The sequence below is a fragment of the Suricata suricatta genome, chromosome 1 (genome assembly GCF_006229205.1).
Source record: "Suricata suricatta isolate VVHF042 chromosome 1, meerkat_22Aug2017_6uvM2_HiC, whole genome shotgun sequence".
In the NCBI taxonomy this organism is placed as follows: Eukaryota; Metazoa; Chordata; class Mammalia; order Carnivora; family Herpestidae; genus Suricata; species Suricata suricatta.
In genome coordinates this window covers 70,377,457-70,521,635 of record NC_043700.1, presented here as the reverse complement: position 1 = coordinate 70,521,635, position 144,179 = coordinate 70,377,457, and the positions used below count along the sequence as shown (strand labels likewise).

Sequence of the window (144,179 nt, the reverse complement as noted above, 5' to 3'; positions counted from 1 at the left end):
AAATGATCATTATTGCCAAGGATTACTTCCTCCCATGACATAAATAGGGGAATAATGAAATATATAACATTTATGAAGCCAGGGTAAAAATATACCATCATCCAATGCAAGTATTTATTGACATATGAAACAAATGTTTTGATATTAGTTATTATTCTTTCTAAACAATACATTTGAGACAGTGTCACCTAAGAAATAAATTCATCCATGCTACATTTACCCTTAAGAATATAGCAAATATTTTTTAGAGTATACATTTAAGTTATTTAGAGGATTTGTTAAGAAGGGGCTCCTGGCTGGCTCATAAATTGAGCATCCAACTTCGGCTCAGGTCATGATATCACAGTTTGTGAGCTGGAGTCCTGCATCAGACTCTGTGCTGATGGCTCAGGGCCTGGAGATTGTTTCAGATTCGGTGTCTCCCCCTCTCTCTGCCCCTCCCCTGTTCGCCGCATGAGCAAAAATCAAAAACTTTTTTTTGAAAAGTAAATAAACATTTTTAAAAAATAGAGGATTTGTTAAGACAGAATACTTAACAAAACAAAACCTGTGTGCCTCTATAATTCTACACACTGAATTGGTCACTGCAAGAAATTAAGACTTTAGAAACAAACGTATCAAATCTTGGGGCATCTGGGTGGCACCTAACTCTTGATTTTGGCTCAGGTCATGATCTCACAGTTCATGAGTTAGAGCCCAGCACCAGGCTCCACACTCACAGCAGAGCCTGCCTGGGATTCTCTCTCTCTCTCTCTCTCTCTCTGACCCTCCCCTACTCTCTCACGCTCGCTCAAAAATAAGTATATAAACTTGAAAAAAAATCAAACCTTAATGTTCTTACAATTTGGCTAATATTTTCATCCGATTCGAACCAATCATAAACACTTATAATTTTACATTAAAATAAATGCTTTACAGTTTATTTTCAAAACTATTAAAAATTATACCAAGTTTCTTCAAAAATACTTCCAGCTATGACACATAGCCAGTATACCACTATAGGACAATCATTTATCTTAGAATAAGAAATGCAAGTAAGTCTGTAGTTTTTAGATGCTATAGACAGGACTGCTACCTTGTTCCTCAGTCCACAGTTTTCATCACTCTGAAGGCAAAAGTGTGTTGCACAGCTGACTTCAGACTTACCACAGAATCATCTTAAGACAGCCCCAAGGAACACACTTCTTTTAGAAAATGGAGAACACCCAAAGCAGCCACTCCAAGGTTTGTAATGGAATGCTTATACTGTGTGTTGGTGGAACTGGGAGTTACCTAGACTAGGGTTCCATAAACTACAGGTCAAACCCAACCTATTACCTGTTTTTATGTACAAGTGACCCCTGAACAACATGGGTTTGAACTGCACTGGTCCACTGACACATAAATTTTTTCAATACATACAGTACTGTCAGTGTATTTTCCCTTCCTCTTAATTTAGTTTCTTTAATAATAGTTTCTTTTCTGTCTTTCAAAATTAAGTATGTAATATATTTTAAGAATGTAGTATATAATATATATAAACCTAAAAGATATGTGTTTACAGACTGTTATCAGTAATGATTCCAGTGGACAATAGACTATCAATAGTTAAGTTTGGTGTGAGTCAAAAGTCATACACAGATTTTTGCTGCACAGGGGACTGGGGCCTCTAACCTGCACACGGTTCAATCAACGGTCTAAGGTTTTACTGGAACACAGTCACACTCACTTGCTTACATATTGCTATGGCTGCTTTTACACTACAAGAACAGAACTCAGTCGTTGTACTAGATGTGGACCACAAAATCTAAGATATTTACTAAATGGTCTTTTATCAAAAAAAAAAAAAAAAAGCTCTCCTCCTCCTCCAACCCTCCTCTACACAATGAGATGTCAGAGGCAACTCATGACTTCTCCAAGAACTGTGTCTAAAGTACACAAGTTGAGCTGCTGCCAGCCTAGGTGTAAGCTTTCGGGTCATGGTACTAAAACACAAGTGCACACCCAAGGGTCTTTAATCATCCCATCAATCCCAACGTTGCTCAGGCAAAGCACAGGACGTCAACACTCCTTCCTACCAGAGTCCCCCTTTCCTACTATCTTTGCTAGTAAATCATGTCAACCCGAAAAGGCTGCCCTTCAAGTTCATCTAAATATGGTTTTACCTGCATAAAAAATATTGTGGAAAGCAGAGGGTGGAGAAGGCACCTGTATGGCACATATTCCAGTCCCCCTACCCTCACTCTAGAATCACCTAAGATCTAACTCCCTAACATCTCTTCCCCAGAGGGTGCTACCATTTAATTTAAACCTTAAGAAGAGGTCAAAGAAGCTATTAGGAAGGTGGTGAATTGAACTAACGAACACAAAAAGTGTAGAGATAGAGATATACGTGTGTGTGTGTGTGTGTGTGTGTGTGTATTCCCTAACTCACAATCCTTATCTTTATCAACACTAAATGCTAGTCCCATTACATGCAGGTTTCACTATAAAGTCTTATGGTGTCTCATGCTTCAAAGACAGCTGAATTTTTTAAAGTGCCAAGTTGTTTTTTGTTTGTTTTTTAATAAAAAGTCTTTAAAAAAAAAAAAGGCATTTTCAGCACTGCTGTGCCAACACAGGGATATCCCCTCCATTGTATGGGACACAAAGACACACATCAACTGCAAGCAGGGGAAGCAAGCTTCTCTGCCAGCTATTTTTAGCCCCACTTCATCATGTTAAAGACCAAACTCAAGATAATAATGCAGGGCAAACTTTAAAAACATGATTTTTATAAAAACAAATCTGTCCTTTCATGTATAGTTTCCTCTACAGTGAAATCCTATGTATTCTTTGGAACGTAATCTCAAGGGACCTATATATACTACAAAAAACTTGTTAGCTCTTTCAAAACTATAGGCTCACGTGTCCCTAAGACTGAACTGGTAGCCATGTTTAAAAGCTGTTCCTCCCTTGTGAACTTCAAATCTTACCTACTTTCAAAACATTTTTTTAGGTAGAGTCTCATCCATTCTCTGTCCTTATTATATCTTTGCTAACTTTAAGATTTCCTTCCCCCAAGTAAAAATACACATTTTTCATCTCTTTACTCTCTCAGCTCTCTCAAAACTTAATACTGTGAAAATGACTCCTAACTCTACATTTTCAGCATTTCACTCATTAATTTAACTAGTTTTCTATCTTCAGACTGCATCAGCATCAACCTTCCCCCTAAAATTTAATGTCCAAAACAAAGTCCATTGCCTTATTTCTGATTTATTTTCTATAAGAAACCACTGGCGCCAAAGTAAATATTGGAGGCATCTTCTTGTTCACTTTTCCAACTGTATAGCTCTTTGATAACCATGGTGTGAAAATGCTGGTGCTCTAGGGGCACCTGGGTGGCTCAGTCAGTTGAGTATCTGACTTTGGCTCAGGTCATGATCTCATGTTTCACGGGTTTGAGCCTTGTAATGAAAGCTCAGAGCCTGGAACCTGCTTCGGATTCTCTCTCTGTATCTCAAAAATAAACAAAAAAAAAAATTTTTTAATGTTGGTTCCCTAGAAAAACAAAATCCTACTCCAGGTATAATGCCTATCGACCTAAAATACAATTTCTCCTCAATCATCTAAAACTACCCTCTCGGGAACATTGTTCTCAATTGCTTCTTTGGGCTGTACTCCTATAACTGCAGCAACACAAACTGACCCTAAGCTAACTCAACAACCACCTGTATTCCCATCAAGCTAACTTCCTAATTACATTTGTTTCTCACACCCTCCAATTCCAAAAGCCTTAAACATTTTACCTCCACCCGCTCCTTTCATCCTAAAAGAGAAGTCCTTTCCCAGAAATGGCTCAGATGCTCCAATTCGTTTCGTATAGTCACTTCTCTAATGAAAAATACACCAATACATTTATATCTAAAGGTACCAAATATAGCAGTATAATCTATAGTGGCTATAAATAAACACTGGTTCATGCTCCCTTTCCTACAATTTTATGCAACTTAGTTTCATTGTCTCTGCCATAAATAAAAGCATCTCAAGGGCTTTTATTTAAATGGACCCCAAATACTTTGCTGTTTCTTTGCAATAAAACATTACCTGCTTTTTAACCAATCTATAGCCAGAGCAATAAAAATAAGTCTTAAAGTAAGTTGCTTAGTAAGCAACTTTGATAGAGTACAAATCTACCTTCAAATTATAGTTTGTCGGTTTGTCTTCCTTTCCTTCCCCCCAAAAAACCAGCCAATGCCAAGACTAGAGTTCTCTTCTTTCCATCTTTGTGAAACATGGGATACGTGACTTCCTCAAGGTCTCAAAATAAGATAACAGATCCAGAGACATCTGCTTCTGATTGATTCCACATCTAACATTACATCCACTAATCAGTATTTTCATGTCATTACCCGTTTAAAATAGACAGAACTTAAGGTTCCTTTAAACAGCATAACAAACACAAATATATAAAGAGAAACAAAATAGCTGGAGAAGTTCCAGAGGAGGACAAAGTGATCAAGGAATAGAAAGATATCATTCTAAGACAGACACACAAAGTCAGGAATAACGATGGTTAAAGAGGAACAATGAAAACCTATAAAACCAAGAAAAGATGAACTCTGTCTTGTTCTAGCACTTCTCCAAACAAGAACTCTGGATGTGTCTTGCAACTTTAGAGAGACAGGTTTGGGATAAATAAATGAACTGTTAAGTAATTCAGGGTCTAATAAGCTTGTAGAACTCATTACCTCAAGAGAGAAAAAGTACAGATGAAAACACTATTTGAGTCCAGATCCTGAATGAAGAAGTTAGCACAGACAACCCGGGGCTTACACTCACTGCCACAAAGCTGCTCTCAGCAGAGGCTTCGGAGGGAGTGAGCCCACACTGCTGTCTGGAGGAACCACAGTCCTCAGGACAGTACTGCCTATGTTCTAGTAAATAAAATTCTACCCTGTACTTAACCCTTAAGGTCTGTAGAAGTATACGAAATGTTCATTACTTTCCTGCATGTCAACTTGGCACTAGGAGAGAATACCTAAGATACATACCAGAGATTTTATAGACGCCACCTTCAAAATAATGGAAGGGAAGGGAAATAATCATTCTCCAAAGAATTTAACACCAGAAAGTTCCTCCGGGTCACCTGGGTGGCTCGGTTGGTAAAGCAACTGACTCCTGATTTCGGCTCAGGTCATGATCTGACGCTCGGTGAGATCCAGCCCGGGGTCCTACCCTGTGCTGACAGGGTGGAGCCTGCTTGGGATTCTCTCTGTCTCCCTCTCCCTCTCCCTCTCTCTACCCCTCCCCCACTTGAGCAGGCACGAATCTCTCAAAATAAAAATAAACTTTAAAAAGTTTCTCCTCATTTGCTAGGAAGAGAACTCAAGCAAGTCTCAAGTCATTCTGCCAAGTTTAAAAAGAAAGTGTCAGCAATTAGGACATATGCTACCCAAATTAAAAAAAAAAAGCATTTGGATAAGGAAAAAATGTAACAACTTTTAAAAACTGGTTAAAGTACTAGATGCTCTTCCCCCAAGTAAGTTGTGATTCATAAGACCTCAGAATTTCCTCAGTAGCTGAAATCGGCTACAGTGTCCTGATGCACAGGAATTGGACCCAAGAAATGAGGAGATTAAAAAAAACAACAACCAAAAAACCCCTGCACCAGTAGGTATCGAAATGAAAATCTTTCAAGGAAAACTGCAAAATAAGAAAGGAATTTTACTTTCAGGGGGTTCGCAGGACAAAAGGTTCCCTCTTGGGAGCCCAAATAAGAGTTGCCCCGAAACAAAAACCACAGCGGTGTTTCACAGCCGCTGTACCAGGAAAAGGTATATTACAGAGATGTCCTTTGTGTGCACATATGCTTCGGCTTCCTCAATTTCCTTCTGCCCATTAGTGGCCAAAAAGGTGCAAGTGAAGTGTCCACTCTGGATAAAGACAGACCGCCTACGGGAACCTGTACGCTTCCCTCTTCCACGGAGGAAACGTTCGAACACGCGGGACTCGCCCAGACCTTCTCCTCGCTGTACCAACGGAGACGCACCCTCCCAACACTCGCGTCAAACATCGGCAGAACTCCAGGAGAACGAAGCGGCACCCTCCCACTTTCCACCCCTCAACTCCCGTTCCCGGGGCCACTCACACTTTGGGGAAGAGCCGCGGCGCTGAGAAAGTGGGTTGGCTCCCTTCCTCTTCGCTCTGAAGCGGCAGCTGCGGAAGGCTCGGCGCGTTACTGAGGAAGAAGCGGTGCTTGTGTCTCTGAGCCAGGCGGTCACCCGGGTCTCTTCCGCGCTGCCGGGGCAGGGGAGGCGGCGGCGGCCCCGCTTACCGCCTCTTTTCCTCTTCCTGGGTCTCTTCGGGCTGTGTCTTCTGCCCGTCCTGGGCCACTTCTCCCGGGACAGTCACGTTCGGGCGGCTCCAGATTTTGCTTTCATAAAGTTTTCCTTTGGGCTGAGGCTGCGGCCGGCCCCCCGGGTCCCCCCCGGCCCCGCCGCCCTCGGGGCTGGGGCAGGGGAGGGGGCTCTAGGAACTCCTCCCGGAGTCCTGCCGAGGAGCCGGGGGGCCGGCGACAGGCCGAGGGAAAAGACCCCCTCCCCGCGAGGGGGCTGAGGAGAGGGGGAAGGTGTGGAAAGGACGGCGGCGCCGGTCCTGCTCTCCCCGCCGCCGGGGCCGCCGCTTCACATTGGGGTCCCCGCCCCCCCGGCCGGGGGGTGGTTGCTGAGCGTGGGTCCCCGGTTCATACACTCTGGGGGCAAGATGCTATGGCCCCGGGCGGGTGGCCGAGGCGGCGGCGAGGTGGGGGACCCGGCCGGCTCCGCTCGGCGCCGCCCCCGCTCCCGGCTCCCGCATGTGTCGCTGCGGCTGGGACCCCCTCCCTACACGTTGGGGGTCCCTCGCCCCGCGCCCCGGGACGAGACAGAAGCTCCGACCCCTCCTCAGCGTCTTCTCACCGCGGAGCAGCTGACTAGTCCCGGCCTGAGGTAGCCGCCTCCCAGCCCCCCAGCCGCCGGCTCCGGCTCGGGCTCGGGCTCGGGCTCCGGCGTGTGCAGCCGCCGCTGCCGGCCGGGAAGGTGAGGGGGGGAGAAGAGGGGTGGCCGCGACTCCCGCTGGTCCAGGTCAGGACGAAGGTCTCGGCGTGGCCAGTGCACTGGGGCTGGGTCTCTCAGATGCTCCCTCGCTCTCACGCTCTCCGCTGCGGTGGCGGTAGCGCCCGGAGCTCAGCTCGCTGTCTCGCTCGCTCTGTGCGGGGCTCTCGCCTCACTCCAGAGAGGGGCGGGAGGAAAGCGGCGCAGCCCGATGACGCAAGTCACCTAGCAACAGCTCCCCTCACCCCCTCCCTTTTCTTTCCGCAGGGACGTTTCCTCCGCTGGCCTTTTTTTTCCTTTCTAATCACCCCGCCCTTGGGTGACTCCGGCGCGCTCTGATGACGCTAGAAGGGAAGAGGAAGTCTGGGCTCCGCGAGCGGGTGGGTGCGCCTCGGGCCGCGGGACTAGCCGCCGCTGCCGCCGCCTCTACGGCCGCGTCAGAATTGAAGAGAGGAAGGGGAGGAGCCGAGAGGAGCCTAAGCTGCCGCCTGATCTTACCCCTGACCCGACGGCGGCGGGGAGAGCTTGCTCTGTAGCGATTTCCTTCGGGGCAGGTGGTGACGGCTCCTTTGGGAGCAAGGAGGAAGGCCCAGGCCTCACGGCCATGCTCGGGCGCGCACCACTCGAAGGTGAAGCGTATCGCCCTAAGTGGGGCTTCGAAAAGCCAGACTGGGCGAGAACTTGTGCGACATCCATTCCGCTGCACCTGCTCCAGGGAGCGAGCGTCCCACCCTTCCCGTGGTTTGGGGCGAGACCTAGCACCCGATAACTTGTGGTCCGGCCGAGCAAATGTCTGGTGAACAAATGAATGAATGCCTTCCTCCGAGGTACCCGCGGAGTTCAGAGGAGTTGATGGAAGCGTAAGCGTTTTTGTAAGCTACATAGCATTGTAAAGATGAGAGTAATATGTCCCTTCTTCTCCCCCCCGCCAACGAAAGGAAATAGGGGTGCGGTTTGGGTACGGTGTCACAACCTGAGTCTTTAAAGGGGAGCGATTTGGCGAGGCGAGGGAAGGGAGCCGTTCTCCCGGAGATTAAGGCAGGATTTTTTACTTTAGTGTCTCACTTTTAGTACTCATTCTTTCTAGTGTGAAGCTTTGGAGAGCTGATCTTGGTTGTTCGTAAGTGTCCATCCATAACCATGATCAAGAAATGTTGTCCTGTGTTTCAGGTCTGACTCCTCCTTTCTAAAATACATATTAGTACGATTATGCAGCTTTTCCTACAGATGTTATCCTGGAAAGTAAATTCAAATAAAAACTCATGAAGTTGAAAATGTAGTTCTCTAGGAAAAGAAATTTTTTTAGATGAAAGGACCAGAATCCTCAGAATCTGCCTTGCACCTGTCCGGGGGAAGGAATAGTGTGAGACAGAGATGAAAGCAGCAGCAATGATGAAAGGAAGCAGATTCTAGAGTTCTGTCGCTGGACCCTGGCACACCTGCTCGGGAAGCAGCATTAATGGATATTACAAATCTTTTCACTTCAGGAAATAAGGAGCAAGTTTTTATAAGCAAATTTTGGAAGCTCAGGGTTTCTACCACCACCATATACAAACAGTAGACCAAGGAAACTTCTAACTAACTAACTGGGTGAATCCAAGGGCTCATTTTTATTAAAATGCTGTAGAAAGATCAATGGAAATGGGGAAGTGGATGTTGCAGAAGCAAGAAGAGACTCACTAAGTGGTACTTGCCCAACTGTCCGCAGTTCCAAGAGCCAGGCAAACTATCCTGCTTCAACTAGCGTGGATCTGACTGCCTTGTCATGACCAATGCCCTGCCATGTCCTTCCAAATAAGACTCACAGGGAATGTGACCAGCAAGTGATAGCCCCACATGGTTACAAAATAAATCTTTATTTGGTTTTGCTCCCTCCCTAATTTCCTGCTGGAAATTGATGAGTAAAATGCGCCGATTTAGATTTTGTGAAGCTGAGCACCTCAGATTTTAAGTTCTCTGGGCTTTGGATAAAGAGTGCAAACAGCAGAGCTCTGCAACCCAGCTGAGGACGCCTCCAGAAAAGTATGTACTGTACCACATGCGGTTTCCAGCAGCCTGATCTGTTTTCATTGTGAGTGGCTCCACCTTGGAACCTCAGTGCCAGAGAAGCAAAACAGCACTCAGGAGAGCCCTCATCCACCTACTTATGAAGTAATAGTGGCACTAAGCTTACTGGGCAAAATCCACCCACCTCACCACCCAGTGAGATAACTGGAGGAAACAGCTGGAACTGGCAAGTGAAGAGGAGGAAGTTCATACATTTCCAACTTGGTCTGCATCTCTCTAGTTCTTTTACTTCTTATTAATCCAGAGGAGAAAACAGCTAGTTTTTTTCAAAATTTCCAAAAAAATCTGAAATTTCAGGTAACAGTACTTTTCCCTGCTTATCAGTTTTGTGTGTGATAAAGATCTGCATTATTTATAGGGTTCTTTTCTCCTGCACTTGAGAGTGAGTTCTTACGAAAAACTATTTAGTCAGTGTTTTATTATCCCACATCAGTGCTTTTTACTGTCAAGATTTCATAAGCTAAAATATCTGATAAATTTTCTAGAAATGCCATCTAAAGTCTTCAATTACCTTTAGCACTTTTATTGTGAAATATACATTGAAATGTATACAGCAGTTTTCAAGATAATAAGTAGTTCTCAAAGAAACCTGCCTGGAACCATCCAGGTCAAGAAATGGAACATTGCCAACATCCTAGAAGCCCCCCGGTGACCTTCCTGAGCACAACTCTTTCCCTCTCTTTTAGAGGTAGCCATTATTCTAACTTTTTGTGATAATCATTTCCTTGCTTTTCTCTATTGTTTTTTCACAAGCATACATCCCTAAACAGTATATTGTTTAGTGTTGCCCTTTCTTTTGAACTTTATCAAATGGAATAACATAATGTGCAACCTGTTTTCTTGCTGCTTTCTCACAACGTCATTTTTAAGTCATATGTTGTTCAGGTTGTTCATATAGTTGTAATTTGTTCATTTTAATTGCTGCATATTACAGTGTTCCATTGTAGCAATATGCCATAATTTATTTAGCCATTTTATTCTTTATGGACTTCTGGATTCTTTCTAGACCGCAACTGTTAAAAATGCTGCTGTGTATATTCCTCATGTGTGTATTCCATCACATTTATATAAGTTTCTGAATGATATATATCCGGGAGCTGTTTCTACAGTGTTATACTCACATCAGCCACGTATGTGAGTCCCATTGCTTCCCACCTTCCACCACACTCAGTACTGTCAGCGCTTTGGCCGATCTGGTGGATGTGCAGTAGTATGTCAGTGTGGATTTAACTTGCATTTCTGTGATTACGATGCTATTGAGTTGCTTTTCATATATCCACTAGCCATTTGGATTTCCTCTTGTGTGGAATTAACTTTTTCATGCCCAGCATCTGAGTTGCCTGATTTTCCAATGTCCTTTTATAGTCCACCTTTGAACAATGTATTTCAGGTAAGGTAATCTTACCTAATGAGTTATGTTTGGGTCAAGCTCTTTCCAAAATATAGCTTATGTAATTATCTTTTATGAATTTGACAATAAAATTCTTAAAAATAGGACAAGACTATTTTTTATTTTATTTTTTGCCCTCCCAAATAATGCCGTGCTTTCAGTTATTATTGCTGGAATTTCTCATGTGGTTTTCGGTTTTGTTGTTATTTAGTTTCCCTCAAGTATGCAAAGGCAGTTTTTATTCTCTTGAATCTATGTAACTGAATTCTGTTCTTTGTTACTGTGTATGTTATAGGAAACTATGTAACAAATTGTTTCCCGGCATAGTTCTTTTTCATTTCCCAGTTTCATTCAGTTTATGTCAAAGGGACTTTTTCTTTCCTTCTGAAGTCCCTGATAAAATACATGGTTTGCTGGGGTTTATTTGTGTTTAATTTTACTCAGTAATATCGAATACATACCATATGTGTCTTACCTGGCAAATTTTCCCAACATACTCTCTTTGCTTGTCTTTATCCTTGTCATATCTGTCAGTCCTTTGTGCTGAATCAGTGATATTTTATTTTTTATTAATGTTTTCATTCATTTGTGGGATGTTGAAAGTGCATGTGAGCAAAGAAGGAACAGAGAGAGATGAAGAGAGAATCCCAAGCAGGCTCCGCACTTTCAGCAAGAATCCCAATGTAGGCCTTGATCCCGTAAAGTATGAGATCATGACCTGAGTCAAAGTCAAGAATCGGATGCTTGAGGCACCTGGCTGGCTCAGTCGTCCCCACATCAGGCACTGTGCTGACAACTCAGAACCTGGAGCCTGCTTCAGATTCTGTGTTTCTCTCTCTCTCTCTCTCTCTCTCTCTCTCTCTCTCTCTCAAAATATAAACATTTAAAAACTTATTTTTAAAAATTTAAAATTTTTTTAAAATAAAAAAAATGTATTTAAAAGAATTGGATGCTCAACCAACTGAGCCACCCATAAACTCCCAAATCAGTGATATTTTAAAATTGGAGGAAGATGAGACCCAAAGAAATTAAGTATTTTACCTAGAGTCAAAAGGGCAAATAAACAGAATACCTGGACTCCACCCCAAAAATTCAAGTAAGTATTCTTGGCATTATATCCCACTGACTCAGTCTTCTGGAGCAGTAAGATAAATTAATTGCAGTGGTCTATAGAATATTATTCACTTCCATATGGCAAATTTCTTATTCTGTCATTGAATAAGGTTCTTTTATTTTAAGCCTAACAGCTTTAGGATCAGATTAAGGTTGATATAAATAAAAATTTAAAAATACAATTTTAAAGATTATTATAAACAGATTACATAAAGGGATTACATGAAAACTTGTTATTTAAAAAATAAGGTTTCTCAGGAGTGCCTGGGTGGCTCAGTCAGTTGAGTGGCCGACTCTTTAATTTCAGGTCAGGTCATGATCTCACGGTCATGGGATCAAGCCCTACGTGAGGCTCCACGCTAAGTGTGGACCCTGCTTGAGAGTCTTTCTCTCCCTCTCCCATAGCCCCTCCCCCCACTCCCAAATAAAAGGGAATAATGAGGTTTCTCCACTGTTCCCTTCACTAAATCTCATTGCCTCTTCAGAGAACCACTGTACTTTCTCAGTATCCAAGAAAAGAATTATGCAAAAGAAAGCAGTGGTTAGTAGTGTCAAATAATTCAGGGAAGGCCCTTGTATTTTGTGATCACCTCCCTAATAATTTAATAATGCTGTTTAAAAATGTTGAATGTCAGAACATAATGATATGTGTAAATCAGAGAACAAATCAACCTAGAAAATCTATCAACTTCCTGATCAAATTGCCCCTGTGTTACCTTTATCATCAACTGGATTTGCAAAGAGATGTAAAAATGAATTATAGATGATTACTAGTTTTAATAGAAAATAAATCACTTGTAATCTTTGATAATTTAACCTCAGAGTTTCAGAAAACCCCTTCCTTTAGTTTTATTATTAATAGTCACAAAGTATGTTTACCTAATAAAATCCTACTAAGGTAGAATTAGCTGTAACTTAACTCTGAAGAGCAAAGGCTTTAAAATATTCTGGCTTGAAATTCAAAAGTGAGCTATTGAATTTGACAGTAGGGAATTGCCAAAGGTGCTGGATACATAAATATTATTTGTCTTTGTTTACCATAACTTCCCAAAGGCAGAGAAATGTAGAAAATATAAAAGTGTTAGAGTATCTGTCAAAAGCATAGACTTTTCCCATTTACTTGACAATTCAGTGAACAAAAATTTACTTATCATCTACTATCTCCTAGCACTTAACTAAGTGCTGAACATGTAATGGCAAAACAGACTTAATCTCTTAGTCTACCCCCTAGTATGTTTGATACTTGACTCCAAGCACTACCAGCTAAAACTGTTTGATCTGTATTTTCATCTGATGATCTATAAGTAAATGGTTGACTACTTTTTTTATTCTCTGGATAAGCAAATAAATGATTACATGCTAGAAACCTTCAATCCTGTTGTCATTTTTCAGAATTTCATTATCACAATTTTTTAAAATACAGAAATACTGAAAAGTAGTATAATGCATGTTTATTTACCTAGATCCACTTATTGTTAACATTTTGTTCTATTTGCTTTACACACTTTTTCCTAAATCATTTGAAGGTTAAGTTGCCGGCATCATATAGCTTCACTCCCAGGACTTAAGCAGGTATCACCTAAGCAAAAGGATATCCCTAACTTCAATGTTGAATCTGACCTAAGAAAAATAACAAATCAATATCTAAATATGTGCTTCATTTTTAGATTTCCCTACTTGCCCCAAGTATTTTTTCCAGTTGTATTGGGATATAATTTGACAAATAACACTGTATAAGGGTAAGGTGTACAACATGATGATTTTATATATATATACATATTGTGAAATGATTACCCACATTGAGGTTAGTTAACACATCTGTCACCTCATATAATTACCTTATTGTGTGTGTGGTGACATTTAAACATTTCAGATCTCTCTTAGCAAATTTCAAATATAAAAGACCAATAATATTTTTGATAGCTTGTGCCCTCCCCCAATCTGGATCCAATCAAGCTTCACACATTGTACTCTTTAATCATATTTTTTCCTTCAATCATATTTAAATGTAAATATTCTTAGAAGAACTAAAATTTGGACTCTCCAATAATATTTGGAAATAATTGTTTTACATTATGTCATTTCTCTCTGACAATGTTATATATTAAGTCTAAGAGCATTATATATATTCTAAGAACATTAGGTATTTTTGTGAAGGATGGTCTCCTTTTACCCAGTAGCTTTTCATTCACCTTCGACATCACTTAATGCAGCTTTAATAAGTGGGGAACTCCCTCACTGAAATACTGAGCATTCCCGTATTTTCTGAATATAACCTATATGTTTTCTTAGACATTGCTTCCTTCCACCTTTGCCCCACCATGCTTTTCCTGGAAAGCTCTGCTTTTTCTCATAGCCAAACCCTTATTACCTGTACTCCCTCTCCTTGCATTTCCAGGAACACATTCAAGAGCATCTAACTGCACAGTTCTTATCTTCTCTTATTCTCTGCCTACCTTTCAGGCTACCACAACTTCTGAGCTCCACCAGAATCTGTACCTGATTTCCTTTACCAAAACCCTTTTACAAGGAGTCCTTTGCATCAGAACCCACCACCGTGAGGGTGTACTGAGCTGATTACAAAGGAAGGAAAGGGCATACCATTTGTCAAGAACCTAGAATGTGGAGTTATTCAATCTTCACAAAACCCTGCAAAGTAGGTACAAGATGCCCACATTCCTTTCTCCTCTCCCTAACCACATAGGTTTCCCTTACTTTTAGGCTGGGCCCATGTATTTGATCTGGCTAGGAGAAAGGCAAAAGTAATAGGGCCATTCCCAAGTTTGAGTCTAAAGTCGCCTCTGAGACAATCAGCTTGTGACTTCTCCCTTGTCTACAATGCTTAAAAGCAAAGGATGTTAAGACACTGGATCACATGCTACGAGTTCAGATTCTTTGGTTGCTGTATAGGGCAGTTCTACCTGACCTCAATCAGACAGTGAACTGAGCAGAATGTAAAGTTATATTAGGTTTCTAACTTTAATACCAAGTTCCAGTCTAGTGAGGGGTTTTATAAGCTTTTGTGACCTGACGAAAATGCAAACCCCCTTTCTTAAACTGTTTTTATAGAGGCATGAGTTCTGAGTTCCAATCTCTGTTCCAAACTATAAAAGAACTTGTAGAGAAAAGAGAACAAGAACTCTAGGGATTGACTCTTCTGTGAATGAAGTACCACCTATTAGAACACCAGTACCCTCCAGGTATTTCTTCAAGTCTGCCTCTTCAACAAATAGGCTGCCATTTCAAAGATGAAAAAGTCCTCAGGTTCTCCAGCCTTTTATTCCAGGGTTGACATTTCTTTTAATAACGAAATAAAATGCATGACCTACCATCTGATATGCTATGAAAAGTTCAGAGCCAGCTCTCTCCACTGTGGCTGCCTTGTTCAACTTATTTCAATGCCATGCCCCGCACTGGACACTACTATTTCAATTCGTCAACATGTGACGATTCTATGTAGTGGAATTTTAGGTTAAAGAGTAACAAGTGGTTATTATAGTATAAAAACCAATTTCTATAGCGCAGGAAACAACTTCAAAACCAATGTCAGATAGAACAAACAGGGATTTTCTTCACTGATTATGTCTTTCATCAGGTCTCTTCCCATTACCCTATATTTGCTACCCACCCCCCCCACCACATTCCTCACATCTCTCCAAAACAATCTCCTTAAATACAAGATTGCTTTTTTTATTGAGCAATCCATTCAACTCTCTTGGGTCTCTACCTTTTATGAAAGATCCCATAAAGTACACAGAGATGCCTGGGTGGCTCAGTCAGTTAAGTGTCTGACTCTGATCTCAGCACAGGTCTTGATCTCAGGGTCATGAGTTCAAGCCTGGCATTGGGCTCCATGCTGGTTGTGAAGCCTACTTTAAAAATAAATTAATAGTAATAATAATAATATACACAGATGCAAATAACAGAAAACCCAATGGGCATAAACATTTAGAGGATTCATTCTTCCTCTTAATGAAATATCTTCTAGTAGGGAGCCAAGATTAGCATAGCAGTTCATAATACCATCAGGTACCCAAGCTCCTTTTCTTTCTTTGCCATCCTTACTGCCATCCATGTCACACTGGCTTTTATCATCAAGCCTGTTGTCTAATGAGTCACAAATAACTGGCTGTTTTTCAGGAATCACATTTAAATGCAGACTGGAAGGAAAAGGAAAGGGTGGTGCCTTTAAGAGGAAATTCGGATTCTTTCCCCAACATTTCCAGCACTTTTCTGTTTAGGTCTCACTGAGAAAACTTGGGGCCATGCCTAGATCTAAAGAAGACTGAGAAGTATTTTTGCTGGGCCTTGTGGCCCAAAGCAAAGTTGGAATTCCATTAATAAGAAAAATGGGAAGAGCAGATAAGGAGCAGGAAATCAGCAGTGTCTGACACAGTTCGTCTTAGTCTGTCCTGACTGCTATAACAAAAACCCATCAATTTGGGTGGCTCATAAACACCAGCAATTGGCAGTTCCAGAGGCTGGAAGTCTGAGACCAGGGTGCCAGCATGCTCAGGTGAGAGCCCTTGTAAGGGTCGTAGACTGTCCACTTGCTGTAGCCTCACATGATGGAGAACAAAGAGCACCAATCACTCTCCTCTTACAAGGGCACTAATCCCATTCTCAAGGCCTATACCCTCATGACCTCATCTACTCCTGAAAACCTCCCAAAGGCCTCACCTCTTAGTGCTGTCACATGGCTGCAGGAGAACATGTGAACGTTCAGTCCATTACACCCTTAAAGATGTTTTTCGCAAAAGGACTATGTGCCCCAGAGATGAAATGTCACTGTCTGAATCCCAGAAATTTGTTTTTCTTTTAAATAACAGTTTTCCTTAATGGTTTTTCATGCATTAATGTGTAGAATCTTCTTTTTTGCTTCTTGTAGCTTAAAAATTCTAGCACTTTAATTTCAGGTGCATTTTTAAATAAATGAATTTGTGATCTCCAGATGGTTGGCTTTTAGTCTTTTACAACATCATTGCAAAAGGCATCTTATTAGTGGCATTTTAAGCTCTTTTTCTAGACCTATGTGTGAGAATGATTAAATGTTCACTTTCCTATTAAAACCAAAAGTAAACATTTTTATTTATTTCCAAACAATCTGAAATTTACATAACAGTTGTAAGAACAGTTTAAAGAACTTTTTTATCTTGACCCATTTGGGAGGAAATTGCCAACCTAATCAGGACATTAACGTTGATGATGATTCCTACCACGTAGTCCTGAGTCCTCCATTAAGTTTCATCAACTGTCCCAGTAAGAACTTTGATAGAAAAATAAACAGTATCCTTCAGAATGCGTGTTGGATTTGTCACATCTCCCTTTAATCTCCTTAAGTCTAAAATGTTTCCTTGGGGCGCCTGGGTGGCTCATTTGGTTAAGCGTCCGACTTCAGCTTAGGTCATGGTCTCAGGGTTCATGGGCTCCAGCCCCACATCAGGCTTTGTGCTGACCGCTAGCTCAGAGCCTGGAGCTTGTCTTCAGATTCTGTGACTCCTTCTCTCTCTGACCTTCCCCTTCTCACACTGTCTCTCTCTCTCCCAAAAATAAATAAAAACATGAAAAAAAATTTTTAATAAAAAAATAAGATCATAGTTATTTTGTAGAATATCCCTCCGTTTGGGTGTGTTTGTGTTTAGCACAAATATCACTAAAAATAGTGCTGTTCTTATTGTATCTCATTAAGTAATGCTCAATTTCAGTTTGTCCTTTTACTGATGAAGTCCAGTTTAATTACTCAATTAAAATGGTGTCTGCCAGGCTTCACCACAATTAGGTAACTCCAAAATAAAGTTACTATTTTTTTCCATTTGGAATTAGTAAGTATTAATTTTGTGAGGAGATATTTTAGTTCTAAATAAATATTTTATTCCTCATCAAATTTTCGTCTTACTCTTTTATTTATATCTGTATGGACCCATGACTTTTTTTCTTGTTTAATGAGTTATAATCTGTTACTATAATTATTATTTATTTTGATCCTTACGGTGTCCTATATTTGGCCAATGAGGACCCCTCCAAATTGACTTCTACGTCATTTTGTTCCATCATTTTTTTAGTACTTTTTTTCTAGCCCAACAAAATGTTCCAGGCTCATGTTGTAGTTTCCCTTCCCCAGTGTTGGAAGTGACCATATCTCCAAAGAATAAGGGTTACCAAATGAAATAAAGATTAACCAGTTAAATTTGAATTTCAGATGAATAATAAATTGTTTAGCATAGGTATATCCCATGCAATAATTTCTTATTTGCTAAATATTTGCCGTATTTTTATATGACAAATCTGGCATTCTACCAAGGAGCCTTGGTTCCTCTAAGTGGCAAATGGTATTTTAAAGCCACAGTCTGGGTGGGTCTGCTGGTTGCAATCAGAGTTCACAGCTCTCATACTCTCTTGATGGACAGAGCTGGGGAACATATGTACGTGCACACACATGCATACACACATTTACATCTGTTTTTATATATCAATATCAATGCCATTAAATATGTATACAGTGCAATGAGTTCTCACTGATAATGTCTAATTCCAGTCCAACACCTAGGGGTTTATTCTAGTTTCTTTCGTTTCTATATTTATGACTTCATCCTCCTAGGGTGAGAAACCTGACCTGCATTATCCTTAATATACTTACTTATTTGATCAATCCCTTGGTATATAACCAAAATCACATCACTGCCACTGCCCCCTTCCCTGTATGCGCTCCTCCTCTGTAGCTGCTTGAGGTAAGACCCCTGTGTCAGGCTGTTTCCAAGTCAGACATGTCCTTCAGCAAACCTAGGCTCTTACATCCAGAGCCACAGGCTACCCCACAGTATGGATAACCTCTTCACCTTGCCCCCCAACTACTCATGGCATGCCACCCCTCTGCATGGATCTTCTCCTCCCCTCATTCAGGCTGTGCCATGTGGAAGGCCTCCTCAGACTACTCAGAATATGACTCCACGCTGGTCCTTATCTCCGTGCATTCACCCTCCTCCCTTGGCTCTAAGCATGAAGGTCTTCAAGTATAAATGATACTTAAGTATGAAATATATTACTCTTATCACTCATAACACAAGCTGAGGTTTTCAATATAAAAGAGACTTGGACAAAGGCAACTGTAAAAATAGTTACAGATATTTTTTATTAATTTGCATTGAGTTGATACTAACCATTGCTTTTTGACTAATAGTAAATATCTAAAAAAAAAAGTCAAAATTAGAAATGTCGACTCCTATCTAAAGACTTATGTTTGTCTCTATTTCCTCTGAAGAAAACTCCCTAAAATAATAGTAAAGGTAAAAAAAGTACAAAGAGAACAGGAGATGAGATAACAGGAGAAAAGAGATGTCAGAAAATTCTAGAAAATAGTAGACAGGAACAACTAACTTAGAGAAAAGGAAGTTAAAACCTGAGTTTCTGCAGCAGAATGTCCAGTCATAACCAGCCAATTCCTGATGTGGAACCCTAGAAAATAGTAAAAATTGAAGCCACCAGTTGCTTCTGAAGGCACAAATGCAGGGTAAAGCGGAAAACAGACTTTTTCTTAAATATAAACAGAAAGCCAAGGATTACCAGACATCTGAAGAAAATCTAATATGAAAGTAAGAAAGAAAATTAACCTGGAGAAAACAGATAATACAAAAGAAGAAAAGTATCAAAGACAGTGATAAAACTTTTTAAAGATGAAGGGTATGAGATAATGGTGTGTGTTGGTACACATTGAGATAATTAAAGACTCATCTTTAACAATAGGAACTTAACAGATGACATCTTGGTCTGAAAAATCATGATGTATCTGTGTCAGCACATCATTTGGATGCAAATACTAAGAGGAAAAAACACCTGAAGAGTTGAAGTGGTTATCTCTAAGGAAGCCAACATTAGATGAAGGAAAACGGCAGTGACCTCGGTTTTTTGTCTGTTTATTTTTGCTATTGTTTTTTTTATAAGCCTATATATTACTTTGATAAAAATAAGAATTCAATTTCCTCCCAAAACTCACTAAAGTAATAGTAGAAGTAAATAGGTAAGTTTGTTTAGCCTGAAACATCTTAATATAGCACAATTTGAAAAGTAGCAGGCTAGAGCAAAAAGAACCAGAATCTGATAACCTAGATTTAATTCAGTGGGCAATTCTGCCTTTTTATTGCTCATGTAAATCTGTGAAGATCTTAAGTCTTGAGACTCTGTTACACATTTATTACTTGGGGATAATAATACTTGCCCTACTGTATTAGTTTACAAAGGCACCATGGTAAAATAGCACAGACCAAGTGACTTAAACAACAGAATTTTAGCTTCTCACAGTTCTGGAGGCTGAAAGTCCATGATCAAGGTGTCACCAAGGTTGGTTTCTCTTGAAGCCTCTCTCTCCTTGTCTTGCAGAGAACCACCTTGATGTATCCTCAAATGGCCTTTCCTCTGTGGGAGCTCATCACTGGGATCTCTTTTTCTTAAAAAGACACTATGGAGAGCCTGGGTGGCTCAGTCTGTTAAGCCTCCGGCTTCAGGCTTCGGCTTAGGTCATGATCTTACCTGGTTCTTGGGTTTGAGCCCCACGTCGGGCTCTGTGCTGACAGCTAGCTCAGAGCCTGGAGGCTGCTTTGGATTCTATGTCTCCCCCTCTCTCTGCCCCTCCCCTGCTCGTGCTGTCTCTCTCTGTCTCTCAAAAATAAATAAAAAACATTAAAAAAAATTTTAAAGACACTAGTCATATTGGATTAGAGCCCTATCCTAACAGCATCATTTCAACTAAATCGCCTCTTTAAAGACCTTATCTCCAAATATAGTTATGTCTGAAGTACTAGAGATTGGAATTTCAACTTTGGGGAAACACAATTCAGCCCATTATACCCACCTTCCACATTCATTCATTTGCTAAGATTTCTTGTGGCTCTTTCCGTATTGCAACCTGTACTTGCAGTGCAGACTGAATGAGAGTATCAAATGAGATAATGGTCTTTTGAAACTAAAATATTTTTTAAATTAAAGCAGAGCCCACCTGACATAATTTTTTGCTTACAGGAAATAATTAAATTGGAATGAAGTGAAAGGAAGAAGATGAAAAATTTCTGAGTGGGGAGAAAATGGGAACCATAGACAAATTTATTTAATAACACCTGATATATGCTAGGCACTGATTATATGATTTATATAAATTATCTCATTTAATCCTTACTTCTACCTTGCTGGAAAGACATTATCAAAATCATTTTACTGGTAAGAAACCTATCACTCAGAGACTCATTAATTTCCTTAAGGTTGTACAGCAGACCTGACTTGACTTTGGATCTAATGCCTCTACTGTAAGTCACAACAGAAAGAAATTATAGTTAGGCTTTATTTCTTTATGTTATTTTGGTTAAATATCAAATACATTTAAAAAGCATAATTTTTGTGTGGAGAGAATAATAACAAATGATCACTTGTGTACTCACAACCTGACTTGAGATAGAAAGTATTACCAATACCTTAGAAGTCCTATATATATCTCCTTCCATCCCTAGTCTCTTCCCTCTTCCTTCTAGAACCTATTATTCTAGTTTTGTGTTTACTAACCTGTCACACACACACATACACACACACTTACATTTTCATTTTGCATGTTTTTAAAATCCAAACTATTCGTGTATTCTTCTAGAACTCACCTGTCCACCCCCCATCAATATTAGGTCCCTAAAATTAATTCATGTTGATGTACATAACCGTAATTACAGCCCCACTGCCTCTGATGGCCTAGTGCTGCCAACCTGGCCTCTAGAATCCTGTTGTTCCCATTGACTCTGAGGCCTCTCTTACCATCAGTCTTGATCTAGAGGACCAGAAATTCTGAGCTTCTCAGAATGTGCTAGCATAATACTTTAGTGAAGGGAGGGTCCTTCTAGCCCTCCTAGGGAACACTGTTAGCTGGTGCGTTCTCTAATATTACATAATAAATGCATTCTTAATTCTAACCTATTTGAATTTTTTTTAGCTCTTCCTCATCTTTCTTCTAAGAAATTTCAGTATCCCCATCTCATCATTGTTTTCAAGTTTCAAAGAGCCATTTTTGCACATACTAGGTACAGTTCTAGGCATTCTACCAGGATATAAAGCCCTGAGTTACTGAATAATGCACCCTGATTAATAAACTCTCCCCCATCCAGACTTATAGTGTAGTCTATCCTCCCTGGTCTAACACCTTTAAGATCCACCTCCAGCAGATTCTCCCAGTTCCTGCTGGTACAGATTTGCCAGTTTCTGCAATGCTTTCAGTGAAGAATCCCTTTCGTCACACAGCAGTATTTCTCTGCCGGTTTCATAATAAGGCTTCTAATTATTGGTCTAGAAGCAATAAAGAGAGACAAGGAAAGGTCTTACAGTCAAGCATTATCTTGCAAGGCATCTGCCCTAGCTAAAGCCTTTGCACAAACCCCAGGCAATCAGAGACTGGTTTCCTCTAGCAGGAGGAGGAGCTCTAGAGAATTCTGGCCCAGAGTATCCAGCGGAATCTGGGGAGTTGAGTCTTTAATCCCATCCACCCAACAATGCCTATCAGAGGTCTCAAGGCTCCTCTTCTTTCCTTTCAAGTCACTGACTTTAGCATAAGAAACCTCCGGGCAGTGGATTCAACTTCTGCTTTACTGAAGATCAAATTTGAGGTCTTGTTTTTCAGCTTAGTCTACCCTCTGTCTACAGTAGATGAAACTCCCTTTAAAAGATGTCTCACAAGATTTCTGGCCTTCTTTCAAATTATGTTGTAATTTAATGGTTACCTGATCTGAGCCTGTTATTTCTTGCTCCATGGCTCCCCCAACAGCTAACAATACACCAAACTTCGATATTCTAATTACTATTGCCCCCCTCCTATTCCAGCTTCAGAACTATTCTATAGGCCAGTGCATTTTCTTATACTTGCACACTTTCCCAATTCATCACAGGTAAGACTCTTAGTAAAAATGATGCTAGAGCATTCCTGAGATTATCAACAGCAACTGGGTCCTCACTGCCATCTGACCAGCAAGTGATCCAATTCTAGAACCTTATTCTGAGGGCATCCTTCCCTGCATCACCCTAGGACCTACTGATTTAGGCTTGGTTCCTCCAAAACTAAGGATTTGAGTACAAGTAGCATGTTTGAAAAGGAATTGTGGTATCAGGAAGTATTGGCAGAGGAACAGAGAATTAAGACAGAAAGGGGAGGAAACAGAGCCGTTTAATGTGCAGGGAACTGCTGAGGAAAACTGGGGATCAATCTCATAGGGAATCTCTGGGAAACATGTAGAATACACATCGAAGTAGGCAGGGAAGCTAGGATGTTTACCCTCTACTGCCCCTTGCCATTGGCTGAGGTCTTTTCCCTGAGCAGGGGCCTGCCTTACAGTCAGATAAAGAGAAGCCCTCAGGCCATGGGCAGGGAATCACAAGTGCTTCCAATGAGATTAGCTTGTACTGGATCATTGGCTTGTACTGGACCTTTCCAGAGTACCTAGGGGACGTGGGTAGGGTACCAATGGCTGTCAGCTATTCCTTCCCTGACTTCCTTTCTAAAATTATACACATCCCTACAATGGAATATTACTCAGCCATAAAAATTAATGAAGTCTTTCCATTTGTGACATGGAATGACCTAAAGGATATTATCCTGAGTGAAATACAACAAAGAAAGACAAATCCCATTTGATTTCACTGACATGTGGAATCTGAAAAGCAAAACAAATGAGCAAACTAAACAGAAAGAGAAACAGATTCATAGGTACAGAGAACAACCTGCTGGTTGCCAGAGGGAGGGAGATGGGAGAATAAGCAATACAGGGGCAGAGGATTAAAAGGTACAAACCTCCAGTTTTAAAGCAAAGTCATGGGGATGTAATGTGCAGCATAAAGAATATAGTTGATAATATTGTAACAGCTTTGTATGGTGACAGATGGTAGATAGATTTACAGTGGTAGTCATTTCATCATGTATGTAAATGTGGAAGCACTGTTTTGAAACCTGAAACTAATACATTATTATGTCAACTACACTTCAAAATAAGTAAATAAATAAAATAAAATGACACACACCACCTCATTGCCCTTTACTCTTCCATTGTTTTGTTTTAAATCAATCACAGTAATATTCATACCTAGAATTCTATTCTACTTATATTTATTTGTAGCCTCCCCCCACCACACACACCTTCACTGGAATACAAGCTGGAGACTTCATCTGATTTATTCACTACTGTATGTTCCATGCCTAGGAGAGTGCCTAAAACATGGCACATACACAATAAATATTTTTGAATGAATGAATGAAAAAAAAGTAACATTTGCAATTTGGCTTGAAAACACTTAGCCTCTGTGGTTACAAAAGAGAAGGAAGTTGGGGTTTCCGAAGAGGGACTCATTGAACAGAGCCATGAAGGATGAGTTCTTCTGCAAATAGTTTCTCCCAACCTGTGGCTTGCTTCTCATTGTTTTGATATTGTCACACGGAAGTAGTTTTTCATTTTGATGAAGTCCAGCTTGCGAATTCTTTCTTTTATCAATTGTGCCTTTGGTGTTGTATCTAAAGAGTAATCACCATAGCCAAGAATATGTAAGGTTTCTTCAGTATTATTAATCTGAGGACTTTCCCCCTCCTATACCAATAATTTGCTCTTTTTTCATTGCTTAATTCCATTGCGTGGAATTCACCGCCTTACCTGTTGTTCATTTCTCTTGGGTCAATATGTAAGGATTGAATGATGGATCATTTGGTTGGGAGTTCACCTCCTTACCTGTTGTTCATTTCTCTTGGGTCAATACGTAAGGATTGAATGATGGACCATTTGGTTGGGAATTCACCTCCTTACCTGTTGTTCATTTCTCTTGGGTCAATACGTAAGGATTGAATGATGGACCATTTGGTTGGGTATATATTTTTTAAGAACTGGTTCAACTGTTGTCTAGAGTGATTATATCACCTAGTGTCCCCACTGGTGTACGTGAGACTTCCAGTCACTCCACATTTCCCCAAACACTTGGTATCATTGCTTCTAAATCTTATTCATCCTATCAGCTGTGCAGTGTTATCTCACTGTGGTTTTAACTTAAATTTTAATTTTTATGAAGCCACATTTATTGATTTTTTCTTCTATAGTTTATGTGTTTTGCATGCATTTAAGAGATCTTTGCCAAACCTAAAGTCACTACAGTTTTCTCCTCTTTTCTTTCACAGGAATTTTATAGTTTTAGCCCTTACATTTAGGTCTATGATGAAATTTAAGTTAATTTTTATATATGATCTGATGTGAAGGTTAAAATTCACTGTTGCTCTTACTTAAGATGTGTGTGCTTATTCAGGGAGCCGGGGGGCACCTTGGCTAAGCATCCCTCTCTTGTTCTGGGCTCAAGTTATGAACTCACTGTTCGTGGGTACAGCGTTCTGTGCTGATAGCACGGAGTCTGCTTGGGATTTTCTTCCTCCCTTTCTGCGCCTTCCTACCTCACATGCGTGCACATACATGCACACTCTCTCTCCCTCTATCTTTCTTTCAAGAATAAATAAATAAAAAACATTTAAAGATGCATGCTTATTCCAAATAAGGTGTGGGGTAATAAGATTGAATATAGAGAGGATCAGTGAGAGGCTTACAAGTAGAAAAAAGACTTGACTGTAGCCTAGTGACTGACTATAGCCTAGATTTTTCAGGAGAGTCTTAATTTTTTAATTTTTTATCCTTTCTCCTCTTTCCAACTTTTATTATAAAAGTTCAAACATACATAGAAGTTGAAAAGACCCATAAATACCCTTATACCTATCATGTAGATTCAGTAGTTGTTAAGTCGTTTCCATATTGTTTTATTTAATTATCTTTCTGAACCATTTGGGTGCAAATGGCTTCAACATACAATGTTAGGATATCCTTTTACATAAAATAATACCATTTTCATGTCCAAGAGAACTAATATTTATTCCTTTTTGTCATGTAGCATCCAGTCCTATTCAAATTTTCCCTAGTGTTTTCAAATCAGCATCCAACCAAGTTTCACCTACCGCATTTGGTTCTTACGTCTCTTTAGACTTTCGAAATCTAGAACATTCCTCCACTGTTTTAAAACATGTCTTGTAAAATGTACATGTTCAGTAATTCCATTTACATGAAATCCTGAAAAAGTGAAAACTAATCTATGGTTTCAGAAAGCAGTCATTGATCACCTTGGGGGTAGGAGAAGCAGTGAGAGGGAAGGATGGATTGCAAAGTGCCTGAGCAAACTCTTGGGGTGGTGGTATGTGTCTTATTTGATTGTGGTGATGGTTCCATATTTGACAACGTACATCAAAACTGATAGAGTGAACATTTAAAATATTTAAATATGTGCCATTTATTGTACCTCAACTACGACTTAACAAAGCTCTAAGAAGTGTGCGGCTGGGGAGGGCAGAATGTACAAATAAAAATAATAAGACAGAAAATTTTAAATTGAGACTGACCTGGAAATTCCAGGCTGCATAGGAATTGTGCTTATCATCCATCACCAAGTCTTTATCTTACTTGCTTCTAAATTTCTCTCTAATATTTTATTTTACAGTAGATTTAGAAGAGGTATATATCGTAAACAAGGGCAAAGATACATATTAAGTTTTAAACTACTTCTATGAAAATGCTTGAAAATAAATTAAGGAAACATTGAAAATGCATTTGAAGTTAAAAAACAAAAGAAAAAACTTTTAGTAGCCCCCACCCCCCTTTGCCCCAGTGAGGTAGTTCACAGAAGGATCCAAGTTTCTCTTTTTAGCCTTTGCTCCCATGTCTACCTATACGTATTCCATCCCCAGATTGCTGGGCTTGCCTGCCACTTGCAGACCTCATGCCTGCACGGCTGATGCCCTTGTCCTTGGCCACGTTGTTCTTTCCGCCTGAAATGCCTGCATGTCTGGGTTGCTCTTCTCCTCCCTCAACATCTCTGACAATCAAAAAATCCTCCTCATGATTAAAGGCTTCTTCTGGAAACTGCTGATTCTCACTCCAGCCAGAAGCGTCTTCCTCCACCTTGGACCACTACGGTTTACACTGCCCTGGTTGTCCTTCCCAGTCCTGGGACAGGGGTGAGGTGAGGGACGACCCACCTGAGACACAGATTTAAAAGGAGAAGCAAAAAACTCAGTGACCAAGTATTTTCAAATCAATACCTAATCAAGTTTCATTCTTTGCCTTTGGTTGTGACCTTTTTGGTTTTAAATCTGAAACATTTTCACTACCTTTTAAAAAATGTATCTTAGAGAATGTACCATATCTAGTACATTTTATAATACTTAATATACTTATATGATATTATAAACTTTTATAATATCTATATTTTATATGAGCATTTAAACATTTTTAATGCAAAATATAGATGATGATACTTGATGATATAAAAATTTTAAATAAAGACAGGATCAGTATGACTGATTTTCCCAGAGCCTCAGCCTCCACTATGGCTCTGAGCAGCACTGGCTCATTCCCACGCTGCCTGAATGAAAGGATTGACTCATCCTGTCTCCTCTGCAGGTCCCATCCTAAGACCTGGCAAGTCCTGTACACCCATATACCTGACCACAACTTTCTGCTTCCTCCATATAAAACTCCCCTCATAAAGGAAGGAAAGAAAACAGCAGCTATGATTAGATGTCTAAGGATAGAAAACTAACAAAGGAAAAAGAAATTATAATAGGCTTGCAATCTAAGAGAATACAGATTTGTCTCCAAGACAAAGAACTTCAGCTGCACCCTGCATGTGAAGATAGTCCACAGCGAAAAAAACAAGCTATTACCTTAAATATTTCTCATTCTAAAATGCTCATTCTTATACCAATAATAATCATCTCAAATAATTGACATCATCATGCCCCCTTCTTATCCTTAGGATAGAAATTTTTGTCCTATATAGATGCATATTCTTAGTCTAAAATTAATAAATATTTTCTTTCTTTTTAATCCAGATTTTCTTATCTTTCTGGTATAGATTTCTTTCTTGCAATTGAGTTGGAACAATGGTCTGTTTGTGAGCATCCATGTTCTTTGTGATTTAATAACCATTTTGACAGTCCTATTTTGTGAGCCTTGAACTTTAAAATAAAATCTGTGAAAGTATTTGCTGACAAGTAGGGTATATCAGTATTCCCATTGTGTTCATGTATTAATCACGGATTTAATTATTCATTTCTTCAGGCATTATGATATCATCATATGTAGTCTATCTTCTAATCTGGTTAAAACCAGTTTGGTTCTCATGACTTTGTAAATATACCATATAATACAGAAAACCTCAAGGCTTAAAGACAAAAAAAAAAACCTCTAACATAACTTTCTGATCTGCTGTACATTTTCATGTTCTTAGAAGTATTATTTCTAATTATATATAATACTGCTTTTATGGTAATATATTCTATTTTTAACATTGGTCTTATCAGAAGATAAATACCTTAAATGAGGATAAATTATACCCTACATTCATAGAAAACTTAAAACTACTATTAATTATAATGGAGATCCATTACTTTACTCCGTCTTAAGAGTGAATAAAAGAAGGGCGACTGGGTGGTTCAGTTGGTTGAGCATCTGACCTCATCAGGTTATGATTTAACAGTTCGTGGGTTCAAGCCCTGTGTTAGGCTCTGTGCTGACAGCTCAGAGCCTGGAACCTGCTTCGCATTCTGTGTCTCCCTCTCTCTCTGCCCCTCTCCCATGTGCTCTCTCTCTCTCTCTCTCTCTCTCTCTCAAAAAACCAAATAAACATTTTTAAAGTGAATAATAAGAAACAAACAAGCTCAAAAAAATCCCCCTAAAATATGAAATATTTTTAAATGAAATAGATCCGTTTTGAGCATGAAACTAGATTCCTCATTTTGTTCATCTAAGGAAATTAGCACATATAAGATGCATCTTGCAAACTTGGCAGAAGAAACCAACGAAAGATTTGGAGGATGCCTCATATTTTCATTTGCAACAATATTATTGGTAATTAGTAAATTATCTTTTGAAATTTCAATTACAAATTTTAGGTTTTATTACTGACTATAGGCAGAAATAAATTTCTATGTGTTCATCCTTAGGAAGGAAGGAAGATCTGGATGTGCTCTAAGCTAAGAATGCAGGCAGAGACCACCTTTTGAGGCAGTTGCTTTCCTCTGGTCTCATCAAATTTCATAGTGGAGAATTAGATCAGGATCTACATTGTGAGTCAGGAGAGTTCATGCCTGTTACACAAAGGAGAGGGAAGTGGTGAGTCAGGAACACAGTAAATCACTTGTGGATATTGGTATCCACAAGTTGATGATGTTAGCAAATGATTTTCTCAGGGAAGAAAAAGAAGATCTTCAACACAACAATATAGTACTTATTGCCTTGGAAGATCTGTTATTTGGTACTGAACATCTGACAGTTCTGAAGCTTAGATCAAGGGCAACAAATTGCTTGTCTTGTCTACTGCAGTATGCGCAACACCCATCACTGTGCCTGGCACATAGTAGGTGTTTAATACTTATTGCTGATGAAATTTTCTTAAGTTTACTTATTTTGAGAGGAAAGAGAGAGCATGAGTGGGGTAGAGGTAAAGAGGAAGGGAGAGAGAATTCCAAAAAGGCTCCATACTGATACAGCACTGAGCCAGATGCAGGACTCAAACCCATGAACCGTGAGATCATGACTTGAGCCAAAATCAGTCATTCAATAGACTGAGCCACCAAGGTGCACCTATTGTTGATGAAATTTTAAAAGTCTATAGGCTTGTAAATACATGGGGGGCACTTAAATGCATATTTCTTTCTTTATTTTAAAGTTTATTTTGAAAGAGAAAGAGAGGGAGCAGGGTGAGGGGCAGAGAGACAGTGAGACAGAGAATCCCAAGCAGGTGCCACACTATCAGTGCAGAGTGACATGAGTCTAGATCCCATGAATCATTAGATCATGACCTAAGCCAAAATCAAGAGTTGGACACTCAACCAACTGGGCCACCCAGGTGCCCCTTAAATGCATGTTTCTAAGTGAAAAGAGGCCAGTTTGAAAAGGGTACATATTGTATGATTCCAACTTTATGACATTCTGGAAAACGAAAAACCAGAGACACTGTAAAAGATCAATTGTTACCAGAGGTTCTGGGGAAGGAGAGAAGATGAATGGGTGGAACACAGAGAATTTTTAGGGCAGTGAAACTATCCTGCATGGTACTCTAATAGTGGATATATGTCATTATATATTTGCTAAAATCCATGGAATGTACAATACAAATATTGAGCCCTAATATAACGTAATGTAATGGACCTTAGTTAATAATAATGTTTTGATAATTGGCTCATCAATTATATGAAATACATCACACTAACGCAAGATATTAATAATAGGGAAACTGGGGAAAGGAAAGGAGGTATATGGGAACTCTTTGTACTTTCTTCTCATGTTCTGTAAATCTAAAACTGCTCTAAAAAATAAAATCTACTAGGGGCAGCTGGGTGGCTCAGTAGGTTAAGCATCAGACTCCTGATCTCAGGGTTCATGAGTCCAAGCCCCACATTGGGCTCCATGTTCACAGTGCAGAGCCTGCTTGGGATTCTCTCTTTTCCCTTCTCTCTCTGCCCCATCCCCACTCACTCCCTGTCTCTCAAAATAAGTAAATAAACTTCAAAACAAATTTAATAAAAAATAAAATAGGATAAAGAAAATCTATTAATTAAAAAATCTGCGAAGCTTTATTGTGCCCTTTACTTCCACTCCAGAACAATATAAAAGGATCTACCAGAAACTAGATGAATGACTGAATGAATGTGGCATTTGAATGAACATAGTATTGGGTATTGAATGAATTTGATATTCTTTAGAATCTATTTTGAGTAAATAAATACCTATTGAGTGCCAACCAAAGCAATGCAGTGTACAGTATATAAAGAAAAGAGACTCCTCCTTGTTCTGAGAACTATAAAGAAGAGCTTTTTATTTTCTTGACCACAAGATTCTTCAGGAGAGAAAATGTTTATCTGCCACAGAAAAAAACAAAAAATATAGAGAAACTTTAGGGAGTGTGACAATTAGATAGAAATTTAAATAAAATTGACTGGGACAAAAACAAAGATTCAAAGACTAAGTAAAAGTGTGAAGACAGGAAAAGCACCCTAGTAAACATGAAGGTGAAACAATCCATATTGCATATAAATAGATGCAAGAGTTCTGATCTCCTGAAACAGAAAGCTTGTATATGGTTTTGTAAGTCATCAGAGATACGCTGTTATCACATAGACACACATGCTTGCGTGTGTACACACACACACACACACACACACACACACACACACGCACACACACACACACACAATCCATACTCTTTCTAAGAATCTCCATGTTGTAGACAGTTGAACATAGCTATGGCAGGTAGGGAAGAAGGAGGTGTCTCATTTGATGCTCAAACAAAACAAGCAGATCACAGGCTTATACAATTAGAACATCTTCTCATCACCAAAAACACTGAAAGGTAATACTGCCTCTTCTTGCTTCCATACCCACTCTTTTGGCTGACTTTGAGTGACTTCCTTTATTCTTCAAATCTGGTGTGGGTGGAAATTTAAAGCTTCTTTTACCTGTATACTAATTGCAATGTATCAAGTGGTAAAGAAGGTGACAAAAGGAAAGCAATGGTGTTTTCCCTAAATCCTACCACACACAGGAGAGCCCCAACTTAAACATAGCATTTGAGAACTATAGCCTTCTCAACACACACACACACACACACACACACACACACACACACACATACTTTTCCAAGATTCCAGACATTAGACTAGTGTCTTAAAAGGCTAGACTTCAACTGGCTGGATGCATTCTCTCAATTGCCCCTAAAGGAGGAGTTAACCCAAAGGTAGGCCTTTGTGGTTAGAAGGCTCAGTCCTACTACCTACTAGCCTGGGAGCTCATAAGCTCATATAGTATGTCTGAACCTCATTTATCACATGTCTAATACAGAGGTTTTATGACACATATCTTCACAACAGACAGTTACAATGGAGGGATAATAAGATAATGAGAGCAAAACTTATTGGCAGTGTATGATCATAGTGTATGCCATCACCGTCATCATCATTATCATCATCATCATTATTCCTTCCCTCCTGGAAAAAGACAAATTTTCTAAGGGGAACTAAGGAAAGTGCCTAAATGACTTTAAGGTATAAATCAACTCTTTGTAGGATCCTGGAAGGAAATAAATAGACTTGCTTTCAAGTTCGGCAGACAGTTATCACCAAGGCTGTAGCATATGGCCATGCACTGTACAACTCCAGGGTGCACAATTCCTGTAGTTCAGGATCTGCAGCTATCAACTAAGGATTACTGTGTAAAGATTGCAGATCCCGCTTACTATAATAAACTTATAAATGATAAAGCACGCCAGAAATCAACTATCCAAACAAGTGGCCCATGACCTTCATATTTTCAAGTACATTTGAAAAGTGCAATAAATTAAATGAATGAAATGGATTCTCATCCTGAGACTGTACTTTTTAGGTACTGAAAGATCTGTACAAATACTAAAACTGAAAAGAGACAACAAAAAGTATAGGAACTTTAGTCTAAAACTGACTGATCTTATTTAGGTCCTACCCTCAATTCTGAGGTCAGCCACAATAGAAGTGTTGTCTGAAATATAAATTTTAGGGGTGCCTGGGTGGCTCAGTTGGTTGGATGTTCGACTTCCACTCAGGTCATGATCTCACAGTTCATGAGTTTGAGCCCTGTGTCAGCCTCTGTGCTGACAGTTCAGAGCCTGGAGCCTGCTTTGGATTCTGGGTCTCCCTCTCTCTCTGCCCCTCCCCCACTCACAGTCTGTCTGTCTCTCTCTCAGAAATAAAATAGACATTAAAAATTTTTTAAATATGAATTTGAAATAAAAGCTCCACAACAACAGAAAATCTCTTCTTCATGTAAATGAATTTTGCTCTCAAAAAGAAAGAGCAAACTGGACAGAGGAGAGCAAGGTACCAGAACTGTGATCTATTTGATGACAGGAAACTCTGATCCTAGCCTTTGGATATCTTCTCTCAAATATTATAGAATTCCAATGAACAGCTTAATAGGATCTTTTTTCTTCTTTTTTCACTTTGTAAGTTATCCTAACATTCATCTGGAAGAATAAACAAATGAAAATAACATGGATTTTCTAAAGAGAAATGAAGTAGAGTGCTAGCCCTACAAGGTACTAAGACATAAGGCAATACGAATTAAAACTTTGTGGTGCTGGTATAAGGACTGAATCGACAAATCTCTCACTGGAACTTAATAGCCTGCGAATGGGTTCCAGCATGCATAAGAACAAGTTAAATGTTGTATCCAAAATCAACTGGGAAGGAAAGATCAATTCATAAATTGTAATTGGTTGAGGGGCACCTGAGTGGCTCAGTCAATTAATCAATTGACTCTTGGTTTCAGCTCAGATCATGATCTCACGGCTTTGTGGGTTCAAGCCCCACATCGGGCTCGCGAGGTGGAGCCTGCTTGGGATTCTCTCTCTCTCTCCTTCTCTCTGCCCCTGCCCCATGAGTGCTGTCTGTCTCTCTCAAAATAAATAAAGAAACTTTTAAAAGTAATAAAAAAATAAATGGTAATGGGTGAATAGCTACCAACTGAGAGAAAAATCAGCTCATCTCTTCATTTCACATTAGAAATAAAAAATAAAATTTAGAATATGTAGAGAAATGGGAAAGAAAAACCATCTTTGGATGGGCTAAAATAAAATAGAATTAAATATTTTTCAAACCTCTGGAAAAATATACATTTCGAAGCTTGAAAATAATAGATGAAATAAAAATTTGACAATATAAACACAAATATAATTTTGAAAGTTAAAATAAAAAGGCAAACTGCAAACTTGAAAACACAGTCACTTATGGGAAGGGACTTTAATGAGTTTTTTAAAGAGGAACTTTGAAGAGTTCAGATAAATAGATATGAAAATTACTAAGACTCTAATAGATAAATCAGCAAGGGCCTGTGCAGAACATTTGCAGAAGAGTTGCTACAACTAAACTTAAATAAAAATTTTCACCAGCAGTTAATGATTTCACAAAGCAAATATATATAGTTTTTGTCTATTAAGTTGGCAAAATAAGGAAGGGATGCTACTCATTAATGTAGAGGGGGCAGAAAAATGTATATGCTTTATGAATTTCTAACTGACATTTCACATGGACAAAATCTTTTAGAAAATATTAACTTTAACAAAATGTAACAACAAGAAAAGAAGATCTCATGCTCTTTATCCAGGGCCCTTTTTCTGGAGATGAAGATAATGTAAGGTATAGAAAAAGCCATGTGCACTAGGACCATCATAAAACATTATTTATGATTATAAAAGATTTGAAACAACAAAATTATGAAACAATCGGGAATTGTTTCACTAAAGTATAGAACTTGGTAGTGGCAGTTTGAGCAAAAATATTACATGAATAAAATATACATATGACAAAATATTACTTACCCCCCAAAAAATCATTTTGTAAATTGAATGACCATGCAGTGCAACTATTGGGTTGGTTATGTTGTTTTTTCCTACTCTGCCCATGCCTGTGATTCTCCTGGAGCAATATCCCTTTCCTTTGGAGAGTGCTTCCCAATGTTGTGTAATCCCAGTGGGGATGTATGTCCTGGTGGCCAAACTTCATCTCTCTCCTCCTTACTTTCCCCCAACTCATCTTTGTCCACATTCCTCTTGCTCATTTACTCTATCCACATTGACCACTTTTGTGTTCCTCAGTGTTTATTCTGTCCTTTTTTGTACTCTCTGCCTCATGTGTGAGAACGCTCCGGCTCAGTCAAGGCTGATTTTTTTCTTGCCAATCAGGTTCCATCTCGAATAACATTTTTGTGAGACTTTCCTGACTCCGCATTCTCCATCTGTCTCCTCTATTTGCTTCACCTTATCTATGTCTACTTTAAATTATCTAATTTGTGGACACTTGGGTGCCTCAGTCCATTAAGCATATGACCTCAGCTTGGGTAATAAACTCACAGTCCATGAGTTCAAGTCCTGCATCAGGTGAGCATGAGCCAGGCTTTGAGTGAGCCCTGCTTCTCTGTCTCTCTTTCTGTCTCTGTCTCGCTGTCTGTCTTTCTTTCTCTCTCTCTCTCTCTCATTGAATTCTCTCTCTCTGTTTCCCTCTCTGTCTCTCTCTCTCTGCCCCTCATTTACTTGCACCCTCTCTCTCAAAATAAACATACAAACAAACGACAAATGGCCTTCTGTTTTAGAACCAAAGAAAAACTTAGGATGAAAACTTACATGTACTCTGAGATTGCAACCAGGAAACAATGATTTTATGAGAAAATATTTCGAATTTGTAACATGAAGGTCATGGGGATTTATTATGTCTGATTTCTTTCATCTTTTTTTTGATTATCCAAATTTTCTGTAATGTTTTTATGTTGTTTGATTAATTAAGACACAGGTAGAAAAATGTCATGTGCTCTTCAGAACCCATTAGCTTCCTGACACTTTTATGAACAATTTCATTTACCCCAACCTTGATATTCAGAAACTATAATGACAGGTTTTGCTAAGAGCTAGCCTCAGAAAGCTCTTGGTTGAAAAGAGGAAAAAATTAAAAGGAGTGTTTGGCAAGATAGTATTCCTAATCATAAATGACGAATTTGCACTGAATCATTGTTAAAGCTGCTGAAGCACAAAATATAACAATGATGGGTTTTCTATACATACACATAAGCTCACATGAACACACATCAAAGATTAGGGGCTCTTGGGTGGCTCGGTTGGTTGAGTGTCTGACTCCTGACTTCAGTTCAGGTCATGATCTCATGGTTTATGAGTTCAAGCCCCACATCAGGCTCCACAGTGAGCATGGAGCCTGCTAGGGATGTTCTCTCTCCCTCTCTCACTGCCCCTCTCACCCTTACCTTGTTTTTTTTCTCTCTCTCTCTCCCTCTCTCTCTCTCAAAAATGATAAATAAATTAAAAAATACCTACCAAGGATCATATATACTAATAAAAGTGGTTAGAATTATTTGTCCCAATGCCATAGCTAAGTACATAATGGAAAGGTTCTCTTATTTATTATCTGTAATATGGGAGTCATTAATAAATAAGAATAAATAGGCTACTGCCTAGGAACTCTACAATTTTTATTTTTAAAATGGTATTTAAGTTGTTTTTTTTAAATTTAACCCTCCATAAAAGTATTCCCAAAGTCTAAGGTGATCGCCTCTGTTGCTTAATCTCCACCATGACCTTCTCCTTGAAATCACATTTCTTTTTCTTCCCAGCTTGCTCCTGGCTCTTTGGTACCCACAGACTTAGCACTTCTGCCTGTATAGAGGCTCCACAATCACCTTTGCTGGTTTATTTGAGAGTCTCACCTGTTTTTCAACCACCTAGTCTCAACTCAATGGATAACATCATTTACTTTTCCCACGAAGAGTCACAGAGTGCCTTTATGTGGTAGATCCCGGGTGGAAATAAGGCATTCTTCCCCCCTTAAAACTTATTTACAGTTTACTGGGAAAGACAAGTGAAAAATCAAAATAAATACAAAATGTGTTAGATTTTAGGGAGGGAATAAATATGATTTACTCCTAAGGTGGTCAGGAAAGGTTCCCCTGGAAAGGTAAGTAGAGATCTGAACCATGAAGAGGAGTCAACCTAGGGCAGAAAAAAGCAAGTCTATTTAAAGGTTAATATGGCTGGAACATCATAAGCAAGGGGTTAAGTGGCACAAAATAAAATGAGTGTGATTAGAAGATGGATCAAGAAGATGTGGTATAAATATACAACGGAGTACTACTTGGCAATGAGAAAGAATGAAATATGGCCATTTGTAGCAAAGTGGATGGACCTCGAAGGGGTCATGCTAAGCGAAATAAGTCAGGCGGAGAAGGACAGATACCATATGTTTGCACTCATAGGTCTAACAGGAGAAACCTAACAGAGGACCTTAGGGAGGGGAAGGGGAAAAGAGAGTTGGGGAGAGAGAAGGACACAAATCATGAGAGACTCTTGAATACTGAAAACAAACCGAGGGCTGAAGTGGGAGGGGGAGGGAGGAAGGGGGTGATGGAGGGGGGGCACTTGTGGGGAGAAGCAATGGGTGTTATATGGAAACCAATTTGACAATAAACTATTATTAAGAAGAAGAAGAAGATATCAGATCAAGCATGGTCTTACAGGTTGGCTTTTATTTAAAATCTAATCTAAAACAGTTGAAAGGTTTTTGAAGCTTATTTATTTATTTTTGAGAGAGAGAGGGCAGGGGCAGAGAGAGAGGGAGAGAGAGAATCCCAAGCAGGCTCCTGTGCTGTCAGCACAAGCCTGAGGAGAGGTTAAATCTCACAAAGAGTGAGCTCATAACCTGAGCTGAAATTAAGAGTCTGACACTTAACTGACTGTGCCACCCAGGCACTCTAACTCTAAGGTTTTTTAAGATGGTTCTTTAGGATTTTCAACATAGATAATCATTTATTACCCTTCAAAGTTTTTATGTGTGTGTATAATAATATGAATTCATGTTATTATGAATTCATGGATCTAAACACCTTAATCTGCATCAATCTCTTGTGATTATTATCTTTATCAATACATAATCATCTCATGCAGGGTCAGTGGAAATCTCTGTGGGTTGATGACTGAGTCCTTTTGACATGACCTTAGTGGTGTTGGATTGCTTCACTGCTATCTGCTACGGCAAGATGTTCCAGGCTTTTCTTTCACACTTCTTGCCCCAAACTTGTGTAATCAGCTTACTCGTCAAGGAGCCCTGACTCCTCTTATTGGTCCAGAATGATCATCACACCATCTCTTAGCCCATTTCCCAAATTACACTCAACTTACTTTTATTCCATTCTCCATATAAAAGTAAGGATAATTTTAAAATCACACCCAGAATTGTAATTTCTAAATACCATTTCCCAACAAAATGCTCCTTAGGGAAAAAAAAAAAAAAAAAAAGACAGACTCAAGAACAACTTCCAAGTTTTAGGTGAAAACTGTTGGGGGATATCTCTATCAGAGTAATGAATATTCTGAGAGAGAGTTGAAGTAAGATATTAAATCACTGCTTCAAAATGTCAGAGGTCTAAATTTCAAAGATACTGTATAAACAATGTGTCCGAACCTCTGGTGCCCTTAGTAACTATTTACATTACTTTGTATACTGTTCCATTCATCTTTGACTAAGTCTACCATTTACGAGTCCCAAGCAATATGTCCATTCTGCTTTATGATCTGCACGTTTCCATGCAGATAATCACTTTAAAAGATTGGTAATCATGCAGATGTATAATTTATTTAATTATTTTATTATTTGAGGTTAAATTGCTTCTGATTTTTATTATTGTGTGTCAGTTAAGACTTTGGTTATAAGAAGCAAAAAGTGATTCAAGTTACCTGAAGTTGAAAGAGTAATTTATTACAAAGATAGAGGGATGTGTCACCAAGTCAAAGGGTAGAAATGCGTCTGGAAGGAGCCAGATGTTGACAGTCCATTCTTTGTTTATCTCTGTTTTTCTTGATGAATCCGCTCCATTCTTCTTTCCTTTACCCTGATTGTCTCTTCTTGCAGAAGGAACAGCGTTACCTCAGAGTTTATTGTATTGCTCTGACCACATCCAGGGATTAACCTGCAATTTTCCGGCCCAGACCCACGTCCTAGCTTGCATTAGAACCATCCCTGGCCGAGTTGTAGACCAAGAGGGGGATTACCCACTACAGACATGATGTCAAGGCCCATCTCTGGGGAAGGAGGATGGGAGGAGTTCCTAAGGATGATGGCATAGCTCACAGGCTGGCTGACCCCTAAAGGGCATCACTGTGATTTGAATAATGCTACTATGAACAAGTTTGTGGAAGTTGCTTTTGTTCATTGTCCTTGGAGTATGTTCTTCAAAGAGGAATTACTGGGTCTCTGAGTAGGAACAGTTCATGACTTATCTTTAGACAACGTGAACTGGGCCACGCTGACGACAGGAGAGGAAATAAGGGTGTTGGGAAACACTGGTCTGGCAACTCTCAAGAAACTCTTCCTTATCTCCATGATATGCCTTTTAAGCCATTGCCTGTTCCACTCTCAGAAGGCACTAGAATGAACACACTCTCTTCACATTCTGTCTGTGTTTTATCTTCAGGACTATTTATTGAACAGAAGAAATTAGAAGACAATAAAATCCAATGCTCATGTAGTAACATCACATTCTTAAAGGGAGTTATAAACTTGGAAATTAATCTCTTCTCATACATAAATACTCCACATTCTTTCATCTTTCCTGTTGGTCCCATTTTCTGATCCTTTTTACATTTTACTGGCCCTTACCACCCTTTGTCTGCTTTCTCCCCTCAGATTAAAGACCTGAACACTGTCCTTCCAGAATACAGTACTGAGAAATACTCATCAACTTAAGCTATTAATTCCTCTGAGTAAATGATAACTTTCAAGGATCTTGATTACCTGAGTTCTTTACATTTGTCACATTTTAAACAAAATTATGTTGTTCTTTTTTGGTGGCCAGAGTTTTAATCTATCTTTGGATTCCTTAATTCCTGAATGTGGGGATTGGATCAGTGTCAGTACAAGGCTGCAGGAAGTTGGGGAGTATGGGGACACGGACAGGCTGGAGAGAGCCAGGACTAACCAAGGACTTCCCAGGCAAGCACTGTCCTGGCTGACAGGCTTAGTAGACCGAGCAAAAGCCAGATGCAGTGGGGACGGGAATGAGGTATCAGCCAACATGAGATGGGAGGCAGCTCACTGACCAAGAGGAAATAACTAAGTGTGGCCACTGAGCAAAGCAAACTGGCTACTGAAACTAAGGGTCCTGAGTGGACAAGAAGGCAAGATAAGCATGGAGCCCAGGTGTCCGGAACAGGGTCCAAGGAGTGGACAAAAAATATGTCCAGCTCAGGGGGCCAGAAGGATCACTGAGTTTGGCTCTGCACATCGGCGTTGACAGAAGTATTTGCCATATGTTTTCAATATATTCTAATTCCCCCAAATTGCCTTTTTCTCTTCATTCTATTGCAGTGTTCCCATGTTGCTTATTTAAAATTGTATAATTCACAAAGGCGCTGTCAGAACATGACTGTTGGTTCTAAATCAAAAGTCTCATCTTCAGTCTTGCTTTTAAACGCAAGTGACAAGGGTTGGCATAGCCCGGCAGGTGTGTTCTCAGACACAATAAGATGGCACTCTGCGTGGCTGGACTGCAGCCCAGGCAGGGGGCAGTGTCCCCTGGAGGGTCCCTCTGTTCCTAAAGGAGCTCTTCCAGAGGTATCATGGGGAGGCCAGGAGCCCTTTCCTTCTATCATTTGCTGTTTACACACTCCCACCTAATTTTAAAGGTATAAAAGGAATGACAGCTGGTTTCTGAGTTTGCAGGGAAAAGTGCTAAAAGCAAATAAATAGTTGGGAAATTGTCTTAAAGTTCACGGTGGTAACAAGGCATTAATGTATAATAGAGAGGCTTTTTAACTGCTGTGGGAATATTCTACCAGTGTGTTAGAGAGATGGTTGGCCATTGTTTTTTTTTTTTTTTTTAATAAAGAATAGCAAAAGTCACTCTAGTAGTTTTTGAGGGAATGCTGTGGGACAAAAGAGAGTGAGGGGGAGCGCATAAGCACGATTAAACAGCTGTCTGTTAGGGAACACTTAATTTAAAATCAGAGAAGCATATATTATACTGTAAAACAAATATTTTTTGAACATCTCCAACCCTGCCTCCTTAGCTGCTTTTCAGACTTTGCTAGAATACAGGATGCAAAAACAATGCGAAGCTCAGATAGAGTGAGGCTTGATCCCATTCGTCAGTATTGAGGGAAGTATTTGACATGTGTTTTCAATACATTATAATTCCCCCCAAATTACCTCTTTTCTTCACTTTATTGTAATTTCTCCCATGTTGCTTCATTTAAAATTGTATAATTCATAAAAGATTAATGCTTACACCAAAGACTATTCTCAAATTTCTCATTTGACATAGAATTACATGTGTTTCTGTCTTTATTAGTGACTGGCCTCCTTTGGGTACTTAATTCTTAATAAATATTAAGTGATGTATTTGCTTTTATGTTCTTGGATAGAAATTACATGACCAGGCATACTCTCAAATGTTGCACCTTTTTGGATAATGTGCTTTTGTAGTAATGAGTCAAAACAGGTTTGTGTTCAAATGCTCCCGTGAGTTCAAAGTAGAGAGAAGGGGCTTCTAGGATCTTTAAAACACTAGGAGAATGTGACTCCACAATGGAATTGCGTCAATTGAAACCTCTAGGATAAACTGAGGAATGTTTTTCTAACCATTAATTCTGGAAGTAAAAGGAGAATATTTCTAAAAAGGACAATCTCAAATGAGATAGTATTAATTGTAACAATAATTTCAATGATTTGGGTTATGTATGATAACTTAATCCATCAGAATGAATATAATGGACTCCGATTTAACTAAATGGGACAACAGTTTTTCAAAGCAGTGAACTCCAACTTGTATTTAATAGAATTTTTTTTACTATGCTGCTGACCTACTTTTAGACGTGGACTCACAAATCCCAGGCCCCTTAGGAGAGTGGGAAGAAAAGTTACTTGCTTATATTCTGCAATTTATTACACCAATTTATGGTCCTTCAAGTCTGGACAGGGGATGGGCTGTTCTTGTTTTATAGAAGAACCTTTTTGTCCTTTGTTGGGGACGTTTCCAGCAAGTTAACAATTGACTCTAATAGAATCTTATGAATAAAACTAATGAAAACATGAAGAAATGAACTCTAGAGACCAAACATACAGTAGCTTATTGTTCACTCACTGGAGAATAGAAATACCTTCTCTAACAAGGTACAATGGTGCAAACAGGAACTAACACTCGAGTTTCAACGAACAAGGCATTCAGGGTCAGGAGAAGGCCAATATTGCTGACCTTAATCTGGTCAGTAAAAATAAACTCCATAAACAGGTATGAGCAGAGGTAAATGATTCGGCTCTGGGCTGAATTCAGATGATTAATAAAAATGTTTTAAGAGAGAAACAAATTACAAAATCTAGTTCTTTGTCCTTTGACTCATCTTCTTGGTTTTTTGAAGGCGCTATATATACATCTCTTTCACTAAGCTAACCCTTATTTTCCCCACTCTCTAGGATTCTAGAAAGTGTATGGGAAACATGAAACGGAAGGTGTGGTACTACTGAAATACCTAGATGGTTTTTAATTACCAAATTCTTTTTTTAAATTTTTATTTATTTATTTTTGAGAGAGAGAGAGAGAGAGAGCACAAGCAGGGGGAGGGACAGAGAGGGAGGGAGAGAGAGAGTCCCAACCAGGCTCCTCACTGTCAGCACAAAGCCCACTCAGTGCTTGAACTCACTAAATGTGAGATTGTGACCCAAGTTGAAATCAAGAGTCAGAGGCTTAACCAACTGAGCTACCCAGGCACCCCTATTTGCCAAATTCTTATATCAAGGCTTTTATTAAGGTTGTGATCACAGACTCTTGCTTCAGTTCCTTGGGTCTCAGTGTCTTCACCTACAAAATAGAGGAGCAGATGTGACCAGTGTTTCCACAAGTGTGCTATCCTCCTCACGTCACGGGTAGTTCATGAGATGACTTTAGGTAGCCTGTGGACAATTGCTTTAGGTTATGTATTTATTTTACTTGCCTATCATATCCATGATGTTTATGAATATTACTGCTTAGAAGAAAAGTAGGTATTATTGTTTCTAAAAAGCAGTCGATCTAAAGAAAAGTATTAAGTAGATGATATGGGGATATGACAAAAGAGTGACATGTTATTTTTGCATGTGTCACATCTAGAATATATTAGACTGGATAATCCCTAAGGTACGTTTTCCCTCTCAGTCTAAAATGTCTTATTATTTTTAAGCCTTTGTTCCAAACCCTGCTCACATTGACCATAACAGAGAAGCCAAAATTAAATATAAAACAGAGAAAGTTAAACAGCAAAAGTGGAAAGGAAGAAACCAAAGTGCTTGAATAATTCTTAGACTTGATAATCACTCAAGAATTAAAACTGGATACATTTCCTTTGATCCTGACATACAATTTTCACTTAACTGCCTAAGCAGCTTCGTGCAAAAGCTTTCATAAAAGCCTTTGAAAAGATCCCCATCTTGAATCATAAATTCTGTAAATCTGCCCCAAATGTTTATATTATGATCAACACTGGTCTTCTATAACAGTTGTAAATTCTGTTTCGGTTGTCTTTTAACTGCTTGTTGGACTGGAAAGATCATAACATGCATACTGACTTCATTATTGAGTGCCCAGCAATGGCCTTGCACTTTATAAACTTTGTCTTATGTAATCCTCACAACAAACCCACAAAAGAGGTATTATTTTCTTGATTTCCAGGTTAGGAGACTGTAGTTCTTTGAGATTCCTAACTTGTTAACTATCTTACCCAAGGGCTTACAGCTAGTCTATGATGAGTATTTAAAAAAATGCTACTCAGCTCTGTCTCATTGTTAAGCACATGCTTTTTCTACAACATGAAAGTTTTATGTAAGAGTTTTAAAGAGACATTTCCTTCTCTTCACATGCGAAATAAAGAGCCCTTTGGCCTTGACTAAGAAAAGGAAGAACTCAAATTCTCCAAGAGTAGATCAGAGACCTAGGCTGAAGTTGCAACTACAGGGTGGGTCATTTGAAAGAAATGGATGGTTGTCTTGGAGATCTGCCATCTCTCTTGACAGTTTATGTTCCACCTGGGGGGGGGGTCCTGGATTGAGACTCTCCCTCCACCTCTGCAGAGAGCCACCCCCCCACCCCACCACTCATGCCCAGCATGAAAGTTGGTACCTTCCATTACTGCTTTACTACTTTTTCTTCCCCCACAGTTTAACTGTCTGTATCCCCAGATCAGAGACTCTTCTCTCACTCCCTCTCCACCAACTTAACTCCCAACAAAAAGGGACTCCACCATTTGCCAAACCTGTACAAAACTCCCCCTCACTCTCTCATCCTCTTTTAGCATCAAGGAGTCCCGGATTACTGGGCTACTGGAATGCTCTAAGGGCTGGGAGGAAGACCAGCTATTCATCCCTCTTTCTTTGAGAGTTCTCTCTGTTATTCAAAATCAATGTGGGAAGACTTAAAGTTAGAAATTCTGTCTGCAGAGGCACCTGGGTGGCTCAGTCAGTTAAGTGCTTGACTTCAGCTCAGGTCATGATCTCCCCATTCATGAGTTTGAGGCCCAGGTTGGGCTCTGGGCTGACAGCTCAGAGCCTGAAGCCTGCTTTGGATTCTGGGTCACTCTCTCCCACTGCCCTTCCCCAACTCATGCACTGTCTCTCAAAAGGTAAGTAAATGTTAAAAAATTATTTAATAAAAATAAATGTTAAAAACCTTTTAAATTTTTTATTAAAAAAACCCAAAATTTAAAAAAAAAAAGGAAATTCTATCTGCAAGGAAGTCTGGGCGGCCAGGTCTCTCTGTCCCTCCCCCCTCACATTCGATCTCTCTCTCCCCCCAAAAAAATAAACATAAAAAAATTATAAATCCAAATAAAATGATTAACCCTTTGATCCTTCAAAAAAGTTATTATACAAATTAACATGATTTTATTTCATTAAAATATTTTACTGTTTATTATTTATTATGAAGAGAGAGACAGACAGAGTGCAAGTGGGGGAGGGTTAGAGAGAGAGAGGGAGAGACACAGAATCTGAAGCAGCCTCCCACAAACCGGGAGACCAGGACCTGAGCCAAGGTTGGATGTTTAACGGACTGAGCCACCCAGGAGCCCCTAACTTAATTTTTTTTTAACCACAGCAAGAGAAGTATCTTATCAAGTGGAGGAAATAAACTCAAAACATTGACAGTATTTGGGAAGCAGTCTTAGTCATAAAGGTGCTAAGGAGAGAGGGAAGCTACCTCTCAGCATACTTTGTTTAAAACACAATGCCCTTAGTTACAGACAGCTAGCTGACAGGTGCCCAGAGCAGTGGCTCAAGGGCAAAGAGCTCAGGAAAGAAAATATGGATGTAAGCCCTTGGTTTACTCCCACTTCTAATTTTCTCTGACATTACACCTTTCCCACTCACAGGTCAGGTCCTAAATGAGGCCCTATGATATCAGGGGACCTCTCCAAGGCTGGGCCAACTCACCTCTTAGTTCCAATATAGAAGATTGCCATCTTTCAGGTTAAGAAAATGGCTAAACCCAACCTATATATTTCCTTCCCATTGAAGGAAGGTAATGCCTTTGCCTTGTACTTGGCCTCTATATTATTCATTTTCGAGGGATGTCTCTTCTAGATCATACCTTTTGCAGGCCAGTCCCCACCTTTGGTTCAGACTGATCCCTGAACTTTAGCATGGGTAGGAGCTCTGCTCTGTCACACGTGTCTCTGCCTAACTTGCTTGGGAGAAGGCTTTACTTTAAGTGACCATATTCTGAGAAAAGTAGGGGGTGGGGAGCAGGGTCTTCCCCAGGGCATTCCCACCACTGCACAGACTCTGGGTCCCAGAGGCCACTCAGTGCACACATACACCCCCAAACACAGACAACCTCATCTCTATTACAGACAATGCACATTGACATTTTCTATTTTAATTTTCTCTATTTCATTAAAAAATGCCTAGGTACCCACTAAATTTATTTTGTCACCCAAGAATGGGTCATGACTTACTGTTTGAAAAATGCTTCTCAGAGGCCTTCTGGATAAATCCTTTGAATACAAAAAAAACCTTCCAAATGCATGCCCCCTACCCCCCCCAACTCCCCTCCCCCACCTGCTTTCCCGGTGCAATGGACCAGCCCTTCTAGTCCTGCCTCAGTCCTTGTCTAACTCTGACTCAGGGTGTCCTCATCAAGGGGCCTTGACCACTGCTTTGGGAATCCTGTCCTTGTCTTCCTCAAGTCTCCACTCCCCAGGTCCACCCCGGGCTTCCTGTCCAGAGTTTCTTACCCTTTCAAAATGCCTACATGACCATGATATGAATCGGTAGCTTTAGAAAGTCATCCATTTGCCGTTTTAGTGATCCTGTGTTTTAATCCAATCTTGAAACATCAAGATGTATTTGGTACAGTTTATCTTAACAACGAATGCCACTCACAGACAAGGGAGCCCAAGTACCTACATCATACCTATCGATTATGAGAGACACTGAGATGGAAGAATGGCAAAATTAGACTTCCCAAGTATTTCTTTCAACATCTGTTCCATTGTCCAAGATTGAAAAAAAGTCAGAATTTTTGTTCATAGCTTTTCTTATCGATTATATTATTTTTGAGGTTATTTGGTCAATCACAATCTCTTCTCCATTAGATCCAAGCTCAGTGAGATCAGAAAATACTTAGATCACTCCCCAGCACCTAGCACAACACTAGGTATGTAGTAGGTTTCGGTAAATATATGTTGACTGAATAAATGAATGTGTCCTTTAAGAAGGCTTCACCAAGAGGCTCCTGGGTGACTCAGTCAGTTAAGGATCAGACTCTGTTTCAGCTCAGGTCATGATCTCATGGTCAAGGGTTCAAGCCCTGCATTGGGCTCTGTGCTGACAGCATGGAGTTTGCTTGGGGTTCTCTCCCTCTCTCTCTCAAAATAAATAAATAAACTTTAAAAAAGGTAGATTTTTTAAAAAGCTAGATTTTTTAAAAAGGCATCAACAAACTTTCTTTTTTCACAGTGCTTTGAACTTTCTCTCATGTTTTACAAACTAGAATACTGAGCGTGAATTTGTCACTTCATCAAAAAATACATGTACAGCCCTACAGGTATGAGTTATTTTTAGAGTCCCATTGGGTTATACTCCTCCCCAAACAAACACATGAGCATCCAACCCCACAAATGTACTTCCTCATAATAATAGCTGCCATCTCTTGCACAGCTCACAGTAACTCCAGGAGATGAATGCTATTATTATCTCCCATTACACAGAAAAGGAAACTGAGGCTCAGAAAGGCTTAATGTAGGCCTCTGGATCCCATGTCAGTTTGCCTTTATTCTACCCTTTCATGAAACATCTTGTTACACCTTTTAAGAAGTGTCTTTTTTTCTTTCCATCCTTCTGAGAGTCTTCTGTGCAAAGAGAGCAATAAGGAATATCATGACAGAGGAATGAGCTTTAAAATCAGGTTTTTCCAAAAGAGAACGTGTAATGTCACCACGGAGTGGCTCCTTAAAGATGTTTACACACATGTTGAACATGCCGTTTAAAAAATGTCTTTTCTCAATGCAAGTAAATGATAAATCTTTCAAATAACATCAATACTACTTGATCTTAGGTTATATTATTTTGAATATAAATGGATGTCACAGCAACTGAGAGGAGAAGTAGCTGGTTCTAAAATAAAACAAATTTTATTTTATTTATTTATTTTTTAAATGTTTTATTAATTTTTGATGCAGGAGAGACAGAGCATGAGAGGGGAAGGGTCAGAGAGAGAAGGAGACACAGAACCGGAAGCAGGCTCCAGGCTCTGAGCTAGCCGTCAGCACAGAGCCTGATGCGGGGCTCGAACCCACGAACGTGAGATCTGACCTGAGCCGAAGTCGGAGGCTTAACCGACTGAGCCACCCAGGCGCCCCTAAAATAAAACAAATTTTAAATGAGGAAGAAGAAGTAATAAGTTGACTGTAGTTAAAAAAAAGTATTCTAAACAGTTTTTTAAAGTTAAAAGAGGGAGATTTGTTCATCTATAATTCTATGAATAATTTCTACCTTGGAGCATGCAAAGGGTTCTTGAGATATATTTTAATCTGCAAGCTCTATGCCTTTCATCTTGTCAGTTCCCTCTAACTGAGTGGATAGAGTGTGCAAAAGGTGTTAAATGGGGCCCAGAGGAGCCGGGTCTGAGTTTTCTGAATCTTACAAAAGCGGTGGAAATTTTTATTACTGTTCCCAGATTTATTTGCATTTCAAAAGGACACATCCCAATATTGTTTTGTCTCTCGTAATTGATCATCACAGTGAGGTGTTTTAACAATCTGGCCAGCAGCAAGCACGGTGACATCCAAAGCGGTCGATAAATGCTTAGTAAGTAAAAACTGAAGTTAAGATTGACCTCAATGAGCACCAGGCTGAAAGGCTGGCAAAGATCAGTCCACCTTGCTTTTGCTCCTTTTCTTTTGCCCAACCCCACCTTTGCCCTCAGGCACTAAATTGATATTCTTTCTGCTGGCTCCTAGTGGGGAGGTGCCAATAATTAAGTAGCAAAGTATTAGCTGATAGCATTAAGGAAACTGCTTCCCCCTCCCCCACCCCCTCCGCATCCTTGATTTCTGCCTACAGCAGTACAGCTGGGGCCTGGGCAACAGCCAGGGAAGCCACAGTGGTCCAGCCACTCCATCGATCCAGAGAAACAGACCCGCGAAATCATGCCTAGGTGTACAAATCAAAGTGGGAAATTATGCAGATAAATAATGCTGCTTTGATAGCCAACTCTGATCTTGTCACAGAGAAGAAGTTAGGGAATAAGATGCAAAGTCCACTTTAGAATTTCAGGAGTTGGTTATCTTGTAAAACTAAAAGAGTGGGAAAAGAATTATGCACACCAATGAGGAGGACCGGTTACAACTCCGCCCACTGCCTCACCCTGTGGTCTGGGGTCGTTTTAGACCTGTGAGGTCTGGAAAGTTCCCATCAGCCAAAAACTGTACCTGTTGAGCATAAACTATAGAAACCTCAGTTCCTTACTTTTCATATCACGGGAAACATTGTTTTCATCCTTTTAGAAAAAGATAATAGAGTAGGAATAAAAACATAATATTTTAATTCATATAAATGATTAAACTTTATCATTGCATGTTACCTCCTTTATGCATGATTCACATATAGTTGCACTCACAGTGTACCTACATTGTGTGCAGAAATGTTTGACAGTAAATAAATCCACTTCAACAACATAAACAACAAACAGTCTGGTCTTTGAAATTTACTATGTACATTACCGAATCTTTTGTGCTACAAGTTCTGCATAAGTTCTGTTATTTCTCTTTCTTTCTAGGAATGAAGGATCCTGCAGGACATTTGACATTTTGCTTGACTTCTGGACTTGCTCTGTCAGTGGGATTTTAGTTTGTAAACTGAACTTTATACACAGTTGGACTAAACAGGCTTTTAAAACCACCATGACCTTTGGGTACTCCCAAGTTCCCATATGGTTTCAGCTTCAACCACTTCATTAAAATTTCTCCTCCTGAAATGAGCCACCACCTCCACCTTCTCAAAACACTCTCCTGTCTGCCTCCCTGACTCCACATTCTCCTGGCACCCTTCCTACTTCAGCCGCTCCTGAGCCCTCTTCGCTGACTTGCCTTCCTCCATACCATCTTTATTTTTTAAAATATTTTCCTTTTATTTTTAATTAAAGTATAGTTGACATATAATATTACATTAGTTTCAGCTGTACAGCAGTGATTTCGACAATTATATACTTTACAAAATGCTGATCACAGTAAGTATAGTTACCCCCTGGTACCATAAAGTTATTGTAGTATTATTGGCTACATTCCCTATACTGGACTTTTCATCCCAATGACTTGTTTATTTTAGCAATGCAAAATTTTTAAATAAAACCTCATTTTTAAGGGCAATAAGAAACATAAAGTGCCAAGGAACAAACATAACTGAATATGCACAAGATCTTTGAAGTGTTTTGACATTTTATCAAAATATTTTATTTATTTTTTTAAATTTAAATCCAAGCTAGTTAACATATAGCATAATAATGGTTTCCGTAGAATTTAGTGACTCACCAGTCTGGAGGCCTAATTTCTTCCCTCATCATATCCTCTTCCCGAGGGCAGTTCATCTCCACCTGTGGTTTTAAATACTTCCCCAAGCCTCTCCTCTAAATTCATATACCCCATAAACTCAATTTACTTATCAAATTGCTTCTGCCACTTCCCCAGTTTGAAGATGCTGATGGAAATAATCACAGCAGACAGTCTCTGCTTTGCTGCCCTGTCCACTGCTCCCTTGTGGTATATTCAATAAACTTCCAGCTCCTTCAAAAAAAAAAGAAGGAAAAAAAAAAAGGGAAATAATCACAGAAGTGTCTTAGAGCATGACCATCCTTAGGAATACAGAACTTTCCTAACAGGCATCTCAAAGTCAGTATCTCCAAAATAAAACTCTGATCCAGCCCAATTCTCACTTCAGAACATTCCCTCTCCTAGTTTTCCTCCATCGTACTGAGTGGTACCCTCTTCCATCTAATCGCTAAATCCGAAAGCCCCTGTCATACTGCATTTCTCCCTCCCTCTTTTCTCTCACTTTCAATAAATCTTGCCATTTCTACTTCTTAGAATAGTTCTCATCTTCCAAAAGTTTCTCTCCAGCTGTAAGCCATTCTCCACTCTCTCCCGGATCACTATAGTAGGAACCTGGCTTCCCTGTTCCCACCAAAAGATAACCAGAGCGATTTTTTTAAAACATGCATTGACTCGTGATACACCGTTGTTTGATAGCCTTAAGATTGTGCTTCCAACAAAATCTAAACTTCTGGCCTCACGTATCCCATCTTGTCCTGTCCCACCTGCTCTCTTGTTCTGCACATCTTGGCCACATTGAAATCCATTCTCCAACTGAGTATTACAACCTCTTTTCTGCTTCAAGACCTCATACTTCCTGTTCCTGCTACTTGAGACCCTGCTTCCCTTCTCTTTGTCTATCTTCTATTCAGTCTTCAGGCCTTAGTTTCAGTGTGACCTCCTCCAAGAGGCCTTTTTTTTTTTTTTTCACCAAGAGGCCTTTCTTTACCAAACTACACATACACACACCACAGAGACACACAACATTCATATACCACTGCACCTTTTAATTTGTAACATTTACTGCCTAGTTAATCATGCATTTGTCCTTTGTTTGTTGAGCATTACTACTGCTGCCATTTATCTTTTCACTAGTTAATAATATATGGATATTTGTTGAATGAATACAAATGTGAACACAAGGTAATTGGCATTGAAAAACGGCGGGGAACTATTTAAACTTAAAATAGTTTAAATATTTCTGTTGCTTGGAAGTCTTCAAGTTTATAATCATTTGGGTTATAAGTCAATAAAATATATTTCTTAAATATTTTATTTTAAGTGATCTCAACACCCAATATGGAGCTCAAACTCACAACCCCAAGATCAAGAGTCACTTGCTCTACTGACTGAGTCAGCCAGCCACTGCTAAAATAATAGTAAGTGCTCTCCGTGAACTGGTCTATAAGCAAAGAAAGGCAGTATTTGTGTATTTGTTGAGAATGTTAAACTGAAGATAGAAAATTTGGTAGAAATAATCATGGAAGAGTCATAAAGCATGACCATTCTTAATAATCCAGAACTTTCTTCTGCTGGTGTTTATGGTAAGAGATAATGCCCATAATGGCATTAGCCAAGGCTGCTCTTGCTCAATTATCAGTCACAATAAAGAAGTCATTTCATGTAACAAAATGAAGGGCAAGAGCGCTTATCATCCCAGAACTGGTCCAGATAAAATGTTCAAACATCTGGGATTCTCTCAAAGCTTGGGATCTTTTCCTGGTTTGTAAAGAATGCATTTTTAAAAAAAGCATCTGGCTTGGACTTCCTCCAATGTGATAATTTGGTAAACAGTGTAAAATATCACATAGTGTGAATTAACCAATCTAATCAAATATTTTGAAGGAACAGAATTTTCAGTGAGTAATATTATGGAATTAGAAAGCAAGTTAATTTTACACTATTCTTTTATTTAATAAAAATAAGTGTTCAAATTTTTGATTATCCACCATGATGGTACAGATGGATAGGAGTATTTACTGCTTGAATGAATTAGGCATCTATGGTTATAGTATTATATTAGCATGCATCTATTGATCAAAGAAGGAAATAGTTCAGATACAACCTCAGGACTAAAGAGAGCTGAGATGAGAGGCCAACTAAGGCTCCCCAGAATCTTTCAGCTTTTCTTTTATTTTTCCAAATGTTTTTTATTTATTTTTGAGAGACAGAGAGAGAGCATGAGCAGAGGAGGGTCAGAGAGAAGAAAGGCTCCAGGCTCTGAGCTGTCAGCACAGAGCCCGATGCGGGGCTCGAACCCACAAACCAAGAGATCGTGACCTGAGCTGAACCCGGAAGCCTGATGCTTAACCGACCGAGCCACCCAGACGCCCCTCAGCTTTTCTTTTAAATGGTGCTATCTATCCCTGGGGCACCTGGGTGGCTCAGTCGGTTAAACCTCTGACTCCTGATTTCAGCTCAGGTCATACTCTCACAGTCCTGAGATGGAGCCCTGTGTCAGGCTCTGCCCTGAAAGCACAGAACATGCCTGGGATTTTCCCTCTTCTTTTCTCTCTTTGCCCCTCCTCTGCTCTCGTGCTCTCTCTTTCTCAAAAACAAATAAAAAATAAACTTAAATAATGTGATCCTCACAGCAGAAATAGCACGTATCCCTGTATGCATAGAAGCGTGCAAAGTCACCCCTACAGGGAGTAAAGTTGCCCACACTAAGAACAGAAGCTGAGCAGAGACTACACAGAGAAGAGAGACACTGGGTGTTTACATCAGCCAATGACTTCTGAGCCGGATAGAGATTTTTTTTTTTAAAGTTAATACTAAAACAAGAAGTTATAAACATCCTCTCTGTGTCTCTGAGAGCTTACAGGGACCGCTCAACACAGAGCAAAGAATCACTTGAGAGAGGGGGTGGTGGAGGGAGAATTTCCTGGATAACAGGTGGGCTCTGGAGGAAACTCTTGCCTTCTGCTCCACATGCGTCCCTATCTGGTCTCTGAGAGACACGCAGCTGATGAGGACTGTGTTTACAAGGAGCACTTTGGGCCACTGCAGATGGAGAAAGAAAATGAAAAGCTCTCATGCGTGGAAATAGCCATTTTGATGACAACAAGCTTGGATGAGGAACAGCATGAAGCCTGGTAGGGGATTACTTAATGAAAATGTCCAGGGGAAGAGAAAGAAAAGATCCTGACGGCCAACACAGACACAGTGACCTCAGTGAAATCTGGTTAAGAATCACACCAAGTACTCAATAAAGAGGGAATCAAAGTTAACACTAGAACTGTTCTGCGCATTTTTATAGGTTTAGCGTATGTAAATTTTAAGTGGGTCAACAATTTGGATAACTCTGTATTGGGGGTTACCAAAGTATGGGTTCAATCAATCTCAACGTAAACTTATTTGAGTTTTTTTAAAATAAATTCCTAAATTAAAATAAAAACAATCTAGGGATTTGTTAAAGAAAGAAAGCTGCCCTTCGCAAATCCTACTGCTAGCTGCAGTTAAGATTCGAGAGTAGGCAGACCAGGTCAGCAGCATCCCTTGAAGAACAGGGGAAAGGAAGACAGGAATGGGCGTTCATGGAACACCAGCGCTTCTGATCCCAAAGTTCAGAAAGAGGTGGAAGAAATAAGTAGCAGGTCCTCACTTTACCATCTCTTTGACTCTTGTCTTCTATCTCTTCAATGCTCTCACTTTTCCATTAGGCGACAGTCTCCCAGGACCACTGGTGGCTGGTGGTGGCATTGACACAGAATGTGTTATGACATTCATTCCAGAGGAAGGATGACTGAGCAGAGAGTTAGGAAAACCGGATCTGAGTGACCTTGCTCAAAGCTCGTGCTCCTTCCGTATTGTGGACAACATTCTCCCATTCAATCTCAGAACGTTCTCTAGCTTAACTCCCCTGACCCTCACTCTCTCTCGCTCATCGATTCCTAAACTCTGCCTGGAGGAGTTCTTGGTGGTTTGGACCCATAAACTCACCTGGACTGGGGCCTCTTGCCAAGAGCCTCTCTCAGCTTGCAGAGGATCTGAGACATTTCTCTATTCACCTCTGCCCCCGCTGCCATCTCCCACCTCCTTTCAAAGTCCAATGCCTTTGAGTCCAAGTCAGATCCTGAGTTCAGCAGCAATGTCCTCAGTCCTCTCAGAATACCCCTTCTATCTCCCAGTTATTTATATATATGTCTCTCTCTTGCTCCTCCTTGATTGTGGGTTTCTCCAAGGAGAGATCGATTTTTCTTTGCTAGCATTGTTAAGTCTGTTGGGTTGCTTTGAACAAAATAACTCTAAGTTTTTATTAAATATATATCCTTGGGATAAGTGTAAAAGAACTTCTGGTTAGGTTATTTAAAACACACAACACATTCTGATAAGTGTCTTTTTAAAAATCCCTTGTTGAAATATAATTCACATACTACACAATTTACCCACTTAAAGTGTACAAGTCAGTGTTTTTAGTATACTCACAGAGCTGTGCAGCCATCACCACAATCTAATTTTAGAACAGTTTCACATCTTCCCAAAGAAACCCTGAACCCATTACCAGTCATCCCCAACTGCCCCCCCCCATCCCTGGCAATTACTAATCTATTTTCTGTCTCTGAACATTTGCCCACCTTGGACCTTTTATGTAAATAGAATCTTACAATACGTGGCCTTTTGTGAGCTAAGCCTTATGCTATTGAAATATTCAGAGATTTTTTTCCTTTTCTTTTTTAACATTTATTTTTTTTGAGAGAGAGAAAGAGACAGAGCATGAGCAGGGGAGGGGCAGAGAGAGAGGGAGACTAGAATCTGAAGCAGGCTCCAGGCTCTGAGCTGTCAGCACAGAGCCTGACGCAGGGATTGAACCCACAAACCATGAGATCATGACCTGAGCCAAAGTCAGATGCTTAGCTGACTGAGCCACCCAATCACCCCAAGATTTTTCTTTTTAAAAGGCTGGCTCTTTCAGAGGGGGCGCCTGGCCGGCTCAGTCGGTAGAGCAGTGACTCCTGATCTCAGGGTCCTGAGTTTGAGCCCCACTTTGGTCATAGAGATTACTTAAAAAAAAAAGGTTGCAGTTTAAAAGGTTGGCTCCTTTAAATAAACCTCTGGCAAAATCCACTCTAAAAGAGAGAAATCATTAATCAGACAGTGACACTGAATGACCTTTTTAAGGGTATTTGTATTTTAACGGAGAATAACAATGCCATCACACAAATAAATGACTCATTTAAGGAGACAACACTTTGGGCGAATGTAAAACACATCCCATGAACAGCTGTCCTCTCCTGAGGCTGGCTCTCCCTCATCTGCCCTCAGGAATCTTCCGATTCTCCAGCACACCCTGATAGGAGGAACTGTCAAGTTCTTGGAAAAGGCCAAAACTTTGCTGACTAATAGGATAACGTACAGTTTTTCAACAATCTTAGAAAAGTTTCCTGAGAATGAAGCCCATCCTCTTAGAACAACAAGTGTAAACCTTTATTACCAATTCATGGATTCTAAGATTCACATTTCTTTTTGCACACTTCAATGTTCCTTCATTTGGGATGCATCTTGCAGTTGCTGCTGGCCTGATGACAGTCATGGAGGAGCTATCATTTCTGGCACAGGCACAAACCTGTCATAGCGGTTCATGGGCCATTTCAATCGAGATGTTGCATGGGTGGCCTACCTGTGCTGAGTCCCCAGGCCATCTACAGTGTCTTCAGAAACTTAACGAAGATCTGACATTGACATTCTACATACCCATTGCCCCTGACAGCACAGAGAATGATATTATGTAAAGGAACACAAATATTTTGACTGAGGATTTAAAAGTGATTCAGAAGATTCAGACATGGCATGAAAAACATTTTAGGGATACCCTTACCTGATATTTTCCTTTTTATGCATGCATATATCTATGTAAGAATGGTGTGTGACTTTTAAAAATCTAAGTAAATCAAAGGAGTATTTTCAAACATTTTTTTAAGTTTGTATTAGTGTCTAATTAGTAGGTATTTCTTTCTTTCTTAGTGGTACATAAAATAATGATACACTCTATGATCTTACGTTTTGCATCTTACACTTGGCATATCCCTGGTGTGTTATCTCACTCTGTGCTCTTCATGAATTAGAGGGGGGGCCGAGAAATGGAGCCCAATTCCCAGAGAGATTCAAGCCAGCAGGGCTAGGAAAATGAGTCTTACGTAAGGAACTTCTGAGGTTATTTCTCATGCCCCAGTGCTTGCACAGAGAAAACAACAACAGAAATCATGACGGAGACAAGCAAGTCGCAATACACAAGATTCAAGTGGGATCCAGTGTTCAGAGTGCTGGCCGGCCGCCTGGAGACGCTCTATCAGCTCCTGGAACCCTCCGGAGGATTGCAGAACTCCATAAACTATATGCTGACATCATCCTTGTCTGGGCAAAGACAGGACCAGCAGCCACCCAAGAATGGCCTTTCAGAATCCCTAATGAATTAATCACCACAAACTGGAGCGGGAGAGGGAGAACGTGTTCATGCTTTCAGTAGGCCTTTGCCCAGGGGTCCTACCTCCCATTCACCAATTAACTTTACAGTTGCATCTGCCCTTCCTGCCAAGCTCTCCCATAAAGGAATTTATCACCTTCTGTTCTGGTCTTCTTCCCAAATGTGAATCAGAAACCAACAGTACCGTTTAAAAAGGCACTTTCAGCAAATCCAATTATGCTCCCAAGCACCTTTCTGTGGAATGAGTGAGCTCTTCTGCATTTCCTTTTGTGGCCTGATTAACCATGCTGGCCAGAAGCTCACTGCTAGCTGAGGCCAATAATAATAGGAAACACTTGTTTGTGTGCCAGGCACTGTTCCGAGGGCTTCATATCTATGACCTCATCTAATCCTCACAAGAATCTTATGCAGCAAGCACTGCTATTATTCATGTTACAGGTGAGGAAACTGAGGCATAGAAACATTAAGAAACTTGCCCAAGGTCACACTGCTCTAGACACAAGAGATGAGGGCTGAACCCAGGCAAACTGGATCCAGAATCCATCCTCTAGCTACCGTCATGTTTGACCATGAATAAAGATGCTCACTTTGCCTTCTTGTAAGTAAAGACTGTGAAGGTTAGCTACTCCTGTGGTTTTTACACCTTTAAGATCAGGCTTCCTTAGAACTCAATACATATAAAGGATCCAATCAGAGATGGGCTGTTTGAAAGAGGGCCGTCTTATTGAGAAGTTCCCTCCCACCCCCACCGCTGAGAGCTCAGAGAAGCTGTAACATCCCTAGGCTGCAGGCAGAGCCCAGCTTTCCTGACCAGCTCCTGGCTCCCTGGCCCTGCCCCAGCACACCGCCTCTGCATGTCTGTTAGCGCCGGCTACGCTGCACTTAATGAGGACAAACAAATGTGCTCATCGCATTGAGTTCAAGTGTGAATGATGCGATCATTCTGTTCCTGCTTAGCAATCCTTTTTCTGGAAAGATCTAGGACAGATGCTTTAAAGCTTTGAACATAAACTCCCAGATAACACTGGTGTGCCTAGAGGGAAGTCCTGAGAAGCAGAGATGCAGGGCAATTCTGGTCGTGAATCACCCTCCATTAGTCTCGTCTTCAAGGGAGTTTCTTGTCCAGCAATTACTATTTTTTCAACCCAGATATGGTTTGGAACCCTGTCCTTCTCACCTATCCCTAATAAGATAGGGGGCAGAAATCCTAAACCACCTGAGAAATTTTGAAGCAGTCATTCAAGTTGGTAATATCTCTTTCTGGGAGTCACCAACTTCGTCTGTATGGATCACTTTGTATCTGCAGAGAGCCCACAAAGAGTCATTGTTTTTGAGAGCATTGCCACTTGAAAGTGAATCTGTGTCCTATCCTTCCCAGCAGGTGCTATCAGGACCTTTTCTGAGGGCTCAACCCAGATAGATGAAATAATTGGCTATGAAGTAATAGTAACATAACAATTACCACTCTGTATTTCTAAATTAATAAAGAAATGATCCTTTGATTGAAACACTTTCCTTTGTGTTAACTGAACGTTTACTACCTGACATGGTAGTTGGACAACTTTTTCAGAACTCTGATCACATGTACAAAAAACTGAAGCAGGATTGCCTCCCTTGCTGGCCTTGTCTGATACCATTTTGATTACTTCAATAGTGTGATACGTTTCTGTAGGATAGAAGGAAGGGAAAGAAAGAATTATGTCCTTGTCCAATACTGACCAAAAAAGTTCCGTCTTCCTCCATGTGAATCGATGCATAATTAAAGTCAAATGCATCCACACTATTAAGTTCTGCATCTCCAGGCATCTTCAGATGTGTCTACCTTCATCTTTCGTACCCTTGGCCAAGTTATTTATGCTCACACTTAATTCCTCTACAGAAATAAAACCATAAGAGTCATTAAGAAATATAAATTCCCTCTTGCTCTGGCTTGAGATCAGGAACTCTCAGCCACAACTTGGAAAATTGTGGGGGAAATGAGCTGCTCAGTTAGGAAAGAAATTATTAATAGAGGGGGAGAATCCTTCCGCTTTAGGTTAAGAGGGCTGTCTCCTTGGGTCTTACTTGAATCTTAAGTCAGTAGTCTGGAGCAAGAATAAGCAGTGGGTAAACATCTTCTTGTCCGGATGCAACCAAGTATGAAGGAAAATAATACATTGTCCTTCAGAAAATATTCTCCTAACAATAAGTGCCATTAGAATTGCCTCATTTCTTCCAGTAATTCTTCTAATGCAATCTCTCTTAAGTAAAGCATTTTCAATATGCCTGTGTGCATTCTCCACCCAAGACCTACTAGGTCAGAGTCTCTGGGGATGTGACGCAAACAGCGTGTGGAAAAGGCTTCACAAGTTTTTTGTTGTGTCTAATCATTCTTAGCCACAAGAATGACTTCTCTCAATGGTTCAATTTTGTATTCTAATTTTTAAAATTGGAAGCACTCTTGTTACTTTTGGTAGTGCTTTATTGATTTCACAGTTGGTGAAATTAATTTCCCTGGTTGGAACATCGTACCCCCAGATGATTTGAAGGGTAATATTCAGGAATGCCTGGGTGGCTCAGTTGGTTGAGCTTCCACCTTCGGCTCAGGTCATGACCTCATAGTTGGTGAGTTTGAGCCCCACATCGGGCTCTCTGCTGTCAGCACAGAGCCCACTTAAGATCCTCTGTCCCCCTTTCTCTCTGCACCTCCCCCATTTGTGCTCTCTCTCTCTCTCTCTGTCTCAAAAATAAGCAAATATTTTTTTTAAATGACATGTGGAGGAAGGCAGACAGGATGAAAAGTTTGAGGACTTCACCAAGATGCAGTCTGAAGAAAGCATAGTCTGTGTGAATTTAAAACTCTTAACCATTTGCTGGTTTGAAGCAATCACTTAGTGTTAAGCCAGAAACAGATAGATGCCTTGGTGCCACCAAATAGTGATGTGGCCATTACCACCAATATGGAGTCTGAAGTGTAGAGAGGCCCAGCACCCAGCAGACCCAGGGTGCCTGGCCTGTGTAAGTGTCCCTTATATATAGGCTAATATATTGTAGTTTTGTTTGTCTCTATAGTCAAATTTACCCAAGAGCATTTTCTCTTGGGGAAAAAGACACCCTTTCAAGATGGCAAAGCATGAAATAAGAAGGCATCACAAAAGGTTAAATCTTCCCTGAGCTAGGGTTTTCTATGTGCAGATGCCCGTCGTGAGTAGCTTGTAAAGTCAGCCGCTGTGACCACTCATGCATAGGCTCTGCTGATTTTACAAATACATAGTAATGCAGCCGCCTCTCCAAGGGCAGGCTCCAGCCTGACGTTTGCACAGCCAGCAGAAATCATTTCTTGCAGGAGATAGAATTTCATCGTTTAGCAATATTTCATCAAAGGAAGCTGCACCCTCAGCCACACACACTGTCTGTTTGGGAGGAGGTGGCTGCCCTCCCCCACGGCTGCTTCCCTTCAAATTAACAGGCAGCCAGCAGGTAATCAATGCCTTTTACAGAGGATGGCAGAGAAAACTCCGTAGGTCACTGTATTGGGAATATTTATCTGCAAGGCAGACACAAGGTTTTAAGAAATAACATGTGTTGTTTTTTCTTGATTATCAAAGTAAATCATGTTCAACCCAGAAATCTTGAGAAATAAGAAGGTTTGAAAAAGAAAAGAAATCATTCTTAATTCAATCATTTGAAGATAACCTCTCGAATGTGTTAGTATAGTTCGCAGCCTCTTACACAATTGACATTACAGGTATATTCAGCCTGTTGCCTGCTTTCCTACTTCAGATACTGTGCATGCCAGACATTTTGCGTTTCTCTTTTGTGATTATAAATAATGTTTCCATGAATCTCCTTGTGTGTAATTTTTAGTCTACTCTGATTATTTCCTTAAGGTAGTTTCCTAGAAGTGGGATTTCTAGATCAAAAGATGTGAATGAATACCATGGCATTTAAACAAAGATTTTCTGGGTTACTTTGAAAACACGTCGCTTACTGGTTGCGTAAGGTTGTTTCTGGGTAAGGGGAAAATACCTGCCACCAGCCTGTCTCATTCCAGCGCTTTTTTGATGTTTTTCTGATGGTAAGTTTGATGTTTCTTCTACAGAGTAGATGAGTGACCCATGCTATCCAGCTGCCTTTTGTCTCTGCACATCTCCTCTTCTCCGCCCTGGTCTGTGCCTTGCATGGCTGATCTTCATGAGCTACATCAGTGGGCTCCCTTGCTCTGTGCATTCTCGTGGGGTTCAACTGGTAAGAGACTCTGGCTAAGGACGGGGCAGGGAGGGGGCCGGAGAACAAAGAAGCTAACCAGCTCCTTGAGGAATGGCTGTGGGTTTACTGCACCCTGGTTTTTTCTTCTTTTTTCCTATCTGCGTTTAAAAAATTGTGGTAAAATATACATAGCATTTACCATTTTAACCATTTTTATGTATACAGTTCAGTGGTGTTAAGCACACTTACAATGTGGTACAACTGTCCATACGAATCCATTTCAAGAACTTTTTCATCATTTCAAACGGAAATTCCATACGAATTTGCCTATTCTAGGTAACTCTTTGGTGAGGAGGGAGTCATATAATATTTGTCCTTTTGTGTCTGGCTTGTATCACTTAGCAAAATGTGTTCAAGGTTCATTCATGTTGTAGCATTTGTCAGAATTATATTTTTTAAGACTAAATAATATTTCATTTCATTTACCTATTGTGTTTTATTTATCCATTTATCTGTTGATGGACCTTTAGACTGTTTCCACTGTTTGGCTATCGTAAATAAAGCTTCTGCAAACATTGACATACAATGGCTGCATCTTTTCTCAAGACCACAAATCGGAGCGCCTGGGTGGCTCAGTTGGTTAGGCAGCTAACTTCAGCTTAGTTCATGATCTCACAATTTGTGAGTTCGAGACCTGCATCAGGCTCTGTGCTGAGAGCTCAGAGCCTGGAGCCTGCTTCAGATTCTGTGTCTCCCTCTCTCTCTGCCCCTCCCCTGCTCATGTTCTGTCTCTCTGTCTCTCAAAAATAAATAAACATTAAAATTTTAAGAAAAAAAAAGACCACAAATCCCGTCAGATGGTCTTCCCCGTATGGCTACCCTCTGTTCCAATAACCACTCCCTTTCCTTGGCTCTTCAGGCTTGGGGTGGTAGTGACTCCACACTGTTGCTGGTCTCGGGCACACCTTGTGCATTTCCCTACACCTTACCCATGTCGTTGTAATTCTCTTCTTTATTAATCTTTCTTCAAGTACGTGGTTTGAGTGTGCTATCTATTCCCTACCAGGATTCTGAATTGTTCTGAAGTTTCACTGTAAACTATCTCCATTATTGGTCTGAAACTATGGAGTGCCTCTCCAAGGGGATCTGGGCATATGGCCAATGCATCACGCTAGTCGATATTAACAAACATCTGGAATGTAAAATAATACATGTGCCCAGGCCCCATGACTCTTCAGTTGATTCAGAATATCTAGTGCTAGAAAATCTTCATCTTAAAAAAGTTACCCATGACTCTAATGCTGTTGGTCCAAGTCTAACATGGACCCCTGGCCCTGGGCTCTTGCTTGTACTCCTGAACCAAGGTATAATTCTAGATTTGCTTTAAGAATTTAGGTTAACATTTTTGGGGGCGCCTGGCTGGCTTAGTCAGTGGAGCACATGACTCTCGATCTTCAGGTCATGAATTTGAGACCCCACATTGGGCATAGAGATTACTTTAATTTCTTCCTTCCTCCTGTCCTTCCTTCCTTTCTTTCTTAATTTATTTATTTATAGAGAGCACAAGCAGAGGGCGGGGCAGAGGGAGAGAGAGAGAGTAGGCTGCACACCCAGTGTGGAACCTGATGCCAGGCTTGATCTCACAACCCTGAAATCATGACTTGAGCTGAAATCAGGAGTTGGATGCTTAACTGACTGAGCTACCCAGGCATCCCTTATAGAGATTACTTTAAAAAAATAAATAAAAGATATTCCTTATAAAAAAAGAAAGAAAAAGAAGAAAAGAAAACTGAAAAAAAAAAAAGAATTTAGGTCAACATTTTTTAACTAAAATAGGCAAAATATACTGAAATGAAGGTATCTGAAAATTAAGCATGTTTTATTCATTTTCTGAGTTAACTTTGTTTCATATCGATTGCCTTCTCAATTGTCAAGTTTTTAGGAAGGAAGAACAGAGAATGATGTTCACCCCAGAATTGTCTTCTAAGCTGCCAACAGCTTGTCCGTTTTCCTCCAGGTGCTGTCTCATTGTGCTTCCATCTTCTTATGTTCAAGATTCCGTAGCAGTAGCAAAAGGCTAACACGGAGAAGCAACTAGCATGCTACTTTCATATTTCTAAAAGTTGCTTAATTACCAATACTTTTTGTAGTAGTATATTTTCTGAGGTGTCTGAGCTGTAAACAGTCGTATTGAGATCAATCATAGACAGGCTGTGACTGCATCACCAGTCACTCTTGGCAAACAGTGGTTCCAGATATGGGTGCCCAGAGATAAGTGGGGAGAAACAAGCTGAGAAGCAAGAAAACAGTCTTTATCTACCTCAATATTTTGCCAAAGACAACTATGAATTTGGAGTATTAAATAAGTTACTATAATAGCTTTTCCTTATTACCTCATTTTTATTCTCAATCCTGGGAGGTGGTAATTTGAAGCAATTCATTTAACTTCCTTAATCTTCAATTTCTTCATCTGAAAAAAAGGGAGAGAAAATATTTTTGCTATACTAAAAAGCATCAAAAGTCACATCCAATTAAAGATTCTTTGGTTCATAAATTCCACATTACAAACAAGGAAATGAGTTACAGAGGACATTAGGGAACAACTCTAAGTCCAATTCACTACATGATAGTGAGATTAAGCTTCAAAATCCAGGCCTCTTGGTTCATAGCTCAGTAGATAAGGCCACAACAAAGTCAGTCAGAAGGTTCGGAGGAATTTCATTAGCAAGAAAACAAATGAAAACAAAAAAAGCAAGAATGCACGCTGACAAGAGCTGATGCTACAACCCTAGACTTCCCCGTCACTAGCAAGACTAAGCAGGAGTGTGGGCACCACGGTTAATGCAACCAGTCAGCCTTGATGCTTAAAAAAAAAATTGCAAAAAATGTGAAATATCTCTCACCTTAAGTGAGCTGGACAGGAGCTAAGCACAAGGGAGGTGTTAGAAATGGCGAAGAGGCCCTTGTCTGGTTCACTGCGGCACTCCAGGTCAGCCACTGGAAATAAGCCGCGGCTCTGTGTTTGAACACAGGCCGCTCGGAGGCCAGATGGGAACACTTCACGGGGCTAAAAAGCATTTCTTCTGGGGCTGAAAAATTTATTCCAACTCATCTACAAACCTCTTTTTCCCTTCTCATCTTTAAGATTAGAAGTTGAATCACTAAGTTTTCTTCTTACTCCTTAACTAAAAAAAAAATTAATAATCTTTATTGTCTAAGCATCTTTGTAGATTCTGCTGGAAGCTACTATATAGTTGACTCAGTTGCTTTCCTAATAGCCTAGACTATGAACCCGTTGGTAAGCTGAGCTTTTAATGTTTAATATTTCAACATAATTACATTTGGGATGATCTTATTTCTCTTCAGAAGAGCTTGATCCTAAACCACTATAATAATCACCATAGCAAGTTGCTGCTTTGAATCAGAAATGGTTTAAAAAAAATTGGTAACTTAATTTTCAGCACATAACATACAACTTGTGTTTACTTCAAAATCAGAAATAGGGCTCCACTGACAGGGCTGGGGGGGGGGGGTTGAGGGGATGGGGGACTCTCTTTTTCATCAGGCAGTGGATTAAGAAGGCATCCTGCAGATTGTCCTAAAGCAAAAACCATCCTTCCATTTCTGCAGTGTGTGCGGCCTCTGACCAGCACTGAAATGTCACTAAATTTGAAATCATGCTCTAACACACCACCCCTAGCTTTGAGCTGTTAGAGGCACTGGTACAGGCAGAATCAGAAGCCGGCACCTGCAAAGCCCTAATGGTTTGGGCAGTAGGGACCAGATAGAAGAAAGCATGTAGGCTCGGGACAGCTTCCTGGAAGCCAGGTGTTAGCTTGTACTGCTGTGTCACTGTCAAGTTCATTTTCTAAGTGTTGCGGGCTAATTGACTAACCCTGTGAGTCAGCTGTGGTCACATGGCCTTCATATTGCAATGAATGTGTGAAACAAAAAAACAAATATTTCTTAGGCTTCTCAGTCAATTCAGTTCCTTTTTTCTTATTCACTTCTTTAATGGAACGTCTTTTTGATTATAGCAATGAGGAAATGGGTAATAGAGCTAAGAATGCATCTCCACTGACAAGTTTCAGGGGCGTGAAATACCTGCTGTCATGAGCAGAAACTGCCCCCTCCAGAGAGGATACAATGGACGTTCCCTCCTTTTGCTCCTCAACCGAGGGCCTCATGGTGTGTTGTGTCAGGAGATGGAGGTCATGTGGATATTAGAGGATAAAATCACATTCACATGCGGAAAGGGAGGGTTTTCCCGGTGGGGTGTGTGTGGTCATTCCCAGGGAAGGAGGCTGGACCTCAGTAGGGAGCCGGAAGTGGGAGGGGACAAGACAGGCGGACAGAAAGGGCACCCTCTTCTCCTCATAGCCTCCCTTGCCCTTGGGCTGGATTCAGACATAATATTCCAACCCCACCTCTGGGGAAAGGAATAAGATGGCCTCCATGAGAGAGGAAGCCTGGGGGCGAGGCGGCAAGGCACGTCCGCCGAGCGCCCGTGGGTGTCCCACGCTGCTGTCCGCATTGCTGTTGAGGCTTGCTTTAACCATCTTGGCTCAGCCGTGGTGTGGCTGGAAGGAATGACAGCTGGAGCTGTGAGTCTTTGCCTGGGTCAGCGTGTTACGTGTCTCGGGTGGAAGGTCCCAAAGGGAAGGTGAATGCTGGGAAGCAGAAGATGGTATGCGGCGGCCGGCCCCGGCTGCGCCCCTTCCTCTGGTGCTAACGTTTGCAGGCAGTTTGCACAGCAGATCCACACGGGACTCTTGAGCCAGACTTTGTGGGTTAATGTCTCAGTCTTATCACCGCTTACTGGTTGTTGACTTCAGTCGAGTTAGCCTCTCTCGGCCTCAATTTTATTGTCTATGAAGGAGGAATGATAACAAGTTGGTTGGAGAATTAAAGAGTTCTTTTAACAATATGCAAATACTATATAAGTGCTAGCTTTCGTTTTAAGATTAAGGATGCTGTTAGATTTCCTTACATCAGGATTCGTAGGATCACTGGAGAAATGGGTATGCGGCTGCGTGAGGCAAAGAAGGCCAAGGTAACAGGAAGAATGGGAAGATCAGAGAAAGGATGATGTGACCCCCATATGACAATGACTGTGAAATAGTTACAAAGGATACCCTGAACTGTGACCTCCAGGGGAAATTGTCATGGTATCCGTGTTTCCACCCAATGGGGAAAAGGTTAGGGGTGAGCTTTTAGCTTGGATTTAGGGCTCCTTTGATGGTAACAAAAGGAGTGGATTCAAATCAATCAAACCCCCATCCGCTCAATGAAATAAAAACTTTCTATATTGTACAATACAGTGACCTCAAGCACAGACTCTAAGAATATTTGGTGCAGCCACTCAAAAAGGAGCTGATGAAAACACTTAGTCAGTCATAAGGGGAGACTGGCTCTCATCTGATGTCCTCTTGTGACATATAAGGTCTGCTGGTCCCCCGCTGAATTAGCTTCCTAAGGCTGCCATAACAAATGACCACAAATCAAGTGGCATAAAATAAAAGAAATGTATTCTCTCACAGTTCTGGAGGCTGGAAGTCCACAATCAAGGAGTTGTCAGGGTTGATTCCCTGAAGGCAACAGTTAAGGTCCAGGATGAGCATGATGACCCCCCACTCCATCTCCAGCTGCAGATGGGAATTTCTGTGTCTCCCTCTCTCTCTGCCCCTGCCCAGCTCACTCTGAGTCTGCCTCTGACAGAGTGGGGTGTCTATGGCAGGGTTATGGTTTGCAAGTACTACGCCCAGCACTGGAGGGAGAAGACTGCATAAAAGACCATCTACATCTGTTTGTGCTGCCCTTTTTACACCTAACTGCTAAACCTCCATCAGAGAATTGCCCAGTCTCCTCGGGGCACACAGAGAGGAAGAACAGAGAGCCCAGCGCACAGGTCTTTTGCCCATAGAAACAGCCAATGCTCCTGAAGGCTGGCCCGAGGTGCCGGCACCTGACATGAAAGATGGCCTGTCACTAGACAGAAACAAGGATGACATTCCAAGCCACTTTATTTTCAAATGAGCGAAAGCAAATCAACGGCCCTGCCTTTTCATCTGGCATGGTATTTTCTCCATGCAGCGGCACTTAGCAACAGCTTCATCCCTCCTGATTAGTGCTGCCATTAGAGAAATGATTCCTCAGCACACTGAGTCATCTCAGATCCTGACAACTGTAACCATTCCAGATGGTGAGAACATCAACGACCATAATGGCCCTTCCAGTCAGCGTTTGCTGCGGATTGTTCTCGGAACCGCAGGGGACAGACAGCAGCTTGTAGCCTGGAGAGATTTACAAGGTGTGGCTGCACAGGAACAGCACGGATTCCACAAGCCACGTGTGGAAATCAGTCACTCTTCTTCAGAGTCACAACCTACGACCAGGGGCCACATCACAACACCAACCTTGAGAAGCAAAGATAAAAAAGCCTGGGGCAACCCAGCAAAATGCCGAGCAAGGCACATGAAACAGGTGCTCCGTCTGTCTCCGGGACCATGCCGTCAACACAAGCTCTTTGCCGGCTCCTTTAATACTGTCACGAGACCGATGCGCAGGCCTCAGAGGAAAAGACAGGCATCCAGTATGAATGTCTTTCGGTGTGAAGAAAAAGAAGTCATCTGCAATCATTCAGGTAGACAGCAAAAAGCCCAACAGCTTGGCATTTTGGATTTTCAGGGAAAGATACGCTAAGCTACAGAAAAATAAAGGCAGTTTTTAGAATTTGTGCAAATGACTTCACAAAGCTGGTTGAGCTGAGCAGTTTCCCTCCCACACCTGAATGTCTGGTTTAGAAGGGCTACGGGAGCGTACTAAGCACCACTGAATTTATTTTACCAATTTTCCAGCTACGTTACAAAAAATAGTACCGGGCGAAGGCTCATCATCATTACGGCACGGTGAAGTGCTCAGTTCACAATTGGTTGTTTAAAGTTAATAGTAGATCAACTGAGCAACTACTAAAAAGATGATGCATTGGCTTAATTCCGTGTTGTTACAAAGCCCAGCAGCTGAGTTAATATATACATGGAGATGTTGGCAGACCGCTCCTTTTGGTAATAATATTCATTTTTATGAATGGCTCATTTATTTTTTATATGTTCCTCTTTAGCCCTGCCCTCATTTCTCCCCTTTGTTGCTGAGCCTGGCTCCCGGGACGCTGAAGGTAGAGGGGGAGGGATAGCTCTGAATCTTAATGGAGAGAAAGCACAGGCTACTGCTTAGGATGGCTCTGCAGCAGTGAAAAATGGAGAGAAAAAAAATTAGGAAAACAAATTCGTGGCAGCAATTGGTTTCAGACGTGCCAGTCGGCTGATTATTTACTGAGTCTACACCCTGCGCCTCGTGGTAGGTGTGTTTGTTTCAAATCCAGGTGGTGACTCATCATTACAGTGAAATTCTCCCATCCACTCACTTCCTGCCGGAGGAAGCTGTAGATGTGCAAGGCATTTTATCTTTTTATCTAATCACCTGAAGAACAAGAGGAGCATACTTACTTGGGGGGAAGGGGGAGATGTACAGCCCTCAAAGGGAAATGCACTAGACCTTTGCCTTGGAAGTCATTGGAGCGTGGCGGAGAGGGGCTTATAGCTCCTCCAGCTTCTCTCTTGCAATTGCAGGTATGTTTACCGCAGGACCCAAAGGGCCTGATCATCACTGCTGAGCAGCTGCAGGATTTTCTCTGCCTACCAGGTTATCTGCTTTCCCCAGCTTTCTGAATGTTTACTGTGAAGAAAAGCCTGGAGGCTGTCCTCCATGATCCCAGGAGCTGTATCCCTCTTTGCTTGGCCCTCTCACCACACAGCCCTCCTGCGGAACAAAGATGCAAATGGGAAACTTGGGAAATGGAATGGCTAAGGAGCACGTTGGGGGTCACAGGCCACAGCTGAGGGAGAGCTGAGACTCTCCAAGACGTAAGAGAAGCAGTAGAGCCACGCAGTCTGGAACTTCCGCTGCAGAGTCTGGGATCCTGGGTCTCCTGCTTAAGAGACAGTGACCCTCAGCAAGTTATTTAATTAACCTCTCTGTGCTTCCATTTCTGGAAATTGAATACAGTCATAATAGCTCTCTCACAGGTGTGTCGAGAGGTTTACACGAGGTAGTACGAGTAAAGTACTGAAGATGTTGCCCAGCACAAAGTAAGTTTTAGCCACTGTTATGGGTATTTCAACTTCCTGTACTAAGCAGTCGCTAATTTAAACGCCAAAAAGTGCCCACATTACCTCAACTAGCAATAGGAAGAGCTCATCAGGGGAAATTAAGTCTCTTCCCCTCAGATCCATAATGAAGGGAGCTGGCCTGTGAAAGTATTGTACCGGGGTGCCGATGGAGCCACGTGTGAGTTTTCCCACTGGTGGAAAACTGAGAAAACCTCATCTACAGGACTCAGAGCTAGTCATGCCTCACTTGTATCAGCATCTCATCAAGTCTTGCGGGTCTCCCTTGGCACTGTGCAGAGGCTGCTAAAAATGCCCAGGAAGTCAAAGCAGACCTCACTGCCGGAGGTCTTATGCTTTGAAACAGATAAGACATTCATTCATAGGGAACAGTAAGCTAATGGAAAAGGCCGCCTCTGATCAAGCTTCCCCAGTGTGTGCTGAGATGCAAGTGCTCCGGAACTCAGGGCAGAGAGAGGCCGGTGCAAACAGCTCAGCCCTGGGAACCACAGTGCTAGTCCTTCAAACTTCTGCTCTTAGGGATGTTAGAGTACTTGCTTATTCTTTTTCTTTCTCTTCCTCCTTCTCCATCTCTGTCTTCTTTGAGAGTTTATTTGCAATATGTTTCAGAGGAAGATGCAGCACGCTGAGGCTGAGGCTCTTGGCAGATTTCTTCGTGGTCTCCAGATCTCCTGCTTCAGAATGATCTGACATGCTCATTAAGACAACTGGTTCTCTGGGTGCCTGGGTGGCTCAGTCAGTTAAGCATCTGACTTCAGCTCAGGTCATGATCTCATTGTTCACGAGTTCGAGCCCCAACTCAGTGCACCAGGCTCTGTGCTGACAGCTCAGACCCCGAAACCTGCTTCCGATTCTGTGTCTCCCTCTCTCTGCCCCTGCCCGGCTCACTCTGAGTCTGTCTCTCCTTCTCAAAAATACATAAACATTAAAAAAAAGAAAGACAGCTGGTTCTTGGGCCAAACCCCCTTTGGGGTGGTGACTCAAGACTTTGAGTTTTTAAGAAGCTGCTCAGATAGATGGTTTTTGGGCATACTTTGGTGTGAGAGCTGTTGAGGTGGAGCCGATTTAATCTAGCTGCTTTGTTTTGAAGATGGGGAAACTGAGGCCAGGGAAGTGAAGCATCTTTCCCAAAATCACTCAGCTAGTTAGTGGTAGAAGCACAACCCTGTACAAGAGGAAATACAGGAGTGCTCTGACTACAGAGAGGGCTTCTGGCTCTCTGGATGTGAAACCTTCCTAGACAGACAAGTACTAAGTTGTTTCCTCTCCTTCTGACAGATAGTTCTGGCCACAGCAGTATGGGACTTCTTGCCATATTTTACAACAGATATAAATTCTGCATTTCCAAATAAAACTGGAACGCGGAATACGCCTAAAGAAAATAAAGGAATTTTAATGAGGATCTCACGTAGTGTTTGCAGATCTTGCATGTTTCGTTTGGTAATTTAATGCTATTTTACCCTGATCATTGATATGGAATTGATGAAGTTTTTTTTTAAGATAGGAAAGAGGAGGCCATAAATATAATTATTTCCCAGCCTTTAAAATCCTGCAAGAATTAACACAAAACTGTAAAGCAGCAAAGAGTAGGTAATGACAGAGTTGGGGAAATGTCAGCAGCAAAGGAGGAAGGTAGGAACAATACAGCTGTGGTGCTGATATGTGTGCCTTACCTCAAAGTAACAATGTCTTAGAAAATGTCATCATGGCTCACGCATTTGTCATCATATTGAAAATAATTCAAGGCCAGAGTCTTTAACTATTGTCTCCTTTGGACTGTCCCAAAGCACCAAGCTCAGTCTTACATAAACACTCAAAATATGCTGCCTGATGAATGGGAGAGGAAGGCAGGGAGAAGGTGAGATAGTGAGACGGGTATGTGAGGGTGGGAAAGGGACACAGAAGTCAAGACGTGGAGGAAGTCTGTGTCTAGTTAATCTGTTATAGGATTGGTGCGTTTAGCAGGGGCGCGGGGATCACAGGGGAGAATGGCATGTTGGCAGGCAGACCACCAGGAGCCCAAGGAAGCACAGACTCTTAGTAGAGCCCATGTGGAAAGCTCTAGTGATAGACTCTAATGCTAGGGTGTGTAAGAAACCACCAAGCCAGCTTGAAATCTCTCAGCAAACAAACAGTAACAGTATCTAAGGTGGATAGCTGACTGCTGTAATTTCATTCATTCAGGTTTTATTTGTTCACTGATTTGGTTATTATAAAAACATTTCTTTCTAATAATAATGAAAAGAATGACTAAGTAATAAAGTGCCTGCTCTGGGCCATCACTCCATTACATAGACGAGGAGCTGAGGCTCAGAGAAACTGAGCTGGGTAACTTGCCCAAGGTCACGGTTCCACGCTAGCCTCTCCTTCGAATCACTGCATGAAGCGAGCCTTTATGCAGGCATGTTCATCCAGAGCTGCTCCAAACCCTCCCCACGTTCTGTTCCATCGCTTCGTCCAGGGAGTCTGGTTCTCCCCTAAACTCCACCCCCCACTTGCTGTGTGAATTCTGCCAACCCCCTTTATTTCTATGGGTCAAGTCTCTTCATCAGCAAAGTGCAAAGGTTGTATTATGTGATTACTAAAATTCCTTGCTCCTCTAAAAGTCTGTGTACCTATAACTGGATACTCACTGCTGTCAAGTGGGGGAACATTTATGAAACTGCACATTTCTCTCATGACCTCAACTATCTCATCTAGGCTGTGGCTTCTTGTGGCGGAATCAGCCATTGCCCACCCAATGGACATTGTTCTTAATACAACCCTCGACTTTCTTCAAGGTAGCAATGCACCCATCTAAAGGACTGCGTTTTCCAGCTTTACTTAAAGCAGATGCACTGCTTTTCTAGTGTTTTCGGCCAATGAGATGTAAGTGGATCGGGCTTTCAAGTCAGCGCATCTCACCTTCCCTCTTTTTCCTTCTTGCCAGAAAGACGGGCTTGATGACCAGAGCTCCAGCAGCCATCTGGGGCCAATGGCAGCTTTGAGGATAGAATCTACATGCTAAGAACAGTGGCATAGCAAGATAAAGACCGTGGTCTCCAATCACCATGGAGCCACCATCCCAGCCCTGGACATCCTACCTCCACATTTCTTTTAGGTGAGACAACAATAATCCCTTCTTTTGGATTTTCTGCTACATGCAGGCAACTAATTTTCACTAATATGCCCACAAACTTATCACTCTTCCTTTCTCTAGCTATAATATTTCTCTTAAATTATAGTGTTAAATTTGCTGCAGCCTGCTGGCACTTCCAAATCAATGTGTACAATGCTAGATTCATAATCTGAAAAACATAACCTAAAAAAAGCACTTTCTCTTCTGTTCCCTGTTGCAGCAAATGGCAACAGCACATTTCCTGCCACTAGTGTTCAAGGCCTGGTGTTAGTTTTCATTCCCCTTATTCAGTCAGTTGCCAAATCCCGTTGATGCTCCATTCACTGATCTAACATTTTGAAGGCATACTAGCTCAAAAGACGATTGGCACTGGTGCTGGGGGCACTAGAATAAGGCAGACAGACATTTATTGGTTCTCACAATGCTTGCTATCAAGGGCAGAGATTGTCTATTCACATGAAGCTTATAACCAGGACAAGCATTAGTTGTACAATCACGCAAACAAATGTGAAATTGCAATGGCACCATGTGCTACAAAGAAAAGGCCGAGAACATACAATGGGGGCCAGGGAAGGCTTTGACTAGGCTGAAGACTGAAGGATGGGTGGACCTAATTTGAGTAGGGAGGAGTCTGGGGTGGCAGAGGTACATTTCAGGCAGAGGAAAGAGCGCGTGAGGAAGTCTGAGGAAGGAAGGGGCAGGGCACACTCCAGGGGCTAAAAGAAGGCTGTTGGCTACAGCACTAGGAGCCATGAAGGAGCCAAGAGGCAAAGGTGGTGTTCTGACAAATATTGAGGACTTTGAGCTTCATTTGAAAACCAAAGGGGAGGCATTTGAAGGCTTTCTAGTGACCAGGTCATATTTGCTGTGCCCTTCCTATTTCCTTTCTCCTCTTTCTTTAATTTCCTGTTGCTTGCTTCTCTCCATGAAACTCGCCCTCCATATAGGAGGATCATTCTTCCATTCTTCCAAATCCCACTGCTGAGTATTTTGCTCTCATTCTCAAAAGTCTTCAAGAGCTCCTTAGTCCTGCAGGGTGAAATTCAACCTCCCAAGCCAGAGTTCAAGGCCCCAGCTTCCCGGTGTCAGCCTCCTCACGGGCCACTCTCCCTCACGCACCCTGTGTGCCCCCAGCCACTCTGTGCTGTCCTGCGCTCCCTGACTTTGTGATTTCTCTCCTGCTCTTCCCTAGGAAATGGAAGGCCATTTTCTTGAATGGCTGTTTGTCACACCCTCGTCCTTTAAGACCTTGCTCCCTCAGGTTCTGCCTGTTGTCCCAGCCTAGTCGTCTCTCCCCCTCTGTGTCTCCGAGCCCTATATCTGCTGCTCCCCCGAGAACTTGTCACTACGCATTTGGGCACAAGCCTTATCTCCCAAAACAGCTTGATGGGAGGATACTGGCTACTTCTTTTCTTTTTTCTTTTTTAAAAAAAAAGGTTTTTTTAATTTATTTTTGAGAGAGAGAGAGAGAGAAACAGCGTGAGCAGAGGAGGGCCAAAGAGAGAGGGAGACACAGAATCCAATGGCAGGTTCCAGGCTCTGAGCTGTCAGCACAGAGCTCGATGCGGGGCTCAAACCCACGAACCGTGAGATCATGATGTGAGCCGAAGCCGGACGATTAACTGACTGGGCCACCTAGGCGCCCCTGGCTGCTTCCTTTCTGCACCCAATAGGTCCCACTGTGCCCTACTAGGGAAAGGGGCTCAGCAAATGTCAACTGAAGGAACAAATGAATCATACTCAGATATGTGGGCAAAATGCCCTTCGGGGTCACCCTTCACATAATTCCTTTGGAGTCCATGAAAATGGCGCATCTGCATGGTGAACCTGGTGACATGCAGACTGCTTTTAGAAACAGACCAGCTGGGTTCAAATTCCAGCTCTATCACACACTACCTGTGTGCCATGAGCAAGTTACCTCATCTCTCTGTAAAATGGGGGTGATAATAAACTTACTTGGGGACTTAAGTGAGTTAGTTCCCATGTAGCATGTCAAAAAGTATCTGTCACAGAGTGAGTACTCAGTAAAAGTCTTCAGCATCACGCTGTCATTCCCAGGTGGAATGACGCTCACTAGGTGACAGTGACTTCTGTGATCCAATGACCTACAAAATGGTGCCTAGGGCCAGACTGCTGGGCACTGTGATTTCCTACAGGCCGTTCCACAGGGGAGCCTCCCAACAGCTCTGTATCTGGACAAAATGAGCCTGGCAGGTCCTTCATCTTAATCCATGGACTTTCAGTTTATGCCCCTTCAGCCTCTGGACTGTGGTCTCCAAAAGGGCAGAGATGACAAGAGTGGTGGCCAGCACTATACCGGCCGTTCCATACCCTGGGCACTCACTGTTCAGGGTGTTCACATGGATCCGTTCGTGCAGGTTCTCAAAACAGTCTTGTGAGGCAAGTATGGTGCAGAGAGGTTCGGTAACCTGTCCAGAAGCGTGGAGCCAGCATCTAAACCTAGCAGTCGGCTCCAGAGGCTACAGGCTTTCCCATGCCATCTCACCTCTCCTCTGTATCTCCATTACCTGGCACACAGTAGGCTCTCAAGAAATGTCTTCCGCATGAATGGTTCCCAGTGGCATCTTCAGGGAAGACTTCTAGGGTTTTCTCTCTCTCCAGGATTTCTGACTCGTCCCCTCTAAACCCACCCAGCAGCTGCTCTCCACAGGAAGGCACGCTCTCTTGGGCTTGAGGCAGTGGCCCTGGGTGACCCCACCATGGTTCCCTCTCAGCCTCCTTCTCGCATTCCCTTTCTTAGAAAGAGTTGCTGGAGACACCACATCACTCCTAAGAATAGAAATTGTCTTGCTAGGCTGGTGGAATTAAGAACTATTTTCTCGAGGGGAGGGGCGGATTTTAACTGGACTTTATCCTCAATAGTTTTTTTTAATTTATAAAAAGTATATGTATTAGCTGAAGAAACTGTGGCAACTACAGAAGTATCCAAGGGACAGAATTTAAAGGGAGGATATTTTTGCTCTTTATTCAAAATATTCTTTAATATTTAAAGTAAAAAAATAAAAATGAAAAGAACCCAAGTGATTAGACATTATGCATTAGGTAGAGGAAAAGTCTTTCTAGATCTGGATTGTTCTCATTCAGCTTCGCAAGACCTTGACAACTGCTTTAATACCTTGCTCCTGTCCTAAAATGGTGACATGACCCATAAGGTAAAGGCAGAGTTTCAAAAACTGCCCTGATTCTCCCATAGTCCCTGAAGAGAAATGGCCAAAGTGTGTCTGCATTCAGCCAGGGTCCGGGAATGCACGCAGAAGAAAAACTATACGTCCCACACTGGCAAGGCTTTGAGGGCTTCTTACCAACCCTCCCGAAGAACCTTTCTTTTCTTTTCTTTTTCTTTTCTTTTCTCTTCTCTTCTTCTCCTCTCCTCTCCTCCCTTCTCCTCTCCTCTCCTCTCCTCTTCTCTTTTCTTTTCTTTTCTTTTCTTTTCTTTTCTTTCTGTTTACAAAAAGTGGTCCTGGTCATATACACCTACATATATTCATGCAGTTTGCAACTGACTTTCAAAAGACACTCCTATGCTGTAAGAATATTGGATTTTTCCTGAGTTCTGCCTCCGTTAATGAAAACTTACCCACTCTGATTTTTGTCACATAAATTACAAAGGTGATACAAATTTATGGATCTAAATGTAGAACTTTTAGAAAATATTAAAAATGTGCAAAGAAGTCAATGAAAAGCGTCTGTAGATCCACCTTCCTGAGAACCTGGCCCACTCTGGAGTTGTGGCTCTGAATGTGGATAGGTGGAATGTGGAATGTGGAATGGAAAGGAAGAACACGTGTGGGTGGATGTCTGTGTGCTTGGCTGGTCCCAGGTGCCCTGCATGTGGTCATGGCACTCCGATCCCCTTTAGAAACTGCTTCCTCGTGAGTCCTCTTCCCCACAACCAACAAACCAACCAATGTGTACCCCCCACACACACACCCCTCTGGTAGTACAAGGACATGTCAACTCCAGTCAGTCCCAATATCATTTTCATAAAGCCCAGACAGTCTAATCTAATTCCTTCTGGGGGACTTTTCTTAATTGGGGGAGAGAAAGAGCTTACCTCTGCTCTGGTGGTAAGGAAGGAAAGATGAGCTCCCTGGAGCTACTAGCTTCAATAGTCGTAGCCTCGTGGAGAAAGTTGTTTCGGACAATGAAGGGAAGACAAAAGTACAGACGAGTCCTTCATCAGGTTTGAGTCCCTGGGCTGGCTCTTCCTCTCTGTAGCGGAACCTGCTTCTGGTTGTCTCTGAGCGCAGTGACTTCCTGCCTTTGCCCAGTTTGGTTACCTGAGCTTAAACCTTTCTTTTGGTCTGAGGTATGTTGAGTTGGAAAATCTCTCGTGGAATCAAAAGCCTTGTTTAAACACATCTGTGTTACACACAAGGAGAAAACATTAGGGAGGTGCTTTATTTAGGATAAAATTTTTAAATGTATTCAAAAGAAAGCATCAGGCCTTGCGCTCCGGGTGCCTCGTGTGGCCTGCTCTGGATCTGACCAGAGATGTAGGTGGCATGCCCCTTCTCAGACAATCCAGCTAGCTGCCACCGCTCTCACAGCTCTGATAGGGGTTGGGGGAGGTGGCCCAGTACTGTGGGAGCACGAGTCATAGCCTAGCCTTGTTATTCATGCCGTTTCTTTAGAACTGGGTTTCTCAACTTGACGGGGAGGAGGGCCAGCTCTGCCATAGAGAAGGTAGTGTTATCTAGTGTCCTTTCTGCCCTGCCACCATTAAGCCAGGTGGACCACCATTCCCCGTGCATCCAGTGGCCAATGCAGGGAGACTCTGGATAGCTCAGCTCCATTATGGAAATCACCCAGACCCCACTTCACCTTATTCCCAACCCTTTCTAGTCTGCTTTTGTCTAACTCCTGTTTCAGATTAGTGTCCTGGATTGTGATTCCTATCCTGCCCCTTTGCTTTTCACAACTAATCTTGGTTTCACCTGTTGAGCCAGAGAACTCCCCCAAGAACTTTGTCTCACATTTTCCCTGCCCCCTGCTTCAGACCACTGTGTTCCCCTTCTTTGGGCTCCAGCCCCTCTCAGAACACAAATCTTGACATTAATTCATTTGGCTGCCTCCCAGGTATATCTATCCCTCCCGGGTCCCTGAATGCAGAGGGCTGGGGAGTATAAACAAAGAGGAAGGATGGAGGTCCATCTGGAACGGAACAGAAAGGTCCATCTGGCTTACAAACAGGAAGGCACATTCACATGAGGTAAAAAGCCATTAGTCACTGCATGTAACAAGATGGAGGAATTTCTTTACAGATTTGTGGTGGTGAGAAATAAATGGGTCCCATAGTTTACTATCTTGCTCCATTAGGTGGGTTGGTTGGCTTCATCTGCATTGAGTGCTGGCTGGGAAATGTTTAAGGAGGATTTACACCATCTCTTATTTTGTTCATCTGTCTTCTTATCCAGGGAAGAAACAATCCATATCTTGCTTGTATCATTACCTAAAATAGATCATTTACTCTTTTCATTAATACAACTTGTATTTCTTTTCCCAATGGATATTCTAGAGAGCAAAGAAGAGGAGCCCAGAGCTGAGCCAAAAGAGCATTTTGAGAGGGTTTCAATGACCTCTGGGTCCCCTCCAAATTGGGGCCACCTTTTCTCCTCCATCTCCACTTGTTTATTTCAATTTTGATTGTTCTCTGCCACCTTCTGGATTGGATTTAAGATAACTGGAAATAAAAAGCACATACAAAAGGACAATTTCAGGGCTGCCTGGGTTGCTCAGTTGGTTAAGTTTCCGACTTCAGCTCAGGTCATGATCTCACAGTTCGTGGGTTCGAGCCCCGTGTCACGCTCTGTACTGAATGCTTGCTCAGGGCCTGGAGCCTGCTTTGGATTCTGTGTGTCCTTCTCTCTCTGCCTCTGCCCCACTCATGCTCTGTCTCACTCTGTCTCTCAAAAATAAATAAATGTAAAAACAAGGGTAAAAACAAAAAGGACAATTTCAAATAAAGATTAAAAAATGATATCAGAATCAATTAGTTAGAAGGTGAGGGAAAGACAAACTGGAAACGTGGGTAGAAAATGGTGGGCCGGGGCACCTGGGTGGCTCAGTCAGTTAAGTGTCCGACTTCCGCTCAGGTCATGAACTCGTGGTCTGTGAGTTTGAGCCCAGCATGCGGCTCTGTGCTGACAGCTCAGAGCCTGGAGCTTGCTTCCAATTCTGAGCCTCCCTCTCTCTCTGTCCCTCCCCCACTCATTCTCTCCCTCCCTCTCTCTCTCAAAATAATAAATAAACATTAAAAATTTTTAAAAAAGAAAATGGTAATGGGCAATAAGCAATTCTCTTTCACTGATGCTAAAGACTGACTAGTACTCCAGTAAGGGTTGTACAGAGACGCTTAGCTCAGTAGTGAGTGGTTTTTCCATGATTACTGAGCATTTCCTAGTGCCAAGCACCCACTGTTCAGGATACAGAGATGCCTAACATTTTTAAATCCCCAACCTCAAAGTGCTCACAATCTAATCTGGTCCCATTATAACTTTCTGTACTGAGAATAGTCATAAGTTTCTATGTGTCTGACCCACCCACAGACTGTTCTATGTTCTATGTCATGCCTCATGTAGTTGGTGAAACCTACCCAGAATTATTGGACCAGAGATGTATGTCTAAGCCAAAGATAGCCAGGCACTGGACTCAAGAGAAATCAAATATTCCTAGGGACACGCCATGTGAGATTGCTTGTCATATTTCTTCTATGAGGCCATGCAAGTTTTGGCAGATCATGTTTTCCAAAATGCCTATAACATATCTCCTATCCCACCTGCTCTTGACACTGCTCATATTGAATTGGTGGCGTTTATGTTCTCTCCCCCTTGAACTTTGTGACTGCTTCTAATGGCAGAGTATGGCAGAAGTGACAATATGTGACTTCTGAATCGAGCTTATAAAAACGCCATGTACTTCCACCTTGTTCTTTTGGGATGCTACTCTTGAAACCCAGGAACCATGCTCTGTGGCAACCATGGAGAAGCCCATGTAGTAGGAACCAAGGTGGCTGGCCCACACACCTGGCTGGGTTCCAATCAAACAGCGGGTACCCCTTGCCGGCCCTGTGAATGAGCCGTCTGAAAGCCGACGCCCCCAGTCCCAGTTCAGTTTCCCAGCTAGTGCTGGGCAGAGATAGGCGATTCCCAATGAACTCCCTCCCCCCAAATTGCAGACTCATGAGCAAAATAAATGGTTGTTGCTGGTTTTAAGCTACTAAATTCATTTATTTTGGTTTTTGTTATTGTTGTTTTGTCCTTGGTTTAAGCTACTAAGCTTTAAGGTAGTTTGTTAAGTAGCAATACATGGCCAAAATACCAACTCAATCAGATTTTCTCTCTTGGAAAGTATGAATGCTTCCAAAGGTGGGACTCTTGAACTCAGGCTGAATCTTCAACAATGCGGCTTTCCCTCTTCTGCACAAGTCCTAGGTACATGCCAAGCTTGACTGTTCTGAAGGCCACAATGACTATGGCTATTGAAGAGGTAATTTTTCAAGAAACGCTAAATTCTTTCACGTGCCAGCATGGAACACCTGTGTCCAAGACTATTTGGCCTCTTGATTGCAACCTTAAAGAGTACAACCACTATCCTGGTGACCTGAGCTCCAGCAAGTGGGATTTTATTTTTTTACTCAGTGACCAAATCCTTACCAGAACCAGGCCAGATACTAGGCGTTCTTTGGTTTTGGTTTTGGTTTTTTGTTTTTTACCTTATCACCACTCTTCCAAACCTTGGCACTTTTTTTTTTTTTTTTCCGTCATGATATACCATTTCTACTGGTCTTGCCGTCCTTCCTTCACCGCCCTCCTGAAGCTTCTGTTACTTCTTGCCTGACTGTGCCCATCTTCAGGCCTCCTTGGCAATGATTGACACCTTCTTAAACAGTCTCCTATTGCTAATTACTGGGAAGGCAGTTTAGTGGAGCAGTTTAAATCATGTGCTTTGGGGTTGGGAAGACATGGGACAAATTCATGAGTTCTCTAATCTTGTCAAAGCGTATTGTGAGAGGCGTCTGAGTGGCTCATTCGGTTAAGCATCTGATTCTTGACTTCGGCTCAGGTCATGATCTCACGGTTCCTGAGATGGAGCCCTGCATTGGGCTCTGCACTGACAGCCTAGAACCTGCTTAGGATTCTCTCTTCCTCTCTCTCTGCCTCTCCCGCACTCACATTTGTGTGTTTGCATGCGCACTCTCTCTCTCAAAATAAGTATTTTTTTAAAGTATATTGTGAGGATTAAAATGAGATGATATATGGTAAGTGCTTAGCACCTTATGTCCAGGATTGCTACCTCATCAGATACCCAATATTCTTTCACTGCTTTGAGAAGCAGACCCTTATTTTTGGGTGTGATAACGTACCAAGCCTGGGACCTGTACCAGCCCTGAAGTTCCCTGCTGCCTTGCAGACAAGTTGGCTAATGAGATGTAGGCCAAGTTGTTTCAACAGGCTGGCAGGAAAGCTCTTTATAGGGGCTCGCCCCTGTGCTGGTTCCCTTTCTCTCCTTCTTGTGGACACCTGGCTGGGGCATGTGTATCACAGGGTGCCCCTGAGGATGGGAGCTCTGCCCTAATGGAGGGGGAGAGAGTAGGAAGGAATCTAGGGCCCAGATGACCGTGGAGTTACCACACCAGCTTACCTCTCTACCTTTTCACGTGTGGCCAAAAAAGACCCTGCTTAAAACAATTTCGTTTTTTGTGTCTAGTATTAGAAGCTGAACTTAATTCCCAAATGATACACACAGTAAGGGCTGGCTAGTATTATTGTGCTCGCTTCGTACCCCTTCCCTAATGCTTGTGGGGCTGTCTTTGAGTCCAAGCCATCTTGAGGCTGATCCACCCACCACTTCATTGCATAGTCACTCTGGATTATACAGGAAGGATGTACACCCTGCAGCAGACTCTACGGGCATATTAAGGCTATGATTGACCAGGTTTTACTTTAGTTGGGGCCTTGAGGAGGAACCTTTCTGCTCATTGTTTATCAAGGTACTGACTGTTTTTTGTGATGTGCAGGAATGCATCCTTATTCACGACGTCTTCACATTATATATGTATTATGAGCGTACGTGTCAGCCTTGCTCCAATTATTATAATGTCAAGGTGTAGAAAATTAAATTAGAATTAAAGACATGAAGAAAAGTGAGATATTAGGAAAAAGAGAAGGCTTTAGCTCTAAGATTTTTCTTAAAATTATATTATTATTATTTAATTTTAGAGAGAGAGAAAGCATGAGCAAGGGAGAGGAGCAGAGGGAGAGACAGAGAGAGAGACAGAGAGAGAGCAGGGGGGATCCCAAGCAGGCCCTGCACTGTCAGTGCAGAGCCCAACCTGGGGTTCAACTCATGAACTGTGACGTCATGACCTAAACTGAAACCAAGAGCTGGATACTCAACTGACTGAGACACTCAGGCACCCCTAAGATTTTTCTATTTTTACTAAAAATGCTTTTAAAATTATATTCCACAAACAATTAAAATTTCATTTCTCAATCTAAAAATATTTTGTAAAGAAAAAGGCAAGAATATGTTCTAACATCTTTTAGGTATGCAGAAAATCCAATGAATTTTTAAAGTGGACATTTTTGTGTAAAGCAGGTTCAATTCAATAAGAACTTTTAAAATTGGCATTACTTCATTTATTTAAAGAGGTGTGTGGATTGTTGCACGTTGGTGGCCCAGTCAGTTAACACTCCGACTACAGCTCAGGTCATGATCTCACAGTTCGTGAGTTCGAGCCCTACCTCAGGCTCTGTGCTGATTCTGTGTCTCCTCCTCTCTGTCCCTCCCCTATTCATGCTCTCTCTCCCTCTCACTCTCTCTCTTTCAAAAATAAATATTAAAAATTTTTAAAAAGAAGTGTATGGATCAAAACATAATTATAAAAGGTAACAATCCTTTGTTTTCATAGCTACAAGTCAAATTAAAAGAATTTCCTTTAAAAAGATGTATAATTCACTCCTTTATTCTTAGTCAACAACATTTTAGTAAGCAATACCTTACTTTCAAATAAGCATTTATCTTAAGTGTTGCTATACATTAATTACATAGAAACTAATGTCAAAGGTACTCTTTACTCCTATCTTACAGTGCTTTATTTTTCAATTAAATTCAGAAATGCTTTTCCATATAACACTACTGAATGAACACGTTAGCACACCAACATGTGTGTACTTATTTATTTTTTATAAAAAATCATACAGCTGGGTATAATTTATACATACATAATGAATATCTGACATTTCTAAAGCCATAAACTATAAATAAGGAAAAATATTATTACATATATTATTCTCAGCATACAGGGCAAGAGAAAATAACCTAACACCTATAAGCAGTCTTAAAACTTTAGTAGTTTTGCAAATCAGTTCTAATCAATAATGATGGGACCATTTCTTACATGAAGCTTATAGGACAAAATTTATACGTTGAAGCCAAGTGATAAATATAACATCTGATTATCTTATTAACCTTCTGAAAAAATACTTCTATTACGTGAAAAACGAGAGTCTAACATAGTATTTTTACATTATTTTCACTTAACTTTAAAAACAAGATGCATACATGCAAAATTATTAGTGATCTACCAGATTATTTTTTCACTCATGGGAAAACTATAACCTCTGCCCTCTCTGAAGGTTAACACTTATTAAACATGCAGAACTTTCCCATGTTCTTGATGTTATTTATAATGTCAAGGGTTTCACTGAAGTCAGAGTAATATAGTGATTACTCTCCCCTGATCTTTCTTTATACCGGAAAAAGTGTTGCTTACTATTTGTAGTTTCTAAGTACCACTCATTTCGTTCTTTCCATGCAGACCAAAGAAGTGAAAATGTGAAGAACATGTTTTTTGTAAAAGGCTTAATTACTACGTATTAAGTACCAAAGGCCGGTGATGAGTATGTGATGAGATGTGAGGAACAGAACTGCCCGAGCTCTCCACACCTGACGTCCAACTGGAAAAAGTACCCGTTCACCTTTGGTTGTCAACGACTCAGCGTTGTGTTTCTAAACTTGTACAGCACTGGAATGAAAGCCTTCATGTTATTGGATGTGCTTGGGCTTAGAAATTTAACTTCTTACGATGCCATTTCAAAAAGAGCTTAAAGCATCTATAGAATTGATTTTAAAAGGTTTTATTTTATATAATTGTATGGATTGCTATCTCATGAATATGACACGCTATTTAGAAAAGGTAACAGGGCAAAACACAAAACAAGCCAAGAGACCCCACCAAGTGTCTACAAATAGCTACTCCCAAAAGGACTAGGAGGAAAATAAAATTTCAGTGCCCGACAGGACAGGACTAAGGCAATCTCATAGAGCTGCTCAAACAAGCAAAGTAATTTAGGCAATTCACTGTCTGGATCATGCAATTATTAATAACAAATTTGACTAATTCCGTTACACACTATTATGCAGTGACGCTTCTGGTTATTTTAAGATGGAAGAAATGTAACCTCTAAGTAAAGCTACTCTGGCCTGCCTGCTGTATATACTAAACGGAACCCCAAGGTTAATCAGAGTATCTTCTGACTGTGAAAAAGTAGCATGTGTACATTTAATTCAGTGTAAAAGTCAAAGTTTTCCCCACAATGAGAATATGAGCAGTGTCTTCTCAGTATGAAACTATGTCTTAGCACTCCTCTACCTTCAGAATCTGTATTAATTCTGACAGAAACTGAAACTAAAGTCTATATTGTATGTTTACTCATCATAGGGGCCTTCTTCCAGAGATGGTGTAAATTGATAATTTAAATAGTCAAAATTTAAAAACAGACAAAAGCATTTTTTAAAAACATTTTACATTGCTAGAGGCATTTGTCGCTCCCTGGATATGAAGTTTGATCCATGCTGTATGCCTGTTATTGGATGACAATGAGCTTCCCAGAAAGAGGAGTCACATCATTAAGAGTAACAGATTGACAGACACCTGGGTGGCTCAGTTGGTTGAGTCCTTGGCTCAAGTCATGATCTCATGGTTTCATGGGTTTCAGCCCTGCGTCGGGCTCTGTGCTGACTGTGCGGAGCCTGCTTGAGATTGTCTCTCTCCTCACTCACTCACACTGTCTCTTTCTCTCTCAAAATAAAATAAATAAACTTAAAAAAAAAAAAAAAGAGCAACAGATTGATAGAGGCACCTGGGTGACTCAGTCAATTAAGTGTTTGTTAAGCACCTGATTCCTGATTTCGGCTCAGGTCATGATCTCATGGTCCCTGAGATGGAGCCCCAAGTTAGGTTTCCCACGCTGAGTCAGCCTGGGGATTCTCTCTCTACCTCTCTCTGCTCCTCCCCTACTCACATGCACACACACACACTCTCTCTATATATAAATTAGCTTAAAATAAAGAGTAATAGATCGATAACTTGTATGTTTATTAAAACAAGTTTCCTGAGGAGTTTAACTAGGCAATATTGCTTACCTAGTTTGCTTAAAATGTACAAAAAATGCAGTGAAACTTATATATCTTTAAAATATTCTAAAGTCAGATTTTGTTCTGATTGGCTACCCAATTAGGGCAAAATAATGTGATTTTTACTAACAATCTGAAACATAAAAATTAAGTTTGGGTTTAAAACCAGTTTTTGAAATTATCATAAATATATGATATCTATCGATTTAACAGTAATAAAAAGATACAGGATGCCAGGATTGACCCTTCACTACTTTGGTTCCTATACCTTGCTAGAAAAACTACGTTCTAAAAAAATGCCTTGTAGACTGTGCAACTATAGAGGTTAGGACATTTTACAGACATAAATTCAATGACATGTTGCGGAAGCCTGCTTCTTCTGAAATTTAAAATTATTTTAAATACTGAATGAGAATATTTTTATCGTATTATAAACTATTGCTTAGTCAAAATGAGATGTCATGCCCCCGATCATTGTCTGAACTTCTAAGTCCATTGTTTGATAGACTTGGATAAAATTTATAGGTGTAAGTATTCAGCAAAAATCTTAGATACCTAGAGAGAGAGAGAGAAGCAATCTAAGACTCTCTGAGAGTCAAAACGTTGAGAAGAAACAAAGTAACAAAATAGGCAGAAATGATAATTCCGAAAATGGCAATTTTGGCATAAATATCTGAGAGTCACTGTAGACCACAAGTTGAATATGAATATGCAAAACAGAAGTGAAAACAAAAATACCTTATTAGGATATGCTCATGAGGATATGACAGACAAATCTATTGAACTTATATACCACAATGATTGTCTTTTGCGAGAGCTCCACGAGGTCCCAGGGTAGCATAATAGCAGTGGTTAAACACAACCAGATGGTTCTCTTTCCTTGTATGGAAAGATCTCCCTGGCCTGGAGCTCTGCCTTTAAAATTATGGGCACAGTTCAGAAGGTGAGTACCAGTAAAAGGGATTCCGAGAAGGGGGAGAGGGGCAGTTTCGTTATGCATTAAGGCAGCCTTTCAAACGCAAGACCCCAGATTCAGCAGCAAATGTTTGGTGAACCTCATCTCCCCTCAGTTTACATGTGGAGAGTAAAATAAGTGAAGTTTTCATTCTTTATTTCTTTCCTGGAATACAATATCAGGTGTTGTGGAAGACCTGAAGGACTCCCAATTTGCTAGATTGCTTTAAAGGTCAGAATTAGACAATTAAGGATTCAGTGAAGATTGATTTTCCGTGAACAAGAATGATAAGCAGGCCCTTCTGCACTTGGCACCATTACTTCTTGCACAAGAATGTCAACAAATACCATGTAGAATGTCACCTCTGCTGGACTAATAGTGGCCTTCTGGAGAGCTGTGTCAAGGAGGACACGAGGCTTGTGCCAGCCCAACAGGGAGGTGCAGTGAGTGATGTCTGCCATGGGCGCAGGTGTCTGCCTGTTTCTATTCTGTTTGTTGCAAATGACCTTAAACATCTCAAGAATATAGAGGGTGGATGATGACCCCCTGTGCACATGTCCTGTTCACACCACAGGCAAAGGAGGGGTGGTGAGAGCAAAGATGAGCTTTGGAGAAATGTGAGCAAGCTGGTGATGTTAGCCGAGACAGCAATCATTTCGCTCTTTAATCAAAGATTCCTATTCCTCCAAGAAGTGCCCGAGGGGTCTGTCTGGCCAGCTCAGAGTCCACAAGTCACCAAATAACATCTCCCCTGGACGGCGGACTCTCTCACTCAGTCTTCTTGGCAGGTGGACGTGCTTCCCAAACCCTGGGATGATGTATACAGTGAAACACAGGCTTTGTTTGCTGTCTTTTCCATGACGTAACTCGCCTTGAGGAAAGTTCCTGCTGAATGCAGATAACCTATCAGAGGATTTGACTAATCAGAGGAAATTATCCAAAGCTAATTAGGTAACAAGGTGACCCAGAAGGAGGCCATATATAAAACAGCTTCCTGATTTAAACTCCAAGGAATGAAGCAGAAAGGGAGCAAAGACCCAGAGAATATGGCCGGAGTGAGCACAGCCAGCTAGAGGTTGGTGGAGAGGAGGGCGCCGGCCCTGAGAGGTGAATGTCACGTGGCTCCTCCACCCTCAGAAGCCACTGTGGACGGCAGCCAAGCCTCTTCCTAGTGCTTCTCAATTGTGCATTCTTCCAAGTACAGGTGATGGCATCGTTGGGGAGAGTGGGCGTTGGAAGGAACAGCAAAAGGTTCTGTGTCTATGTTGATTTGAAATTAATTAAATTTGCATCCTCTTCATCCCCCGTTGGCAGGCTCGGCTGGCTCCCTCCGGGCTGCTCCTCTTGGAAAACATTAGCACCATTCAGTTTCAGGATTCATTGTCACTGTAAAACAAAACAAAACAAAACAAAACAAAAAAACCCAGAACAATAGTGTATTTCCAAGAAGCTACCAGAGAGCTGGTCACTCCACTATGGAGGTGACTCAAGAGAACATAAACAGTCAGGAAGCCAACAGTGTCCAGCTTACAATTTCTGAAACAAAGGTTGGTTTGGATTTTATATTTGATCCCTGAGGAGGAAATCCATGAAAGCCGAGAAATAATCCCTAGCTCTTGCTCTAACATCCCTCCCTAATGCTGATGTATAGAGAACCAGATGGAATTGGGGGTCCCTCCCCCACTTTAATTAAATCTAATCCCGTTCTCTATGAATAGATGCCAAATTGCCTCTTTTTTTTCCTTTAAAAAAAATTTCCATGCTTGTTTGTTTTCAGGAGTTTGTGGTCCTAGCAGGTTTTCAAAAGCCCATTTTGTTTGTTTCCACAAAGGATCTGGAGGTGCCCTCTGGGGTCATTTAGAACTCAGTCATTAGGCATCTTGGGGTGTGAATAGATGTAAATTACGGACATGGTGTTCGGACATGACTGTGCTGGCTGGCTAATTTGTGCTTTGGTTTCTAACCTGGCTATCTTGGCCACGTATCTGGCACTCCAGCTTTCCCCCAGTGAGACCAGATCTCCACCCCCGTCTCCTGGAGAGCAGGACAGCCTACCTCTCCTCCTGCTTCTTTTTTCAGTCTTGTGTCCCATCACTCAAATTCTAGAACATCCCTACTTGAAATGACCTTTGTGTCCAAGGAAATGCCTGAATGATAATAACCAACAGAACCTTGTGTCTCCCCGGCTCACAAACATGCGTCTGCAATAGGCTATATGCTTCTTACTCTTACTTCAGAGCTCTCCTAGTCAGGGAAACAGCATGTGTTTCCAAAAAGACTTTGAAGCGATTTGGTAGACAAATGGGTAGACAGATAAATAGATCTATCCACAAAAGGGGAGGGAAAACGTGGTGTGTATGATTATGTGTTTGTGTCTGTGTTGTGAAGACCAGGGGACGAAGATGTGATAAAGACAGACAATTGGTGGGAAAGGAGGAGGAGGGCAGATATGAACAAAAGGACAACTTCTGTAGCAAAATTTATTTATGATGGAAAACTAAGAAATTTTTTTGCCTGAAGAGCACATGTAACAACCCCATCATTTAAGTTACCCTGAACCACTCATAAACTGGACAAGGAGTTTCTATTTCTTGGAAATTGGGTGGTAGCAGGTATCATTTGTAAGATCCAAGAGTTCTTCTCTATAGAACATAAGTCAGAATTGCGTGTTTTCCTTCTGTGGCCTTATCTTGAAATTTCAGCTCCCCTAAGCAGAGTATAACACAAAGCAGAGTAGCAATGGGCACAAGCCCTATTTTGTCCACAGTGCTGATCTGCGTCCAGCTCTTATAACACATGTGATTTTTAAAATTATGATAAAACCAATCCATAGCCTTTGTTGAAAAACTAAATACAAATAAGCAAAGCAAAAATACTAACTGTCTTACTACTGTCAACCTTTTGGTGTTTATTCTTCCAAACGTTCTTCCCTTGATAATGGCATACATTCTTTTTGTACAAAAGTGGGATCCCTATTAGGCATACTGTGCTATCATCTGCTTTGCTCACTCTCGTTCACATGGAGACATCAGTCCTTGCTCATAAATACACAATATATTTTTATGACTACAGAGCATTTCATTGTCTCACCAGACCCCAAAGCATCTTTAAACGTATCCTTACTGTTAAACATGTAGACCACTTCCAATCTTTAGTCGTTAGTCTAAAAAATGCTACATCTTTGCTTACTTCCATTTGTTACCTTTGGGTAAATGTCTAGAAGGGGAATTACTAAGTTAAAATGTGTGTTCTTTTAAGGCTTGATCAACCTATTGTCAAATTACCCCCTTCCCTAGATATTTTGTACAATTTACCTTCTCCCCATACTTTCTTTAGGGAAATATCTTTTTCCTTACATCCTTTCCAATACTGGATGTTATTGTTTTCATTTTTTATTGATTCAGTAAGTGAAAATAGTATATTTACTTTTACTTTTTTATAATTTCTGAGAAAAATAAACATTTTTAAAAGCTCTACTAGTAATTTTTATTTCTATTTTTGCTTAAATGGCTTATTGATAATTTTACTCATATTTTAAATGGGACTATTATCATATGTGTATTACAAATACTTTTCCCCAGTTTTTATTTTCCTTCTCATTCTATTTATTGTGTTTTTTGAAGTACAGAAATTTAGAGTTTTTAATGTGGTTAAATCTGTGCTTTTCTGATATGGTTTCTGACTTGTAGGTCATGCTTTCAAACTAGTCCCCACCTCAAAGTTATAATATTTGTCTATATTTTCCCTGGACTTTTTTTTAACATTTAAACTTATTTGGAGTCTATTTTAATCTAAAGCATAAGGCAGAGTTCTAAATTTCAATTTTTAAAAATTTTTTAATGTTTATTTATTTTTTAGAGAAAAGACAGACAGAGCATGAGCAGGGGAGGGGCAGAGAGAGAGAGACACACACACAGAATCCGAAGCAGACTCCAGGCTCTGAGCTGTCAGCACAGAGCCTAATGCGGGCCTCAAATCCACGAACCATGAGATCATGACCTGAGCCGAAGTCAGACATTTACCTAGGCACCCGAAATTTAAATTTACATTGTTGAGTCTTTCATTCAGGAACACAGTTAATCTCTATTTTAAAAAATATTTTATGTCCCTCAGAAAGAATTGAACAATTTCTCTTCATATTACACCATGAGTTTTTTTGTTACATTTATGCTTACATATTTCATACCTCATGTTGCTCTTATACAGTAGTACTAGTGCTCGTGTGTGCTAACAATGCTTTTTTAGCACAGTAGGTAAGAGCACAGGGTCAGATGGCCAGAACTTGAACCAGGGCTCAGCCACTTCCTTGTTATGTGACCTTGGACAAGTTGACCTTTCTTAGCAGAAGTTTTTTGTTCTCATCTCATCTGAAAACATGCATAATAATACCATGTACCATATAGGGTTGTTGTAAAGAATAGGTGAGCCAATGGAAGTAAGGCCCTATGCTGCACGCCTGACATACAAACACAAAACCTATGTTATTCTTTTTTTTTCTTATGTTTTTATTTGGTTTTGAGAGAGAAACAGAGCAAGTGGGAGATGGGCAGAGAGAGAGAGAGAGAGACACAGAATCTGAAGCAGGCTCCAGGCTTTGGGCTGTCAGCACACAGCCCGACGGGGGACTCAAACACACAAGCTGTGAGATCGTGACCTGAGCTGAAGTTGGATGCTCAACCGACTGAGCCACCCAGGGCCCCCAACCTATGTTATTCTTATTTTGCAGATTCTAGCAAATGTTTCTTGGTGACATACAAGCTTGAACATTGCTTCAAATATCCAAAGGCTTTAAGAAACCATCTTCCAAAGCAAACTTTACATTTCTGAGGAGAACGTACTTAAATGTGGTTTGTTTCCAGCACTCTACAAGCGTTCTGAAGGCTTCGTGTGTGACACTGTCCACCAACCAGAGCTCATTAACTTCAAGCACCAAAGAGCACAGAAGCTCCCGGATGGTACTCGCTGCTCAGCTCTGTGGATAGTGAGCAGCGTGACAGGCTCCACCACACAAGACAGTCCCAAAGTGGATACAAGTTGCTTCAGCCATGGGACATCAGCTAATTCCTAGTGTTGCAAATCTTAGGTGTGAATGTTCACTGGTGGCAGTGCGGTGGCCGTCAGAGCTGTGGGCAAGTCAGCCGCCTGGGCTCCGGCCCACTTCTGAAGCCTAGAACCATTGCTCATCCCTCTATTTAGGTAGATGTGTTCCTTGCTTGCTGTCTTTGGGGCTATTTATCATCTCCGTGAAATGATCAAATAAGCCCAGACGTTGTTAACTCTGGCAAATCCTGGAGTTCTGTTAAAAATATCTTGGCAAACAGCCACACGATTGCAACAGATAAAGCAAGGGATCCTGCTGCAAACCTCTATTGCCTGCCTCCGTGTTAATTCCTGCAGTGTTCGTGTCTTGTCTACGACAGTGACATTAGTGAGGAATTTTTCGCAGAGTGTCATATAGATATTTTAAGAATGTGTGACAGCTTTCCTAAAGGCCTTTATAGTAACAGGCTTACAAACTATAAAAACAAATTAAATTGATGAAAAAGCATCAATTTGTTATTTTTAAGAAAACATTTCATTGAAACGCTAGCAGTTAAATGAGGACAGATACGGCTCCTAACACCTTGTTTCCTAACTGCAGGTAGGATCAGATAAGCCATCTTTGTTCTCCTGACCAGTGTATCTTCTAACAATCCTTTTTATGACCACAGCTAATGTTTCTTAGCTCCGAAGATGGCAATAAACCTACACTAAACCTTTCTCCCATAATGATGCTCCCTAACTTGGTTTTGGGGAAGTGCAGAGCTCAGGATAGCACAAAGTCACGTAACAATGAGATCATGCTCCCTTTCTCTTCATCGATATAACGTCCCTTCTGTTCTAAAGAGGTCTGGCCCTGGAGGTGGGGGGTGGATTATAGAGGTCACACATCTGGCTAATATCGAGGCAGTTCTAAAATTCATCCAAGACACATAGATCATGCCCACAGTAGACAGAATCTGGGCCACTATTCAAGCAACGCTGTGTGTTCTTAAGTTTAGTACATCGTCTCTCATCCACCACACGCACCTGTGTCCACACGCACACACCTGCATTTTAACAATGCTACTTGAGGTCATCATCCCGTAGGATCATATGTGGTCACTTTGCACCCCCTGTATGTCACCTCGTAACGCTCTTACACAGAGCTCAGAGTTGAGGGAAACCAGTTGGCACTTAATATACTTCCTATTCAATACTTGTTGAGTTTTAAATTATTTTTGAGGGACTAGAAAGGAAAAGAGGAAAGAAACTCACAAAGAAAATAACTGGCAGTAGCCAGAGATTTACTTGAGCAGAGAGGCCAAAAGAGTTCACCAAAACCTCTGTTTTCTTGCACCTGATGGTTTGATCTTTTCAACGAATACATGGAATGAAGGATACATCATCTACCAAATACTTTCACGTTCCGGCCTCATGGGGGCTGCCTCTTTTGCTGCTGTGTGTTCCTTCTTTTTTAATCTCTAATTTGTCTTTTAAGTGATGGCATACCTCTTATTTTAACTAATTAATAAAAGGAAATGAAAATGTAGTTTTAAAAGAAATATTGAACTTCATCATAAACTTGCTGTGTAAATTGGACAAACCACTTAACATCTCTGAGTTCCAGGCTTATGTCTACAGATTACTTCACTTAAAAAAATTTTTTTTTACATTTATTTATTTTTGAGAGAAAGAAAGAGACAGCGTGAACAGGGAAGAGTCAGAGAGAGAGGGAGAAACAGAATCTGAAGCAAGCTCCAGGCTCTGAGCTGTTAGCACAGAGCCCGATGCTGGGCTCGAACCCATGAACCATGAGATCATGACCTGAGCCAAAGTTGGATGCTCAACTGACTGAGCCACCCAGGTGCACCCAGATTATTTCACTTTTAACTGGCTGAACTGGCATGATGTAGACAATGCCAGACACTGCCTGACATTAGGTGTTCATAATAGGTGTTCAGTAAATATATTTTGTAAAATTATATAAATAATCATACTTTTCTTTTTTAAAAAAGGTGAAGAGAAGAGAGGAAACAGGAAGAAATTCACAAAATTCTTTATTACGCTAAGCTAGATGTTCCTGAGAAATATTGAAGTGATCCATTTTTATGTCATTGAGCTCAGACATGAATCATAAAATAAACAATAGGATTATTACAAAACCAGAACAGGTATGCCGTTATTTACCCTCTAACTGGTTAATTTCCTAGGTGACAGTACCTAGGCTAAAGGTTTTTGTCCTACAGGCAGAAATGACCTAGACCTTATTTCAAAGACCAACATTTCAATATTTCAAAAGTGTGATTTCTCAGATGCTTTCACAACCACATAGTTCCCAAACATTACGTTTCTTCTGTGTTGCCAATAGTTTCAAAAATCAAGAGGCAGATACATAAAAACCACCAGTATTCCACATCACTTAAGGGTGCCCTTCAGAAATACAGTCATAAGATATGTATAGGGTTTTGGTGGTGAGCTGAGCCATGCGCTGACCATACACAGTGGTTCATTTTTCAGTAGGACTAAAATGCAGAGAAAATATTCCTTTGTAATTTCCTTTGTGATGCCCCCGCTAGCATTTTTTTCCTTTCATCTACTTGTTAATATCTGGTACCTCATTTACATAGGATAGATTTTTTTTTCCTGAACTAGTGATGAATTTTTAACATGCAAATACCTAGACAGGTAATGCTGACTGAAATCTGCAATAAGGAGTGGGCTTCCGAATCAGAGCTGAGGTTTACCTCAGTAAGATGGCAGGGGCGTGATGTGGGAGACGTAAGGTGATGACTTCTGGACAAGGTTTAAGAGAAGGTGCAGAATAAGGGTCCAGAAGACAAACATCTGACTGCCCCGATCGCCATCTCCTATCAGTCTTTCCCTGCAAGGCTCCAAGCCTCAGGGAATGCCTGTGACAAGTGTCTGAACTCGGGAAGCATTTAAGATGATGGGCACAGTACCTCTGGTTAACATGGAGGGAGAGAAGACAGGTGGTATTTACCCTGCTCTGAAAGTTCATTCTATTTATTCCAACAGAAGTGTAAAGTCTCAGACACAGGCTCAGCCAATTCTCTACTCCCTGATCACCTCTGAGTCACTGCTACCAACAATTTGGTGCCCCCCAAATCACAGTGCTGCTATATGGAATAAGTCCCCACGTTACTGAATCATCCATCCTTTCTCCTTTGATACTTCCATGTATCAAATACTGACCAAACAGTATTCTGATCAAAAACACCCCAAGCGTGGTCATTTCTAGCCTCACAAAAGATAGCAAAATTTAAACAAATTGTGGTGTGCCGAACACTAAAATTTTCTATCAGGCAGAGCCACCTAGTGGTAGAATGGAATATGTCTTTTAAATTCTCATTTAATTTCTCTCCTATGACAATCCAATCCAGGTGGGGGTTTGTTTTGTTCTGTTTTGTTTTTTACATGTTCATTCTGCTCACTCATATTTATAGTTATTCCCTGTAAGCCTGTCATTTCCATCTGTTTTCCTTACCAAACATCTATTCATCCACGGTAAACAAACTTATAGTTCATTACAATTGGAGAGTTTTATGGCTAAAACAGAAGTTGACTCAACAGCATCTCTTTAGAAGGGCAAGAAAATGCCAATACTAATTTTCTTAAAAATATAGAGTCACTAGGATATTTACTTTGTACCTTCTATTTGCAATAACTCACACTTTCTTTTCTCCACACTACATACATGTATACCCATGTAAATCGTCATATAAAATTTGCAGGCGCAGAGACAGTAAGCAAAAGTGCTCTACCGTGGTCTCCAATCCCCTTCCCCATACACATATAATCAATGGCAGAAATTAGAAGTACCTTGAGTTGTGGTTTGATTCCTTTTCTTCCTTTAAAGTAGGTAAACATTCACAGTCAGCTAGGACAGAATAAAAGCAAACTCGTTGTTAATCACCAAAATTCGATTTTCTACCCACAAAACTCATACATTTGAGCACCACATTTCCCTGCTCTATCTGGTTCCTTGTGCAGAAATGTTCTCGCTAGGGAGTTCCAGAGGTTAAGAGATTAATGATGGCAAGGCTCTTGAAATGGAAAAAAAGCATTAGTAGCACAGATACAAGACTTCCACATGCCTCTGGCCCTGTTGGAAAGGGCACAATTCATCACGGCTTAGTTATTCAGTCCCTGAAGAACCCCACTGGTGCTCCAAAAGCTAGAATCTGCATGTTTCAGGTTTGACACTGCAATAAAATAGCTTTACCAGAGGTCCTGATGTGCCTGCGGAATGATTTCAGCCAGGACACACGATCGAAAAGCAGTTAAGTAAATTGAGGAAGAAGTAACCTTCTTAAAGTCATCAGAGTTCTCTCCTCTCATGTCACAGATATTTTTAAGAAAAAACAAAATCCATCAACTCCATCACCTATGTGTCAAAATAACTCTCTGCTGTAGTTATGAACTAGAAATGCCTTTTCTGGGTTTGTGAGTGTAATGGGATCCTGATGCCTTATAGTTAACTTAGACATAAAAGGAAAGATGTCAAACTATTAAGAGGGACTGCCTTGGAGTGGTGTAATTTTTTTCTTCTTTCTGCTTTTTTTTCATTTTCCAAATTATTATGTGTGTATATTTTATAAACTAAAAACAGCAAAATGAAACTGCCTTAAGGATTATCTCAGTGACCTTCCCCTGTCCTCAAATGCTTTACAGAGCCATACTTGCCTCAGAATTGGGCTATGAAAAACTGTACTGTTCAAAATTGTACAAGTTCATTGAGGGGCTCTAATCTTCAGGAAAGCTTACACTGATAAGCCTGTGGTACAGTAATTCTAATAATAGGTCTCTGGATTTGGGGGCTTCACCATCGTTGAATCTGACAAACCCCAGGGTATTTTTTTAAAGTTGAATGTTGAAAGTACAAATGATATGATAATATAAATAGTGGATTTTATTAATATAACCTGAGCATTAAAAATTTTTACTGATTTTATAGGCATTTTAAAAGGGAAAAAACAACTACCATCTTTTTTTTAACTTTTTATTTATTTACAAATAATTTTTTTTAATGTTTAGTTATTTTTGAGAGAGACAGAACACAAGCAGGGGAAGGTCAAGGAGAGGGAGACACAGAATCCGAAGCAGCCTCCAGGCTCTGAACTCGCAGCACAGAGCCCAATGTGGGGCTTGAACTGACAAACTGTGAGATCATGATTGGAGCCAAAGTAGGATGCTTAACTGACTGAGCCACCCAGGTGCTGCGCTACCATCTTTTTAAAAATCCAAATATTGATTTAACGAAAAGTAAGGAACACATACAGCAGTTACTACAGATATCAATTAGGAAATAAGTTCTATTGCTATCTATATTAGTGTTGCCCTATAGAACTTTCTTCAGCGATAGAAATGTTCTAGATTTCTGCTGTATAGTACAGTAGTTATGCGCCCCAGGTGGCTACTGAGCACTTACAATGTGGCTAGTGTGACTGAAGAACAAGATTTTTAACTTTATTTAATTTCTTAAAATTTAATTTAAATAGCCACATCTGGCTGGCATCTATTACACTGAACAGTACTGATTGGTCTATGTAATTATATGTGGCAAAGTTTTATATCCATATACAGATTAAAATCATAAATCTCTAAATTCTACAGTAGATAAAGTAATGCCAGATGCTAGCTTTTTCCCAATAATTTGGACCCAGAGAGCTCCTTGTTTGAAAAAATAATAAACCATCCTCCTCTTGGAAAAGGTCGTTTGAAAAGATTGTACAAAAATAAAAACAAATCGTACCATGGGATGAAGTAATTAAACTGAGTCTTTTTTTTAATGTTTATTTACTTATTTTGAGAGAAAGAGAAAGAGAGAGACAGAGAGAGAGCACAAGCAGAGGAGGGGAGGGAGGGAGAGAGAGAGAGAGAGAGAGAGAGAGAGAGAGAGAGAGAGAGAGAGAGAGAATCACAAGCAGGCTCACCACTATGAGCACAGAGCCTGCAGTAGGGCTTGATCCCATAAACTGTGAGATCATGACCTGAGCTGAAATCAAGAATCGGATGCTTAATCAACTGAGCCACCTAGGTGCCCCATAAACTGAGTCTTTAAGGATAGTCAGACCCAAGGTGATTATCTGCATGCTCTAGATCTAACAGGGATTGGGTTCACGCCGTCACATTCCAGGATTTACAGGACATTTACAAAACCGTTGCAACCTTCACATACCAGAGAGCACAGAAAAAGCAACTCCAGGTTACCACATACCACTTCTATTCATGCTGTTCATCCACTTGTCAAGCTCTTCCATTTCGATTTCCATGACAGAGGGTGTGTCTTCCTCAAAAATGGGGCTAGAGGGAGAACAGAAACAGACAGAGGTGTGGGTGATGAGTTTCATTTTGGGAAAGTCCAGAATGTTGGCTGGGGGAAAGGCGAGCTTGATTTGGTGTCACACTCTGCTGCAGATTGGGGCTTTGCCCTGTCCACCAAAGTCTAAGAGGGAGAAAGGCTCAAACTATGATAAACCTTCATCTATCACTGATGGAAGGCGCAGAGCCCAGCTCTTGGGCTGCAAGGGGGCCCAGGAGACTGACTGCTTCCCTGGAGGCACCAACTTGAGCAGCCAGGCTTCTACCATGAGGCTCCTCTGGGGAGTTGCCCTGTTTAGCATGTTAGCCTTGCTTAATTTCACTTCCCTTTCCTTGAGGTTTCTGATCTGTGCCCCAGGTCAAGAGGCCGCTGTGGACCGGCTGCTTTTATCACCTCTCCTTTAATTCCCAGGCTTTTCTGACATAGAGAAATGAAGTCATTGCTTTCAGAAACCCATTGCCCTCACGTACCAGGACTCAGAGCACACGGTTATGGGAAAGAAGCCCCTGGTAAATGGGTTTGGGGAGGAGACCACCAGCTCTGAACCACAGCTTGGGGCGTGAAAGGAAGGCGTGTAGAGGAGCCTGGGTGTGAGAGGAGGGCGTGTAGAGGAAGCCAGCAAGTGTCTAAACAGGCAAGGTTGCTGGGGGAAAGCGGGAGGAGGCAGTGACATGGCCCCAGAACACTCTTCTGGTGGAATCTTGTTCTCTCTCTCTGCCCACTGCCCGCTCCATCCTTCCTTCCTCTCCCCCACCCCATTCCTCTTCTCCCTCCCGGCCTGGCCTTCGCTCTGATTCTGCAGCTTGAACTTTGTTTCTACCAGGGCTCCCCTTTCGTACCAGGAAATGTTATTTTTCCTGGTGATAAAATTTTTAATCAGAATAAATGAACCAATGTCCTTAACATACACCTAGGGTCAGAATATTTACCTGTGATGCATTTGGAACTGGTAGCCGTCACAAAAGATTTCTTTTTCTGAAGTGGACCCTGCTCTTCACCCAGATGCCCCACTGAATTGAGGCTGGGAAACAGGTGCATCCTCCCCCCTCCACCCCACCACCAATCACCCCTGCAGGCGGCTAAGGGCCCTCTCCCAGGGCCCAGGAAGCAAGAGGACCCTCGAGGGTGTCAGTACGAAAAGTTTTAAAAAGGCAGATGGCTCTCTCATCTACTCCTCTCCAGGACATCCTTGTCTACACGGAGCTGGGCGGAGGACAGCAGGAACTTACACTTTGATGTTCTCACTTCCCAGTTCATCTAAAGAGAATAGATATAAAGGTCATGTTAGCTTTCATTGTCTAGAACATTTTAAGTTCAACAGCAGCTGAAATTTCCTTTACAAAGACAAGAGATGACTCTAAGTAAATTGCATTTTTAAGGGAGCAATAACCCCTAAGTCAAACATGCACCGTATTGAAAAGAGGTTCTCATTTACCACGTGAAAAATCTGTTTTTTTTAAAGATATGACGGTTCTCTGAGAGCGTTAACTTCAGATCAGATGTTTCTCCCTTTTTCTTTTCTTTAATCCATATGAAGAAGAAAACCGTGGCAATGGGAAGCAAGAGAGAGTCAGACAAGAGGGACTGTGCCTCGGCCCTTTCCCCCAACATGTTCCCGCCCAACACACTGCTGCTGTATCTCCTTGTGACACACCAGGCCCAACACTGTGACTGTCCCTTTGTCCTGGAGCAGGTGGTGGGGCACTCCATCAGGGCTTCCCTTGGAGGTCTGCTCTCACCCCTGCTGCTTGCAGGGCTGAACCCTCACCTCCTTCTGATCTCAGCTTTTACTCTCTCCTTGAGGAGTACCCCCACACCTCCTGTCTCTGAAGTAGGGCCCACCTTTCTAGTTGTGCCCCAGCTCAGCACCTTGCTAGCTTCCTCATAGCATTTGCCACATTTGTCATGGATCAATCCCCCTGCTTAATTTTGTCTGTTGCTCCCACTAAAACATAGTCTCAGAAGGACAGAGATCACACCTATCATGTAGTCCCGCTATCTGCCACTTCCCATCCAGCTAGCACAGTACCTGCAAACACCCAGTAAATATGCATTGAATAAATGAGTAGGTCTTAATCTGGATGGTCTAACATGGGTTAAATTCATGCCCAATGTTTTGGACTTAGCAATGTCATAAAAGCGAAGCTTTGAGCAAATTTGCTTTTTGTTGCTGTGGTTGAAGTGACAACCAGGCAACAGTTTGCCAAATGCCCATCAGACTCCAGATGAACGTGTGGCAAGAATCAGAGCCCAATGCCTCAGCCCAAGCTCCATTTTGCTTGTCAGGGAAACCGACGCATCCAGTGACGTAAAGCAATGATGTCAAGTGAGCGGATAGCATAAGCCCACAGCACCTTTCACAATGTGAAAACCATTGAGAAGCAAACCACTTGGCACAGGTCCACCGAATGGTCCTGGTCCTGGTCCTTGGCAATTGCAGGTCTCTTTGCCTGGCCTGCAGAAATGCAGGTTCCCATGGAGGAAACACAACCAGCAGGCACCTGGGACGGAGCTCCTGGCAGCTGGGAACTGCTGCAATTTCCTGCGGGTTGGCAAGCTTTTGTGGCATTGCTGATCAAGGAAAGCTGGGCACAGATGGAAGTTTTGAGCCTCCACTGCTCACCTGCCAGGGCCTGTGGGTTATACCTTTCTGCCCCCTGAACCCAAAACTTCCTGCAGGTGCCTGATTCCTCCGACACTTGGACTGGGGAGAGGGGAGTATGTTCATCTTCTATTTTATCTGTCTATATCTTTCATCTAAAATTGACGTCCTATTTCCTTAGAGGATTTTGCTGTAAATAAAGCCCCTACACAACCGAGCCTCCCCTACAGGTGACCCATAACGATCCTCCTGTTTCGTCACTCCCTCTCCTTCCTTCCCCCTCTTTCCCTGCTTAGTAAATCGCCCCCAACTAATTTCTCAGAGAGCAGGTGGCCCCTCAGCCTCACCGGAGAGGGCACGGATTTCTCTTTATAATTTAAGCACCCGCAGGCTTTGTGGTGAGGGAAAGCTAACCCTGCATGCAGATGATGGAAAAGTTTAAAACCCCATTACAAAAGTGCTCCAGATGCACCACACATGAAGCTCCTGGAATCAGTATTCAAACAGAGCAGAAAGCCTTCTGCGGCCTCGTCTCCCCTGCCCCGAGACCATTACCCCTGCCCCAGCCACCATGGCAACAGCAAAACATCTGGGAGAGCACACCGGAGCAGGGCATTAAACCAGGAGGGAGACCGATTACCGTCTCAGTAATCAGGCCCTGCCTGCTCCACTCCACCTGGCCTAGATCTCTTTATTAATAGCCATCTACTCCCTTTGCAACCGGAGGGCAAATGCACCTCTTACACAGGCCCCCACCTGCACTTGATTCCATTTTCCCTCCTACAGCTCTTCCATTTCATACCCTCCTACCCACTTCATCCTCCGCGCACAGTTCCCAGGTACACCCACTCAGCCTGACAGTGCCCCCACTCTCCGCCACCCTCCTCTGTGCTCCTCAGATCGTGGCATCCCCAGGGTGAGGGGCTGAGGGCAGGAGCCGCACGGGAGCATGGCTCATTTATCTTTTTTTCTCGCTGAGCACTGAGCAAGAGACAGTCTCTTTCTGGAGAGTTACTGAGCAGCCCCAGGTGTCACGTAGCCACAGCCTGTTTAAAGGGATGGTTTACCGCTAGCTGTTTCCCCTGCAGCTCTCTCAGAGAGGCACAGCACATCGAAACACGTCATAAACGTTAAATAATAACACTGCAAATTTAATGCCTGCAGGTTGAGGAAGAATGGTACTAGAACATCAGGTTACTACATAGCATTTCCCTTTTCCTGGACTGGAGATCGACAGACAGGCCCAAAGAAAAACAGCATAATTTTCAATTGGAAGAAATGTTCTTTCTTTTTTTTCAATATGTTTTATTTTTATCTATTGTGAGAGAGAGAGAGACAGCATGCACGCAAGAGAGCAGGGGAAGGGCAGGAAGAGAGGGAGAGAGAGAATCCCAAGCAGGTTCTGAAATGACAGCACAGAGTCTGACATGGGGCTCGAACCCACCAACCACAAGGTCATGTCCTGAGCAGAAATCAAGAGTCAGACACTTAACTGACTAAGCCACCCCTGTTCTTTCTAAATGTGTTGGCAAGGCGCCCCCCAAGTGGTCAAACTGGTGCAGAAGAGCATACCAGGCTCTATTCGGGTGGGGGGAGGGGGAAATACCAACGTGTCTATTTCTGACTTTCTGAGGGGACATCATCTGTGTCCTCCCACAAACCGTTGTTTTGATACTTTCCAAGCAAACTGATGGTCTGACCCAGTATGACAGTTTTATTTATCCTGGAAAAATATTTAAGTAACATTTTGTTAATTTAAATATTCTCCTTTTATTGACTTGCATTATAATGTTGCATTATATGAATAGGGGGACCTCAGTGGACAGTAGTTGTTAACCTTTCAGCACTTAGTTTGTTTGAAGAGGCATCCATCTGGTAAGCAGTTAACTGTATCTACACCAAAGGAGTGACTAATATAAGAAAAAATATAAATAAAGCTCTCTCTATCAAAACTTGTAATTAGCAATTGTTTTGACATTTCAAGATGTCTGTGTTGTTCTCTCTCTTTTTAAGGTTTATTTATTTATTTTCAGAAAGACAGAGACAGTGTGAATCAGGGAGGGGCAGAGGAAGTGGGAGAGAAACCCAAGCAATCTCCCCTGTGTCAGGACAGAGCCTGATGTGGAGTTCAAATTCATGAAACCATGAGATCATGACCTGAGCCGAAGCCAAGAGTCAGAGGTTTAACCTACTGAGCCACCCAGGTGCCCCTGTGTTGTGTTCTCTTAAAGTGAGACATATTTAAACTAAGAAGAATGTGCCAATTGGTATTAAGAATAAGTTGCAAATTTATCATCTCTGAGAACAGGTGTTCTTTAAAAAAAAGTTCTAACATTGTTTTCTTGACTCATTCAACAAATATCTATCGAGCAGCTAACATAGGTTAGACACTGTGTTAGGTAAAAGGGATAATCATACTAGTAAGCTAACACAATATGTCAGCTACTCTTTTTACTAAGTGATTTAAATACATGAATCCATTTAATTCTCATACCATATCTGTCAGCTAGGTGTCAGATTTGCCCATTTCACAGATGCAGAAACTGAATCAGAGAGGTCAGAGGACTAAGAAAAAAGACAACAGGGCAGTGTGGTTCCAGACTCCACACTCTAACCTCGATGTCATACTATTAAACAAGATAAATAAGACAAGTTCTTGATTCTCTTGGGCCTTAAAGAGAACATCACCGGGGCACCTGGGTGGCTCAGTCGGTTAAGCCTCCAGCTTCGGCTCAGGTCAGATCTCACATTCGTGGGTTCGAGCCCCGCGTCAGGCTCTGTGCTGACAGCTAGCTCAGAGCCTGGAGCCTGCTTCCGGTTCTGTGTCTCCTTCTCTCTCTGCCCCTCCCCCTCTCATGCTCTGTCTCTCTCTATCAAAAATAAATAAAACATTAAAAAAAAAGAGAACATCACCTAGTAAGAGAGACCAAAAAATAAAAGAAGACAAGTCATCAACTTATGCCAGTGTAAATACTGTGCACGTAAGTGTGAACACAGTGTGTAAGTGCACAGAAGAGGTGGTGATTAATTTTGCTCAGGGAGTGATTACTCAAGGCTTCATAAAAGAACCAGGCATTGAAGAGTAGGGTGGCAATTTGCAGACAAGAAGGAAATCTCAAACAGCTGAATAGTGTCAGCCAGGCATGTGAGCATCATGGAACAGTAAGCCATGCTCCGGGAACAGCAAACACTTCAAATGTGGCTCCGGTGCGGGACCCACAATCCATGTTTGAGAATGAAGCCAGTTCTTGGTCATGAATGGCATTTGAACTCTGAGATTCTTACAAGGAAGGTCAAGCCAAAAGCCCTTTCTGTATTTAGAGCCTAAGAGCATGAACATTTGACAGGACACCCCACACCCTCCCCCCAAGCCCCATGACATCGTTAGGTAAGACGGGCTGCACGACTATGGTTTAGGCAGGAAATTCTTACTTTCCCTGAGGTCACAAAAATGGGGTCCAGACAGCTCTGTTTGCTTTATCTTTTTCCTTAGCTTTACAAAGCAGCTCCCATGTGACCACTGTTACTAGGTCACCGTGAAATTTCAAGCAGTGGAGAAACATGTGTATTTCCTACTCCCCTGGAATCTGTTATATTGGCTCCTGCCAAGAAAGGTAATGCACATCAGTGCTTCTTCTCCAGCTCACATTTACCACACCTGCTGGCATAATGGAAAATGACCATTTGTAACTCCTGCCATGACCTCACAGCCTCTTCTGGTGTGAGGACGGTGAGCAAGACCCACAGGCCAAGAGCGTGATCTCGAAGCCAGAGGTGCCCCATTAGTGAGTGTGAGGGATAGACAGTGAGTTTTGTTTGTACCTATCAATATGGAGCTTATTAGGGATGGTCTCATCCCTTGAGTGATTTTTTTGGAATAATTAAAGGCTTCAACTTAACACTCTAATTGGGGTCCTTTTTACCAGCACAAGCCAAAAGTACTCAGGTCTCCTTTGGACTTAGAACCACTCTGACACCTAGTATGTGTCGCTCTGTGAATTGGAAAGGAATACCCCTAGAGTGTAGCTCAGACCTAGGGAATTCTCTGTCAGGTTGCTTTCAGACTGATGATGGTAATCTTTAGCCAATTAGGAATTTCATACAAAAGTTGGCATAGCTTTAATGAGAATAAGAACGATGCCTTACTCAGGCCTTTAAACAATCAAATTGAGACGTGGCATGGAGGAGAAAGTATCATGGGCAGAAATACACATGGGAGAATCTCCAGGTCTCAGCCGCCCCATCCTCAACCCCAATCTGACCCACTGCTTTGCCAGCTCCATCATTTCCTCCAAATCAGCGAATGTTTCATGGGTCCATTGGCCAGTACTAGCCCAGGCCCTTGTCTGTGGATTAAGCACAGAGATGGCAATTGTGTGTTTTAAATTTCAATTGAGGGTGAAGCCACTCTCTGTTTGAAAACTAAGGGAATATTCTCCCCTTAAAATTTTATATCATCCTTGTTGCTTAATTTTAAAACCTCTCTCTTCCTTTTCCTCCCCATCCCCAGCTCCAGACAAGCATTATTAATCGGGATCATACTCACGTGTCTGTAAGGCACTCTGAGATCCTTGGCTAGAAGGCCCTGTGTAAAAGCAGAAAGTGGTTTTGCTTTATTGATTGTTAATTAACGCATGAAGCAATTGCCTGGAAATGGGAACACACAGAATATTTACCTTGTTTAGCTCTTTTCCTTTTATAGTGCGTTACAAGGATTACCAGTGATACAAATAGGATGCCCAATAAAATCAGTGGGATCAACACCATTAATATAAACTCTAGCTGATCTGAATCCTCCTCAATGTAGGTAAAATTTGTATCTGTAACTAACATTGCTGTGGTCACTGCAGCAAACTGTGCTGTGGTCACTGCAGCGGACCAGGCTGTGGTCGTCTGAATAGTAGAGTCTTCATGTTCTAGTTCCAGGTCCATATATCCTGACTGTTCCGGCTCCTCCAAAATGCCTGAGGGAACACACACAAAATTGAGATTGCCATGGAGACAGAGCTAGTATGTTATGTTTTCAATGATTTTTACATTTATCCTACATGCATCCAGTGGTAAACTTGATCTACTGCATTTGGTCATCTGGTTCCTGTGACAGAGTATAAATGGAGCTCAAGCTGGGAGTATATTGAACATGGAATCAGATGGAGCTGAGACAAACCTTCCACTGATACAGATAGTTTGGCCTTGACCTTGACTTTAGACACACTTACCCAAAGGGCATTGAGAAGCTTTGTTATGTCAAGGGTGATATTCCAGAACATCTCACATTTCTGGATAACTCTAAATTCATATTTCCTGAAAGTCAACTACTTGCCACTCAACACGTAGGTATGCATGTGTCCTAATTTTTCATCAAAGGTTACCCATCAGTGTGGAAGAATTCTTGGAAACTGGGGAGACTGATTAGATTTCAGCATCAGTCTCACATTCTGTAAAAAACAGAGTCTCTGAGATTATCTGACAGAAGTCTTCCTGAATGCTAAATAAAAACATCACGTGTATTTCATTTGTAAAGGGAAATTCTCGAGGGGGAAGTTCCCTTAGAGACTGAGGAAACTGCACCAATATTTAAATGTATTTAATAGAAAGCGTCTTTGCCTGGAATAAAAAGAACTTTCTCTATTAAGAATGTACAAACAAGTTTATTCTCTTTGAATTTCAGATTGCGCTGAGAAACCATCCTGGGGCTCATGATAGGACAGGGAAGGACTATTGGCCTGATGATTATCTGAGAAATCTTTCCTAACTTGGCTGTGTAGTGACCACAGTCAGGCACGCCGAAGGTTTGCATCCTACTACGCCATAATATGGCCTCTCATTCAAACGGGGCCCACTGAGGAAAAGAGCATGAGTTTAGGCGATAGAAAAATTATCAAATAAAATGACTTATGTGAATATTCTCTTTTTGTGTGTGTGCATGAATATTCTAAGTGAAAGGTGCTATGCAAACAGAAAAGTCAGCTGCTTTAAGCCATTGTCTGTTTCTGAGTAACAGCGAACTCCGTGCCTTATCTATTTACATGATCGAATGACAACTAATTCCTCTGATTTAACTTATAAAAATATGTTTGATCACAATCTAATTTCTTGTTTGACTCTATAGATGAAGATTTCCATTTCCCCCAAGAACAGGGAATCACATTGGTAAATGCCGCCCCAAAAACATCAGAATCGATTACAAACTGCAGAATATAGCTAGCTGGTGTTCCTCATGTGTTTATGCCAAGAGCAGAATTTTTTTTTTAAGTTTATTTACTTTGAGAGAGACAGAGACAGTGCAAGTCAGGGGGAGATAGAGAGAGAGAGAGAGAGAGAGAGAGAGAAGAGAGAGGATCTCAAGCAGGCTCTGTGCTGTCAGCACAGAACTCGATGCGGGGCTTGAACTCATGAAACTGTGAGATTATGACCTGAGCTGAAACCAAGGGTCGGGTGATTAACCAAGTGAGCCACCCAGCCACCCCCAAAAGCAGAATTCTAAAAATGATCTACCATGTATTGACCTCTGTCGGGGTTAAATCACCTTGTCTTGTATTTATGTCTTTGAAATAGGTAATAAGGTAATAATATTAACACATATATTAAAAGCTTTGATGCATCATATATCACCCTGATCCAGGAAAAGGTATTTGTCCAGTAGGACAATCTCCTCATTAGAGTTGCCTGGCTTACAGAACTGTTGGGACAAATAGCATCATTCACTAATGATCCAGCCAGTGATGACCAGGCATGTTTGGGGGTGAGCAGGGGAGGGGCACACCGGCAGGTGCAGTTGGTGGTACTGACCCTATTCCCTGAGGTCCATGCTTACAGACCTTCCTCGAATACCCAGACTTCTCTTTTATTTCTTTTGCTTCCTTCTAGGCTTACTGAGGCTGCTGCCACTATTTCTGGCTAACCTTTATAGAGGATTTACTAAGCCAAATCCTGTGCTCTGCCTTTTACCCAGATTATCTCATTTTGTCCTCACCATTTTTTTCAGATAGAAACTGGGGCAAAGAGGTAACACAGCGTGCCCGTGATCACGGAGCTATTGTGGAGGAGGATTTGAACCCAAGAGGGCCTATCATTGAAACTGGGCCTCGAAATTCACATGATATTTTCCCTCTGATAAGACAGGGATATAATGATCACAAGGCACAAAGTGGTGAACAGGAGGGAACCCCCCGTTCTCACCACTTCACCTGGAAGGAAGCAGTTTCCTGGCACAAAGGGGAAGGGAGAGGGGTGGGTCCCAGAGACTGCAGCTTTGTGGGGCCCCCTCTAAGCACCTCAGCCCCGATGCACAGCAGGACGTGTTCCACACCTCTCCAAGGAAGGATTTGAGTCAACATTTGACCTGTGGCCCCAGAAGAAGAAAGGAAATAAGGTAGCAGGAATAATGAGAATATTTAGAATTCAGGAATGAAAGAGAAATAGAAACACACCAGATGGTCCTGGGTTGTGTACATTTATTTTTTAGCATAAGGGGCAGCGCTGGTCACAGGTGGCCCTTAGTGACATTTTGGAGTGAAAGGGGCTGTTTCTCTCCCCCCAACATCCCTCTCACATATATTCTAAGCGTCATTTACTCTCAGAATCTCTAGTGACTATTTAAATAAATGAGAATCAAGGGGTCTCTCTTTCCCTCTGTTTTATTTTTCTTTACCCTACACACCTTCATCTCCAGATACTTCTATGATAACCTTCCTTACAGCCCTCCCAAGCTGGCATTTATCAAATGCTTAGCACGTGCTAGGATCTAGGATAAACAGCCACAACCTAATTTCATCTCCCCAACAACTTCTTTGCTCACATTTTACAAATGAAGAAACGGAGTCTTGAATGTCTTGTCCTGGGGGCCAACCCTACCCTTTATAAGTTCTGCTACAGAGGGTTTGGAAGCTGCATTCCCTAGAGCGTAGGTGCCAAGCGATGGCAAAGCTTCTAGTCATAGCTTGTCACTTCATAGTAGTGAGAATCTGAACCAACTATTTACCCCTAATCTGTGGGTGGCGTGATGTCCTAATCTTACAACTAAGGGGTGATCCCCAATGCCGTCTATTTCCACATTGCTATGTTGCTTCTGAAGTATTTACCTTGTTTTTAGTGAGACCTTTTGAACTGGTACTAGACATACGGTACTAAGCTCAGAAAGGAAATTTCACTACCACCACTTTCCCCACTTACTCATGGTGCCTCCCCAGCAGTAACCCACTCTTTCTGTTGCCTTCCAGAAAAACTCCATGCATATGTATCACTTCCTGTTTTCTTTCTTTCTTTTTTTTTTTAGCACAAAGGGTAGCAAAATTTATATACTGCTCTGGCCCTTGCCTTTTTCACTTAAAAATTGATCTTAAAGGCCGCCTGGGGGACTCACTTGGTTAAGCATCTGACTCTTGGTTTCAGTTCAGGTCATAATCTCATGGTTTCATGAGTTCAAGCCCCCTGTCAAGTTCTGCCCTGACAGTGCAGAGCCTGCACTGCCTTTCTTCCTCTCTTTGCCCCTGCCTCACTCACGCTGTCCCTGTCTCTCTCAAATATGAATAAATTTTAAAAATTAAAAAAAGAATTGATCTTAAGGGCACCTGGGTGGCTCCGTCTGTTGAGCACCTGACTCTTGGTCTCAGCCAGGTTAGGATCTCATGGCTTGTGAGTTCCAGCCCCACATCTGTCAGCACTGAGCCTGCTTGGAGTTCTCTCTCTTCATCTCTTTCAAAATAAATAAATAAACTTACAAAAATTGATCTTCAAGATGATTTCATGTCTATATACAGACAGTTGCCTTTGTTACTTGGATACATCATAACCTATTCCTATTGGCAGAGATTCAGGTTGTTTCTTTTGCATTTTCAGTGATGTTACAATAAACACCCCAGCACATCCTTCGGTCTAAACACATGCACGTACATCTGTATTTTGTCTTAAATGTTGGGAGATCAGAAGCAAGGGTGTGGGGTGCAGGGGGAGAGGGGATAGCACCAAATGCCTCTTGGTGGTCTTCTCCAAGACAGCTCCAGCCCCAGGCCTGACACAATGTGGACCGGCAGAACCTAAGTCAGGAAAGTGCTGGGCCTGGAAGGTGTCTTTGATGGGAAAGGGGGAGATTGAAAAACATCAGGAATTGGCCCCAGGAGCATTAAATGCCATCAAAAGGGCTGGAAAACCAGGGTGAACCATAGCATCAACTCAGGAACCATGCGTGACTCACCAAGGAGACAGAGGTGAGACTGAGGAAGAAAACCTGAGGTGGACAAAACCAGGCTGGGAACTGCAGAGGAGCCAGTGGTCACAAGAGCAGGCCGTGCCGAGGGCATCTCGGGGGACTTTTCTGAAGGGCATTACTACAGAGGTTCCTCCTGTGGCCTGTGGGGTAACGGCAGCTCTTAACCCAGTGGACACGGGGCCCCCTAAAGCCACTCATCCTCTGACGTATCTGTGGACCCCAGCCTTTTCTTTTTCTTTCTTTCTTTCTTTTTAGAGGCAGTGATTTTTTTTTTTTGAGTTTATTTATTTATTTTGAGAGAAGGTGGGAGGAGGGGCAGACAGAGAGAGGGAGAGAGAGAATCCCAAGCAGGCTCTCCTCTGTCAGTGCAGAGCCCCATGCAGGGCTCAATCCCATGACCATGAGATCATGACCTGAGCCAAAGTTAGATGCTTAACCAACGGAGCCTCCCAGGTACCCCACACCCCAATTTTCCTAAGCAACACTTGCTGAGGCCCAAAATAGTCAATGGTCATTTCCTGTAGGAACCACTGTATGCTTCTTGGGTAAAAGTGATATTTTACAACCTAAGGAGTCCAGCACCGATACGGGAGAACCCAGAACTCTCTTTTAGGAAGTGAGTCCGGAACGTGTGTGGGGCAGAATGTGCAGGGCCACGTCATGGGTCGTGTGCGGACTTTGTGGACATCTCCATGGCGTCGGGGAGGCAGGATGTAGATTCAGAACGGCAGGGCCTGGGAGAGCCCCTCAGTCTTCAACCTTCATTTAAAGCCCAGGAAAGGGAGCCCCTGTCCCACTTATCCCATAGTGTTCATCCGAAGAGGCAGGAAATCACAACCATGAAAATGCCAAATAACCCACAGGGCACCACACTCCCGCGGGGGTTGGTAGACTTGCTATCTGCCTCGTGCTCCTTTCCCCTCCCCTCATCTCTGACTTAGTTTCTCCGCTGTCCCCCAGGGGACCCATCTGCCTGCTATAACGTCTTCATCTTACTGTTATGTTTTCTTATCTATACTTGGACATATTTCAGGGCAAAAGATGTATGACCTGGAGGTAAAACTGAAAGAGCTGTAGAGAGAGGCTCAAGCACGACAGTGAACAGGGAGAGCCGGCAAAAAGCCACGCTGCAATACCTCGCTTTGCTTTTAATCCTCAAATCCTAAAAGTACCAGGTAATCAACCGCACGGTTATGGAGTCACTTACAAATGATTATTGACCATGTCCCTGCGAACACATCGAGGACACATATTCCTCACATCTGGCAAGGACCCTGCGGGGAAGGAATCCTTGTACATGGGAAACTGGGGGAAATCCTCGAGGTGAGCCCCGCGGCCACAGCGGCTGAGCGGGCAGGGCCGCCCTTATCACTGCTCCAAACACCGCCACAAAGTGGAAATGACTCTGCTTCTCCGTGAAGCAAACTGGCTGACTTCTCTTTTTTTTGAAAGTGGAACAAATATGCAACCGCGCTCTAGTTTTTTTAAGTTAAAAACAAAAAGCATTACATGCTAACTGAGAGAATGCCGTGGCTGATGTTCCAAGGTAAAAGAAAACAATGTTGAGAGAATGGCATTGAACTCTGGATATCATGGAGTATGTTGGGCCTCAGTCAGAGGCCCCATTCTTTCATTTGTTATGTAGACTCGGGCACAAGTTGTGTAAATGATTTCGTAATTTAGATAACAAAATGGAAGGAAACACAAGTCAGGTGTCAGGCATTCAAACTCTGCCTTGCTGTGTGGAGAAACTGGAGTCTCGAAACTTCAAAATATTTAAGACACCAAGCTCAGGAAGTCTGCCTGCTTCTCATTCCCCTGGACCTCTATGCACAGCAAAGAGCCAGTCAGTGTTGGATGAGATCAAACCAAACTGTGGAGTTCCCGGGTGGTTCTCAGCCTTGGCCACGTTAGAATCACCTGTGGACCTTCTAACGCTCCTGACGCCCACCCACCCCATTACCTCACAATATCTGGGGTGAATGCAGGCCTCAGGATTTTTTTTACAGTTCTCCGGGTGACTCCAGTATGCAACCAAGATTGAGAACCACTGCTGAAGACCGTACAGCACTCTGGTCTTCCCCTGGGCCACCCAGCACTCCCTTGTCCTGTTCTCTGTGCTCCACACTGGTGAACTGGAGAAGAAAGAGGTCAGGGAGTCAGACACCAGAGTCTTGCCTAGCAGTTGCCAACTCTGTCACCAGAGCAGCATAGCTTAGAAGTCACCATGGAAGCCTTGAGCCCCTGAGAGACTCTGGCCAGGCTAGACTGAGAGAGGACAACCATGCCTTCCCGAGTAAGTCTGTACATGAGAGAATGTGCTGGAGGGTGAAACCCTCACCCCCGGTAAAGGTGGCTGCTGACAAAACAGCTTGGGGGTTTAAATTACGGGTCCTCAAGCTTCCGAGTTACCTGGAGGGCTTCTCAAACACAGAGTGCTGACCACCGCACCCAGAGTTTCTGCTTTAGTAGGTCTAGGATGGGGCCAAAATGCTTCATTTCTAACAAAGCGCTGCTGCTGCTGCTGCTTGTCTGGAAGCCATACTTTGAGAACCATTGGTCTAGGTTGCCCAAACAACCTCATTTAATTGTGTTTAGTTATTAGTGACACCTCTTGTCTGCAACATTTACCATGTACCAACCTCACCTGGTGGGTTTTAAGCTCCATCCGAACCAGGGAGAGCAGCTGCAGCTGCGCCTCGGCATGCTTTAAAAGCTCCCCGGGCTGAGAGTTACTGATTTAGATTGTAATTCAACTGACTTTATTTTCATTTGTTGTTATTCACGAAGATAGTCCTTACTAAGCTTTAAAGATGAGTGGAGGGGCGCCTGGGTGGTTCAGGTGGTAAAGCGTCTGACTTCAGCTCAGGTCATGATCTCATGGCTCATGGGTTCAAGCCGTGCATCAGGCTCTGTGCTGACAGCTCAGAGCCTGGAGCCTGCTTTCTGTCTCCATCTCTCTCTGTCTTTCCCCCCACTTACACTCGTCTCTCTCTCTCTCAAAAATAAATAAATATTAAGAACAAAAAAAGATGACTGGAGAATCCTATACAGAAAGAAGCCTCTGAAAGCAAAATTAGTAGGTATAGGCGTCTGTCAGATGATCTGTCTCTTGGGTTCTGGTGTCTTTTTACAAATCAGTTGTTCAGCATCTGTGGAATCAGACTGCAATGCGCCAGGGAACAAATGAGAACCAATGACTTACCAGGCTCATCAGGCCTCAGCCTGCCTGTGGGAGGGTGATTGTGTTGGATGCAGGGAAACGCAGACACCAAGTGGATGGACAATGCTCCTTGGTGTTGGGCCACTGGGATACCAGCCTGCATGGACCACAGGTGGGTTTCTGAAGTGTTCTCCCTTTCCCCTGTTTGCTTGGATTCAAAATAGTTCTAACTTATTGTTTATTATCTGAGAGTATTTCATTCAGGTACTTTTTTTTTTTAAATGTTTCTTTATTTTTGAGGGAGAGAGTGAGCAGGGGAGAGTCAGAGGGGATGGGGGGACAGAGGACCTGAAGAGGGCTCTGTGCTAACAGCAGAGAGCCCAGTGTGGGGCTCAAGCTCACAAACTGAGATCATGACCTGAGCCAAAGCCAGATGCTTAACCTACTAAGCCCCCCAGGTGCCCCACTTACTTGTTTATTGTCTGATGCCTCCAGGATTTGGCCCTGTATTTATCCCTAGCACCTGGAACCCTGTCTGTCATCGGGTAAAAGTTGTTTAGGAAATGTAAATAGGCCAGCTTAGTCTGAGAGGAGGTGTTAGGCCCTCTCTTACCTTTTTGTCAAGAATATAATGTCGTCCTCCTCCCTCTACCCACCCTCTGCCAGGAATACACGCCCGTACATTCTTAGCAACAAAGAGAAACAGGGATCTAAGGTGGTCTTCTAAAAAGGTTATCTGAATTTTAAAGACAGCACTGGAAAATGAGAGGAACTGTTGAATACAAAGTTAAAAATACTGACTGATAAAATTTCATGTTTCTAGGTTTGGTTTTGTTTGCGTGGGGGATTCCGGTGTTTCACATAGTTTCTTGGCTGTACAGGCCAGGTGACCTGGGGGCAGGACTAGGGAACTGGAGGGACTGTGGTTGTCATCGTCAGCTCTGTTGTTCTACGTATTTAACCATTTTGATTACGTGAGAATACTCACTTAATATATTTTTCTGACATATTCACCTGAAGAAGATATGGTCAGAATAAGCGTGGCTGAACAGATGCAAGATGAAGGCACTGAAGGGTAAGGGCAGAGGGCAGTTCAGGGGCACCTGGGGGGTTCAGTCAGTTACCCATTTCCACCTGACTTTGGCTCTGATCATGATCTTGCAGTTTGTGGGTTCAAGCCCCACATCAGGCTCTGTACTGACACTGCAGAGCCTGCCTGGGATTTTCTCCCTCTCTCTCTACACCTCCCCGGCTCATACTTGCATGCTCTAAATAAATAAAAAAACAAACTAAAAAAAAAAAAAAAAAAGAAAAGACAGTTCAGGTAAAGCAATGTCTGTGTTTTGTACACTCTTTCTCATCAGCCTTATGTTGAAAGAAGGTTGACACATGTTTCTCTGGCTTACTTGGAGGGGGGGTCATCTGGTAAAACGCTTGCATGCAGTCGTCTGCTCTGGGCGTTTACTTGTGAAGCTTGGTCATGTTTGCACCTCATTGCCTCCGAAAGCACACCTGCAGCTACAATTTAGATTTTTTTTTTTTTGTAATTTACTGGCAGATAAAAACATGCCCACAAAGGGGGCCCACCATGTTCTGATGCCTTTTTTGTTTTAAATTTTTTATTTTGATATCTTTTTAAAAGACAGCTGGCTCATATTTAATCAGACTTGCCCAGAGCCTAAGGCTGTTTCAATTGGGAGTTTCTCACCTGGGGAAGTGCATTTTTGACCCTCTGCTGCCCTTCTGCACACTGGAGACCTATTCGGCTTTGTGGTACCTGGCAGTTTAAAGGAATGTATGTATTTTTTTTAATGTTTGTTTGTTTTTGAGAGAGAGAGAAAACATGGAGGAGGGACAAAGGGAGGGAGAGAGAGAATCCCAGGCAGTTCTACACTGTCAGCTCAGAGCCCAATGTGGGGCTCGAACTCCCAAACTGTGAGATTGTGACCTGAGCCAAAATTGAGTCAGACACTTAACCAACTGAGCCACCCAGGTGCCCCAGGAATGTACGTATTTTTATAGGACAGAATACATATACACTTTCAACATTTAAAACCCTTCCTACCATCAGTGGGATAATAGACACAAAAGTCTGTAAAATGGGGGGAAAAAGGATTTTATTAAAACGATAGTTATTATCATTACTAATCTGAATACTTTTCTACTTTTATTATATTTCTATCTCTCTTTTGAATAACCTGTTTGAAAATTACAATTTGAGAGAGTAAGTTAAAGACAAAAGTTCGTGGCCGTGCCCTTGCCCTCTCTCTGGCCTGCCGTCAGCCCCCTGAATACGGAGGGGAGACAATGGGGGCTCTTGCACAGCACACACAGGCTCTCCGTCCCAGCGCTGCACCCCTTGCGCAGATCGCCAGAGCAACTGAAAGACAGGGACAAGCCCCAAAACAAGTTAGTAGTGTACGTTTGTGGACACAGAGGACACAAGAAGGCCAGGAGGGAAGGGAAAGGAGATGTGGGCTAGTATATCAGGGGCCGATGTACTTGCACCATGAGCAGCGGGAGAAAAGGGGAGAGGGTGTAACCGGAAGTTCCCATCACCAGCCTATGAGGGAGCAGAGAGCAAGAGTTTGTTGTATGGTTTGACATATCTTACAGGAGGCCGAGGAAGGAGGCGGTGTCCTCGGGTCTCTGAAGTGGTGTCTGAGTGGAACAAACTGTGGGTGGGACGTTCTGGGGTCAGCAAAGCCCCTTACCAGGTGTCTGATGCCAGCCTGCTTCTGATCCTATTTTACCTTCAAAGAGATTCCACCCTGCCCCGCCATCCTGGACAACCTAACACGCCTCTAGCACTGAGAATTCAGTGTTGCTGCCTGAGCTCCCAACACTGTTCAGTCCCACTCTCTTGCCAACCTCTTTTCTGCATTTGTTTTGTTTTAATGTTTCTTAATGTTTATTTATTTTTGAGAGAGACAGAGCATGAGTAGGGGAGGGGCAGAGAGAGAGGGAGAGGGAGGCACAGAATCCAGAGCAGCCTCCAGACTCTGAGCTGTCTGACATGGAACTCGAACTCATGAACTGCGAGATCCTGACCTGAGCCAAAATTGATGCTCAACTAAAAGAGCACCCCTTCTGCATTTGTTAATATAATCCTGTGATTTTTTTTCCCCTTAGTTTTTAATGTGATGGATTGCATTAGTAGATTCTCTAAAGTTGATCCAGTCTCAGATTCCTGGTTCTATGTAATCATTGAGGGGTTTTGTTTGGCTTTGTTTTCAGCATGGTTCCTTTACTTAAATTTGAGTGACTGATCTAGGACTCAGCTTAAATTTTCTGCTAATATTTATTCACTGGCTACATAACCAATAGGTCTGTGGTCTTAGTGGTGCAGCAATGTAGGACTGGTCTTTGATTGAAAAAAGATAGGCATAGGGTTGCTAGATAAAGTACAGGATGCCCAGTTAAATTTGAATATCAGATAAACAACACATTTTTTTTAGTATAAATGTGTCCCATGCAATATCTGTGTGGCCTATACTTACACTGAATTGAATGAGATCTACTTACACTAAAAAAAAAAAAATTGGGAAAAAGAAAGTTTATTTGAAATTTACATTTAACTGTGTGTCCTATATTTATTTGCTAAATCCATTCATCTTAATCATAAATAAACAGGTGTAATGTAGAAAAGGATAAATGAACTTTTAATTAATAAATATTATTGTTGGTGGAAGAAAAAAAACAGATGTCAGGAAACCGTAGTAAGTATTGGGCTCCTATTTCTGAAAACCACAATGGTGTGGGGAAGTAGGAAATAATACAGGTGGTTTTAGTTCATGTACAACAAAGAAACATAGAAAAACATTCAAATTTCTCAAACAAACTAGATTTGTTGGTTTTATTTCAAGGTAAAGGAACTAAACACCACCACCAACTGGTCCCTGCTCTGGTAGGTAACTTTTCTTTCACCACATTTATTTAAGGAGAAAATGCTTCTGCCCTGCCCTCGCCCCCTGAGGCAGATGTTCCCATTTACTTTATGTTACAGAAATTTTATTTCTTCTTTTGAGTTTTCAGATCCGCTCTTACTGGCTTGAAATGTATTATCCATGGAACTTACATTCCTTTTGTTTTCCTTTCAAAAGCCTCCCCAAAATGTTTGTAACTAGCTGCAAATTGTTGTGTTGCTCAATATATATTTTCTGGGTCTAAACTCCATCCCTAATTTTTAAAAATGTTTTTATTTATTTTTGAGAGAGAGGGAAGAGAGAGAGAGATAGAGAGCATGAGCAAAAGAGGGGCAGAAAGAGAGGGAGACACAGTATTCAAAGAAGTCTCCAGGCTCTGAGCACTCAGCATGTAGCCCCATGCGGGGCTTGAACTCATGAACCACGAGATCATGACCTAAGCCAAAGTTAGACACTTAACCAGTGAGCCACCCAGCACCACCCCATCCCTATTTTGAGAGGAAGACAGATAAGAATACTTTCTCAGGACTACTCAGTAGATGTGGCTACATAGTATTCTCTCCAGGAAGAGAAGCAGTAATTGTTGCCTGTTTTGGTTTGAGAAGACAGAAGTAAACTATTGATATATGAAGAGATTTGGGATAGTTAACATTTTGAAATTAAAAAGAAAAGTGGGTTAAGTAAAAAATCGTATTTATCCAAGCATTACCATAGTTTCATTTTATTGTTTAAATGATTATGACTTTGACATGAATACATTTAAATCTTGGATAAATTTCATGTCATTCATCCCCAGTGAGTCAGTCAGCCATGTGCCTATTATGTTCTAGGCACTATTTGTTTTAGGTGCTGGGATAAAAAGGTGAATGAAACCAGGTCTATGCCTCCCAGGGAAGAGACTGTTAAGTAGAGACAATGGCACATAAACAAATAACTACAGTACAGTTTAACAAAAACCATGAATGTATATAGAATACCATGAGAACATGGGAGAGGAAGGTATTCGTTCATTTGGGGGTGGGAGATTCAGGAAATCTTCACAGAAGAGATCATTAAATTGAATCTCAGGAGTTTATTGGGCAAAGATGTCAGGAAAAGGCATTACGCCTGAGGCACACGGAAAGCGCAATGACCCAACCAAACTTGACACATTCAAGCAGTTGCACCATCAGGCGTGTGGTTGGGAGTGTCAAGGGCTAAGCAAGAAAGGAACTCAGGACAACTCATAAGGGGCCCTGTAATAATGGCCCCTTAGGGAATTGGAATCTACCCAAAGAAAATGGAATCTCACGGAAGGAGTAGATACAGGATAAAATGATTACTTTTTGTTACTGAGTTAATGCTCTGGAAGACATGTGAAATTGGGTTGGAGGGGAGACTAAAGGAAGAGACAGGTTAAGGAGTAGAATAGGCGAGAGCTAAGAAGGGCTCAAACTAGCAGGGAGCTGGAAAGGAGTTCCTTCTGGACATATGTGCCTAGGGTACATGTAACATTGTCCGAGAAAAACTGGGGAAGAGAATGCAGGTCTAAAGCTGGGCAGATAGGCCTCGAGGGAGGTTTGTTTTCGGGGAGTTTTAGGGGTTTTTTTGTGGGTTTTTTTTTTGAATGATCAGCCGAGGAGTAAGATGAAAGCCATGAACATGGATGTCATGGCCCCATAATGATGTAAGGAATAAGAAATAAAAGATAGACATCCCTATGAATTGAGCAGGTAGAAGAGAAAGATTCATAACCAAAAACTGGAAAGGAGCAATATCAATGTCGTAGGAGATCCAGGAGAAAAGGGCGTTGTAAAAATCCAAGAAGCATTTCCATCTCTGATTAATTATGTTAAATGATACAGAGGGAAACATGCAATATGGGCAGAAATGGGTCCTTTGGGTTTAGCTATTAGAAGACACAGATGACCCCAGTAGAGTACTTGGAGTGCTGTGATGACGCAGCCACCAGACTGCAGTGGGTCGAGATTGCACGTTGACTGTCTTTCAAAGAGACTGGGAATTATGGCAAGGAATGGGGGCAGAAAGCTCGAGAAGGACTCAGAGGCACTCATTACTTTCCATTATAAAAGAATACCTACCTGAAAGAATAAAGAATAACGCAGCAGATAAGACGGTACCCACCGCTAATTATCTCACACTTTTCTGTATCGACTAGAGGATGGGTTGGCAAACTTTTCCTTAGAGAGCACAGAATAAATATTATAGGTCTTGTGGCCCACAGGGCAGAATCCAGGCTATTATACAAGTTTTTGTTTAACCATTTAAATATATAAAACCCATTCCTAGCTTACAGATCAGACAAAAAACAGGCCGCTTGCTGACTTTGTCCCGTGGGTTTTTGTTTGCTGATCCCAGGACTACCATGTTTTTTCCGAAAGGAACACAGCATCACAGATACAGTTGAAGCCCTCTTTGTACTCCTCCCTGATCTCATTCCCCTCCCTCCCTCTCCAAAGGTATCACTTTCCTAAAGTTAAAGTGTATCAGTCCCAACTTTTAAAATATGCCTAGGTCCCTAAGCAATATAAGCATAATTTGGAGTGTTTTTATTTATTTATTTATTTATTTGCTTACTTATTTATTTATTTATTTTTGAGGGAGAGAGCATGCCTGAGTGCACATGTGTGTGCAGGGGAGGGGCAGAGGGAAAGAGAGAATCTCAAACTGGCTACAAGCTCAGCATGAAGCCCCAAACAACGCTTGATCCTATGACTGCCCGTGAGATCATGACGTGAGCCAAAATCAAGAGTCAGGTGTCCAACTGAGTGAGCCGCCCAGGCGCCCCTGGAGGGGTTTCAAAACTTTAAGTAAATGTAATCATTCTGTGCAAAATAATCTTCAGTTGGCTTTTTTGGCCAACATTACATTTGAGATTAATTCCTCTTCATACATTTGGCTTTAGTTCATTAACTTTACCTGCTGTATGATACCTCATTTTGTGACTATATGAAGTTTCACGTATTCTTCTGTTCATGAACATTTAAGTTGTTTCTATTTTTTCCATCTTGAAAAACAATGCTACAGTCAACATTCTCGGCCGTGACTCTTTGCTGCACATTTGTTTTTGAGCTGAGGTATTTACCTGAGATTAAGTTGTTGAGGTTGTAGGAAAATATGAACATTTTTAGCTGACTAAATATTTCCAAATTGTTCTCCAGACTGGTTGTGTAGGAAAAAAATTTTTCCCAATATTGTGGTATAGTTGCGCACTGGAAAAATTTTCCCAATATGCAACACCTAGAAATACTGAGTGAAATATCAGAAGCAACTTTTTAAATGTATAAAGATCTCCAAAAAAGCAAGGAAATCCCTTTTAGACATTTTGAGAAAATGTCTAAAAAAGCAGAAAAGAAAAGAAAACTTAAATTCAGAGACAAATTTACCTACGGGTTTTCCTAGAACAAAGGTTTGGGTCCATAGGGATACAAGAGGCTATATAATCCTTTCAGGGGGCTTCTGTCCATCTCTCGGGTCAAAAATTAAAGCTGGAGCGCCTGGGCGGCTCAGTAGGTTAAGCTCTCACTCTTGGTTTAGGCTCAGGTCATGATTTCACAGTTTGTGATATCAAGCCCTGCATCAGGCTCTGTGCTGACATCACAGAGCCTATTTGGGCTTCTCTCTCTGCCTCTCTCACTCTCACTCTCTCTCTCCCAAAATAAACAAACTTAAAAAAAAAATAGTTAAAGCTAAAACATTAGGCCCTGGTTTAAAAAAAAAAGGAAGAGGTACCTGGATGGCTCAGTTAGTTATGTGACTGACTCTTGATTCAGGCTCAGGTCATGATATCATGGTTCGTGTGTTTGAGCCCTGCATCATGCTCTGCGCTGACAGTGTGGAGCTTCTTGGGATTCTCTCTTTCTCCTCTCTCTCTGTCCCTCCCACAGGTTTGTGCTCTCTCCATCTCTCTCAAAATAAATAAATAAACTTAAAAAAGAAAAAGAAAAGAGGGAAGGAGCAGTGATTTGGGCAAAGTTTTAAGTCAAAGACCAGTGTGCCACACCCAGCCTGATCTCACCATTATCCTGACACTGTGGACCCTTGCTCTTCTTCTGATTTTCAATTTGATTTTTGTCTATTTCTTTCTCCTTGGCAATAACTTTGGCATCTTTGATTATCTGTTTCTGTTGTTGACTTGCCTGGTTTGTTGGCCTGCGCCTTTAATGATATTCTGGCACCTCCTCATATAACTCTTGGAGTCTGACCCCTGAGGCCGGCTCGGCCCATCCCCTCTCCATCCCAAGGCTACGCTTTAAGCCTCAGGTCCATCCTCTGGCCTTCCTCAGGCCCAGCACATCCCTGCCTCCATTTCTTCCAAACACTATTCTGTGGTGATAGGACTAGGCTCTATTGGGAAAGTATTTATAATAACTTGGTGACGGAATTTTTAAAAAGTTGGGTTTCTGTTAAATGGAGTGAATCTTCCTCTTGTGCCAGATTGAATCCTCAGTACCCCCAAGATTTCTATCGTGAGCAAGAATCAACTGAGATGAACAACAAGACTAGGTCTGTATAAACTGCAGATAAAACTATTTGATAATACTATGTTTAAAATGAAGACATAGAAGGAATACAACAGAAGAAAAAATGAAAGCAAGACACATATATATGTTTTCTGGAAATGGAAACATTTTTTCCAGAATGAAAAATATAACTGAAATTAAAAGCCCAATGAATGGGTTAAGCAGCAGGATGGACTGGGTGATTGTACTAAGCCTCCCATCAGTGGTACCGAGTTTGTTTCTCCACATCTTTGCCAACATTTGAGGATGATGCAAACTATACACAAGGAGGAAGATTGCAGGTTGTATTGTTTCTTGGCAGAACTGGTCCCATCCTAGCCAAGATCCAGCCCGCTTCTGGTTTCTTGGATCAGGCTTTTAGACACAGAGGAATTTTACGCCTCAATCAATCCCTTCCTGCCTGGTGGGGTTTTTTTTGTTTGTTTGTTTTTGTTTTCGTTTTTGTTTTGGTCCCTGATGTTTGGTCCTTGAGGTCAGTTCTCAGTAGCCCTCTCCACAGCGACTGACACACTGTGCTTTCTGTCCTTGGTTCCCACACCCTGAAGCCTCTTACCCAGTGACTTCATCATTCCACTTTTCCTGCTTCTGGTCTTAACTATGCTAATCCCCAGATTCTCTGTTACTCACTCTGCACCTTGCAGCCTTTCCCTCCCGCCCTCTAAAGGCCAAAGTTCCCTCCATCCCTTTTCCTGTAGACCAGACTCTGACCCAACCAGATACAGCTCCTTTATTAATATGCAGTAACATTAGACCCCAACTAAGAAGGCACGGGATACATCTACAGTTAGAAGGAAACCAGGGATATATGTTTCTAAACCTGAAACCAGCCACATATCCTGGCAGCGCCTAAAAACCCAGAGGTGTAGTTTAGAGCATGGACTCCTGAGACTGAATCTTACTTGCATCTCTATTTAACTGTGTGACCTGAGGCAAGTCCCTTAACCTCTTAATGACTCCATTTTCTCATAGGTAAAAGAGGGACATATGATTAAGGTTGTTAGGAAAATCAAATGAGTTAGTATAAATTATTTAGAACAGCGCCTGGCATACAATGAATACTATACGTGTTTGCTGTCATCATTACTACTCCTTGAAATTGGAAATGTCCCAGGAAATAGCAGATAGATGCCAGTCACATTTGTTGAAATGAGATCAGTGTCAGAAAGTGCAACTCCATTTATGTAACTAGTATTTTATTTAATTCTTTCTTCCCAAGGTTTAGCTAATAATTACATGATTCTTGCCGTCCTGAAACAGCGTAGAAAATTTCCCAGTCGTCCCTGTCACACCCAGTGTTTAACCCTGGCCACCAAAACAGTTACAGCCTGCTTGTTTTCTCTGTCATGGCCTCAGCCCTCCTTTCAACAAACCAGTATGCCCATCGCAGATAATAAATCCCATGTTTTTGGTGTCTGGGAAGTTGCTTTTCGCTTTCTGATAGTGTTAAATGGACACTGACAGGGCACAGGACAAGAAACCAGGTGGAAATGACTCCCTCACTCATTGGACAGAATGTTGCCTTGATATTGATTCTGCATTTTCTTAGCATCCAACCCTGGCCAAAACACCTATATCCACAGCTTTTCTTCTACTCTGCTCATCTGTTTGGTCGAAATCCCAGAAAAGCTGTTTTCTCATTTCTCTCCTGGTGATTTCTAAGTAGATTATTTCACTTGCGATATTAATCAAGTCTGCATCAGGCTTTCTCTATAAAGAGAAAAGACACTGACTCAGAGGTATTGACACTGGTCCAGGTAACTGCAGGCATTAGATTATGTTGCCTGTTTGTGGTTGGCTTGATTTGAGCTATATCCTGGAATATGTTTGCAAGGAAGAGGGTCAGGCTGCTCAGTAGATTGGATTCTACTTCCAAACATCACCAAGGTGCTTTTTGAAGAATTCAAGGAAATACAAGTGTGACACCTATGAACTACCTCACATCCTGAAGTCTTAGGCACCATGGGCTCAGAATGATATACATTCATTCATTTAAAATATATAATCAGTCTTTATAAGAGATTTCCCTTTGACTTTGATTAGCTTCTTGCAAGTGGGCATTTTTGCATTATCTGACTTTGGAAATCCAGATAGGGCTCAGTTAAGTGTCTTGGATTATCCAGATAAACCCTGCACTTGGCTGAAATGCAGCTTTTCACCTCTGACTTCCCTGACCTTCTAATACTTGTTTTCAGGAGCTCATCAGTTTTTAGTGATCAGTTTCAAATCCATTATATTGGCATGTTTTTTTTTAATGTTTATGTATTTAGTTTTTGAGAGAACACAAGTGGAGGAGGGGCAGAGAAAGAGGCACAGAATCTGAAGCAGGTTTCAGGCTCTGAGCTATCAGCACAGAGCCCAAAGTGGGGCTCAGACTTACGAACTCTGAGATCATGACCTGAACCGAAGTCAGACGCTTAACCATCTGAGCCACCCACGAGCCCCTTTGAATCCATTCTAGAATGATTTTAGTATTTATCAACAATTATGGAGTTCTTTATTCTGATCCAGACAGGGTTTGGGGAAGTCGAAGATAAGCTACAGAGAATTTTCCCTGGAGGTGCTCACAGCCTGGTGGGAGATCTGGACACATACACAATTAGGATGTAACATGATTAACTATGTTTATAGAATTTTAGATTTATGTGGGCATAGCACACATAAAGGCAGAACACCAGGCAACAGGCGGTTAAAGGAGCCATCAAGGAAGAGATGACTTTCAGTCTGGGTCTTTAGGAGTTTATAAGTAGAAACAAGACAACTTGTCATTTGCTTTTAGCAAGAGCCACTGAGGCCTGGAGCACATGCTCATCTGGTCAAGCAGTGGAAGTGCATGCAGGAGCAGATGCCATGGAAAGGCGCTTGAAGCGAGAGTCTAAGGGGCACCAATGAGGAGCAACCAAAGGTCTTTATGTGGAAGAGCCACTGATCAGACATGGGTATTAGAAAGAAAACTTTTACTGAGTCTTCAGATGGTCCTTTTGTATCACCCACACGGCAGACACTTGGACTCAGAAATGTCAAGAAAATACTCAGGCAAGCTTAAATATTACTCTCAGGACATGCATGAGGCATGTGTGGTAGCCACCAGTGCAGCTTGAGCTGTGTCATCTTGGTGCTCGCTTCCAGCCCCCAAACTGTGCCTAAGACCACACGTGGTCTACCCAGGACATCTTAAACACGACCGCCCATTTCAACCAAGCATCTTTCCTGTTGGAACAGCTTGCCTTTCACTTTTCATTTTCGACCTCGGAGGCCTGGCAACACCACATAGAGAGCATCCAGGGCAAGTGAAATTGGTGGGACGGTGCAGATGGGTGCTGACTGTGAGTCCCCAGGAAATTGCCACATCTGCTAGGTCAGGGCCTGATGCCTCCCCCCACCCCCCATCCTATTTAAAGAACTGTAGCTTGAGAACTTCCTTTTGCTTGAAATACTGCTTTACAATAGAGGCAGGTAGTATCCCTTGATAGAAATCATGGGCAATGAGCTTATTTACCCAAGGGCAAGTCAACAAAACTGTAAGAGGCAATTGAGGCTGATCAGGCTTTTGTTGTAGCAACTGTCAATTGCTGCACTTAGCTCAAAATGCTGAGATTTAATATTTTGTCTTTTCCAATATCTTTGATTTGCTATAATCACATTACTTTTCAAAATAAAGCTTCATGGGGCACCTGGGTGGCTTAGTTAGTTAAGGGTCTGATTTCAGCTCAGGTCATGATCTCTCAGTTCACAAGTTCGAGCCCTGTGTGGGGCTCTGTGCTGACAGCTCAGAGCCGAGAACCTGCTTCAGATTCTGTGTCTCCCTCTCTCTCTCTCTGCCCTTTCTCCACTCATGCTCTTTCTCTCTCAAAAATAAATTTAAAATGTTTAAAAAAGATTAAATAAAAAATAAAATAAAAGTTTCATTAGTAACAATCCATGCAAAGAAAATATCCCCCAATGTAACAAGATCAAAGAAAAACAGTTGAAAGACTTCTCTTGATAAGTTGGAACAGATGCCTGGTAACTCCTCAGATAATTTGTTTCCTTTTTTTTTTTTTTTTAACATACTGTTTTTCTTTGGTATACTTTCTAGGAGTATATTTCCATACCCCAGTTCTTCACAGGAGGTTTTGGGACTAGCACATTTCTTAGCCCACCATATTAAAAGTAAGTTCATTATTTCTCTGTTTCAGCTGATTGAAATGTTCTTCTATATGAACTGCCAAAAAGTTTATGGTTTTCTTAATAAGCCTGTTAAAGCTGGGAAATTACAGGAACCCCACACATGTTAGAAGACAAAATTGTGGGAAAGATAAATGGAGTAAGTAAGCTGAAGCAGGATTGGCCAGCTGCGGGGGGAAAGCCAGGCGCCCCCCCCCCCCAGCCCACCCTTCAAAACTACAATTCTGATTTTCTCTCCTTCTTTCACAGGAAGGAGGAGAGTTTCTGGGTGTTCCCCTCCCGGCAGAGTTCTGTCGCCCGGGGCACTAAACCCGCGTCGGTATCCTCTTTCCCTGGGGTGGAGAGCGGGGAGGTAGCTTACCCTCTGGCTGGCTGGTGGGAAGGAGCGCGATCACCAGGGCAAAGACGAGGGCAGCCCGGGAAGCCTTCCCTCGGCCAGGCATGATGCTGCGCGGGGCTGCGCTGGGCTTCAGCCTCCCTGAAACCTGAACATTTCCTGTTTCCTGCTTGTTTGGGTTGGTGCTAACTTGAAGGAGAGGTGTTTGCCTGTTTTTTAGGAAGTGATGTAATTCTGCAGGAGCCTGTCAGACCAGCAAGGATTGCAAAAGAGAAGTCGCTCTGCAAGCACTGATTCGGTTAGCAACATCTCTCAAGCCCTTTCCAGTCCCGGCCCTGCCACGGCTCCCCATCTTTTGAAACACTCTCTTAGAAAACAGTGTCCATTGCTCAGATGTCATTTGGGATCTGGGACTGAGGGTCCTGGACTACAAAGCATGCTCCATTTGTGATTTTACTTAATCCCCAGGTGAGTAGGTGGGGCAGCCCAGACTTTAGAGCAGCAGTATTCAGTAGAACTTTCTGAGATGCTGAAAACGTCCCGAATCTGCAGTGTCCGGTACAGTAGCCAGTAGCTACATAGGCTATTGGGCACTTGAAATGAGACCAGTGCAAAATGAATTTGTAGTTTTATTTTTATTAATTAAAAAAACTTTTTAACGTTTATTTATTTTTTGAAAAAGACAAAGCACGAGCAGGGGAGGAGACAGAGAGGGAGTCACAGATTCCGAAGAAGCAGGCTCCAGGCTCTGAGTTTTCAGCACGGGGCCCAAACCCACGAACCAGCAACCAGGAGATCATGAGCTGAGCCAAAGTCGAAGTCAGATGCTTAACTGACTGAGCCACCCAGGTGCCCCTATTAATATAAATTAAAATAACTCATGTGGCTAGTAGCTGCTGTGGTGGACAGCTCAGGTCTGAGAGCAGTGGCACCTGTACCATCAGAAAATGGCCAGGCCACTTCTCTGCAGCCAACCACATCACCACTGCTGGGCTCTGAATGCCACCTCACTCCTAGGCGGTAAAGGACAATGCTACACACATGCCCGGATGTGCTCTGCTCCCCTACAGAGAATTGATTTTTACTGTCTGTTCTTATTTATATACTTTTTTCTTTATGAAACCTTAATTTTTAGAGCAGTTTTATTTTTTATTTTTATTTAATTTTTTATGTCATGTATTTTTTATTTTTTTAATATAGTTGATTGTCAAGTTGGTTTCCATACAACACCCAATGCTAATCCCAGCAAGTGCCCTCCTCAATGCCCATCACCTATTTTCCCCTCTCCTCCACCCCCCATCAATCCTCAGTTTGTTCTCCATATTTAAGAGTTGTAGAGCAGTTTTAGGTTCACAGCCTAATTAAGAGGAAGGTATAATTGGAGTGCCTGAGTGGTTCAGTCAGTTAAGCGTCTGACTTTGGCTCAGGCCATGATCTCATGGTTCATGAGTTCAAGCCCTGTGCTGACCTCTTGGAGCCTGGAGCCTGGAGCCTGCTTCAGATTCTGTGTCTCCATTTGTCTCTCTGTTCCTCCCCCTCTCTTGCTGTCTCTCTCTCTCTCTCTCTCTCTCAAAATTAATAAAAACATTTAAAAAATTTTTTAAAAGAGGAAGGTACAGAGAGTTCCCATATGTCCCCTACCCCCACATGGGGTCCCCCATTATGAGCATCCTCCAAAAGTGGTACAGTTGTCACAACCAGTGAACCTACACTGATGCATCATAATCACCCCAAATTCATAGTTTACATTAGGGTTCTCTCATGTGTTGTACATTCTATGGGTTTAGTGAATGGATAATGACATAAATAATCCACCATGATAGTATTCTCCAGAATCATTTCTCTGCCCTTTTTTTAGGACTTTTAGTCCTCCATGCTCCACCGATTCCTTCCACCCAACCCCACCCAGCCATGAATCTTTTTACTCTCTCCATACTTTTACCTTTTCCCAAATGGCATACGGTTGGAATCACACTGTACGTAGCCTTTTCAGATTGGCTTCCTTCACTTAGTAACAGGCATTTAATGTTCCTGCATGTCTTTTCATGGCATGATACGCTCATTTCTTTTTGGTGCTAAATAACACTCCATTGTCCGAACATACCACACTTCTTAAATCATTCGCCTCCTGAAGGATGTCTTGGTTGCTTCCAAGTTTTGGCAAATATGAATAAAGCTGCTAGCAACATCTGTGTGCAACATTTGTACAGACATAAGTTTTTAATTCCTTTGGGAAAACACCAAAAAGCTTGGCGGCTGGATCTATGTATAGTAAAAAAGAAATGATCTTTTAAAGGGCCCATTTCTGAAGCAGAATGGACTCTGGAAGGGGGGGGGCAGGGGCAGGGGGCAGGGAACCTGCATTTCACTTTTCTTCCTTCTTACATAACAATAAGTTTCTCCGAGGTTGTTAGCAACAAAATAGGACTGAGTTGGATTAGAAAGGGAGTGGAAATCCTGCCGGGTTGAAACAATGCAGGAAGGAGGTGTCTGCTTAGACCAGCCAGCAGGGGAGATTAGAGCGTGTTAAGTTTTTGTGTTTTACTTGAAGTCCTTCCCTTGCTTCGGGTTTGGGTTTAAGATCCAAGCACTACAAATGAAATTTCATAATTGTGTATGTGATGGTGCCAAGAAAGGCAGGCAGGTAGAGAGAGGCACTGGACACCCATCCTGTGTGTAAGCCCTGCCTGCAGGTACCATGAGTCACCCCCTTCCAGTCAGCGTCGTCTCCGGGGATCCAGTGAACACTCAAGGTAAATGGAATTCCTCAGCCCCGACACAGCCGTCAGTTTTTGGGTTAGTGCGTTGCTGCTTTCCAGTGTCCTTAGTCATCGTTTATCTCCATTCTTATTCACAAAAAATGGGTTGGCGATTCATGAAATGTTCAGTTTGTTGACAGATTTACAGTATGCATTTTAATACATTCAACTGGCTTAAGTCATCTGATCAAATATGCTTTTGCAGCTTAGGAGACAATACAGAACAAACAGCTGAAGACAATAGACAAGTTCAAAACTGGATGATTGACTGGAAAACGACAGGGGAAGGAGTAGTAAAATCAGACTCTCGCTGAGCAAGTGCGGGACGCCTGGCTCCACCCTGCTCGCGCTGAGTCTGGTTGGCAGATATGCCCGCACTGGCCGCACGTCCCCAGCAGTGACAGGCAAGTGCAGGGAGGGAGCTCAGGGCTGGAGAGTTCTCTTCATTTTGCCGTTCGCGCCCTACCTATTAGGACTATTGTTGGATCCCAGGCTTGGGGCAAAAGCAAGGTGAAACCTTGGCTTCTTCAGTTTTAAAACGACAGCTCTGGGCAGCGGAAGGGGGCAGGGGGCCTTGCAGAGTCAGGCTTCTGTGGCTACACCACTCTTCTCTGCAGTTTTCTATGGAGCCTCGCGGCACCGCTGGGTAGCTCCTCACAATTTTTCCCAGCATGCCGTGCATTGTTCCTTGAGCAGAGCAGCACTACATCAGTTAGAAGGGTGTGCAAAATAAACCGAGGCCTTGGAGAAATCCTGCACAACCATGTCATTTTCTTTGACCCTGGTGCTTCTAAGCCCCTTAGCATGATTAAGCTTATCTTAAGGGGAGGAAAATTATCATCATTGATCAGAAAATTGTAGCACCTCAGTAATCTCTTTGCTGCAGTTAAAACACAGGGAGACCGTGTGCTAGGTAGGGGCTACTTACCTCTGTTTGTTCTAATTTTACTAACTGCTAATTTGGGCAAGTGGCTGCCTGGCCTCAGATTAAATCCTGATAAGCTTGTAACAGGAAGTCAGGGGCCCAGTCACAACCATGAGACTCAGGGGTGCCTCTAGAGGGAATGGCAGGCACATAGACAGGCACGTACCCTCATCTTGGTGTCCACCATTGGCTTTCAACGATGAAAGGAGAAAGAATGGCTGGAAAATGCGCTGAGACCTTGTCGTGCTCAGGAGGACAGGGGAAGAAACTGGTTACAGGTTCTAAGGACTCTATTACTTCACACCAAAGTTTGGCTGTTATAATCCACTGTCTGTATTACAGAAGTGACTGTCATCCAAATCCTCCTCCCTTCCCTCCTGTCCCCTCCCTGCCAAGCCCTCCCTCTCCATCAGCCCTGAAAGGAGGGACATCCAGGGAGCAAACAGAGAAGTGATAAGATCTCACAGTGAGTGCAGACTCCCCTCTATAATCCTTTTGACCCCACGACCTTGCCATTCTCAACACACACGGGATCACACACATACTTGCTCGCGTACACATGCTTACACACTCCCACACACTCATCCAAATGAGAACAAGCAGAAACTGTTTATTCCGAACCTGCTGTGGCAAAGGAGTCAACCATCATCACTTGCATTTTGGCCAAGACAGGAAGGCAGGCAGAGGAGTGGGAAAACTTGATAGTGGGGAAAAGAGAAGGTTTCGAGTTTGCCCTCACAGAGCGATGCTGGCCTGAGAAACTAGAATCAAGTTCTAGTTATTGGCTCTGGTGTCTGGTCAGGGGTGCATATTTGGCTTTTCCAACTAGGAAAACAAATAAAAGGTCGTTGTTATGGACCAGTTACTAGAGATGGGGTCTGACTTGTACACGTTTGATTTATAGCAGGCTGGGTTCCTGAGTTGTTTACTCCAGATGGTGGGCGACGGTCCTATTACTACATATATGGTCTGGCCTTTGTCTGTCTACATATTATCTCTCAACACACACCCACATGCATACTCACACAGAACATCCACCCACACTCAGAAACATGCCCACACTTTCTGAAGCTTCTTGCTTTATCTAAATGCTAAATAGTGGTAGCTGATGACCCCTCAGTGCTTGTTTAACAAGAAGGTCAGCTCTCAGACATGGGGTGGGGGGGTGGCTTGTAAATCACTCAGAAGCCGGTTGAGAGGGTGAAGGGAGCAGGCTGAGGTCCCAGGCTCTGAAAGGAGTGCGCATGCAGATAAGTGGGCAGGGCAAGGCTCGGGCAGAAGGATTAAACTGGAGCCCGGAGGGTGCAGAGAATCTACAGCCAGGAGCGAGGCTGACAGCAGTTCTGCTGTATCTTGTTGAGCTTGGGCTGCCTCACAAAATCCCATAGATTGGGTGGCTCCAACAGCATTTACAGTTGACCTTTGAATGACACAGGGTGAGAGGCACCAACCATCCAGGCAGTCAAAAATCCTGTATAACTTTTCCCCTTTCTCCTTCCCAGCCATCTTGGCGGCTGCTTTTGGTTGGGTCCATCCCGCACCTAAGGCAGGAAGATGGTGGCCACAAAGAAGACGAAAAAGTCGCTGGAGTCCATCAACTCTAGGCTCCAACTCATTATGAAAAGTGGAAAGCACGTGCTGGGGTACAAGCAGACTCTGAAAATGATCAGGCATGGCAAAGCGAAACTGGTCATCCTCGCCAGCAACTGTCCAGCCTTGAGGAAATGCGAAATAGAGTACTACGCCTTGTTGGCCAAAACTGGTGTCCATCACTACAGTGGCAATAATATTGAATTGGGCACAGCTTGTGGGAAATACTACAGAGTGTGCACACTGGCTATCATTGACCCAGGTGATTCTGATATCATTCGAAGCATGCCAGAACAGACTGGTGAAAAGTAAATCACAATTTTTCTTTAATAAAACTGTCCAGAGCTTGTTTAAAAGAAAAAAAAAATCCTGTATAACTTTTGACTCCCCGAAGACTTAACTACTAATAGACTACTATTGTAGAATCCTAACGAATAACACAAATCCACTAACACAAATTTGGTGTATGTATTATATACTGTGTTTTTACACTACGGGAAGCTAGAGAAAAGGAAATGTTATTAAGAGAATCCTAAGGAAGAGAATACATCGATGTTGCTATACTATATCAAAGAAAATCTGTGTATAAATTAGACCCATGCAGTTCAAACCCATGCTGTTCAAGGGTCAACTGTATTTTCTCATAGTTCTGGAAACTGAAATTCCAAGATCAGGGTGCCCACATGGTCATGTTCTCAGGAGAGCCGTCTTCCTGGTTTATGGAGCACTGCTTTCCTGCTGTGTCCTCACATAGCACTGAAAACTCTCTGGTGTCCCTTCTTATAGGAGATTAAGCTCATCGTGAGGACCTCACCCTCATGAGCCCCTCAACCCCTAACACCTCCCAAAGACCTCCATCTCCAAATACCATCATAACGGGGGTAGGGCTCCAACATCTGAATTTGGAGGAGACACAAATATTCAGTCTGTAGCGCACTGTCATTGAAGCTGGTCCATCCTGAACGAGTGCCCCTCTCCACTTGTCAGAGCCCCCAGGGGTCTTGGTCCCTGCATTCAGGCTGCTTCTGACTCTGGTAACACCCTCTTCAGCGGGTCACCCAGAGAAGCTGCTGCATCATTTGGAGAATCCTAGGGACTCCCACCACCAGCCTCAGCTTGCCCCTCCTCCATGACAGAGTCTCCAGGGTCTGGGCAGATGGTCTTGTCACCAAAAATGAAACTGAGAAAGACTGTGGTTAGGAGCAGAAGTGGCGATTAGCAGATCTCAGGTCTGGAGGGCGCTTTGGGGAGCACCTGAGAAGAGGCTGATTGGCCAGAGACCCAGCAGCCTTCCCTCTACCTGACCAGAGTCTCCCTGAGGGCAGAAGTCCTCTCTGCCTTGTTTTCCAGTCTGTCCCCAGCTTCTAGGACAGTGCCTAATTTTTTTTGAATGAACAAATGAAGAGCAATTGGATTTAAAAATTCCTTTTAGAGCAGTATTCTTTAAGGGGGTGGAAAGAGGAACTACATTGGAGTTATTTGGGTGAGCTTGTTTATTTGAGAGTCCTGGACCCCACCTCAGAAGCACTGAGTCAGAGTCTCTGGAGCTCAAGTCTATGACTTTGTGTGTTTAATGGTGTTTGAGGAGATTTTTATACATGCTAAACCTTGAGAATCACTATTGTAGAGTTTCATTTTTAGCTCCTGAAAAAGTACTTCCCTTTTCTCACAGAGTGAGAAATAAATAGTATCTTGATATTTTGTTCCCCTTTTTGCCTTGTTTGCCAGGAAGCCTGGAATTAAGAGTAAAGCTTGATTGTATACCTTTCCTTAGCTCAGCTTCCCTTCCCACGTCGAGGAACATTTCTTTCCCTGGCTAATTCAACTCATCTTTCATGTTTGGGAGACACCGCTACGAGACAGTCCTCACAGAAGTCTCCCTCTTGCCTCCCCCACAGCTAAGGGCCCTCCCTCCGTCCCCGATCAGCATTGGTCAGAATAGACCCGGAAGATCTGGGCAAGATCTCCCCACATGACTGCCCCAGTCTTACTCATCTGGGGGTTCCCACACCTGTTAAAAATGAACACAACTTCCTCCCACTGCTGTTTCATTTTTGATCAAATCATATCTTGATAACTTTTTTCCTCTCTACGTTCCACCAAGTAATTATTAAATTGGACATACATCATTAATAATTACATAGCATCTGTACCAAAGTCCACTTCAGAATGACAAATGCAGATTAGTGATCTCAATGCTTTGCCTTTTATTGGTTTTTCTGTTTAATTTGACATCCTAGATTCAGTTGATGGTGTCCTGGCCAAGTGAATCCTCAATACCAGTGAAACTAGAAAATACAAAGCACAGAGGTTTCCACAGAAATTGCAAATTAGAATAAGAAAGATATAAGGAGAAATGAGTCCAATGCCAAGGTATGTGGGTAGTGCTAAAGGTAAGTGAAATCTGAGAGGATTTGTATCAGGAGGGAATGGGTAGTGGAGGGTAGAAGGTGATTATTTTTTAATTAAAATACTGTTTTTATTATTACAAAAATGGTACATGTTTATTGTGGAAACGTTTAAATACATATGAGCCAAACAAAATGATCTCATGTTTAAATTGTTGCAGATCTTCAACAAACAGCTCAGAGGGTCACCCCTGCCCTCACTGCAGGTGCCAGCACTGGAACTCTTATTCTGACAACAGACTGTAGGTTCAGAATGCACAGTCACAAACTCACGTATGGAAAAACAGAAACTTACTGTATTTTTTTATTATAGCATTAGTTCTGAATTTCAATTCTGATCCTGGTTAAGAGGAATATAGTCACTTACAAATACAACCAGTCAGTTTAGTGATTTCCCAGTTATTCAGGATAAAGTTCAGTTATTTTAGGGTCCCTCCACCCCCTTATTTTTCTCTGAGACTGTCCTGGGGATGCCAGAGTTGGTGGGGAGGACTTTCTCTAAAATGCAACTCTGGTCCTTGGGCCCTTAGCAGATCAAAAGTTAAGAATGATATCTTTATAGTTATCTTTGTATTTTAGCTGAGGCCTCCTTTTCCTAGACCAAATAGTCTAATTTGCTAGTTTGGGGGTATCTAGATAATCGTGTAAACAGAAAGAGTCCAAGGCCCCCAAATCCTTGTATTTACAGAATTTCATCTAGTATGTGCTATACATGTTTATGATAAGAATGCAGCTAACCCCCTCGGGGGAGGATGGATGTGATGAGACACTGTGGGTCCCCTGGACTGAGAATAAGAAGTTTAAGACCCCGGTCTTAAATGGACTTTCTGGGCCTCATTTGCTCTGTATCTAAAATGGTGGAGTTGGGGCACTCGGGTGGCTCAGTCAGTTGACTGTCTAACTCTTGATTTTGACTTAGGCCATGATCCCAGAGTTGTGGGATTGAACCCTTATCAGGCTCCACACTACACATAACCTGCTTGGGATTCTCTCTCTCCCTCTCTCTCTCTGCCCCTTCCCAGCTTGCTTGCTCCCTCTTTCTCTCCCTCAAAATAAATAAATAAGCTTAAATAAATACTTTTATTTTTTGACTAGATGGCCTCTCCAGCCCCCGCACTCACATTCTATGAGGCTATGAGATTCTTTGGGGGTCAGGCTCACACAAACATTTTCAGAGGAGAACTGGCCCTCTGTTTCCGAAGACAGGACCTGTTTACATACAACCCGGCCTGGTTCTCAAGACTTTCCTCCATCTCTGAGATTCAGAAATATAGGCATGTCTATACAGCAACATGGCAGCACCAGGCTGGATGAGAATGGAGAGCAGGGACCCCCAGGGCTCCCTGACAGCTGAGAATCACTGAGTGGGACGTAGCAGCCACACTGGGTTGGAGAAGCATGGCGGCTGTGGAACAGGGGCAGGAGGGAGGCAATAAGCAGGCAAATGCACTGAAAAGAAAAGAAGTGTATCCTTCACCGATTGTGAAAGCAGCTGGCTCAAGGCTTATTTAAAGACAGGAACAAAAGTCTTCAAAGTCTGCGGTCATGATCACTTCAGCTGTAACCACACAGGGGCACCGGGCACTGCTGTCAGTTACCATGTCCTAGTGCCCAAAGGTCAGCAAGAGCTCCACTGCATAGGAAGATGTCACTTACTTCTGTATCTCATTGTTAGGGTCTTTGTGAAGAATGGCAATCCCTTTTAGTAGATTAGATCATTATCCCCAGTTCTTTACACTTTCTCTGAATTATGGAAATTGTATCCATGCCCTTGAGACTTGGCAGTTCCTTCCACTCACATAGGCAGAGTTTATTTTCCTGACTTAGTGATGTTGGGTCAGGCCATGCATCACTTGCTCTGATCAATGAAATATGGGGAGGGGGAAGGGGGGAGAGATAGTATGGCAGGTGTGAGCAAAGTTCCTTAAGAGCCCCATACAATCTGGCTTGCCTTCTTGTATTTCTGTGATCTAAGATCACAAGCCCCATAATGTGAAGCAGACCCCAACAAGGTCAGAAACCTGGAATCCAGTCTTGCTCAGCCAAACCTCAGCGGACGTACAGATCCATGAGCTTGAACATAAATGTTTATGATTATAAGCTACGGAGAGATTTAGGATAGCAGCAATAGCCGTCAAGTGTATTGAGATTCTCCTTTCACAAGTTGCAGACCTGAATGGAGAAAATCAGAGAAGAAAATAAGAGCTGTTTTTGGCAAAGCCATGAAGTTTTTGCATAAAGTGGCTCTCACACCTTACTGTAGACAGTGCAGCTGGGACGCTTCACACTCAACTCGCCACCGTCATCTTGTTCCTTCCTCCTGCAAGGCCCACTGCTCAGTCCAGAGCCAGCAAATATATATGGCTGAGTCATGCTGTGTTACCACTGATGGCATTTCTGGGCTTCTGAATCCCCGAACAGTTGTGCTAGAAAACACTGTTCGTGGCCGTGCTTATTAGAGAGGAAGCATATTGCTAGGACATGCAGCCTTTTAGCCCCACCCATGACCTTTATCACAACAGATTTAGATTTTATAATTTAGACAATCTCCTCCTGCCCTAATTGACCACTGGCTTCTGGAAAGCAGGAACCGTGTCTGAGTTAACTTTAAAACTTCCTCTAGCTCAAAGCGCTGTCCCACGAGAGAGCCTAAAACCAATTAACACATGCTGAATGAACAAAGGAATTAAAGAATCTAAAAAACGGCCCTTTTTCAAATGGGATTTTAAAAATCTCTTTTATGCTTTTGTAAATGGTCACAAGTTACTAAATCAGAAACAAGATAATTCTCACTTTCTCCCTGGCAGGAGTGTAAATTCATGAACCTTCACAAGGGAGAATATTTATTTACTCCCCAGTGCACAGGCTGCCTAAATTTTCCTCCTCTGGTGTAGTTCTTTTTCTCCATTGCATTAAACTGTCCTCCATCCTCAGGGGTTTTTGTTTTTTTTTGTTGTTGTTGTTGTTCCTGCAAAACGCGTTGATTCTTTTTTGGAAAAAAAATCAAACACAATAGAATGGAGGTTTTCATGCTTGCGTTTCTGTATGTGAACACCTGAAAGGTGTATCTGGAGGTCTGTTTGGGCTGATCTGAAGGAATTTGGCTTGCTCCGGGAAGGGCGAGCAATCTCGTGTCGCTGGAATGTAGAGTGTAAGGCTGGAAGGAAGGCAGGGCCAAGGTCCTAGAGGAATGGCACTGGATGCCTTGGCAATGTAGTAGCGGTGTGGTTTGACTGGTGTAATATCTGAAAGTGCACCCCATTAAAAACATTTTCTTTTAAATAACATTTATTTTCCTGCCCATGTTCCAAAAAGGGTTTGCATTTAAAAGCATTGCATTGATGCTGGTGCGTTTTCCCTGAGGACTGGGTGGCTTGCCACAATTTGGATGAAACAGGTTATGGAGGAATTGGAAGCACATAAAAATAGCATCTTGCTCAGCTGTCCTTTTGGGTGCAACCTAAATACACAGCAAGTGAAGTCATAGCACGAAGACTCATGTAAGTAGCCGTCATCTGACACTTACCCGAATAGGTTTATTACTACAATTCTAAATTCCAGTGAATCAAAACAGGCTACAGTGTGTGCCCAGGGTATCAGGTATCATTTACATCTGCTAACTCTGGAGTAGAGATCATCACCCTCAAAGGCATTAAAAAAGAACATACTTCTTTACTTATGGCGCCACGCTGGGCAGTGCACCAAATGAATTGCTGTCTTTTCCTTTTACTTACTGTTCATAGATTAATATAACACTTTCATATTTTTGAGGTGATACAGGCTCGCTGTAGAAACATTAGAAAATACAGATCAGTGGGTGGCAGAAAATAAAAGTGGCACCCATTTTTTTCTTTTCAGAGTTTTTTTTTAAGTAATAAAGAAAACAACAAAAAATAATTTTTCAAAGGGTAATTCTGAAATCATACTTGTGTTTTTCTGTTTAAAAATAAAAACGTTCCTGGAAAACAGTATAGTTCAAAATAAAACTACCCCCACGATCCAGCAATCGCACTACTCAAAAATACTAACTCAAAGGGACCCATGGACCTTGGTGTTTACAGCGGCACTATCAGTGATAGCCAAATTACGGAAGGAGCCCTAATGACCATCGACTATTGAACAGATAACGAAGATGTGGATGTGGTACAAATATAATGGAAAATCAGCCATCAAAAAGAATGAAATCTTGCCATTTGCAACAATGTGGATGGAGCTAGAGAGTATTATGCTAAGAGAAATAGGTCAGTCAGAGAAAGACCAATAGCATATGATTTCACTCATAATATGGAATTTCAAATACACAACAGATGAAGATAAGGATGGGGAAAAGGGAAACCAGGAAACAGACCCTTAACTATAGAGAACACACTGAGATTTACTGGAGGGAAGGGGAGGGAGGGGTATTAAAGAGGGCACTTGTGATGAGCGCTGGGTTTTGTATGTAAGTGATGAATCACTAAATTCGACACCTAAAACTAATACTATTACAGTGTATGTTAACTGGAATTTAAATAAAAACTTGAAAAATGTCTTTAACTAAGTACAGGAACCTAGTCTATCTCGAGGTAACTCTTTATTCTTGTTGAGTTTATGCCAATATGATACTGTAAGTAGTATTTGACTGTAAGAGAAAAAAGACAACAGTGCCTCATACACTGTTTTTATCTTAACTAGTTAATTTAATATTTCTAAATATTGTTAGTCCTTTAGAAATTCTGACACTTGACCCAGAGCTTTCTAAGGATCACAAAGTGGTAGGCCTGAGGACTTTACCAATGAAGGTGATGATAAACAAATATAAATAGGTCCCTCTGAAATTTGAAAGAATTTCTGGCCCTTTGGCAGTTGGTTAGTAGAAGGAGAATGATAGAACTCCCAGAAATAAGAGGGGAGGCCTCCATGGGTCAGACAAGCTGGCGGCAAGGAGACAGGCCCAGAACCATCCACACACATCCTCACAATAAAGCCTCTGTCTTTAAAGGTGGTCAGATGTCCTGTCTTTGTTTTGAACAACCAAAACTCATACATGCTTATTTTCATTTTAGTTCCAAGTGATTAGCATAAGCCAGATATAAAATAAGCCTTAATATTTACGAAAATGAAATAATTAATTTGTTCTCTCAAACCAAGTTGTATCAGAGACCTTGGAAAAACTCTGCATAAAATGCCATGATTCCAAAAGACAATATCGAGAGAATTAGAAGACAAGACCTAGACCGGGAGAAGATAATTGCGAAAGACATGTCTGATAATGGCCTATTATCCTAAATATACAAAGAACTCACAAAATCAGAAATAAGAAAATCAACAACCCAATGAACAGTGGGCCAAAGACCTTAACAGACCGTCACCAAAGAAGTTACACAGATGGAAACTAGGCTTGTTGAAAAATGCTCTGCATCATATGTCATCAGGGAAATGCAAATTAAAACAACATATCACTACATACCTATTAGAACGGCCAAAATCTGGAGCGCTGACAACAGCAACCCCTGGTGAGCGTGTGGAGCAAGAGAACTTTTTACTTATTGCTGGTGGGAATGCAAAATGGTGCAGCCTCTTTCGAAGACAGTTCGGCACTTTCTTATAAAATGAAATCATCCTTTCCCATATGATCCAGCAATCATACTCCTTGGTATTTATCCAAAAGAGTTGAAAATTTATGTCCACACAAGCCTCCTACAGATGAATGTTTGAATCATCTTTGTTCATAATTGCCAAAACTTGGAAACAATTGAGATGTCCTTCAGTCTTCAGTCAGTGAGTAGATAAATTACCTGGTCCATCTAGACAACGGAATACTATTCAGTGCTAAGAAGAGATGAGCTATCGGGGTGCCTGAGTGGCTCAGTCAGTTAAGTATCGGGGTCTTGTTTCGGCTCAGGTCATGATCTCCTCATTTGTGAGGTGGAGCCCCTTGGCTGGGCTCTTCTCTGAGAGCATAAAGCCTGCTTGGGCTTCTCTCTCTCCCTCTCTTTCTGCCCCTCCCCTGCTCACATTCTTTCTCTCAAAATGGCCAAATAAATAAACATTTAAAAAAATGAACTATCAAGCCATGAAAAGACACGGAGAAACTTAAATGCATATTACTAAGTGAAGGAAGCCAATCTGAAAAGGCTACATATTGAATTATTCCAACTATGTGCCATTCTGGAAAAGGCAAAACTATGAGAGAAGTAAAAAGATTAGTAGTTCCCAGGGTTGGGTGGGAAAAGGATAAACAGGCAGAGCACAGAGGATTTTTAGGGCAGTGAAATTATCTTGTGTGATACTGTCATGGTGTATTTATGTTATACACTAGTCCAAGCAACACCCGAAATGAACTCTAATGTAAACTTTTAGAATGTGTTAGTGTAGGTTCCTCAGTTATTACAAGCACACCACTTTGGTGGAAGATGTTTTAATCAGGAAGGCTATATATACGTTGAGGGGGGAACGGGGCAAGGGGTATATGGTCACTCTCTGTACCTTCTTAATTTTGCTGTGAACCTAAAATTACTCTTTTAAAAAATGAAGCATTTTTTAGACACAAAAATACCATGATCCCTGATCTCAAGAAATTTAAGATGTATACACAAATATCTGCAGACAAATAAAAATATAGTAAACTTAAGATGGTTCAAATAACATATCACGTAGGATGCTTTGGCTTTAAGAAACAGAAGATCTAATTCAAAATGGCTTAAACAGGGAGAATCTCACGTAACAAAAATCTGGAAACGAAGCAGGTCCAGAGTTAGTTCAGTGGCTCAAGAACTTCATCAAGAACCTGGATGGGGCGCCTGGGTGGCTCAGTCAGTTAAGCCTCTGGCTTCGGCTCAGGTCAGATCTCACGTTCGTGGGTTTGAGCCCCACGTCAGGCTCTGTGCTGACAGCTAGCTCAGAGCCTGGAGTCTGCTTCTGGTTCTGTGTCTCCTTCTCTCTCTGCCCCTCCCCCTCTCATGCTCTGTCTCTCTCTGTAACAAAAATAAATAAAACATTAAAAAACATTAAAAAAAAAAAAGAACCTGGTTTCCTTCCACCTTTCTGCTCTGCCATCTTCAGAGTATTGACTTTGGGCTTGAGTTTGTCCCCTCATAGATGCCACATGGCTATTCCTTCCCTAAGGATCAAACCCTCACACCACAGTCTGAAGTCTGGCACAGAGAATGTTCTCGGTTCCTATTACAAGGAAAACTTTTCCGGGGACCACCAGATTTTTTTATGCTAGTCACTGGCAAAGAAAGTGGAATTACCTTTATTGCGTTAGTCTAATGAAGAGCCACCCCTGATAAGACTGTCTTATATAAGTGAAATTCACTAAGAGGGTAGAACTTAAAAGTCCTCACACATACACACCGATACATACAAAAGATAAACATGTGAGATGATGGATGTGTTAATTAACTGGATGGGAGAAACTTTTTCACAGTGTCTATGTGTATCAAATCATCATTACGTACACTTTATCTTACAATATCATTTGTCAATTACAGATTTTTTAAAATATATTTGGCAGTCAGGGTTTTTTTGAGAGAGAGAGAGAAAGAATGAGCGGAGGAGGAACAGAGAGGGAGGGAGAGATAGAATCCCAAACAGGCTCCATGCTGTCAGCATAGAGCCTGACACCGGGCTCAAACTCACAAACTATGAGATCATGACCTGAGCCAAAATCAAGAATTGGATCTTAATCAACTGAGCCATCCAGGTGCTCCCTACATTACAAATTAATGAAGCTGAGAAAAAGATCATCTGCAACTTTACAGGCTCTCATGAGGTGCATGACCACTAAACACCTCCACAAAATTGGGGCCTGGCTAACAGGAAAGGGGGATATAAAATGACCCTTGAGTGGGCAACTAAGAGTCTGTTACATGGGCCAAAAGGGCAAAAAAAAAAAAAACCCAGATAGATAGAAGATAGATCGATCGATAGATAGATAAAATGGAGTATAAATTAAAGGCGGTAAGAAAAATCTAGATAAACTATAAGAAAAAAATCAAGTATAGCATAGTTTCATGGGAAGGGGAAAACAAAAGATGAGGGAAATTAAGATCTAACTAAAACGCTAAACCCAGAGAACTAAAATACTTAAAGGATGAAATGAGAAAAGACCAGCAGTTCTCTAAGTGTGGTTCTTGGAGAGGCAGCACCAGGTAACCTGGGGACTTGTCAGAAATGCAAATGACCGGGCTCCACCCCAGGACTCCTGGATCACAAACTCTGGGAGTGGGGCCTGGCAATCTGTTTCAACAAGTTTTCCTGGTGATTCTAATAATAAAATTTGAGGATCCAAAAGGAAAATACATATTTCAAAACATTCAGACTTGTAGAACTTAAAAGATCAATAAGCAAAAAGGGCAAAATACAAACGAGCACCTGGACCTGTTCCAGGGTTAACGCCCTTGTGCTGGGCCAGCCGGTCCCCCGACCACTCGACTGAGCCCCTATCTGGCTGCCCCTCCAAAGGTAAAGTCAGTGGTTGTCACCCCACTATACTTCAGAATAACCTGGAGACTATTTATATAATGTGGTATCACAGATCCCACCTCAAGCCAATTAAGTCAGAATACTTGGGGGTGAGGACATGGCATTTGCATTTGTAACAAATCCTTAGGTGATTCTACTGTACAGCCATGGCTTTGAACCACTTAGAGCCTCAGGGTTAAGAGTTGAGGGTCAGAAAGGGCCCTTCCTCTTTGTGGCTCTTTGCCTCCTCACATTTGCTGCTTATATCCTGCATGGCTAAGAACATTTAGGAAAAGATGAAGCTAACATGTGAGCAGCTCATTTCTTTCCTCCAGCAAGTCTACTATGGCTATCCTACCCATACAAATCTGACCCTGCACTAAGACCACCCGGTATAGGAAAGCATAGGCCGATGCTGAAATCCTTGACTGATGTCTTTTATGTTTTCTGAACACCTGCTGGGAACACAATGTCCTCACCTCCAGACTGGTCTGGTCCCCTAGGTAGCCAGCAACCCATCAGTGCATCTGCTTTGGGTGGGCACAGCATGGGCCCCACAGAGACTGAGTATGACCATTACAAGCAAACCATGGTGGTCAAGAATTCTGCCAAGCACTCCCTCAAAAAGTTACCCTACCTAGGCTCACCAGGTACGTGGCTTTCTCACCAAGAATGAGCAACCCTTTTATCTCAATCTTGGTCATGTGTACTAACCAGTTTTCCTTTCCTGGCTCATTTTCATCCCCTTGTGCTCACTTAATCTCTTAGTCTAATGCACTCGATGCCAGGGACTCATGGCCCACACCACTGACCCTTCATTGAATCACCAGTGCCTACGAGGTAAGCTATTTCCTATTGACTTGGAGAAAGATTTCTGGAGTCCTGAACATTAAAGAACCAGAATCCAGGCCTCTGGTCCATTCTTGAGCCATTTCCTTGACTCACATGTCTCTACAGACAGATTCCTTCTCTTTTGCCTTCCTGCCTATCTGCCCTTTTCCACTGTGTGGATAGGACCTGCTGACCCATTTCCCCAATGAGTCCTTTAGCTCCCTTGACCTTCTGAGGTCCCCTCATCACACATCTGAAATGTCTGAATCAATGATTCTCAATTGTGGCTAGACTCTGTGAGATTAGAAAGATAGTGCTTTGTAGTAATGCTTCTCTAGAGGGTATGCCCTTGAGGAAACAAAGAAGGTTGTAAGGAACTCAAGGAATTTACGTAATAACATATATAATGTATAAAGGAATCTATGTTAATATATTATTACGTATAATATGTAAGTTCACAAATCTAAAGGAATTTAACATATAGTAATTATATATGTTACATGTATAACATCATAAATGTAAATTCCTTGCTATATCCTACATAATGATAATATCCATATATACAAATTCCTAAAATTTTTATTATATATAATACTTATATATAACATAGCTAATGTAATGTGTATATTATACATGTGACATATACATGTTATTGCATGTTACATATGTAATGCATACATGTTATATATTTTATATACTTGTATTATATGTAAATTCCTTTACATATGTAATTATATATGAAGTATTTTTAAATATCCTTAGGAAGTTATATATGTATAATATAATTATATATATAAGAATTTATATAATATTTTATTATATGTTAATTACATATTATTACATAGTCTGTGATTAGAATATATAAATTCCTTTATGCAAATTGTCATATTATATGTAATATATGTAAATTCTTTATATGTAATTATATACTATTTACTACAAATAATATATACTTATTCATATATTATATATATTCTCAACTTCTCAGGTGATTTTCCTATGCAGCCAGGATTGAGAACCGCTGATTGAGAATGAACCCTTTGCAAACCGAGATCTCTAGACAAGGCAAATATAATATATTTAACTGAAAATGGAGAAATACAGCTAACCAAAGTCCCCACATAATTCATGTCAAAGAAGGCCTGAACTGTTATTCCCTCTCCCCCTTTACCCTCTTGAGAAGCATCACCACGGAGCACTATCAACAGCTCCCTTAGGAACACTGACTCTTCTACTGAATCTTCATCTTTTCGTGTCCCAAAGACTTTGCTCTCACTCCCTCCCCAGAGTGGTGAGATCAGTTCAATTCCTCTTCACATTAGCCCTCTACTGCTGAGGCTCCCTTGAGCCAACAGACCCAAATGATGCTCCTGAGGCTCCTTTCTGTGATCAAGACTCAGCTGAGCTGAACCTCCTCAGCAGAGGCAGAGCAGGATACATGAGAGAAGGGCCAGGCCGAGAGTGGAAAGCGGCCATGATGGATCAAGTGAAAAGAAAATGGAGAAGGAGGGTAGGGTGGTAGGGTGACCAATTGTCCTGGTTTGCCAAGCTTCAGTCCTAAAACTTAGACTTTGTCGGACAAACAAGGTCTTATGGCCAGGCACAGCCTTGTAGTCTTCTAGGAACCTCAGGTGTGGCAGTGAGACCTTACTTAACACAAGCCTTTCCTGTTTGGTGACCTATGAGCATGCAGGGAGTTCGTTTTCCAATTTCATTTTTTGCTTTTTAAAAAAGTAAGCAATTGAGGGCACCTGGGTGGCTCAGTCAGGTAAGCACCTGACTCTTGATTTCAGCTCAGGTCATGATCTCACAGTCTCATGAGTTCGAGCCCCACATGGGCTCTGTGCTGACAATGAGGGGTCTGCTTGAGATTCTCCCTCTTTCTCTGCCCCTCCCCTGCTCATGCTCTCTTTGTCTCTCTCAAAATAAACTAAGAAATAAAATAAACTATTGAAAAATAATTTAAAAATTGATGCATGAATCATAGAAACTTTAAACATTCAGAGAAGCAAGAAGAAAATCAATGAAATTGCTTGTAATCTCACTTCCCAAAGAGAACTATATTTAAGATTCTGGTGTTTCTTACCCATATATATTCTAAATTTTGATATGTATATGAATATGTTAGATTTATTTTTCTATCAGAGAAATCAAAAGTGTCATAAGAATAGCAAAAATCATCAGGCACAAATAATAGATGGCTCGCTGAGGGAAATGGAAAATGAACCATGAATGTGTAGGGGAACCACAGTACAAGGGGAAAGCGGCTGAGCTGTGTCCAGAGCCCCGGAGCCTTGCTGTGAGGCGTCCGCACAGCACTTTGCTTGTGGAGGCAGGTGTTAGCACCTCGCAGCCATGTTGCCAGCCCTCTCTCTGATGGTGACCGGGTTCTGTGTGCCTTTCTGCCCTCCCGAACTCAAGAGGCCTGGGCAGTGCCATCATGAGAGGCTGTCGCTACAGAACATGAGAAGAGCTCAGAGAACAGAAGCAAAGATAACTAATGAGGAAAAGAGGGAGGCTTTTGAGCAAAGGCAAAAAAAATAAAGAGCAGAACTATTCAGCCGGAAAAGCCAGGAAGCCTGAGGGATATCTTAATAACGCTCTTCATGTAGGTGAAGGGTTGGCACCCACAGGGCAGTGACCCTGCTGTACATTTTCTCCAAGACTGAAAAAAGAGAACAAATAATAAATGTTACGTCTCACATGTGCTTTTACTTTGCCATAAAAACTTTCATTCCCATTGGATGATACCATCCTCGGAACATCTTTGAGATACTGAAGATGCTTGAGCAAGTTGGTTTAGTTTCACGCAGGAGAGGGGCGCCTGCCTGCCTCAGTCACTTGAGCATCTGACTCCTGATTTTGGCTCAGGTCGTGATCTCAAGGTCACGGGATCAAGCCCCACATCCAGCTCTGCACTGAGAGTGGAGCCTGCTTAGGGCTTTCTCGCTCTCTCTCTCTCTCTCTCTCTCTCTCTCTCTCTCTCTCTCTTTCTCTCTCCTCCCACCCCCCTTGGCTGCCCTGCCCCAGTCCTCTCCCCTGCTCATGCTCTCACTTTCTTTCTCTAAAGAAAAAAAAGCTGCACCCAGGAGAAAGTGCTCTCAGGGCTGTTAAAGCATCCAGCAAGATTTTCCGTGGAGGTCACAGACTCGTCTTTACATGGTCAATAAAAATAGAATCATTTTTCTCTTGGTTTTGGCTCAGGTCACGATCTCACAGTTTCATGAATTCAAGACCCACATCAAGCTCTGCATTGGCAGTGAGG

The 144,179-nt window shown here is 41.9% G+C and overlaps 3 protein-coding genes, 2 long non-coding RNA genes and 1 pseudogene across 9 annotated transcripts in view; 3 read left to right on the top strand and 3 right to left on the bottom strand.

Moving 5' to 3' along the window:
• The window catches only part of LOC115301106, a 60,783-nt pseudogene extending 54,204 nt beyond the window's left edge, over positions 1 to 6,579 (top strand).
• The window catches only part of FBXW7 (F-box and WD repeat domain containing 7), a 220,530-nt gene extending 213,269 nt beyond the window's left edge, over positions 1 to 7,261 (bottom strand). For 2 of the 4 annotated variants that reach the window (XM_029940109.1, XM_029940101.1), the window contains exon 1: positions 6,113 to 7,248. The gene's annotated coding sequence lies outside the window, so the exon portion shown is untranslated. Of the gene's footprint in view, positions 1 to 6,112 lie in introns of all 4 variants that reach the window. The other 2 variants (XM_029940150.1, XM_029940145.1) reach the window with 2 other exon arrangements.
• A 54,558-nt stretch (positions 7,262 to 61,819) lies between these two features.
• On the bottom strand, positions 61,820 to 62,414 carry LOC115304173. Its single transcript, XR_003914344.1, has 2 exons — positions 62,356 to 62,414; positions 61,820 to 62,252 (listed from the first exon to the last, which is right to left on the bottom strand). It is a non-coding gene; the product is annotated as an uncharacterized LOC115304173 (long non-coding RNA).
• Positions 62,415 to 75,078: 12,664 nt separating this feature from the next.
• LOC115304126 lies at positions 75,079 to 82,407 on the top strand. The gene is made up of 3 exons (XR_003914323.1): positions 75,079 to 75,159; positions 76,367 to 76,499; positions 82,110 to 82,407. It is a non-coding gene; the product is annotated as an uncharacterized LOC115304126 (long non-coding RNA).
• A 1,245-nt stretch (positions 82,408 to 83,652) lies between these two features.
• On the bottom strand, positions 83,653 to 124,157 carry TMEM154 (transmembrane protein 154). 2 transcript variants are annotated; one of them, XM_029940077.1, is made up of 7 exons: positions 123,978 to 124,157; positions 103,306 to 103,593; positions 103,176 to 103,214; positions 97,257 to 97,284; positions 95,923 to 96,008; positions 93,525 to 93,582; positions 83,653 to 86,048 (listed from the first exon to the last, which is right to left on the bottom strand). In XM_029940077.1, exons 1-7 carry the CDS (start codon positions 124,057 to 124,059, stop codon positions 86,033 to 86,035), a joined length of 597 nt encoding a protein of 198 aa, XP_029795937.1. In that variant the 5' UTR covers positions 124,060 to 124,157; the 3' UTR covers positions 83,653 to 86,032. The 2 variants fall into 2 exon arrangements, with proteins under 2 accessions (XP_029795937.1, XP_029795946.1); XM_029940086.1 differs by lacking the exon at positions 83,653 to 86,048 and adding an exon at positions 91,481 to 92,206.
• A 5,019-nt stretch (positions 124,158 to 129,176) lies between these two features.
• On the top strand, positions 129,177 to 129,579 carry LOC115292156 (60S ribosomal protein L30-like). The gene has a single exon (XM_029940093.1). The coding sequence runs from the start codon at positions 129,192 to 129,194 to the stop codon at positions 129,537 to 129,539; it is 348 nt and encodes a 115-aa protein (XP_029795953.1). The 5' UTR covers positions 129,177 to 129,191; the 3' UTR covers positions 129,540 to 129,579.
• The last annotated feature ends 14,600 nt before the right edge of the window (positions 129,580 to 144,179 follow it).

What these genes read in the sequence shown, in the direction of transcription:
- LOC115292156 (XM_029940093.1), top strand. Translation starts at nt 129,192, where the DNA reads ATGGTGGCCACAAAGAAGACGAAAAAGTCGCTGGAGTCCATCAACTCT.
- TMEM154 (XM_029940077.1), bottom strand. Translation starts at nt 124,059, where the DNA reads ATGCCTGGCCGAGGGAAGGCTTCCCGGGCTGCCCTCGTCTTTGCCCTG. An exon ending in TCCCACCAGCCAGCCAGAGG is followed by an intron (nt 103,594 to 123,977) that starts GTAAGCTACCTC and finishes GTGTTCCCTCAG; the next exon opens with GCATTTTGGAGGAGCCGGAA. An exon ending in TCAGAGTGCCTTACAGACAC is followed by an intron (nt 97,285 to 103,175) that starts GTGAGTATGATC and finishes TATTCTCTTTAG; the next exon opens with ATGAACTGGGAAGTGAGAAC.